At 38.7% G+C, this 124,569-nt stretch overlaps 7 protein-coding genes and 1 pseudogene across 7 annotated transcripts; 6 read left to right on the forward strand and 2 right to left on the reverse strand.

Annotated features, from left to right (window-relative positions):
* Positions 1 to 8,836: 8,836 nt before the first annotated feature.
* On the forward strand, positions 8,837 to 15,308 carry LOC143862055 (protein trichome birefringence-like 25). The gene is made up of 3 exons (XM_077373049.1): positions 8,837 to 9,227; positions 9,825 to 10,114; positions 14,218 to 15,308. Exons 1-3 carry the CDS (start codon positions 8,993 to 8,995, stop codon positions 14,989 to 14,991), a joined length of 1,299 nt encoding a protein of 432 aa, XP_077229164.1. The 5' UTR covers positions 8,837 to 8,992; the 3' UTR covers positions 14,992 to 15,308.
* A 6,661-nt stretch (positions 15,309 to 21,969) lies between these two features.
* On the reverse strand, positions 21,970 to 22,703 carry LOC143862203 (uncharacterized). The gene has a single exon (XM_077373213.1). It carries the CDS (start codon positions 22,527 to 22,529, stop codon positions 22,185 to 22,187), a length of 345 nt encoding a protein of 114 aa, XP_077229328.1. The 5' UTR covers positions 22,530 to 22,703; the 3' UTR covers positions 21,970 to 22,184.
* Positions 22,704 to 32,243: 9,540 nt separating this feature from the next.
* LOC143862136 (hydroquinone glucosyltransferase pseudogene) lies at positions 32,244 to 33,813 on the forward strand (annotated as a pseudogene).
* A 27,522-nt stretch (positions 33,814 to 61,335) lies between these two features.
* Positions 61,336 to 64,618, forward strand: LOC143861986 (transcription factor MUTE-like). Its single transcript, XM_077372972.1, has 4 exons — positions 61,336 to 61,473; positions 61,582 to 62,112; positions 62,204 to 62,719; positions 64,268 to 64,618. Exons 2-4 carry the CDS (start codon positions 61,696 to 61,698, stop codon positions 64,340 to 64,342), a joined length of 1,008 nt encoding a protein of 335 aa, XP_077229087.1. The 5' UTR covers positions 61,336 to 61,473; positions 61,582 to 61,695; the 3' UTR covers positions 64,343 to 64,618.
* A 6,179-nt stretch (positions 64,619 to 70,797) lies between these two features.
* Positions 70,798 to 74,628, forward strand: LOC143861090 (NADPH HC-toxin reductase 1-like). Its single transcript, XM_077371987.1, has 6 exons — positions 70,798 to 70,988; positions 71,580 to 71,728; positions 71,842 to 72,011; positions 72,615 to 72,817; positions 73,445 to 73,834; positions 74,320 to 74,628. Exons 2-6 carry the CDS (start codon positions 71,614 to 71,616, stop codon positions 74,456 to 74,458), a joined length of 1,017 nt encoding a protein of 338 aa, XP_077228102.1. The 5' UTR covers positions 70,798 to 70,988; positions 71,580 to 71,613; the 3' UTR covers positions 74,459 to 74,628.
* Positions 74,629 to 76,169: 1,541 nt separating this feature from the next.
* Positions 76,170 to 89,863, forward strand: LOC143862729 (1-acyl-sn-glycerol-3-phosphate acyltransferase). The gene is made up of 4 exons (XM_077373811.1): positions 76,170 to 76,610; positions 78,564 to 78,581; positions 78,677 to 78,861; positions 89,580 to 89,863. Exons 1-3 carry the CDS (start codon positions 76,259 to 76,261, stop codon positions 78,859 to 78,861), a joined length of 555 nt encoding a protein of 184 aa, XP_077229926.1. The 5' UTR covers positions 76,170 to 76,258; the 3' UTR covers positions 89,580 to 89,863.
* A 2,697-nt stretch (positions 89,864 to 92,560) lies between these two features.
* LOC143862728 (putative WRKY transcription factor 41) lies at positions 92,561 to 94,751 on the reverse strand. The gene is made up of 3 exons (XM_077373810.1): positions 93,865 to 94,751; positions 93,650 to 93,778; positions 92,561 to 93,425 (listed from the first exon to the last, which is right to left on the reverse strand). The coding sequence occupies exons 1-3, from the start codon at positions 94,170 to 94,172 to the stop codon at positions 92,855 to 92,857; spliced, it is 1,008 nt and encodes a 335-aa protein (XP_077229925.1). The 5' UTR covers positions 94,173 to 94,751; the 3' UTR covers positions 92,561 to 92,854.
* A 10,130-nt stretch (positions 94,752 to 104,881) lies between these two features.
* Positions 104,882 to 112,943, forward strand: SIGE (sigma factor E). Its single transcript, XM_077371133.1, has 6 exons — positions 104,882 to 105,038; positions 107,324 to 108,082; positions 108,619 to 108,765; positions 110,089 to 110,325; positions 110,693 to 110,956; positions 112,509 to 112,943. Exons 2-6 carry the CDS (start codon positions 107,384 to 107,386, stop codon positions 112,704 to 112,706), a joined length of 1,545 nt encoding a protein of 514 aa, XP_077227248.1. The 5' UTR covers positions 104,882 to 105,038; positions 107,324 to 107,383; the 3' UTR covers positions 112,707 to 112,943.
* Positions 112,944 to 124,569: the final 11,626 nt, after the last annotated feature.

The raw sequence follows: 124,569 nt of genomic DNA on the forward strand, positions 1-124,569 counted from the left end.
CTCGGTTCCGGGATCCCAAACCCAGAACCGAACCGAACCGAACCAAACCAAATTGGCCGGTTCGGTTCGGTTCCCCGGTTTGAACCAGAACCATGTCCACCCCTAGTAGGATCCCATGTACTGACTTATTTTATGATCCAGCCCCACGCATATGTTGACACTGAGAGTAGTCGTTGCAGCAATAATGAAGTCGATAAGGTGATATGAGACGCCCACACTGTATTAAGCAAGAAGGCTTCTCTCTCTCTCTCTAATAAGACGAAGTTGTTCGACCCCATTAGATTGGCTCCATTGGATGAGCTCTGTGACTCAAACAAGGAGATTTGAGTCTTTTTTAACTATCTGTTCAAAAGGAAATAAGCCTGGAATTAACACCCACCTGTTTTTGTCCCTCTTTTATGTAGAATTATTTTCATTGGTGTCAAAATCTTTAGCAGAATGGGCGACAAGAACCCAAAAACGAGTGGCAATACTATTTCCCAAAATAAAATCAGGAAACAGTATTGAATCATTTGGTGGAAGTTTCTCTTGCAGTTTGATTTTCTATACAATTATCTAGGTTTTTTTCCTATTACAAACCTGTCTTTTTCTACTTTATTAATGAAAAATGTTCCTGTCTAAGGAAAGAAGTAGGAAAAAACTAATGCAGGGACGGGCGGTGTCCCACTGTCCCGCTCGATGTTCCCATTATTGGGGCTCACTTGGTCCCAACTCATTAAGGAAAGGGAAATGATTTCAGCACTCCACTCTTTTTATAAGATGCGCGGTATTTAGAGGGCTTGTAAAATCTTTTTGAGAATTGTAATATTGTTCTAACAGGCTAACAGCCCTTTAAATACTACACAAGATGTGTGACGCATCTTATAAAAACATAGCAGCTTTAGAGAAACTGATAGCAATAGTATATTGGTATGGTCTGGATACAGATTACCTGTCCAGAAGACATTAGGGCGTGTTTGGATCTAATAAAAAAAAATCACATGAAAAAAGAAAATCTGGGGGTCTTGTATGTGTGTACGTTTCTTTGAAAAAAATGGAATATTTTCAATCTTGGAAATTTATAGAATCAAGTAGCCCTAAAACATGTATAATGGCTATACGTAGATCCTTTGGAACCCCTTCATTTAAGGCGATGATAAATGCACCCACCTTTTAAACATGCAGACCCTCTTTACTTAAAAGTATTGGTGGTTGAGACAGAGTTAAGCCAATTCCAAGCCATAGTTAAGCTGGTGACATCGGTTCACATAGGCGGAGAAAACTAAGGGCTAAGAAAGGGGTAGTGATTATAAATGGAGAGGACGGGGTTATAAATTTTTGGCTCAGTTTGTCAGGATTTCATGAAAGGAAAATTACAACATAAAAGACAATGCTTTCGAGCAAATGTATTTCAAATCTCCTTATTAGCTCAAGATCTTAGTTATTAGATTTCATTTGGTTCTGAATTTTGATGGTTCGAGTCTTGGAAACCCGGGACCGGCCGGGGTTGGAGGTGTGTTTCGCAATGATTGTGGTGGAGTTGTGTGGGCTTATTCTGGCCCTCTTGGAATATGTGATGCTTCGGAGGCCGAAATAAAGGCGGCTTATCAAGGTATCAAAAGAATTGATAGAGAGAACATGGACAAAACTATTGTGGAGGGTGATTCACTCAATGTGATTCGGTGGTTAAGTAGGGCGGTGTTGCCTCCATGGAGATTCTATTCTATTTTTGATGAAATAGAGGATTTAATCTCGGGTTCGAGTATTGTGTTTAATCATGTGCGGAGGTCCGCTAATGGAGAGGCGGATGGTTTGGCTAGGGGTGGAGTTAGTCGTTCGGAATTGGAATGGTTTGATTTTCTCCCTCCGTGAGTATTATTTTGTAATTTTTCTTTCTTTTTCTTGTTTCCTGTATTCTCGGGTGTGGTCCATCTCGGTCCCCCCCTGTTCTTTTTATGATATTTTTCACCATTTCAAAAAAAAGAATGAAGGGCGCCCTTGAAAAAATCAGCTTCAAGGGCACCCCTATTCGTTGATTTTTGCAGAGTCAAAACGGTTTCCACTTTTTAGGAGCCATCCACTTTTTTCGGCGCAAGCTATTTGTTGATTTTTGCAAGGGCGCCCTTCATTCTATCATTCCTCCAAATTCATTCTTTATGCTTAATCTATTCCTTGCTCAGTTTCGATTCATCTGAAGATGAAATTCGGGAAATTGAAATAATGGCTTCCCTCGAATGCCAAATCAATGGAGGATGGGGCTAGATCTTACTTCCAATGGCTCTAAGCCTCTAAGCCAAAATGAAAAACAAGATTTCATTTGTGAATGCTTTGACGTAGGGCGTGAATCTTACCTGAACTTTTGAGACTTCTCCATGTCATGTAATAGATTGAAAGGGTGCTTGATTATGGTCACGTGGGTCTAGTCAGGGCTCTTATGCTTACTTAGATAGTGGGCCCCACCTTCGATAATCCTCCATTCATATTTGCGCCAATTGACTATGCCATGTGACTATATGAATCCCCTTTTTTTGTTACTTATTGTGACTTATTCTAAAAAAATAAAAGTTCGTAGGGGCAAAATGAAGCTGTCTACAAATGCAAAATAAATTTATTTTGTTATGATGTCTTTTTCTTTTTTAGCACACATGCAAAATATAATGGATTGTATACAGAAATATCGCATCAATTAGGGTGCAACTCGGGTCAGGTTCAACCCGAAAAACAGGTCGGGTCGGGTTGAGTTTGGGTCGGGTTCGGGTTCGGGTTCGGGTTGAGGGTTTGGCATCCCGATCCGAGTGAAACCCGATATTTTTTTATATCCTTTTAAGTTTAACAACTCGGGTTGGGTCGGGTTGAAGTTAGGTTGGGTCAGGTCTGGTTGCAGAAAAGGCTTCCTCGGGTTGGGTCGGGTTGAACCATGTTAGGATGGAAATCAGGTCAGGTCAGGTTTGGGTTGGAAAAATGGGTTCCTCGGGTCGGGTTGGCCTCGACCAGACCCAATCGGACCCGAGTTGCACCCCTAGTGCCATCAATGGATTTCTTGGGTATGTCCACCAAGAAAATACCAATAAAACTTGGGTTGCTATTTCACAAACAAGATTATGTACATGTAATAGAATTTATCATTGGGATCGTGTGTAGAAGGTTAAAATAATTGGGCACAATGAGATCATCCATCCACAGACCTAACAAGATGGTGAGATTGAGAAAAGGGTGACATGCTAGTCGATGGATGAGGCCCTCTGAGATCTTCTCGTGCCCCACCGAGCCACAGCATCTTACATGGTGTGAACTTTAAAATGCTACCTAAAAATATATTAAAGATATATTAAATTGCAAAAGAAGACTCATACTTTACCTTATTTGCAAAAGTAGTCTTCCTCTTTGACAACTAACAAATAACAATCGAAGCAGCAGTCACATTTGAGCTAATTTTGCAGATCCAGTCTTGCCGTCAATTTGTAACCAAATTACAAATGGTCGTTTTTACACTCATAAAATAACCAAAATATCCTCAGTGGGCCCCACTCGGTTTGATGCACGGGTTTGACTGGAGTTGGTGGCACCTATCTTATCAAAACATGATGGGCCTCACCCTATGCATCAATTTAGTGGAGATGGTGGGCCCGCCCATGTGTGTAAAATGGTAGAACCCACCATGTGAATGGGTTTGGGTTGAGATAGTGGGCCCTACCATATCTATGGGCCATGTTATCAAAGATCAATTCCAACACATGGTGAGCAAGACGACCAAGTCTCACTGGGCTTTTTTTCGCTCTACCAAGTGGGCTACTAAGCACATTGTCCTACCTGTATGTCAATATGTCGAATATATGGTGTCCGAGAGTGAAGTCCAGTGTAGTGGTACGACAAAAGTGGGCTACTGTTGGATCAAATATCAAGGGCTCGAAGTCCTACACTGGACTTACACCTTGGGACACCATATATGGAGACGTCGACATGAAAATCAGATCCAATCCTGTTTCTATACACCTCTATTTATGTGCACTATTCTAGTTAGCTGTTAAAGGTTGTATAAATCTCGAAAGGTTATAATTTATAAACAAATTGAGCATAGAAGTCTTTAATATAGTGACGAGTGGCATTATCAAACTAAGATAATTGTATAATTGGTCCAAGTATGACCGTTTATAAGCATTGATACATCTGTGTAAGTAGTGGGCTACCTTATACGAGACAATATGCAAAATTGCACAAATTGGCCAACCTAATGGCCCGTGCAAGACGGAGCCCACTTACATGGTAGAGGTGGGCCGAGTATCACTGTCAATCTTATATAAAAATAAAGTAACAAGATCAAATGTTTAGTTACGGTGACATGTTAACTGCCAAGCCATTGACTGAGCTCTTGTGTCAAGCAAGATTCACTGAATTGCATCTGCATTGTTTTATGGAACTAATAAAGATTCACCTAAACATTTGAAAATGACAAAATGACAGCTAGGTTAGAAGAAAAATAATTGTTAAAGAAGCCTGCTTGTATGTGAAAATGACCACATACCTACATTCAATCAAGACACAGTTTTTTTTTTTTTTTTTTGAAATTTTGTGGAGTAAAGGATATCATAAGCTAGCACAAAGAAAGAAAGTGCAATGTCTTAGAACAATCCATAGGATAAATGGTAGAGAGAAATGAAATATTCTGCCCCTTTTTCTTCCCGGGCACCCCCTTGTAGTGCAAAAAAGAGTAGTTATGAATGCACTTGATGCAGGTGGCCCGGAGAAGAAAAGGGGGTGAATATATATCGTCCCATGTTAAAAGCAAATTTTTTTGGCCCTAGCTACAAGGGGTTACTAAAGAGCATTTATGTGACATCAAGGCAGCTGATCTTGTAGAGAGTTCATCATGATGCAACCAACATGGTGGTGGTCCCATAGCGAATGGATATCTCATGCATAAAATGAAGAAAATCAATTGTCCAGGCCCTGTTTGTTTTGGATTTTGTGAACCAATTATGAGTCCAAAACTGATTATTAGAATCACAATCAGTTCTGAAAATCCAAAACAATCAAAGCCTAATTTTAAATTATGACAACAGATTGTCATAATCTAAAACGAACAGGGCGTTAGCTTCTTAGGATCATCCAATCAAGGTGTTCTCAGTGGAATTTGGCCGGACTTGTAAGTTGCAGTTCAGATCAACGGATAAAATAATTATCTTTTGAAAAAGAGCCTCAAAATGACCCCTATTTTAGCATTTTCCTTGTCACAAAGGAAGGAGGATCCATTCGGTACATTTCCTCTCTGTATATATGGAAAATCAACCACTTGAAGGGCAGGGACGGAGCCAAAATACATGCAAGATAGGTCGAGTCCATCTACCACAAAGACTAGATTCCGGAATGGATGGTTGTGAGAGAGAGAGAGAGAGGTTTGAAGGTGCCACCTGTAGGTTTTTGAAGAGGCGCCCTTCAGTTTAGCATTCCTCTTCTAAAGGTCCCAAAATACAGAGTAGAAAATCATAGCATAGGGAACAAAAAAGAGCTCCTAATATCGGCTGACCATGTTTTTAGAATGGGACAAACTCACCATGTCTTAAATTGTTTAACTAGCTGTCAAAAAGCTATTACAATTCCCAAAGTGCTCAGTAGCCAACGAGAGAAGTGTGAAAAACAAAAGTGGGTCATCCCATTATCAAACCTTAGTGGTGTGGAAGTAGCCATAGAAAAGGAATCCAAAAGCAAATCACAATAAAAGTGAGTGATGGGAGATTTAAAAGGCATTTGATTACCCAATTAAGACAGAAAAAAGGAAGTTCTGTTTGCTAAAAGAGAGAGTGAGAATGAGAGAGAAATGGAGAACCAATTATTTAATTGGTTATGTTTCCAAGAAGGTTGAGATCTGTCCTAATTAAGTTAGAGCAAGGAACATGGATGGTATTTTCAATGGGGTCCCACTGCACCTGTAATATTTAACAATGGTCACAAACATCAAGCCAGCTGTGTATGACTTACCTAAACGCTCATGTCAGGGCCACACGCTAAGTTCCAAGCGAAAAGGTTAATGCTCATGTCAGTGTCACAAGGCACAAGCTACTTTCCCACCCAAAAGCGAAGGTTAGAAAGCAAATCCAGAAAGGCAGCACAACTATGTTTTGATATTTTCACAACCCATCTTGTCTTTTGCACTTAAAGAGCTGTCAAAAGGTTATTACGTTTCCCAAAAAAGCCCATTAAAGAAGAAAATACAGAGATGGGTTTGTGCAAAGATCAAAATACGGTTGTGCTGATAACATTTCCCATCCAGAAAATGCTTTGCTTTTCTTTTTTCTTTTTTTTTTTTGATAATTGAGCTGGGGTTAGGCAAGACCCCTACCAGATTTGATTAAAAAACAAAAAACGAATTACAAAAGGGGGCCTGGAACAAAACCAGGCAGGAAAGAGGGCACCCACCCAAATACAATCGAAACCCAGCAAAGAGAAAATTACAATCGAGGATGTTGGAATTCCGAGGAGTCTAGAGCCATACAGTCCAGGAGAAGTGGAGAGATGGTAGATAGGTCAAGATCGTCACCTTTAAACGAGAAATCAAGTTTAGAAAGGACATCAGCCACTACATTTCCTTCTCTCCAGATATGGGAAGCTTTCCAAGAGTGGAAATTCTGCAGCGATCTTCTTATATGTGCCAGGACAGGGATAGCCTTCCACGGGCATTGAGCATTGTTATTAATAATGTTTACCGCCAATGATGAATCCGATTCAATCCAAACTTTTTTAAACTTATGTTTTGCTGCTAGTTGAATTCCCATTAGAATAGCTTGCAGCTCAAGAAGGTTGATTGGATCCTTTTCAGTAGCCGAGAACCATTTTAGACAGTGGCCCATGTGGTTTCTAATGACGCCTCCCAAACCCCCCCCTTCCGTTCAAAAGAGAAGCATCAGTGTTAATCTTAACCCAGGGATCAGAGGGCTTTTCCCAGATGCAAAACTTGGCTGTTTTTTGCTTCGGGTAGTAGGGGAGATTTAAAAATTTTGAGCAACAGATACTGTTTTGATTTACCAAATCATTTCTTTGCAACTCTATGAGCTTGTTCCTAACAATAGCCAGGATGTGAGCCAAAGTTTGCTGTTTGTGTTGGGAAGCCTTGCCATGGGCTCTTTTGTTTCTTTCAAACCAAATAGAATAAATGGCAGCCTGGTAGAGAAGGCGAATAGCAGTACTGAGCTGACCTTTACCCTTGAAGCTGTTTCTGATCCATTCTTCTTCAGAGTGCAGATTCAAGATTCTCCTTTTAATTTTCAGGTTCTTTAGAATAATCCCCCAAATCCATTTTGAGTACCCACATTCGAAAAAGATGTGATCAATGCTTTCTGAGCTTTGCTTTTCATTCAGTTGGTACCATATGTAACTGACCTAATTATTAATTTGCCCTTTTCTTTCTCCAAAATAATTCAGACCCCCCCTAAATTCTAAAACATGGAATTTGCTAGGCAATTTCACGGAAAGCTCAGTTTAGCAGGAGAGAAGCCACGCTGGCTCACTGCTCAATTCATAAAAGAATGAAGGGAATTGCTAGCGTCCATCACAAAAGGCTTTTCGCGGCTGGTCTGTCGGTCTGGTCTGTGACAGACCAGCCGCACCACATTATAGCGGCACGACCACCTCGTGAATGATGATAAAATTTGCTGAAAAGTGAGCCTCTGTGGCTGGTCTAATATGCAACAGACCATCTGCAAAATGCCTTTTGCGATTTGCGATTGTCCCGAGCAAATACTTTATTAAAAAATTTACATCAAATCATCATTAGGCAAAATCATTAGGGCAATAAACCACATTATAGGAGTTGGTTTTCTCTCTCAAAATCATATTCATGTATCAAAAAATGTGCAAGCTAACAAGGAAAGCACACACTCCCACTTCTGATGAACAAGATGGCCAATAATCACAGATAAGAATAAACCTCACTGTTACTATCATTGTTAAAGAAATTACTAATATATGGGATTTGCTAGGGTCCAACGTAGAAGGCATTTTGCTGAACGTCTATTGCATGAGAGCAGCCACATAGGCTCACTTTCCAACAGATTGTCATCATTCATGAGGTGGCTGCTCTCTAATGCAACAGACGTTCCGAGAAATGCCTTCTAGGATAGACCCTAGCAGAAGGCATTTCACGACGCAGAAGGCATTTCGAGAAGGCTGTTGCATGTGAGAGCAGCACACATGCTAGGATTTTGTCTTATTCATTTAATTCATCTGAGGTGGCTCTCACATGCAACAGCCCATCAACCAAATGCCTTCAGCGATGGTAGCTAGCAAATCCCAAGATATGATTATTCCTCCAACATAAGAAATTTTCGAACTTCAAAGAGCTGGTCTAAGATCAAATTATTTGTTCCTCTTGCAATATAATCTAATTAAAAGTGAGTTTTATTTTTCGGTAATGACACAGCATTTTCTTTGCAAGAGGGTTTCTTAGCAAATTTTTTTAGTCATTATATTTAAAGATAAGGGTATTATAGTCATCCCAATTAAACTAATGGGGAGTTCTAGTTTGATTATTTGGGTGATGATAAATTCGCACCACATGTAGGATAATTCGCACCCCTTATTACGTGAATTGAGGCGGACTTTAACGCTTTTTGACGTCAAATACCGTTAAGAGTGGCGCGAATTATCTGAAAAGGTGCGGATTTATCATCTTATATTTCTCACCCAAATTACAGCCTCGCATTTTGGGAGCTGATATTTTCACCCCTTTGTAGTACGCATGCGCCCCAGTGTGCAACTTTAACGCCTTTTGAGGTCAAATCACATTAACAGGGGGCGAATGCGTACTGCAGAGGGGTGAAAATATCATCACCCTACATTTTTACACCTGCAGCAACACGGACAAGGAGCCAGTACATTCCACCAGATTCTTTTCTGTTCTCTCTCTCTCTCTCTCTCTCTCTCTCTCTCTTGCTTATTTGGATTTTTAATGAGCAGTAGAAAAAAGTGTCCTGTTCTCCTTCTCTTTTATTTCAGAGAAATCTCTCTCCTGCTATAGAAAATGGTGAAGGAGACGAGGTTTGATTGGAATCCATGGTCTCTTCACAAACACAACCATATCTTTGTCAAATTCTTTGTTTCAGTCCTTCTAATTGGTCTCTCGTTCCGTCTCTTTTTCTCCCATTCGATTGGTTTCTCCCCTGTTTCTGATCACCCTGTTTTAGAGAAATCTGGCCCTTCGAGCTCGCCCTTTCCTGTAGAGACCCTGGAGAGTGAAAATGAGGAATCTAAAAAAGGTTTGTGATTTTGGAGATTTTTAGTTGAGTTGGGTTTATGAAAACAGCTATAATAAAGAAACCTGTCAAAAATGAAATTGAGCTTTTGAGGAAATAGACCAAGGAGTACACTTTTTAAGCTTTACCTTCAGCTGAAAAATTTGTCTTTTTGTTTTTTCTTAGCTAAATTGAGATTTGGTTAGTTGTTTATGTTGGGTATTTTGCCAGAATGTGGTTGGGCATTATGCAAAACCAAAGATTTTGTGGTAAATCTACACTTTGATTTGTATTATCTAGTGCTTTTTGATGATTTAAGTTGTTGGTATTTCGAGAATTTGGTTGTGTTTCTACATTGCCTTGAAATTTAGTAGTGGAAATTGAGAGTATTGTGATGATCTGCACGAAAACAAGTTTTCTATCTTTGAAAATAGTACCATAAAAATATGGTTTTTTTTTTTTTTGCAGTAATTATTCTCACATACAGGGTTTTCATTTCTTGTAATATCTGCTCCTATGTGGTTTCCCCCAAATCCCTCTTTTATTTTCTTTTGGGTTTTTATGTAGCTTACTTTTTTTGCCCTTTCTAGCCTAGACTGAAATTGATATGCAACTATGCAGATGGTAATGCAGAAAAATGTGATCTTTTTACTGGAGATTGGATCCCAAACCCATCGGGACCGATTTATACTAATGAGAGCTGTCATGTGGTTGAAGATCATCAGAATTGTATGAAGAATGGGCGACCTGATTCGGGCTATCTTTATTGGAGATGGAAACCCCGGGATTGCGAGTTACCTCAGTTTGATCCGGAGAGATTTCTTGATTCTATGAGGAATAAGAAATGGGCTTTTGTTGGTGACTCAATTTCTCGGAACCATGTCCAGTCGTTTCTTTGCATTCTCTCAAAGGTACATTTCCTGCTTCTTATGGAATCTTATTGAATTTCATGTTGTTTGGATTTATATCTAGGAACTTGTGTTTGGCAAATCAATATAGACTTGGCCCATGACATCAGAAACTTTGTTTCTTGCTAGGTGTTTCTTGTTCTGCTGTAATGGTTTCAGGTATTTTATTGTTACTAATATAAGAATGATGAAGCTTACTGTTGTTAAAATTAACTAATTTTGATCCTGTATAGAAAAAAGTGATGGTTATGTTATTCTTATTCCATCTAATATATAAGATTAAGCTTACTTTTCTCAAGAAAGATGACTAATTTTGATCCTATATAGAAAACCGTGATGGTTATGTTATTCTTACTCCATGTAAGATATAAGATATCCGATATTGTGGAGAACTGCATTTTGAACATTGAATTTTCTGTGATTGGATGGAACCGATCCTTGTGATTGTGAAATTTGGCTGATAAGTTATTGACAAAAAAAAATCTGGAATGTGTTTTTCTTACGTAATGTATGGAATACTTAAATCTCATAAAAAAAAACTTTTTGGCCTTTGCACAACATACTGAAATTGACCAGTCAAGATTTGATCCGGCATTAGCTTGGAGAGATACTCAACACAGATTCTATTGTTGATATATCTGAAGCACTTTAGCAGATCCTCCATTATCTGCATTTTATCCCTTTGTGGGTTTGCAGGTAATGATTGAGGGTAAATTCTTCAATTGCACGTGATGGGAAAGTTAAAGTATGGATATTACTTGGAGGCTTACAGTCCATGAGATTCTTGACATCTTTGTGACTAGTGGGTTCAGTGATATCTTTAAGGCAGCATACTTGCTAGATAGTGAGGCAATCAGGGTTGGAGCTTCTGAAAGGATCCTGTTTTTATATTTCTTAGATAATGACTAATTACTCAATTTTTGATGAAATGAAATGTTTGCATATGCATGCAGATCCCACTGAAAGACAAATCATATGTTATTGGAGAAATCCATTCATTTTTTCCATGACTTATTCATGTTCAATATAGCTTTCAATTTTCCAGTCACACTCTCACACAGAGCTTTTTGTTGATTCAACTCTTTTTGTTGATGGTCCGGTTTCTTCAGTATACTATGTGTGACACTTCATTTCAGGTTAGTTTTTGTATCTCTAAACTCTTATCTTTCTTTCATAGTGACCTTCTATCTTTTCTCCCCCCTACTTTCCTCACCCTTCTCCCTTTCTCACATCCTTGTCACTTATCATTCTCTTCTCTCTCAACCCCCATGGTTGGCTGCATAAGCCCCCCCCTTCTACTCTTTCTCACCCTCGGTTGAGTTCAAAAGCCGTCTCCTTCTACTCCTTTCTCTCACCCCCCAATGTTGGGTTCAGTAGCCATCCCCTTCTACCCGTATCTTTCTCCTTTCTTGATCTTGATTTCTTTGTCAATCTTGATTCCTTTCTTGTTACCTCTCTTTCTCTTCCCAGAAAGTAATTTGTGAACCTTGAATTTGCATTCGTTGCACACCTTTAAGAGTTGCTCCCCGTCTTTGTAGTTTGTGTACCATATTCAGTTCGTAAACTAAACTCCCATGCGGGTCTCAGTAAGTCTTGTGCGGATTGATGCTCCGTTGTGTAGGCGCTACAGCAGAACGTGTGCTGCTTGAGAACTAATTTGTTGGACTGTGTGTGACTACCTAGTCTGATCTGTTAACTGCCTACTGATTGTTGGGATTCCGTCTACTAGTGTCATGTGATGTCAGTTTCACTTTCTGTGGATGCTTATAATGGTTGAGACAAAAACCCCCGTCATGGAGTTTCCTCTCTCCAACTGACTTCCGTCAAGCTTGCTGGACCCAATTACTTATTGTGGGCCCAATCTGCTAAAGTTGCCTTTGGTGCATGCAGTAAGTTGAAGCTTTTCACAGAAGCCCACCTACCCAAATCGGACCCTGAGTACAATGGTTGGCTCTGCGAGAATTATCAAATTATTCATTGGTCATAGTGATGGTGATTGTGGTCCAGGTTGTGATTCAGGGGAAGGCCGTAGAGGTGGTGAAGACCATGGTACCCACAAATGTGTTCGTTGTGGCCAATTTAATCACAACTTGGATTGGTTGGGACACATTTGGTAAACTTGTTTAGGTGAATCAGGTTATGTCTATTGATGATTGTGGAGATACTTCTCATACTGCTTCTAGTGGGGCTCCACTACAGGCTTCCTTCGCTCCTAACTCAGTGATACTCTCACGTTAGGATTTTAATAAAATTGCTAAATCTTTTCAACAATTGTTTGTCCATTTTCTTCTTTGGTTACCTTGGCTCATTGAGTTATTACTTGTTTCTAACCTCTTAGAAACTCACTCCTTGTGTCATTGAGATAGGTGCGCCTGTTCATATGGTGGGTGAGCCATCTGTGTTTACTTCCTTTGACAAGACACATGATCATTCTTCGGTAAATTTGGCCAATGGGTCCCTTACTAATGTGATTGATCATGGTATTGTGTTCCACCAAATCTCTTATTCTGTCATTTTTCTAAATGCTCCCTTGTTTTCTATTTCCCCCAAAGTATTTGGATGTGTATGCTTTGTTCACTCTCTAGGATCTGGTCTCGACAAAGCAGAGGAAATGACTTGGCAAAGAGTAGCAGAGAAGAATGGTTTTTTTTTCTGTGCATGGATGAATTTTTCACCATCTGTGGAAACAGTTTCTTACTTTTGGTAATAAGATGTGAGAGATACAGTGACAAAGTGGGGCTCATTATGTCATGCATCAGCATGTTGAGTTGGATGTCTTGAATTCAAACTTGACTGGGGTCCAAAATATCGTGTGTGACCCGGATAAGGCTTGGCCCGGCCCGTTTTATGTGTGTTTTGGCCCGATAAGACTAACTTATGGCCCACTTTATATAAAGGGGCTTTTAGGGCTTATTTGGCAGCAAGTCTTGTAAAGAGGGTTGCGAGCTCAGAAGAAATGGGAAAAAGGTGTGCTAGGGTTTCTAGTGGGTTTGGTGAGAGAGACACTGATCTTCTCTTGTAATCTCTTGATCTTCTAGTGGATTTTTCTCGTCGCCTCTGCTGTGGAGTAGGCTTTGCCGAACCACATAAATCTTTGTGTCTTTTGTGCGTTTGCTTGTGTTTGTTGTTTCGTTTTACCTTGCCATTGAAATCGCAGCTCGCGTATGAAGAGGGGTTTTTTCACAACACAGCATCTACAAGTACTTTGACTGCCTTCCTCAGATGTCTTTTATCGTTTTCTTGAGGTTTATGTTGGAATTCCCCTTGTGTGACATGGCATTCTCCCAAAAGGTGTACTCCCTGTGACGTTTCTTTTATCCTTAGCCAACTTTCCCACGTACGCCAGTTAAAAATTGAATAAAAAGCCTAACCAGGTGACAGGCCAAATATTTTAAGCTTAAAAAGTCCCAACTGAAGCACACGGTGTTGTGTCAAAAAAAAGGGATTCCATGTTCTCACCAAATTATGACCATCTCATGCAGCACTGAATTCCCTTTTTGTGGAATGTTTCAGATGCAAAATCAACTCTTCTGCCATCTTTTAATGTGATGTGGCCACTCTCTACTACGCTTTGATTAACCCCCTAAGTAAGCTGTTTTCTTCCTTTGTGTTCTTTTTACCTTGATCCAATCAGTAAAAGAAGCGTATCCATTTTTTGAGATGGTATAACAGATAGATAGAAAAAAAACCTTAGGTAAGCTGTTTTCTTCTTCCTTCGTGTTTTTTTTTCTCTAATTAAATTTCTTTTTACCATCTCAAAAAATAAGAAATAAATAGATGGTTCTTTTAGTGACTGGCTCAAAAGTCCCGAGTATGCATTTATTTTCTAAGAATTGCAAGATGAAAGAGAATTGCATAGTGTTGTCCGGTACTATTTCTCGGGCATACTGGGCACTTTCTGAGCTTTGATTTGTACAACTATCCTCGTTTAATTTTATATAGAGGTGGTTTGAAAAGCAGAGTTCCTCTCATTTGAATGTTGCACTTGTAGCACTTGCTTATCATTCTGCACCTGCTCTGTGTCAGATGATTGTTAAGACTATTCCAGAAATCATGTTTCCAATGGAGTGCTGTGATTGATCAAGTTGAACTATTGTGTACCGCAGGTGGAAAATGCTGTCGAGGTGTACCACGACAAGGAGTACAAATCCAAAACATGGCACTTTCCGTCCCACAACTTCACTCTCTCAGTGATCTGGTCCCCTTTCCTAGTAAAAGCTGCTATCTTTGAAGACATAAATGGTGTCTCAACATCAGAAATCGAACTACATCTTGATACTCTCGATGCAAAATGGTCCGAGCAATATCCGAGCTTTGATTACATGGTATTTTCTAGTGGGAAATGGTTCCTCAAGACTGCTATATACTGGGAGAATAATAAAGTTGTCGGATGCCACTACTGTCCCGGGAAGAACTTGACGGACCTTGGATTCGACTATTCTTATCGCAAGGCCCTTCAGTTAGTGCTTAAATTCATCACCTCATCTAATCACAAGGGATTAGTTCTGTTTAGGACCTTAACACCGGATCACTTTGAGAATGGGGAGTGGTTCAGTGGGGGAACTTGCAAAAGAACAGTGCCATTTAAAGAGGGTGAGATTAGTATGAGCGAAGTGGATAAGATACTACGGACAATTGAGTCAGAGGAGTTTAATAATGCAACGGCCGTAGGATCTGAGACTGGAGTGAATCTGAAACTTTTGGACACTACCCATCTATCCTTGTTGAGACCTGACGGGCATCCGGGTCCTTACAGGCAGTTTCATCCCTTCGCGAAAGATAAAAATGAAAAAGTTCAGAATGACTGTTTGCATTGGTGCTTACCTGGGCCGATAGACAATTGGAATGATTTGATAATGGAGATGGTGCTAAGTTACTGATATGTTGATACTGGATTGTGATGATCAGAACCCATTTCATTGCCTTTGGAGCTGGCATGGATCTAGGATCCATACTGTACACAAGTGTTTGGATGAACGACCAGAAGGATGATAAATTGCCACGCTTTGTAACTGTACTTAATTTTGTTAATGGGTCTGTATTTATCCAATGTTATCATCAATTTTTTTCTGAAGCTTGCAATTGGAAGCTGAAAATGCTTTGGCTTGCGCTTCAAGAGATCATGTTTCATTTGGATCTTGGATCTGAGATTTCTGAACTGTGTCCAGTCAAATGCCAATATTTTGTTTGCCATTGATGTCTTTTGTTTCCTTTCATCTATTCCAAAATACACTAAGGGCACGTTTGGCCCGAATTGTTTTTGAGGTTGCTACTAATCCAATACAGAAAACTAGTGTCTCCAAGTGATAGAAGTGGCCAAAAATCAGGAAACAAAAAGCTCTACTCCAAATTCGATCGACTGTTTCCTGATTTTTTGCCATTCCTCATCCCAGAGACACTAGTTTCCGGTATTTTGTTTCCAGATTTGTAGCCATTTCACCCTCATCTCCACTTAGAGGCACTGATTTATCATGAAAAAACAATTCATGTAGCCAAAACGGTGCCCTTATATGTTAGAGAGAAGCTGCAAGAAGCTGCTTAGGGATTCTTTCAGAAAATCTATAGACGTTTTGAGCCCAAACTCTCTGTAGAGGTTCTAATATCCTCTCAATGTTTAGTTTTAAATCAAGAATGCCCCGCTCATGCTTAATTAAACTACAATTCATAATGACCCTGTTCGGCACAGGCATTTCAGAATTCAGGGATATGTCAGCTATACATTTGAGATATTCTTGGCCAATGAAAAAAAAACCTATCCGGTGCTGAATTTGTCTAGTATTTCTTCTAACTTCTTACAGTACTTAACTATTATTATCAGCTTATCAGGAAAATTACAGGGGAAAAACTAGCCTGGTCGTTGAAAACTTTTCTACCCTTCAAAACCTATCACCAGAAAATCTGTTACACTTCCGTTGGATTAAAAATCCATCTAGCTAAAATACAAAATATTACAACTCAACTGATTGGAGATGTCACATGATTTTAGCACTTTATACACCCTAGACATAAACATTTGGATATTTTTGCTGATTTAAATGCAGACAAATTCAAATTTCGATCACTCAAGGAACAAGTTAAAAGCTACATTTATTTATTCAGTTCTTCATTTTTTTTATGAAAAACTGGTCCTCTTCTGTTACATCCCTTTACTTCTTCTATGTCCATCCTCTCTCCTTTGTAGTTCAGTAGTTCAGATCGGATCCAATATCATATTCACAATATTCTCATTCTATGTAAGAACTTCAATTATAAGTAAATTTGAAAAAAAAAATGGAAGAATGCATATAAAGGGCGTGCACATGCAATCTTACATGCTTTTAATCATCTAATTTATCTCCTACCCCAACAATCCTCCTCTCTCTAAAAAAATACAAACCATTTAATCCGCTATACCCGTACATCACAAATTAAAAGATGTACGGATAATGCATACATCCGACTAAAATAAATGGGCGCTGATATTTTCCACCCCGCTTGTAGGCTATTTCCCCCCCTCCCCCCTTGACGGCTGGCTAACGTAAAACGTAGGATATGTCACTTTCCCACCATTTGACCGGTCTCTCTCTCTCCACACACAACAGGAACAGTTGGTGGGCCCAGCAGAAACCGTTGGTGGAACGGTGGGCCCATCTTTAAACAACGTAGGCCCCGCTCATACCACCGTAGGATAATCCAAACCGTCCATTTGATGGGCCATAAACGTAAATAGGTTGCGTCCCAAAATATCATTTTCATAGGCTGATCCTAGCCCCTCCGATCTAAATAGAAACTACATCTTATGCAACCTCTATAGATTATAGGGTTGTGATCATCCTATGGAAATGATTTTTGGGGCACAACCTATTTACATTGTGGCCCATCAAATGAATGGTTTGGATCATTCTATGGAGTTGGTCGTAAAGTAACATTAAGGCCCGTCCACAACATAGGACGATCCAAGCCGTCCATGGTTTGGATAATCCTATGGAGTTGGTCGTACAGTAACATTAAGGCCCAATCGTAGGCCCCACCGATTTTTTTTCAAATTGAACCATACCGTCCACAACATAGGATGATCCAAGCCGTCCATGGTTTGGATCATCCTATGGTGTGGTTCGTACCAATTTAGGCCCCACCCATATTTTTGAAAATGAAGTGTACCATCCAGACCATAGGATGATCCGAGCCGTCCATTTGATGGGCCACAATGTAAATAGGTTGTGCCCCAAAAATCATTTCCGTAGGATGATCACAACCCTACAATCTATAGAGGTTGCATAAGATGTAGTTTCTATTTAGATCGGAGGGGCTAGGATTAGCCTATGGAAATGATATTTTGGGACGCAACTTATTTACGTTTATGGCCCATCAGATGGACGGTTTGAATTATCCTACGGTGGTATGAGCGGGGCCTACGTTGTTTAAAGATCGGCCCACCATTCCACCAACGGTTTCTGCTGGGCCCACCAACTGTTCCTGTTGTGTGTGGAGAGAGAGACCGGTCAACTTATTTACGATCAACTCCATTGAATGATCCAAACCATTCATTTGATGGGCCACAATGTAAATAGGTTGTGCCCCAAAAATCATTTCCGTAGGATGATCACAACCCTACAATCTATAGAGGTTGCATAAGATGTAGTTTCTATTTAGATCGGAGGGGCTAGGATCAGCCTATGGAAATGATATTTTGGGACGCAACTTATTTACGTTTATGGCCCATCAGATGGACTGTTTGGATTATCCTATGGTGTGGTATGGGCGGGGCCTACGTTGTTCAAAGATGGGCCCACCATTCCACCACTGGTTTCTGTTGGGCCCACCAACTGTTCCTGTTGTGTGTGTGTGTGTGTGTGGAGAGAGAGAGAGACCGGTCAAATGGTGGGAATACGTTAGCCAGCCGGGGGGGTGGGGGTGGGCGTTGGCTATGAAGAAATTGCCAAACTTAGAAAGCTCCAAGTAATACAAAAGAGAAGGTTTTACTTTCATGGGGACAGAAATGAGAAAGGGCACCTTGGTAACTCGCAAGCACTGGGATTCAAATTGAATTTCATGTACCATGACAACATCATCCTTAGTTTTATGAACCTCACACGTTACACTCTTGAACCATAACATCAAAACTAAATCGATAAAGCAACTAAACTAAGTAAAGAAGAAGAAAAAAAAAGAAGAAAGAAAAACGATGGTTTTGTAGAATTCAGAGAAATAAAGCCCACCATACCTGATGGATGGGAGTGAAAAAAATAATTTAGAGTAAAAGATTCCATCATTAGCATTGTATAGAATTCATACCTATTGAAAGAAACCTACTCACTATTAAAGAAAAGCTCATAAGTTATGAGTCACTTATATCCCTCCGGAGCCTATAAAATAAATAAGAAAACAAAGATCAATATAGAAAAGCACAAAAGCGTTGAGTCAATTATATCCGGAGCCTATCAAATAAATAAGTAAAAAAGAAAAATCAGTAAAAAAGAATAAATAGAAAATAAAAAATGCAACTTTATTTAAGAAGATAACCCATTTAGCAGGAAACAAGAATTCATATAACTAAGATAGAAAACCTACAAATTTAATAGCACAAGTACCTTCAAGAAGATAAACCATTTAGCTAGAAATAAAAAAACCATAGAATTGGAATAGAATACCTATAAACCATATTAGGGTTGAATTTGGATTCACGGCAACCATAAAAGCATTGGAGATCCTGCAACAAAACCAACCGGCATAGCAAGAAAGACTTAAGTGCTTTAATTGAAAGATATTCCAGTAAAATCACAAACCCATCTGCCTAGCAAAAGGTGAAGTGAAATCCAAGAATAAGGAAAAAAGTAAAAAAAAAAAAAAAAAAAAAACCACGCAACAAAAATCATACATTGTCAAAACCTTAACTGTCTATGCGGAAGAGTAGAGAGGAAATGAGATTAGGAGAAAAAATCATCGGTAAAAGAGATCGATGGGGCGTCATAAGCCAGCATGACTGAATCTCTGCATACCAGCAATATTGAGATGAATTTTTATAACTGAGCCCTTCACACTACCGCAATCCGACTCTACCATCAACAACAATTGGGTAAAATTGTACGCCCCCAACCTATGCAAGGGTTTGGATAAAGACCCGTCTCCAAATGTTGTTTAAATTCCGATTTCTTTCTGAGAGCATGTCTTTGAAATGGGATCAATCTACATGCCGCCAAGATAACAGGAGAAGAATGGAAGAACTTGACAGAAGAAAAGTGGGCCCCTTATGAAGAGGTTCATTTGACTCATCATACCTCTGTTCTATCCTCTGCCATAAAAAATTCACGATAGGTCTGTTTTAAAATTTCATTTTCTTGTTCCATACCGATGGCAAAGAAACTAAAGAATGAGTACCTGAGAGAAATGGAAGTTTACAAAGCTGAAGAAGGATGAGGTAAACCTGAATTCAACTGATCCAATTCTGATAAGATGGATTTGTAGCTGTTGAATAAAAATTGTGTTTTGTTGGAACAAGAAAACTGCAATTCTACAAAGGGATGAGGAGCAAAAGAAAGTTCAGACACAGGAAGCCCTGGAATTGCTTATGAAGAAGGAAAAAAACGGAGAACATCATTAAGGTTTGGACAATCAACTTATCTCGATCCATGTGTGCTCCATCCACTATTACATGCTTGTTAAACCCATATGGTGCTAAATTGTACCACATCATGCTGGTACTGATTTACAGAAAATGAAGGAAAATAAAAAGAAGCAGAGGGAAAATAGGAAAGTCGATGCTAACAAACCCAGGAAGCCTGAGACTTCTTTTTCCTCCGGTAAAAGAAATCGATTTTTTGAGAAAAAGATTACTATATTATAAGAGAGGAAATATAACAGTAGGTCACATACAAAACTTGCCCAAAATACAAGGAAATCCCGCGAGGCTCCTGATTTGGCCAATCGATCTGTAAGTTCATTGGCCGTCCTAGAAACATGGATAAAAGAAAGAGATCTTTCATCACTTATGCAATAAACCTATCCAGTCTCCAAGGATCTACACTCTTATCTTGAGCCCAAGAAATGACATTACAGGAATCACCTTCCACCTTTAACTTACCTTCTATCTGCTCCCTAAATATGCTCATCCAGAGGTGGATAGCCCGAACCTCAGCCTCTGTGGAGTCTGTCAAGCCAATCGTGTTAAAACTCTATTCACACATCTTGATCCCTTGAATCTTTGGGCAATCAAATCCATGAAAAACCATGTTCCAAAAGGATATTAAAACATGATATCTGAAGCCATTGTTGATCTTACTTTTGCTTGCTTTGACCAGTCACCAAGTGGCTGTCCTCACGCCTTTCCCAAGCTCTTTGAAAGCCTCTCACTCTTGGCATGAATCACTCTCAGTGGAGCTCTCAAACTGTGAACGTGTCTTAAGTGTGGAAAGACGGACCTTGGGCTATACATAATTTCTCAAAAACTGCTAAGCTTCCATCAATCTTAAGCTTCTAAATATAGCCTCTTAGCCTAGGGAACCCAAGCTTCCAAAACCGTTAAAGGCTTATTGCCATTGCCATAAACCAATAAAAGAATGTTAATATCTTTAAGTTAATTGGCTCATGGCCAAAATTTACAATTTACAAAAGAATGGACTCACACCTGGGCCACAACATTGGAAACATTCCAACAAATTGGATCTGAAAATGCATAAATGATGATGCCATTGCAATCCCTAAACACTCCTCCAATTCCCGCTTTGCGAGGGTAGCCAAGGGATCAACAGTCAACACTTAGTTTAAGAATTCGATAAATGAGGGGGAGGAGGTAAAAGAATTCGATATATGATGATAGCTGCCTCATGCAGCTGAAAAAATAACACATGGGTTCATATATGTTATTGCCTCGAACAAACAAGGAGGGAGTTGTTGCAGGAAAGATCAAGCATTAGCAACTCAACTCTGCGCTCTTATTCCAGTGAAATGGAAGGCGGGGTACTCCATTTGTCAATCACTGAATTGGGTTCGATATAGGAATTGAATGAAGCAGAAAAGCAGATCTGGAGCGACAACGAAGCGGAAGCCATGGTAGCAAACAAAAAGAAATATGAAGAATGCAACAAATCAGCCATGAATAACAACAACCCAAAGCCATAAATGTCGAGTGGCTCTGTTGAACATGGCTGGTATTTTTTTGTAGTGTTGAGTCGTGTTTTTTATAGGTGAGCTGGGGTTTGGCAGGGACCCCTACCGGTTTATTAGAAAGAGAAAGATATTACAATCTGCGTACAAAAACTAACCACTATGGAATCAGACCAAAAGAACAAAACTAACCCCTATCACTATTAGTGCTCTTGATTATTAGTGGTCTTTGAGATTCTCTGTGCTTCCACTTTGTAGTGTGAGTCTGTCTGCCAACTGATCTTTTTTGTAGTGTTTAAGTTGGCTCTACTTTCATTTATCATTAATGCTTCAATGAAGTGACACCCAAAAACTACAAGTTTTCATTTGTGATAAAAAAAAATCCACCAATGGTTGTTACTGTGTGCACGCTCTGGAGGTTACTAAACATTTCATGCCTGCAACTTGAACTTAAGTTCGAAAAATTCCCTTATTGACAAACAATCTAATGCAGATAAACATGTTGAAAAATTCTTTGGACTGTTCACCACATTGTTTGGCATGGACCATGTTCAGTTTTCGGCCAAATGCCTACTCGATTGTATGTCATCGGTTTCCAAATTGTAATTTCTTTGGGCAAAAGCACTATAAAGGAGTTTCATGCTCTCATTTGTTTCTAAAATTCACTCCATATCATAAATAGCTGCTTATATTTAGGTTAATTGAAGATTTGAGTTGCATTAATGCCCTGGTAAAAGTCACTTGTGACATTTCAAAATCGCAAAGCCAAACCAAAATGCACAAATTACCCTTCATTACTTGCTTCCACCCATAACAAAATACAAAGTTATATAAACCATAAGATATACCAACATCATCTACACAGTAAAGGAGAAATTAAGAAGAAGAAAAAAAAAACCCAAAACCCTACTAGGGGGAAATTGAAGAAGCCCTAAAAGGGGTAGGGTTGGGGGAATGTTACAAAAAAGGGGTTGGAGCCACGAACTTGTGATCAACGGTCGCGATCAGAGGAAGGAGGTTTTGGATCATCGTCCTGCTTGGAAGGGAGAGGATTAGAGCCCTTGATGAACCATCCGAGGGCGAAGAAGGAGAGCCCAGCAAAGATAGCAGTTCCCCAAGCTTGGGAATACCATCTGCTGTACTGACGAATTGCAAACCTCCATTGATCTCTAAGGGTTGCTACATCAGGAATCTCTGTTTCCGGAGGGTTTGGGAATTTGGGTTTCTTCCCCTCAATAGGGCTCCTGCTACTACCTATCTCACTAGGAACTACCCTAGAAGGAGGATGAAGAGGAGATGTGTTTTCTGGGGAGTTGGGTTTTTGCACGTTTGACATGCTCTCTCTCTCTCTCTCTCGATCTATCGATGAAGAGAACGGGAGAGGAAAGTTTATCTCAGTAGTGAAACAACCAGAACGCTACTGAGTCAATGTAACTCAGACGCGTCATGTGCTAATATGTGGCTAGCTTATCTAAAAAAGAAAATCCCTAAAAATTTCTGTTAATTAACATCTTGATGTCTTATTGAAGAATGATAGATGCAAGGGCCCTCTTCTCTTTATGCAAGGGCTAAAGAAGCCACGTCATCAAGTGCAACCGAATTCAGTTTCTCAACTGAATGTTTAAATAATGTGGATGTATTCAAGTAGGGCTGCAACTCGAGCCGGGTTTTACCCGACCCGTATCGACCCGACCCGAAAATAGCCTGGGTTGGGTTCAGGTTTCATGGGTTTCGGGTCGAGCCGGGTTGAGCATTCAAAAGCCCGCATGAATCTCGGGTCGAGCCGGGTTTGAAGGGGCCCGACCCGACCCGACCCGAGTTACATAAGTTATAGTATGTACATTTTTTTCTATTGTTAGTTAAAAGTTAAAAGTGAAAACCCACGCACCCACTGTTACTGTATGTGAGTGTAATTTCTGCTTCTATGAGTTGAGTTGATTCAAGTGTTTGATTCAGCATTGTTTGATTGTAATTACAACATTGTTTAATTACAGCATTGTTTGATTCAAGTGTGATGTGAGTGTAATTACATCATTGTTTGATTCAAGTGTAATGTGAGTGTAATTTCTGCTTCTATGAGATGAGTTGCCTTGCCAAACAAGAATTTTCCTTAAAAAATTGCGTCAACGTGAAAAAACCCGACCCGACCCGAACCGACCCGAGATTTATCATGGGTAGGGCCGGGTTTGGGAATCGTGGGTTTTCCGGAAAAAAACCCGACCCGACCCGACCCGAGATATTTCTCGGGTAGGGTTGGGTTCTCCAAAACCCGACCCGCCCGACCCGAGTTGCAGCCCCATATTCAAGGGCCCTTCTCCAGCCCTTGCATAAAGAGGGCCCTTGCATCTAGATTAGCTAGCGTCCATAACAAAAGGCATTTCGCAGATGGTCTGTCAAATGTCATGGGTGCAGATATATCATCTCCCATTAAAAAAACTGACTTGAACCACCTAGTCCAAGTTTTATTTACTTGAATTTATAGTAATATCCTAAAATTTATCATTTCACTCTAAAATAGATAGGTAACGCCTATGTTACCTAATTCATCCATGAGTTTAGTAAGGGTGCAATTAAGTTTGCGATTGGAGCTTTCCAAATTTCACAAGAACCCAGTTCGTTAAGGTTTAGCTTCTTTAGTTTATTAATATTCCCAAGTTTGGAACTCACCTTCTTTAGATATATTTTAAAAAGCCATATAAATCCTTCTGCGATTCCTATATTTAGGAAGTGGAAAGAAAATAGTCAAAACTGTAAGGGGAAAAATATGCATTTGAGAGCTGAAAATTAGAAGTTAGAATTTAAAACCGGGAATTAAAACTTCACATCTTTCATGCTCGTTCACACTTTACTAGTTTGGGAAATGTTATCAGCACTACTCTATTTTGATGAGGGGTATGACCCACACCATAGGATGATATGAACCGTCCATTAGATGGCTGTGGCCCAAAAAGTAATTCCATAGGTTGATCCTAACCCTCCAATCTATCGAGGATTAGGATCAACCCTCTAACATTCAGATAGGAGGGTTAGGATCAACCTATGGAAATGATTTTTGGGGCACACCCTATTTAGCCTGTGGCCCATCTAATGGACGGTTCGGATCATCCTATGGTGCGGGCCATACAGTAGTTTTAATAAAGTGAGAGTGCCCTCATCAAAATGCAGTAGTGCTGATAACATTTCCCTTTGTATATTATTGACTTATTGTGAACCGTATTACAAAGGGGTTGGCAAGTACCAGTTTACAATATATTATAGCATACATTGGATCCCAATAGTTTGAAATTAGAATATTAATAATTTGAAATCAATGACTCAGTCATACAATATTATTATCTTACAAGTGATATGATAAATAAGCCTATAAAATGAGGACAATAATTACATATCCATATGAACAAGTTCTTCCTAATATATGAGAGAGCCTAGACCTAAGCGACCCGATGGGCACTTCTATAGAAGCGCTTTTTCAGTCCGCTTAGGCCTAGCATCCCTAGCTAGTATAGAGGCTAGAACCCAAAGGCAGCAGTCATGCTCAAGTGATTTTGACTTTGAGCCTACTTGACATTGAATAATCACAATTACATTTAATTTTGAGTCAAACAATAAGTTTTGAACTCACAACCGCTTCAAAAAATCCAAAACAAATTGGGCCTAAGGTAGAATGTCAACAATCAACTGGCGCATCTTAGTTCTAGGCCTATAGTGAGGAATAAGGGTGTCAATTTTGGCTCGGGCTCGGAAGCTCGCTCGAAAAAAGCTCGGCTCGAAAAAAGCTCGGCTTGAATCCTTAACGAGCTGAGCCCGAGTAAGGCCAGGCTCGGCTCGGCTCGGCTCGTTAAGAATTTAATATATTTAAATATATATATTATATATTAATATATACATTAAAAGGGTTGTCCATGGAGTGAAAAGGGGGGGCAAAATATGTCACTTCATTTTTGGAACCCCATTTGTTACTAGGACCACCCCCCATAGTGTAAAAAAAGTAGTCAAATTACACTAGTAGGGCTGTCCAGGGAAGATGAGGGGTGTGAACATAATATAACCCGAGCTCGGTAAGGCTCATGAGCCTGACCGAGCCGAGCCTCACTTGTGAGCTTAACGAGCCGAGCCGAGCCGAGCTTGGCCAAGCTCGGCTCGGCTCGGCTCGTTTACACCCCTAGTGAGGAACCAACTATCAAATTGGTCGGTTCCACTTATTGAAATGAGCACTGCTAGGAAAATGGGAATCCGTTTTGGGCAAAAAAAGGGCATAAATAAATGGAGCTACATCCACTGAAAGACAAAAGAAGGGAGTTCAAATCCCATAAAAGCAATAAATACACCTTTAAAATCGTCAAATCAATGGTTATGTCCATCCCGTTTTTGTTTCCAACACGGAATTCCGTTTTCAAATATGTTTTCCTATTGAAATTGTTCTATCATCACTTGGCGAAAGAGGCCATCTATGTGTGTGTAATGGGAAAGTGATGAACATCTTCAAGCAAACATATTTGCTACACCATTTTTTTTATAATTTTCTTGCTATTACTATTGAAAAAGAAAATAATATGAGTCATCCTTATTAACTTTTGTAGCAAGTAATAAAGTAGTGAGGAAAGAGATGGCTAACCTCGCATACCCCAGTAAACATCATAATCATAAAAAAGTTAATCAGAAGCTTATCCACAAGATTTGATGAAATACAAATAAATGGGTAAATAATATTTTCTCTCCCTTTTTCCAACATTTCCACCACCTCTTGTTTGCCCTTTGGCTTAGAATTTCTGCATTTCCACTATCTTTTGATTGAATTTTCCTATACAGGGAAAGTGATCAGTCGAAATATTAATTTCTTAAATTGATATATTGCTATATATAGGTGGATATACATGTAATGCATCATTAAAGTAGTAATAAGAAGTAATCATTAAATTAACAATGGGTGGTTCAGATCATCTTATGATTTACGGGCAACCGTTTGAGAGGAATGACTAAAATTCGTGCAAGAGGCACAAGCTACTGGTCTTCATTCATATTCCATTTGTTGGAAATGGGGCCGAATAGGAGTTTGTATGCATATGTGGCCCTATAGTCCAGTATCTTTCGAAAAGTACTCATAGGCAGATCCAAACCATTTTTTTTTTTTGGGCCACAACATAAGTAGGATGTGCCCTACAAATTATTTCCAGAGGATGATCCTAACCCTCTGATGTATAGAGGGACTGTACAGGGGCGCACACCATATACCAACTTATTGTATGTCGACTTACCTAACAGAAAAAAAGGGGAGAAAAATAAAATAAAATAAAATAAAATAAAATTCAATGTGAAGATTTTGAGATCTGTGTGAAATATATTTAATGGTCGTGATGGAGAGAACGTGAAGTTTTCCAAGTCTTTCCTAACACGTCTGAAACATCACCAACCACGTGAAGAAGCCATCTTCTTTCATGTATATAGTCCTCTTCCATTTTCTTCTTGTGTTGAATTTCTTCTATCCTGTTCTCTCTCAATACAACTCTTCTCCAAAAGATGGATAAAATCCAAGAGCAAAATCCAAAGCAATCCCAAGCCCCTGTTTGGGATTGTGATAGTTCTCTCTACGACTCGTTCGAGCTCAAATCCTTCAAAAGACAGCTCGACTCGGCCATAGCTTCTAGAACCTTCTCGATGCCTCGGTTATCGGAAGTCGAAAGGCCACGGCCACGGCCACGGCCACCTCCGAAGACAGATTCGAAAACATCTTCTAAGATTTCTCGGGCTCTTCACAAACTCCTCCGGTCGATATTTCGGCCGAAACACACTGCCGATACGACTCCCCAAGTAAACAAGGAGGAAGGGTTTTATGTCGCGTATCAACCGTCAGGATTCTTGGCAACGATTCCTGAGGTTTGGGAGATGGGTGTTGACTCAGTGGGTGACTCGCTCGTAAGAAGAACAGCGTCCGAACGGTTTACCCGCACGGGTATCTCTTGCGCTTAACACATAACGTAGGTTCTCGTACTTTGTAACGGGAATTTTGTGTTTATATGGTATAATGGTGTCAGATTCCGGTATATATGATTGTGTTTGCATTTTTATTTCATGTAGAAAAAACTCATTTTAATACTATGAATGCTTGAGTAAAAATAAACCTCATTCTAACCACAGTGCGTCTCACGCTTGACTGATCTGAGTCGTCCATCTGATTGAGATTAGTTTGGAGATCTCCGTTCACCCGAGAATCAAGTCAATCGTTAATTCTATCATTTAATCCAAACGTATCAATTTGGATGAACTTGGACGGTCAAAAACTAGAGTTCACATTCAACTGCTAAAAGTACGTATTATATATTGGAGAGGAATGATAGAATGAAGGGCATTTGCAAAAACCAACTTCAAGGGCGCCCTCATGGCCTCATTATTGGTCAATTTCAGCAAAAATCAAAGCCGCTCCACTTTTTATGGCGCAATCTTTTTTTTTTTTTTTTTTTTTTTCTGCTTCATCATGACTGTACTTCTGCTGAAATTGACCAATGAGGACGCTCTTGAAGTTGGTTTTTGCAAGCGCACCTTCATTCTATCACTGCTCATTATTTGGACCCAACCCACCGGCAGTGGGTGTGGGTCACCTAAGTGCTAACCTGTAGGGATGCCGGTCATTTTAGACCCAACCCGTTTGACCTGCACCCGCATGACCCGCGGGTAACACAACCCAACCCATCCGTTTGCCAGGTTTAATATCCATTAATGAAAGAAGTTGGTATTTCCACTCACTTGTTTTGGTCTACCCAAGCCTTGGTTGTTTTCTTTTGGAGATACAGAAATTGATGGATGGTTTGGGCCATTGATCTGGATACTAGAACCTCCGAGTGGGCCATCAAAATGCAACATGATCTTAAATTCTTAACAACCTGATTGATGTGATTTTTAGCGTTTAAGGTTGATCAACGCTTAATTCTTTCTCAATTCGCAGATGATAGAGCAGCCATATATGCTCACTTTTCAACAGATTTTGTCTTATTCATTTAATTCGTCATGTTGAAGTATAAAAGATTAAATAACGCCATCTCCAAGAGCTTAAGCTTTTGGAGTAATTGGTAGTTTGAAATGGTATCAGAGCCCAAGCTCTTGAGTTCAAACCTCCCGGATAGCAAACATCCATATGCAATGACCAAACTCAAAAGTGGGTCCACATGTGCCACGTGTAGGCCAACCCAAAGAAAGAGGGGCCACACGTGAGGGGGAGTGTTAAAGTATAAAAGACTAAATAACCCCTTCTCCAATTGGGCTTAGGGTTATATGATATAGAGTTCTGGTATATTCTTGCTTAATAAGAGAAAAGGTAAGAAAAAAAGAGTTTGAAATCTGGATAATCAAGATAGTAAAACTCCCTTCTCCCTTCTCCGGTGATCGTAGGCACATTGTCAAACTGTACACAAACTTCATTTTTTCCTACTGTGTGTTTGTGTTGTATCTCATTCTGGTGGTGCATATCGAGTTTGATCCTGATTTGGGGGAGATTGATATCTATTAGTTTACAGAACAAACTTTTCCGACATCTTGTTAAATAATCCCAACATTTATCCCTTAGGTCTTTCTATAGGATAGTTCCATTCCTATGGGGCGATTTTGACCCTCTAATTTGCGAGTTAAATGAATACTTAGAAAATGAAGAAGCAATGATCGGTATTCTCGGCCGCAAATTGGAGGGTTAGAATCATCCAAAGAGATCGGATTTTGATGCAGGCCATCCATCTAAGGCCTAAAAGATCAATGGCTTAATCATAAACAAGAGGGCCCCATTTATACTTGTAGCTTTTCATATTTTACTTTCCATCAGATAAGAACCCACTTTGCTCAATTATCCAAATTATTTATATCCTAGCCTTAACATGGAAGGGCGGCCATGGGGAAAAATCATCCACACTAGAATATTCTAACTATCTAATTTGAAAATAAAAAAAAGCATTGAACTTTGTATGTGAAGAAGTCGTCTTCAAATTGTAGGGTTAAAACCGTCCATTAGGGGTGAATTTTGCTCTAAGGCAATCCATAGCTAAAGAGGCCTAGGAAATAAATGGTTTGCATCATTGAGCAAGTGACCCCACTTGTACTTTTGATGCTTATTAGGCACCAATCATATAAGGACCCTACGTGAGTTATATTCCCCTTTTTTAGATTTAGGTCTAACATGCATCCAGCGAGAGGAATGTCATATTATGCATTTATGCGCTACTTTTATATGCCAGTTAATCTAGAAGGGCGATGATAAATTCACACCCCCTGTACGATAATTCGCACTCCTTTAAAGGGAGGCATGTGGCGGAGTTTCACGCTTTTTAACGACAATTCACATTAAAGGGGTGCGAATTTATCACTCCCCCAAAAAAATGGTTCCAAATTCTTTCATTCTATGCTATGCAAATTGTCCAAGTTCTTTCATTCTAAGTTATGCAAGTTGGTTGAGCGAGAGAGCCATAAAGAGGAATCCTTTTGTTGAGAGTCATCGCTGACTCGTCTCCACGGTGCCGGAGGGGCCGGGCCGGCGCGACGCGGATGTGACCACATGTGATAGCCGATTCCTATTTTAACTAGGAGTTCTATTAGTTTTAGGGATTCTAGTTGCTTTAGAATAGGAGTTGTTTGGTGGTCTGTTTTGGATCCGGACCGTCCGGTTGAAATAGGAGTTATAGTTAAATTTGAGTTTTAGAAAGTGTTTGCTTTATTTATTTTAGTTAGAATAGGACATGGAAATCTAGTTAGAGTAGGACTCTATTTTTATTATCTATATAAAAGAGGCACAAGTGCCTAAACGTGTAGTACACACTGTTAAAGTATAAAAGATTAAATACTTCCTTTCTCCAACAGTTTGAGTTCTTGGAGAAGTTGGTAAGTTAATATGGTATCAAAGCAAATGCCTGGGTTCAAACCTCCTTGATAGCAAAATTCACATGTAATGGCTACACCTAAAAGTGAGGCCACACGTGAGGGGGAGTGTTAAAGTAACGTGCTGTGTAGAAACAGATTTATAGAAACATTACTGTGAAATATAGAGAGAAATTTTATTTGCATACAGAGAGGTGCAAAACGTGAGAACGTGCACAGTGAAGAGTAGTAGTTTATGCTTTTGTTTCTTTCAAATATCAAAAGAGAAATGTTGTGATCATTGTGTGAACAAGTAGTATCAAAGCCTTGGGTGCTTTGATCCTTGTTTTCTACACCTTTTTCCTAAATGGGCAATTGGGCATAGCATTTGAGAATAGATACGATAGAGTATGATAAGCCGACATTTCGGGCTTTTTGGATCTTGGAGGAAAAATATTTTATCCAAAATTTTTTTAGATGAACACAGTTTTTTAAATGATAGAATATCTTTAATCGTCTCGACCGACCCAGAAAATTTCCTTCAATGTTCTTGTCTTTATTAATTTCTTCTTTCGAATAGATGAGATTTTATATGGTGTAAGCCCTTATAGTCCCGTATTTTTCAAGAAGTACTGTACGGACATGAGGACATCACTAAAGGATGATCCAAACTGTGCACGTGATGGGCCACAGCGTAAATAGGTTGTGCCCCAAATACCATTTCCATAGAATGATCCCAGCCCTCCGATCTAGAGAGGTTTCCATAATATTCTGTTCCTCTATAGATCTGAGGGTTGGGATTATTCTATAGAAATGTTTTTTGGGCACAACCTATTTACGTTGTGGCCTATCACATGGACGGTTTGGATCATCCTATAGTGTAGTCGGTACAGTACTTTTTTGAAAAACATGGGACTATAAAAACTCCGAATATATACATATATGTATCCAAAAGAGAAGGCTGCTACGATGATGCGTTCTCAGCACCTTATGAATGTTTTCAAGAAGACCCAAGTTTGAAATCTATGTGAACGTGAGTCATGACTCACCACCGACTCTATGCACCGACTCTATGCACCTTATTTTTTATTCTTTGTTTAGAGTCAGATAGCTATTCAATTCAAAGGAGTTGTGTTTACATAGGATTGGTTTTAAGTGTTTATTTTATATAGAGTAGAAGAGTTTGATTTTATCTGTGATATGGTTGAAGTTATTCAACCGAACAAAAGTACTGGTTTGACGTGAATAAGAATAGTGTTGCTTTCACGTTTTATCTTGACAGTGCATTGAAGTCCCAAATTTTCATACTTTGTTGCATATCAGTTTCTCTCTTGCTGATTCTAATAGATTTTTCTTCTTCAAGAATACCAAAGAAGGTTTACAAGTGGTATCAGAGCAGGTGTTCAATCGGAATACCAGTTTGTTCTTGGATTTGCTTCGAGGGGATATCGAAGTGGGAATACTGGTTTGTTCTTTGGTTGCTTCGAGTTGATATTGAGGTTGGAAGAAGAGATGACGGAAAGTGATAGTATATTAGCGGGAATTGAAAGGCTCAACAATACCAATTACATCTATTGGAAGTCATGCTTGGAGTCATATCTTCAAGGCCAGGATCTATGGGAGATAGCGAATGGCAACGACACCGAGGTGCCACGAGAGAGAGAGAGAGAGAGTGCTTGTGTTGAGAGAACATTATATGTGGAGAAGAGAATAGAAGCAGGTGTATGATATACTTCTTTTGAATATTATATTCAATATAGAATCGCTTGTGTTGAGAGAACATTATATGTGGAGAAGAGAATAGAAGCAGGTGTATGATTTACTTCTTTTGAATATTATATTCAATATAGAATCTTTCTCTCTCTTAATACTTCAATAGTTTGTTTCTTTCTTCTAAATACCAAAGAAAAGTCCACAATCTACCCATACAAAAAAATCTGCTGGGTTTCGATAATGACTTTTCAACCCAAAAAATAACCAACAGAAGAGCAAACTTCCAAATTCTAAGATTTAGGTTTGTGAAATGGATATTTTATCTAGTAGTCTAGTACTTAGGAAATATTTGCCCAAGCGGGTGATTAATTGCATATAGCTTACGTTAAATTGACATCACATGGCTTGCATTTAGAAAACAAATAAAAAAAAAAAAATCACTCCCATCTCGATTCCTAATACCCCACAATTTGAAATGGAAGACAAAAACTTCTATATAAACACTTGACACATAACTCAACCCACTCCACCTACAAGTCTACAAATCAAACAAAGAAAACAAAGAAGAGAGGGCTGCATGGCAGAAGGCCAAAAACCCCACGTAGCGATTCTACCGAGTCCCGGCATGGGTCACCTCATCCCACTCGCCGAGTTAGCTAAGCAGCTCGTCCTCCTCCACAACTTCCATGTCACCTTCATCTCTATCTCCGATCCCTCTTCCACTGCCCAAAAGTCCATCCTCAATGCCCTCCCAAAAAATATTACGTCTATTTCTCTCCCCCCAATTTCTCTCCAAGACACCCCTCCAAACACTAAAATCGAAACCCTAATCTCTCTTATGGTAACTCGCTCCCTTCCTTCTCTCCGTCAGCTTCTCAAAACCCTAACCCGTCTCGTTGCACTCGTCGTCGATCTCTTCAGCACAGATGCCTTCGACCTCGCCGGAGAATTCAACTTCCGGCCGTATATTTTCTTCCCCTCAACGGCCATGGCTTTATCTCTAATCCTCCATTTGCCTACACTAGACACCACCTACACGTGCGAGTATAGAGATCTTCCCGAACCGGTTAAACTCCCGGGTTGTATTCCGGTTCACGGGAAAGACCTGTTCGACTCGGTCCAAGACCGGCAAAACGTTGGTTACAAATGGTTTCTACATCATTCCAAACGTCATAGTTTAGCCAAAGGTATCCTATTAAACAGCTTTGATGATTTGGAACCGGGTGCTATAAAGGCTCTGACCCAAGAAAAATCCGAAAAGCCTCCGGTTTACCCGGTTGGACCGCTTATACAGTCCGGTTCGGGAGTTGGGAACGAAGATTACGAGTGTCTGAGGTGGCTGGACGTGCAGCCACCTAGATCGGTGCTTTTTGTCTGTTTTGGTAGTGGTGGGAGCCTCTCGTTTGAGCAGCTAAATGAATTGGCATTTGGGTTAGAGATGAGTGGGCAAAGGTTTTTGTGGGTGGTGAGAAGCCCACATGAAAAGGAGGCGGATGCAAATTTTTTCAGCTCTCAAAGTAGTGAGAACCCTTTTGATTTTTTGCCAGAGGGGTTTATAGATAGAACAAAGGGGGTGGGGTTAGTAGTTCCATCTTGGGCCCCACAGATAAAAGTGCTTAGCCATGGGTCCACAGGGGGGTTTCTCACTCACTGTGGGTGGAATTCTACCCTAGAGAGCGTGGTGCATGGTGTGCCGTTGATTGCGTGGCCTCTCTATGCAGAGCAGAAGATGAACGGTTTGATGTTGGTGGAGGATATAAAGGTTGCTTTAAGGGCCAATGTTAGTGAGAGGGGTTTGATAGAGAGAGTGGAGATTGCTAGAGTGGTGAAGGGTCTGATGGAAGGACAAGAAGGGAAAGAGGTAAACAGTAGAATGAGAGAGCTCAAAGATGCGGCCTCTAGGGCTTTGGCTGAAGAGGGTTCTTCTTACAAGGCGCTGTCTGAGGTTGCTCGCCAATGGAAAACCACCTAGCTAGATGATGTACTTCCCACCTCCTGGTGTAACTATATAGTATACTTGTGTGTATATATGCCTTTTCTCTTCGTAAAATTTTATACTATTGATGTTGGCACTACCATGTTTTAATAGTTGCAGAAATCCTCTATTTCGAAAAAAAAATAGTTGCAGAAATCCTCCACTGTCTTTTCTATTTTAAATAGCTATCAAAAGGTTATTAGAGTTCCAAATATATAAGCTCTAAGATGCTAATTAAAAAGAAAAGACAAGCAACATTTGTGCAATTATTTAAACATGGTAGCCCCAACATCAGTAGCCTAATTTTATGGGAAATGATATCAGCACTGCTACGTTTTTAGGAAAATTACGGTTACACCCCCTCATCAATGATATCCCTATAGTTTCAAACTCATCAACCACAACCCCTGGCTTTCTAATGTGTATAAGATAGAACTCCTCTATTTATGAATCAATTCAAAATTGGAGGGGGTGTACCTTGTACTTTGAGTCATTCCGTCAATTTAAGTTAAAGTGACAGACCGTCACGGTGTATAGTTGATAAGTTTGAAACTATAGGGTTATTGTTGAATGTGTCAGAAAGTTGAGGGGGTGTAATTGTATTTTACCCATGTTTTTATATAGTTGCGAACTCAACTTATCCTACATTCTTAACCAGCTTGTACGACTCCCAAAAGGCTGTAGGTAAACTTTGATAGCGGGTTAAATTGTATAAAACAATTGAGGCTGTGCCTATTATAAAAGGGATTTGCTAGGGTCCATCGTAGAAGGCACTCCGGGCCTGGTTGTCGCACATCAGACCAGCCGCGAAATGCCTTATGCGATGGACGCTAGCAATTCCCATTATAAAAACATGGCTGTGCTAATATCATTTCCCAATTATATTAGGGCAGTGATAGTCCACCCCCTATGTGTCTCTCTCCTCTGGGTTAGAGAGAGAGAGAGAGAAAGAGGAGAGAGAAAGGCACATAGGGAGTCGATTTAAGATATATGGGGGTCGATTTATCACTCCCCTTATATTATTGTTGTTAATACTTTTATTGTTAGACTAACTCTTTTCAATCATATGCACCCACAATTTGTTTTGGCTACTAATCTTGGCACTACCACATTTTAATAATTGCATAAACTCAGCTCATCTTTTTCTTCGGTAATTGGCTTCTTAGAGCCTTTTAGGAGCTGCAACACCCCTTCCTTTTTTTTCTCTTTTTTTTTTGAGTAGATAAGCTGGGATGGAACCTGAGGTTGAGATACAAAGCCTCAATGATAGCCCAACCCCTAACTATTACAACCATCGACAGCGAAATTATTAAATAATGAAAGACAAGGCCGGTGAGTAACTGTAATCATCAAAACATGGTAGTGACAACATCGGGAGCCTTTGTTTTTTATATTTTTATATATGACAATTACCTTTAAAAGGATAAAACAACTAAAAATAAAATGCCTTGTTTTTTTTTACGTGGGTGGGCTTTGTTCAAAGTACAAACCAGCCACCTTGTGTTTGCCTGATATGGCTGGGCACCTAGCTAATAGAACTCTTAAAAGGGATCCCCGGTAAAACTGGAAAATGAGTTTACCATAATAAGGCTAACTTACTTTTTATTGTCACAGTTTTAGGAGTAAAAATATCTCCTATTGCATTGGAAATTTTTACCCTATATTCACACGATATTATAGCCAAATGATAGCTGAACAAACCACTAGGTTAATTAAAGTCAGTCTATAATGGACTTGAAAATTTTATTTTTAACTCGAGCGAGTCAAGCAAGTTTGGATGGGTTGAGTAGAACCAAAAGTATTGTTGTAATAGTGGAAAGGGAGTGCGAGTAGCCATACAAGAAATAGAAGCAGGAATCAAAGTGGTTTAGAAAACAAAATAAATGGAAAGCCAAAAACTCTAGGAGCTATTTAGATACATGGATTTTACAATCCTGGATTATAAAACCCATGTATCTAAATGGCCCTTGAAAGATTAGAATAACTAGTTCTAGAGATTTAAAATTTTACATGTTAATATAAAACCCATGTATCCAAATAGACTTAATGCTATATATTTGGGAAAATATTCTAATAAGTTACAAATAAAACTCTGGGATGATCTTTTATTTTTTTGGAATATACGCTCCTTCAACATAAAAAAAAAAAAAAAAAAAAAAAAAAAAAAAAAAAAAAAAAAACTAGTTTAGAAAAAATAATCACTTAAACAAATAGCATACTATTAATTAATCAAAAGTGGATGTTTGGATTGTAGGAAAAATATTACTTGTGGAAAATTCTTTTGTAGGAAATTTTTTTCTTCCCACAATTTAGGAGAAACGATTTGGTTATGCCTAATTTATAAGAATATCATTATAAATTGAGGGTCTCTCTAGACTAAAATTGATGCGGGGTGGTTTAAATTACTTTTATTCTAGAGAAATCCTTCAATCCAAACAGGGCCTAAATTTTTTAAGTGACAAGAACTTCGCTTTCGAAGCCCACATGCGACTCCCTCTAATGAATTCTAGTAATTTTAACATGACTCGGCATTTGTGTTGCCTATATATCCTTATACTATATATAAAGCGGGAATCATGGGTTATTTTCTTCCCCACTTTAGCCTAAATCCCAACTATATCCCATTCGGATTCTTCCTGTCCTTTAAGATAAAGCTTTGTGAAATTTCGTGCTTCCTTTAGGGTATTTTTGCCATTTTGGCAACAAATACCCTGTGCAAGCGTTCAAAAAGTCAAAAACAAAAAATAATTCCATTTATGTCCTTTTTAGTCGTCAGATTTCTATTCCGTGTAGTCGATTACTTCACGCTCCTTCAAATGTGATTGGGGTTTTGTTACCATTCGATGCCCAATTTTGCCCCTCAAAGATGCGTCCAAACCTGGCCATTTCTCCGCCTATCCCATCGCATTAACTTTTCATTGCACCAATCACTTCTTTGCACGAAAGTCTCTTCCCCTCTCTCTTCCTCTATCCAATCCTTATACTATATATAAGGCGGTAATCATGGGTTATTTTCTTCCCCGCTTTGGCCTAAATCCCAACTATATCCCATTTGTATTCTTCCTGTCCTTTAAGATGAAGCTTTGTGAAATTTCGTGCTTCCTTTAGGTTATTTTTGCCATTTTGGCCCCTGTGCAAGCGTTCAAATAGTCAAAAACAAAAAAAATTCAATTTATTTCCTTTTAGTCGTCAGATTTCTATTCCGTGTAGTCGATTACTTCGACCTTCTCACACTCCTTCAAATGTGATTGGGGTTTTGTTGCCATTCGATGCCCAAGTTTGCCCCCCAAAGATGCGTCCAAACCTGGGTATTTCTCCACCTATCCCATCGCATTAACTTTTCATTGCACCAATCACTTTTTTAGGAGCTGCAACACCCCTTCTTTTTTTTTTGAGTAGATAAGCTGGGATGGAACCTGAGGTTGAGATACAAAGCCTCAATGATAGCCCAACCCCTAACTATTACAACCATCGACAGCGAAATTATTAAATAATGAAAGACAAGGCCGGTGAGTAACTGTAATCATCAAAACATGGTAGTGACAACATCGGGAGCCTTTGTTTTTTATATTTTTATATATGACAATTACCTTTAAAAGGATAAAACAACTAAAAATAAAATGCCTTGTTTTTTTTTACGTGGGTGGGCTTTGTTCAAAGTACAAACCAGCCACCTTGTGTTTGCCTGATATGGCTGGGCACCTAGCTAATAGAACTCTTAAAAGGGATCCCCGGTAAAACTGGAAAATGAGTTTACCATAATAAGGCTAACTTACTTTTTATTGTCACAGTTTTAGGAGTAAAAATATCTCCTATTGCATTGGAAATTTTTACCCTATATTCACACGATATTATAGCCAAATGATAGCTGAACAAACCACTAGGTTAATTAAAGTCAGTCTATAATGGACTTGAAAATTTTATTTTTAACTCGAGCGAGTCAAGCAAGTTTGGATGGGTTGAGTAGAACCAAAAGTATTGTTGTAATAGTGGAAAGGGAGTGCGAGTAGCCATACAAGAAATAGAAGCAGGAATCAAAGTGGTTTAGAAAACAAAATAAATGGAAAGCCAAAAACTCTAGGAGCTATTTAGATACATGGATTTTACAATCCTGGATTATAAAACCCATGTATCTAAATGGCCCTTGAAAGATTAGAATAACTAGTTCTAGAGATTTAAAATTTTACATGTTAATATAAAACCCATGTATCCAAATAGACTTAATGCTATATATTTGGGAAAATATTCTAATAAGTTACAAATAAAACTCTGGGATGATCTTTTATTTTTTTGGAATATACGCTCCTTCAACATAAAAAAAAAAAAAAAAAAAAAAAAAAAAAAAAAAAAAAAACTAGTTTAGAAAAAATAATCACTTAAACAAATAGCATACTATTAATTAATCAAAAGTGGATGTTTGGATTGTAGGAAAAATATTACTTGTGGAAAATTCTTTTGTAGGAAATTTTTTTCTTCCCACAATTTAGGAGAAACGATTTGGTTATGCCTAATTTATAAGAATATCATTATAAATTGAGGGTCTCTCTAGACTAAAATTGATGCGGGGTGGTTTAAATTACTTTTATTCTAGAGAAATCCTTCAATCCAAACAGGGCCTAAATTTTTTAAGTGACAAGAACTTCGCTTTCGAAGCCCACATGCGACTCCCTCTAATGAATTCTAGTAATTTTAACATGACTCGGCATTTGTGTTGCCTATATATCCTTATACTATATATAAAGCGGGAATCATGGGTTATTTTCTTCCCCACTTTAGCCTAAATCCCAACTATATCCCATTCGGATTCTTCCTGTCCTTTAAGATAAAGCTTTGTGAAATTTCGTGCTTCCTTTAGGGTATTTTTGCCATTTTGGCAACAAATACCCTGTGCAAGCGTTCAAAAAGTCAAAAACAAAAAATAATTCCATTTATGTCCTTTTTAGTCGTCAGATTTCTATTCCGTGTAGTCGATTACTTCACGCTCCTTCAAATGTGATTGGGGTTTTGTTACCATTCGATGCCCAATTTTGCCCCTCAAAGATGCGTCCAAACCTGGCCATTTCTCCGCCTATCCCATCGCATTAACTTTTCATTGCACCAATCACTTCTTTGCACGAAAGTCTCTTCCCCTCTCTCTTCCTCTATCCAATCCTTATACTATATATAAGGCGGTAATCATGGGTTATTTTCTTCCCCGCTTTGGCCTAAATCCCAACTATATCCCATTTGTATTCTTCCTGTCCTTTAAGATGAAGCTTTGTGAAATTTCGTGCTTCCTTTAGGTTATTTTTGCCATTTTGGCCCCTGTGCAAGCGTTCAAATAGTCAAAAACAAAAAAAATTCAATTTATTTCCTTTTAGTCGTCAGATTTCTATTCCGTGTAGTCGATTACTTCGACCTTCTCACACTCCTTCAAATGTGATTGGGGTTTTGTTGCCATTCGATGCCCAAGTTTGCCCCCCAAAGATGCGTCCAAACCTGGGTATTTCTCCACCTATCCCATCGCATTAACTTTTCATTGCACCAATCACTTTTTTAGGAGCTGCAACACCCCTTCTTTTTTTTTGAGTAGATAAGCTGGGATGGAACCTGAGGTTGAGATACAAAGCCTCAATGATAGCCCAACCCCTAACTATTACAACCATCGACAGCGAAATTATTAAATAATGAAAGACAAGGCCGGTGAGTAACTGTAATCATCAAAACATGGTAGTGACAACATCGGGAGCCTTTGTTTTTTATATTTTTATATATGACAATAACCTTTAAAAGGATAAAACAACTAAAAATAAAATGCCTTGTTTTTTTTTACGTGGGTGGGCTTTGTTCAAAGTACAAACCAGCCACCTTGTGTTTGCCTGATATGGCTGGGCACCTAGCTAATAGAACTCTTAAAAGGGATCCCCGGTAAAACTGGAAAATGAGTTTACCATAATAAGGCTAACTTACTTTTTATTGTCACAGTTTTAGGAGTAAAAATATCTCCTATTGCATTGGAAATTTTTACCCTATATTCACACGATATTATAGCCAAATGATAGCTGAACAAACCACTAGGTTAATTAAAGTCAGTCTATAATGGACTTGAAAATTTTATTTTTAACTCGAGCGAGTCAAGCAAGTTTGGATGGGTTGAGTAGAACCAAAAGTATTGTTGTAATAGTGGAAAGGGAGTGCGAGTAGCCATACAAGAAATAGAAGCAGGAATCAAAGTGGTTTAGAAAACAAAATAAATGGAAAGCCAAAAACTCTAGGAGCTATTTAGATACATGGATTTTACAATCCTGGATTATAAAACCCATGTATCTAAATGGCCCTTGAAAGATTAGAATAACTAGTTCTAGAGATTTAAAATTTTACATGTTAATATAAAACCCATGTATCCAAATAGACTTAATGCTATATATTTGGGAAAATATTCTAATAAGTTACAAATAAAACTCTGGGATGATCTTGTTTCCTTTGGAATATACGCTCCTTCAACATTAAAAAAAAAAAAAAAAGTTTAGAAAAAATAATCACTTAAACAAATAGCATACTATTAATTAATCAAAAGTGGATGTTTGGATTGTAGGAAAAATATTGCTTGTGGAAATTCTTTTGTAGGAAAATTTTTTCTTCCCAAAATTTAGGAGAAACGATATGGTTATGCCTAATTTATAAGAATATCATTATAAATTTAGCGTCTCTCTAGACTAAAATTGATGCTAGGTGGTTTTAATTACTTTTATTCTAGAGAAATCCTTCAATCCAAACAGGGCCCAAATTTTTTAAGTGACAAGAACTTCGCTTTCGAAGCCCACATGTTGGCTAGACTGACATGGACTAGTGGTCCTTGGTATCGTGTTCATTAGCTCTCTCTCTCTCTCTCTCTCTCTCTCTCTAAGGAAGATTACTCGAATAAAAGAGATAAAACAAACGGACTAGTGTTTTGCATGCGACTCCCTCTAATGAATCCTAGTAATTTTAACATGACTCGGCATTTGTATTGCCTATATATCCTTATACTATATATAAAGCGGGAATCATGGATTATTTTCTTCCCCACTTTAGCCTAAATCCCAACTATATCCCATTCATATTCTTCCTGTCCTTTAAGTTAAAGCTTTGTGAAATTTCGTGCTTCCTTTAGGGTATTTTTGCCATTTTGGCAACAAATACCCTGTGCAAGCGTTCAAAAAGTCAAAAACAAAAAAAAATTCCATTTATGTCCTTTTTAGTCGTCAGATTTCTATTCCATGTAGTCGATTACTTCACGCTCCTTCAAATGTGATTGGGGTTTTGTTGCCATTCGATGCCCAATTTTGCCCCTCAAAGATGCGTCCAAACCTGGCCATTTCTCTGCCTATCCCATCGCATTAGCTTTTCATTGCACCAACACTTCTTTGCACGACAGTCTCTTCCCCTCTCTCTTCCTCTATCCAATCCTTATACCATATATAAAGCGGGAATCATGAGTTATTTTCTTCCCCACTTTAGCCTAAATCCCAACTATATCCCATTCGTATTCTTCCTGTCCTTTAAGATAAAGCTCTGTGAAATTTTGTGCTTCCTTTAGGGTATTTTTGCTATTTTGGCAACAAATTCCCTGTGCAAGCGTTCAAAAAGTCAAAAACAAAAAAATTCAATTTATGTCCTTCTTTTTAGTCATCAGATTTCTATTCCGTGTAGTCGATTACTTCGACCTTCTCACGCTCCTTCAAATGTGATTGGGGTTTTGTTGCCATTCGATGCCCAATTTTGCCCCCCAAAGATGCGTCCAAACCTGGCTATTTCTCCACTTATCCCATCGCATTAACTTTTCATTGCACCAATCACTTCTTTGCGCGAAAGTCTCTTCCCCTCTCTCTTCCTCTATCCAAAGCGAAAAACTAACAAGCTCTAGCTCTCTCTCTCTCTCTCTCTCTCTCTCTCTCTCTCTCTCTCTCTCTCTCTACAGATGTCCGAAAATAACACCACCTGCTCAATTCTTCCACCCTTCCTCCAAAATTCCCTTGGCATCCTTCAACGTTCTATCATCGGCAGCGTTTCCGCTTCCCCGACTTTCTTTATCCCTTATATCAATATCTCTCTATTTCAATTGGTTAAGGGTATTTCCGACAGTTTAAAACTACTTTGCCCTTGAAGAGATACATCCAAATCTAATTCAACACCTACCTCTTCCAATGATCTCCACGCATGATTCTATTCTTCCCCAAGGTTCTTGTATTTTCTTTTATGAGTAGCAGCTTCAAATAAATAAGGGTTTTGAACTTTTATTTTAACTTTTTTTATCCTGAATTTAATAATTTTTTTGTCATATGAGTTGCAAAACTCTACATAGTCATTATGTCTTTTGATGTAGGACAGACAATAGTTTTTTTAAATGAATTTTTTTAAAGTAACTATATATATAGCTTTTTTGATGTAGAACAAGATATCTCCAATGTTGCATCAAGCACAAAATAGCTTTATAAACCAGTCCAGATTCTATTTATTTGTATCGTAAGCTTTTGCTTACTGTCTGACAAGTAGTCTTTCTACACTAAAATGCATTGAAATATGACATTGTTGAATTTAGGTAGCTAAGAACAGAGCTAAGGCAGTTGCAAATATTTTTCTCTCTGCACAAAAGCCTATGACAGAGCAAATTTAGTTGTGGTTCTCATATGTACAGTCTACAGTGGCTATCACCAGGTTCAATCATCATGAAAGTGGTGTTCTAGACACCCATATAAGAAATTAAAACAACAGTGCTAAGAGTTTAAACAATTTTCATCTTTGCTATCAGATAGAAAAGGCATCATAATCCAATTTCAATTCTCTCAAATCATTATTCTTTCACTCTCCAATGAGCAATATAATTCCATTTTGATGTTGTGGATATTTGACATCCATTCTTTCGACGCCCATTTTAGGTTGAAAGAAACACAACTAAATAATCATATTTAACTTCTAAGTCCATATCATATTTAACTTCAAAACACATAACGGTTATGGAAGTGACTTGTGGTGTTTTTTGGATGCAACCAAAAAATTGGTCCCTATTTGCAAATTAAATTACTTCAGGTTAATTCAACTTCCAAACGTTAGAAATTATGGCCTTTTTGAATGCCAATACATGCAATTTTGCATTTAGAAGAACTTCATATATATGCTATCTTCCATATATCTATGATTTTACAGGTTTCAAATTTCGGTTTTGGAATGCATTTCGGTCCTCACCGAAACCGAAATTTCGGCCGAAATCCTATACACCAATCAATATTAATATTATATTTAATTACCAAATTTCAGCAGAAATTTTGCGCAAAAAATTAAATAATTAAAAAAATCGAGATTTTTGGGCTGAAATTTCGGCTGAAATAAAATACCTTTCGGGTAATCTAAACTTAGGTTTCGGTGGTTATCGAAATCCGAAATTTTGGATTTCGGTTGAAATTTAAAACCATGGATTTATTTTAGTTCATGCATTTCGAAATCAAATACTTGTGGTTTTTTCTTCATAGTCTCACATTAACTCCTAAAGTTGGGGCCCTTAGTTTTGGGTCTTGCGAGGAGAAGAAGATGTGGTTTACAATAGTAGTAGAAGGTAAAATACTCGCCGTTTTCTTTTATCACCATATCGGCATGACAAAAAAAAATTGGGTCTTTTTATATGCTACATTTAATGATAGTCAGAGATGCAAGCTATGCAAGTTTGTATGAAAAGCCTGAAAATTCAATTAGGTTATCTCTTATTTCCTTTTTTTTTTAAGTTTGATTTTATTGTTGTGTAACTTCTCATATGAGAAAAGCAAAAAAAATGCAAGTGCATTTTAACAGTTTAAAATTTAACTTATATTGAAACCTTGTTGGCAAATAATGCTTGTTATATGGATGCAACTTCTATATTCTTGTTGTTAAAATGTGATTTATATTGAAACCATGTTGGTAAATAATTCTTGTTATATGGATGCAACTTCTATATACCTGTTGTTTCCTATGTAAAGCTTCTTTTAATATGTAACTTCTCATGTTAGAAGGGAAAAAACCTGTGTAGGTAAGATGATCCCACCTTTCATTGTTCTAAACCATTCATTTCATAGACCTTGCTTTCTTTAAGCTTTGTTTATTTTTTTATTTTAAGAACTAATTGAGTCAAAACCAACTATTGAAATCAAAACTATTGAAGTCAAAATTATATTTAATTTTGAGTCCATTTGGAGTCACAATCGGTTCTCAAAATCTAAAACAAACGAGGCCTTAGGATCAATATAATATAAGGAGTTTTTATATGATGCCCGACTGTCAAATTTACAAGGGCAGGGTGGCAAAACCCTGCCCATTTGATTTTTGATCTAAAAGAGAAGTAAAAAAAGGTGGTTTGACGAGATAGAAATCAAAGGGCAGGGTTTTGCCACCTTGCCCTTGTAAATCCTACGGTCAGCCACCATATAAATTCTCCAATATAAGAATGTCTGCACTTTCCTAAAACCAGTCGTGTAAGTCTTGGTTGACCAGGGACCAGGCTAGCATTGTGAAGGAGCACATCAAGACTTTCATACAAGCATTTAAGATTGTAGATGGATCGCACGTGCATGTTTACTAGTATCACAAAAAGGCCTAACCGTGTGGAGATCTATACGATGTAAATAGGAGGCTAATCAGGGGGCGACCATGTTTTTATAATGAGGTGAACTCGATCAACTTGTTTTATATGTTTTAATCAGCGCTCAATGGCTATTACAATTTCAAAAAGCCCTATGAAAGTCAGTAAAAACTTTTAAAACAACCTAAAATCTTCCCATTTTCTAAACGTTGTTGCATGGATTGTCACGCCCTGACCCCATTGTGTAGATAATGAACGGTTCTAAGTCTCAACCCTCCCCAGTTTTAAAACGCACCTACACATGCGGAGAGAGGTCTACATATATAGCCCAGTCACTCTCTTTCCAATGTGAGATTCTATAACCACGCCCCTTATGAATCCTAACACTCTAAAAACCTATTGGAATATCCTAAGAGTGAATCAAGCTTGTTTATGCCTCTCATCCTCTAGAATTAGGATTTGGATCATAGGCTTCAATTTGTACATCTTCTACAAACCTTGTAAACCCTTGTGAGGGATTTTTTGTTCTTTCTTTCTTTATCAAGACGATTGTATTGGGGCGAGTGTTCGGAGAAGCGGAGCCCACTCTCCGTGGTGAGGATTGCCACCATGGTTAAATGCAATTGTAATTGTAATCGGCACCGATCTTCGCCGAAGTTAAGAAGATCAAATAGTGAAGCCATCAACGGGTTTGGTTGGTGGAGTGGAGTAGGCCTCGCGTTGGAGGACCGAACCACTTTAAATCTCGGGTGCACTCTCTCTTATCTCTTGCTTTTCTTTTATTGCACTTAGGATTTAACTTGTGTGCTTAATTTTTATTTTTGATCTCTTAATCTTCAAAATTGGGTTAGAGCCTTGGCTAATTTTTTATCTTGTTAGGAACCTAATTTTACCTCCTCATAAGTTGCCATTAGAATAGTACTCGGTCCTACCCTTGGAATCTCATCTTGGTATTAGAGCCTTGGCTCTTAAAAGATTTTATTTTCCTTAAAATCTTTGGTAAATTTTTTTAAATTTTAACAAGGGAAAGATCATAAGATCATTGGCAACTTTCTAATTGTGAAATGGCAAACATAAATGGAACCGAACTTCCGGAAGGCCATTCCACAACTAGACCTCCTTTCTTTGATGGGTCCAACTATGAACATTGGAAGACAAGGATGCGCATCTATCTTCTCTCTATAGATGTGGAGCTTTGGCACATTGTTGAAAATGGATACACTTTGCCTTCCAAGACATTTGAAGAATGGAATGTTGTAGAGAAAATGCATGCAAATTTAAATTACAAAGCTATAAACTCTTTGTTTTGCACCTTATCTACGGAGGAGTTTAATAGAGTAGCTCTTTTTTATTCCGCCAAGGTTATTTGGGATACTTTTGCCGTTACCCATGAGGGAACATCACAGGTCAAGGATTCCAAAATAAACTTGTTAAAGAGCAAATATGAAATGTTTACAATGGGTCAAAATGAAAGTATTTCCGAAATGTATACCCGATTTTCTAAAATATCAAATGAATTAGCTAATCTTGGTAAATCTTATCCTACTGATGAGCTTGTGAGTAAGTTGCATAGGTCACTTCCTCGACATTGGGATCCAAAGGTCGCCTCCATACAAGAATCAAAGGATCTCAAGACACTAACTATGGAGGAGCTTGTAGGATCTCTTATCACTCATGAGATGCTTCTCACTAGCCGATAAGAGGAGAAGAAGCCAAAAGAGAAAGAAAAAGAGAGTAGATCCTTAGCACTCAAGGTGAAAGCGAACTCATCTTCCTCAAATGAGGCGGATAGTGATGAAGAAGAAGAGAAAATTCAAAAGCTTATAGAGAAAGAAGCACAAAAAGGATAAAAAGAAGAAGAAAGTGAAGTTGAGGGTGGTATAAGATGCTATAATTGTAAGAAGACGGGACACAAAAGACCGGAGTGCCCTATTCTCAACTCATCTTCCTCAAAGTACAAGGGAAAGAAGAAGGATTGGAAGAAGAACAAGGGTCTTGTAGCCGCTTAGGATGCTTCTAGCACTTCGGAAAAAAGCTCAAGTGAAAGGGAAGCTAATAAGGATGATCTTTCCTTCATTGCACTCACCCATGAAGATGAGGTAAATTCTAACCCCTCGTGTAATTCATCAAGTAGTGATAGTGGAAACATATCTTATGATGAATTGTGCATTGCCTTGCATTCTCAAATTTCAAAAAAAAAAGTTCTTAAAAAATCTATTTCAAAATTAGAAAATGAACTTGATGTTTTGAAAAATGAGTCATCTTCTTCCATATCTAAATCCCAAGCACAAATTAAAATTTTTAAACTTGAGATTGAAACCCTTAAGGGTATTTTGGATGAGAAATCTTGGCAATTAGTACAATTTCATAATGTGGCAAGCTTTTTCAAATCTTATGAAGATGATACTAATGATTTCTAAATCAAATAACCCATCTTCATAATGAAAATAAAAGGTTAAGATTATGTCTCCATGGATTCTTAAATGGTGATAAAATTATTGACATAATCTTGAAAAAGGCTAGTCATAAACCTAATCATGTATTTTATGATAGGACTAGCCTATCTAACCCTCATGTTAGATGCCATTATTGTGGAATCAATGGTCACTACCAATTCTAATGTGCATCTAAGATTAGGGATTGTGGTGGAACCAAGAAAGCTTGGGTTCCCAAAGCCCCCATATGATTATCTTCATATGTGTTTTTAGATTAGGGGCTTGCACTTGAAATTGAATATCTTTTTATGGTTATTTAAATATCCCCTCTTGTGGTGAATAAAAACTCTAAATAGGGAGAGTTTTATGTTTGTCTTTTTCCTTAAAAAATTGGGAGCTTAAAATTGAAAATTTTATCCCTTTGGTTTTCTTTTACCCCATCTTTTTTATTGATGCCAAAGGGGGAGAAAAATCTAGTGTAAGGAAATATATGTATGCTTTTATTGGAAAATCTCTTGTGCTTGTCATCATAAAAAATGGGGAGATTTTAAGCCCAATGGTTCCCACCTTGGCATTCCCATCTTCTTTTGATGATTCCAATACACAAGTGATTTTATATCACTAATGTGTTTGAATGTCTAAGTTGTAGATCATGATTGTGTTAAGACAATATTGCTTGGATTAAGGCCAAAAAGTTCTCATTGGACCGCATTAAGAAGGCAAAAAACGTCGGAGATCCAAGACTCTAGAAGACTTGAAGCATTGCAAGTGAAGACCATTTTAAATCTTTTTTAGTTTGTATTGATCCAATCCTAGCTTAAGTTTAAGAGGCATAAATAAGTATCTACACACTCGAAATGCTTAAGTGGTTTTCCTTGTGGTGTTCCAACAATTTGGAACCCTCATAACAATCCCAACTTGGTGTAGAGTTGGAAGCCCAAAGAACAGAATTGAAAATCTGCTGGAAATAGGCTTCTCGGAACTCCGAGAGAATTCTCGGAGCCCCGAGCTCGGAACTCCGAGAGATTCCTCGAAGCTCCGAGAAATGGTCCAGTAACATTTTTCCAACTTCTGTTTGTATTCCCGGAACTCCGAGAAAATCTCTCAGAACTCCGAGACCATCAGTTCGGGAACAAATTATAGCCGTTGGGGATTTTGCCAGATTTACCATTATGCCCCTCAAACGGCCATATTTGGTTTTTCTATATATGGGTATTCTAAACTTCCAAATTATGAATCCTAACACTCTAAAAACATATTGGAATATCCTAAGAGTGAATCAAGCTTGTTTATGCCTCTCATCCTCTAGAATTAGGATTTGGATCATAGGTTTCAATTTGTATATCTTCTACAAACCTTGTAAACCCTTGTGAGGGATTTTTTGTTCTTTATTTATTTATCAAGATGATTGTATTGGGGCGAGTGTTCGGAGAAGCGGAGCCCACTCTCCGTGGTGAGGATTGCCACCAAGGTTAAAGGCAATTGGAATTATAATCGGCACCGATCTTCACCGAAGTTAAGAAGATCAAATAGTGAAGCCATCAACGGGTTTGGTTGGTGGAGTGGAGTAGGCCTCGCGTTGGAGGACCGAACCACTTTAAATCTCGGCTGCACTCTCTCTTATCTCTTGCTTTTCTTTTATTGCACTTAGGATTTAACTTGTGTGCTTAATTTTCATTTTTGATCTCTTAATCTTCAAAATTGGGTTAGAGTTTTCAAAAGATTAAAACTTGTTAGGAACCTAATTTTACCTCCTCATTGTTGCCTTTAGAATAAGTACCCGGACCTACCCTTGGAATTTCAAGTAGTTCCAAATAGGTTGTGAATATAATGAATAATGGAGATAAGCTTGCCTAAAACAATCAAACTATCAATGGAATTTTGCTTATTCAGATATCTACCTCAAAGTTTTCGAGATGAATAAGAACGATAGCAATTTGTCTTTTTTCTTCTACGTCTTTTTCTAGACTATTGAACTTCTTCTGTTCCTCTCCGTCGTCTTCTTCTTCTTAAAATCTGTTCATTTTTAGAATCACTAATCAATGCCGATTGAAACAGATTTTTATATGGTAGGGCCCACCATCTCTACCAAAACCCATGCATATAATGGGACCCACAATTTTACACCCATAAGTGAGTCCATCTCAACCCAAATCCATGGAGGATCCCTCGATCCTCTCAAACCCATGCATTGGGTGAGTCCACAATTTTGCCCCATGTTTTGATGGGTGGGGCCACCATTATTTTACCCCCATGCGTAGCATATGTAAGTGTTCATCACAACAGGAACACAAGTGACGGATCTTTGGCGGTCCAACTTTGAGAAAAACGCAATTAACAAAATGAATTTAATTGAAATAGAAAAGCAACATACCGGAAGCCATGCATGTTATTTTCTTATTATGTCCGAAAGAATTCCTCTTTGAGTTTCTCCTTGCTCCACAACCGATGGAGGAACAAAAGCGACGGATCTTTGGTGGTCCAACTTTGAGAAAAACGCAATTAACAATATGGATTGAATTGAAATATAAAAGCAACATACCAGAAGCCACGCATGTTGTTTTCTTATTATGTCCGAAAGAATTCCTCTTTGAGGTTCTCCTTGCTCCACAAACGACGGTGATGGGGACCGGCTTCCTCTTCCTTTTACCGTGGATTACAAAGGATGGGCTGCGATAATAGATGTGTGCAAGTAGGGACCCATGGAGAGTTTTATAGATGTTTAAGGGAAGGGACGCAACTCCCCATCACGCTGGCTCATCCCTCAAACAACCTTTCAATACATTTACATCTCCTCTCTTTGTTCCTTCAGGACCACCTCGGTTTTGTTTTTTACATATATATAATATATTCTGTTGCCCTTTTCAAAAAAAATATAACCATAACTAACCAACAAATATGATCTCGTTCGTCGATCTTGCTAAGGCCACAATCATGGTTAGGATTATTTCCTAACATTCTCCCACTTGGCCAGCAAGAATTTTTGTGCCATACATAATGATCATCACTTAAGGTTGGCAAGTAACAAACATAACATTCCGTTCAGCAAAAACTACTAACAATAAACCATGTAACCATGGGTCACCAACTCTACCCAATAGCCTACCCCACGATTATATCATTAGTAATACTTACCAACATGAATGTAAACGCATACATGCATAAGATGTAAACATGGTCCAAAACAGTCTACAGACATTCTACCTCTTACTAACTATCCATTTACATAATGTGCACAAAATGGAGCGGTAGTAAATGATAATATATCAGAATCAGAAACTAAATATGTGATCACATCAGTGTATCTCAATACCTAATGCAGACTCTCAAGTTGGAACCCATGGAGAGTTTTATAGATGTTTAAGGGAAAGGACGCAACTCCTCATCACGCTGGCTCATCCCTCAAACAACCTTTCAATACATTTACATCTCTTCTCTAAATGGTTATGTCTTTTCATATAACCATAACTAACCAACAAATATGATCTCAGCCGTCGATCTTGCTAAGGCCACAACCATGGTTAGGATTATTTCCTAACAGCATAAGCCAATAATGCTACTGAATAATGATCTGGTGACTGAATTGGGAGCCGAGATAGTACCTCTTCACACGTTATCAACTACTTGCCTTAACCTGTTCATTTTCTTTTCTTGTTTTCAAATGATAAAATTACCCCTCCCTATGCCACGTTGTGTGTAGGGATTTGTTCGGTTTCACTCTTGGTCAGGCAACAAGTTTCCGTAGCAACACTCATCCATATATATCAGAACTGGAGGAGCTCTGATATGCCAATTTATTAAAAAAAATGTTAGAGAATATTGGCATTGAAGGGGCCTAATATATAAGGACATTGAAAATTTTCATGGAACCAAGACTATTTAGGTAGGCTCTTGATGTACAACAAGATCAACGGCCTTGGTTGCACATACATGTCTTTATGTGGGACCAAAAATATGATCGACGGTATTAATCCTCACTCTAATTTTCTAATTTCATTGGGCAATAAGATAATTTGTGGATTGTGTGTATTCCTAAGAGTAATTGTAAGCAAATAAATTGCATCTCAATAACATGGGATTTGGTAGGGAATTTCATGGAAAGGCATTTCGCGGCTGGGCTGGCTTTTGTACGAGAGAACAGCCACATAGTCTCACTTTTCAGCAGATATTTTCTTATTCATTTAATTCATCCTAGTTGGCCATTCTCTAGTGCAAAAATCAACAGCAAAAATGCCTTGGGGCCATGTTCCCTAGCAAATCCCATAATATAGATTTTTAAAATGTGATGTGCGTGGATTTTGTATGGTGAAGTGGTTGAGTGGAAAGCAGAGTCTCAACAAAAGCTGTCCTTCTCCAATAAATCTGCATCGGAAAAGAAAAAGAAAGTGGCCCTTCGAACGCGTACAAAAAAGCAAGAGGTGGGATCGAGTGATTAGGAAATATAAAGAAAGTGGGCGAGTAGGTGCACATGAGACATAGCACTAACGGTAAGATGCAGATAGAGACCTCACGTGAGATCTTTCATGCAAATCAAATGTGGGGCCTACCGAATCTGCACCCGAAATTTAAGCCGGATTTTTTACTTTACCGACTTCTTGAATTCCTCATACCCCTTCCGTGCTGCTATTCATTATGCTCTGAGCTTTAGACTTTCACACATTAATGGAGAGAGAGAGCTAAAATACATAGAATTTTTCAGGTATTTGCTTGGGAATTTACGGAAAGGCATTTAATTTGCTGCTCACTTATGCAGTAGAGAAGAACCACCGTTTTCTAATGAAAGAGTGAGCCGTTAAATGGCTTTTCAGGAAGAGAATTTCTATGATGTCCGACCGTCAAAAATCAAGGGCTAGGTGGTTTGCCAGGTACATTACCCGGTCGGCCATCATATAAAAACTCTTTCAGCAAAATGGCCTTAGCCAAATCCCAATTTTTTCAAGTAAAAAACCCATTTTGCCAAAAAAGGGATTTTCTAGGGACCATTGCAGAAGGCATTTCGCGGGCCGGGAGAAGAGATTCCCCTTAACAATGTCCCCATTTTGATTCTTGTGCCCTTATCTTTACTACATTCAGGAGTTCTCATTGCCTACAACAAGTGAGCAGAATGGTGAGAATATCAAAAAAATTTAAAATAGTGAGCAGAATGGTGAGAATATCAAAACAAGGGCGTTACTCCTTATTGTTCCAGCAATTGACAATCCTGACCCTTTCATCGTCATGTACGGTTGTCTTCTAAACTCTTAACAAACTATCCATTTCGCACAGGCTATCTCTCCTGTTGGTGTAAGAAATGAGGAAAGTGATATATTCACCCCTCCCTTTTCCTCCCCGGGCCACCCCCTCTAGTGTATTTATTAATTATTATTACCCCTCTTCACACTACAAGGGGGTGGCCCAAGGAATTAAAAATGGTGAATATATAATTTCCCTCATTTTAGTCTATTAAAGGCTGGTCCCCACATGTCTTACTAGCCGTTGAATTTTCTACCCCTCAATCTTTCAGTGTGGGATCCTGACCCATCATATCAAGCAACGGTCGGATCAACGAAAACGTATGTTCCTCTTGTTTATTGAGTCATAGAGGTTGGAATATAATGATAATATATGATATAGTAACCGAGCATGGAACTAGCAAATAGCCACTTCACACGTTAGCAACTATTCATGTCTTTATCCTAGTTCATTCTTCTTGCTTTTTTTTCAAAAAATGCCAAAACTACCCCTCCCTATGCCATGTGGTTTCCATAGCTTCACTCTCCTTGTTAGATACTGATACTGCAACCTCTCCATCCCGGTGCATTGCACCTGAGAAAAAAACACGCATTCCATGTGTAATGTAACTCTGCCTTATACATGTACAGGTCTTCCTTTTTCCCTTCTTGGGTGATAAATTCTTGCATGTATTATTCAGTGTGAAAAGGGAAAAGATATATAAGAGGTAGGGCTGAAAGAGGGAGAGGGTGGGCGGACAAAAAAGAAGGGTTTGGGTTGTTGGAGTTTATAAATGTGAAAGTTAATGCATGGAAGGAGAAATGCCAAAGGTAGAGACCAACGATAAGGGGGGGTTGTGGTCAGAAGAGTAAATGTTAACGCACTCCCATGCAGGAATCCAATTACTCCTCATCAAGTTGGAACACAGCTTTTCCATTGTTTGTCTTATTTTTTTTTTTATTAATGGTATTAATCAACTTTGGCACGGAGATACCGTGTCCGATGTCATCTACTCCATGCAGCAGCAGAGATGAATCCAGACCCCCTGAAGCTATTGCCGGCTAGTATAATCAGTTGTCACCCTCATCATCACCATGATCACCATAATCATCATTCATCATTCACCTCTCTCTCTCTCTCTCTCTCTCTCTCTCTCTCTCATGTTACTGCAACGTGCCCGACACATAGTATTAATTAAACACCAGAACTTACTTGATGAGGGATTATGTAAGCTTTAGAGTTGGAACTCTTTGAACTTGTAATATAGTTAGATGGGTTTTGTGCATTGGAAGTGAAATTTTACAGCAAATTTGATTTAAATTTTCCACGTACTTTGATAAAAATACACAAGTTCGATCTTAGACATTTTTTTCACCAAAATTGCTGTAAAATATCATTTCCAATGCACCTTAATCTAGTGTTTAAAACCGGATATGACGCGGAACGTGGCTAAAAAAATCCCTGTCGACTCGGCGCGGACGCGGCCGAGAATGCGGTTGACATGGTCATAACTCGGGAGAGTCAAAGGAGTTTATTGACTCTGTAGGGCAAAACGTGGAATGCGAATGTGGTGCAACGCGGAACATAGCCAAGGTAAAAAGGAGTTGACTTAGGCTAGTTCCTTGTCGAGTCAAGGAGTTTTTAAACACTGCCTTAACGAGTGCCTGCAAAACGTTGGTTAGATTATGTGAGCTTTAGAGTTGGAACTCTTAACCTCTGTCACCGTAGCTTGTGAAACAACCAATTAACCTCTTTTGGAGTAATTGGTTGTTTCAGTTGTTTCATATGGCATCGGAGCAATTGCCTTATGGAGGGTCTTGGGTTCAAACCCAACAACTCATTGATATTAAAAATCCACGTATATGCGCGGCCAAACCCAAAAAAGAGGCCACACGGACGAGTGTTGAACTATGAATGATTAAATAACACCAACTCTTAACAGCTTAAGCTTTTGGAGTAATTGATTGTTTCTTGTCGAGAACAATGAAATTTTTTCCCTAAACAGAGAACAATGCGATGTCTTGGATTCCAAGGTTTTGGATAACTTATTTTTACTTGAGAAAACATTTACCTAAAAAATGGGCTACCATTTGTTGGTAATTTTTCTTTCCCAACTCAATGCACCCAATGTTCACTATTAGTGGATTTTTTATGGTTGCAACTTCGGCCGGAGTTTTACCAGACCCACACCGACCTTACCCAAAAATACCCCCGGTCCGAGTTCAAAAATCATGGATCTTAGGCTGGGTCAACTTTCAAGTTGAAAAACCCTACTTAACCTCGAATGGGTCTGGTTTAAAGAAAAACAAAGAACTTCTTAATTGTCTGTTGAATAGCATGCATAACAAATTATTTTCTAGTATATTTAGGGATGCAACTTGGGTTGGTCGGGTTGAACTTTTGGTGAAAAATGAATTGGAATCAACCCGAACCCAACCCGATTTTAAGGTAAAAGCTCAACCCAAATTCCCGAAAATTGACCTGAGTTGCACCCCTAAGTATATTGATATAATTGCTTTCACTGAGATGGTGAGGATTGTGATGTGAAAAAATTGTTCCCTTATTAAAATTTGCACTTTAAGTTAAATTTAGAGATTTTTGGTATGAAAATTTATTATTTTCTACAGTGCTTTTTAAAAAATAATAATTTCTGTCGCTATCCTAAGCTATAGTGCTATACATTAAAAACCTGATCCGGCCTGAGAAACTATCTAGGGTAAGGTTGGGTTTATGAATCTCGAGTTTTCTCATAAAAAAACTCGATCTGACTTGGACCCAATAGAATTTCTTAGGTAGGGGAAGTAGGCTAGGGTTCTGCAAAACTCAGCATGCGTTTTACTGCATTTCATTAATCTCTTCTTCCGCCATTCTATGTTCTTGCCATCGGTAGCAGTGCATTGCTGCCCTCCGATTCAAACACAAAAAGTTTGAATTAAGACGTAGGAGGATGAAGAGGAAGAAGTAGAAGTAGTAGAAGAAGAATAATAACAAAAAGCGATCAGGTTCAATAAAAAATCGAGTTAAATTGATAAAAATGGTTTACATCGGTAAAAATGGTTTAAATAGGTAAATTTTGGTATAAATCTACAAGATCGGGTGAAAATTAGCAAAACCTAATTTTTGTCAATGTCAATTTAAAATAAATCCTAATTGATTAGGTTGAGATGGAATTTTTTTTTATTTATCTTCTGTTCTTTTCCGTGGATCGTTGCCTTATTTTTGTGTGGTTTCGATCAACTTTTAAAAGAGTGTACAAGTAGGAGAAACCGGATTATAATATTTGAACTAATATTGTTGAGCTATTGTTGCTTCATCTGCCAAATGTCTACAAATCTCTTTCGGAGGCAAGAAATTTATTCTTTCTGATGCATTGGCGATTGTTGGAATATATCAGATCACATCTGGCATGATCTGACCATTGGATCATTAGGATTAGATTAGAATACCTATGTTAGATTTGGTACTTAGGTTTTAGGACTGTTCTTATCTTTATGCCCCTAAATCTTATCTTTATCTCACCTCTTTAAAGTACTTTGTATAAGCACTAATTATGGTTATTGTAAGGGAAGTGACATATTCAACCTGTTTTTACTTGGGACAGCCCCCTCTAGTGTATTTCTGGCTACCTTTTTACTCCAGAGGGTGCTGTGTCAACTAAAAAAGGGGGGCGAATATATCATTTCCCATATCATAATTAACTAAAATTAGTGAAAACCCTTTATTTTACATGGTATCAAAGCAAGGTTCGATTGACTTGCGGGTTATGTGCCCACACCAAACCTAGCTGCAACTCTATTTTTTTAGCTGCAAAATGTATGGTATAACCTAGTGATTTGTAAGGAATCTGTGGAAAGACATTTCGAGGCTGACTTTTGTATCAGTGATCAGCCACCTCACATGAATTACATGACTAAGACAAAACCTGCTGAAAAGTGAGCCTGTGTGGCTGTTCCCTCATGCAAAATTCCTTTCCGCAAAATTCCCTAGCAAATCCTTATATCCTGTTTGGAATAATGAAGAAGAACCAATCTTAGCCTCAAAAGGGCTTATTTGTTGATGTATCTTGGTACAATTGAATATCTATAATGCAATTCATAAATACTGCAATGAGCTTCCAAATTAAGGCTAATCACAATATTTACATAGTGTTAATATGTATTTAAGTGCTAGGAGACGAGGAAACCGAATTAGTGGTCTTTACGTGAATGGGAAGATAGTGGAGGAGAAACACACTATAGTGGAGGAGATTGTCTTTTTATAACACCTTCTATTCGTCGGAGGGGTGTTGAGCCTTAGACCAGATGGTGTGCCCTCCAGATGTTTGGAGGAGAGACAAAAGGAAAACCTCGAAAACCATTTGAGGAGGAGATAAGGGTAGCTCTCTTTGCTTTGGGCAGGGATAGGGCCCCGGGGTCAGATGGATTTTGCTTGGCATTCTTTAAAAGCTGTTGGGATGCAGTAGAGAGTGATATTCTCAATTTCTTCAAGGAGTTCTTTTGATGGTTTAAAGGGTGCATTAATAACTGGGTAGTTTAGGCCTATTAGCTTGGTGGGTTGCTTGTACAAGCTCTTCGCTAACTTGTTGGCGGGACGTCTAAAGAAGATGCATCCATCTATAATTTTCATAAATCAATCAGCCTTTGTAGAGCGCGTCAAATGTTGGATTGTGTGATGATTAAAAATGACGTAGTGTATTTTTATCTCAAGGAGGGCGAAAGAGAGATTGTGTGCAAGCTAGATATGGAGAAAGCTTATGATCGGGTGGAATGGGACTACCTTGAGTATTTAATGCAATGGATGGATTTTGGTGTGAGATGGAGATGTTGGATCCATAGGTGCGTGTCATCACCATGGTTTTCAGTGTTGGTTAATGGATATCCGAAAGGGTTTCTTAAAACCGTCTAGAGGCTTGAGGTAGGAGGACCCCCTTTTTCCTTTTTTATTCGTGATTGTGGAAGAGACTTTGAGTCAATTGATTGATAAAGGGACGTCGTCGGGGGCTAATTGAAGGATTCATGATAGGAATTCAACAGTTGTAGGCATCACATCTTCATTTCGCCGATGACACTATGGTTTTCAGTACCCTATAGGTAGCAAAGGTGCTAAATCTTAATTTTGTACTGCGTTGCTACGAGCTCGTCACATATCAAAGGTTAAACTTTCGTAAGTCTCGTATCCTTGGCACGCACATCCTATCTGAAGAGATAGAAGGGTGGTAAATCTATCGAGGTGTTCAGTGGACCATTCTCCTTGTTCTTATCTTGGTCTCCCATTTGGGAGGGGGCAGGCCATCGAAGAACCAATGGGAGCAAGTAGTAGAGCGAGTGGAGAAAAGATTAGATACCTAGAAAAGAAACTTAGTTTCCTCGGGGGGATACCTCTAATCAAGGCTGTCACAGTGAATATCATAGTTTAATTATCATTATCTGTGTTCAAATACCCTATGAGTGTAATTAACAGGTGTCATAGTGAATATCCTAGTTTAATTATCACTTATCTGTGTTCAAATACCCTATCAGTGTAATTAACAGGATTGAGAAAATCCAAAGGAGATTTTTATGGTGTGGAGCATATGATAAGCGAAATATGCACTTGGTGTGTTAGGAGGATGTGTGCAAACCTATTAAGGAAGGAGGTCTTGGGATTAGAAGGCAGGTAAATAAGGTAATCCTAGGAAAGTGGCTTTGGAGATTTGGGGAAGAGAGACATCAGCTTTGGGTGAAGGTGATCAAAGAGAAGTATGGGCTATTGTTAGGGTATTGGGAATCTGATCACATGTTTCAGCAGAGAGGAGTGACTGTGGAGGGACATTCATATTCAAAAGAGTAAGGTCTCCGAAGGAGTCAGGTTCATATTATATGCTGGAAAATAATTAAGTTTTGGGATCATAAGTGGTGTGCAGAGGCCCCTCTGAAAGACACTTTTCCTAACTTGTACAGTGTGGGGGCAGATAAGGAGGCTTGGATTAAGGATTTCTTTGAGAGGGGTGAGGAGGGGCTGGTTTGGGAGATTAGCTTCTTAATAAATTTCTTTGGTAGGGAATTGGATAGAGTAGTGAGGCGCTTGCACCTATTAGCTAGCGTCATGTTACATTAAGAAGTTTGGGGAAGACAAAAGGGTTTGGATCCAGTGCTTCCCAGGTAACTACAATGTCAAATCTTTCTACAACCTAATTGCATCCAATTCTGTAGATTCGCCAGTGGCTAGAGTGTGGAATATCACTGCCCCTCCGCACTTTTGCATGGTCGCTGGTTCTAGATAAAATCCTCGTTGTTGATCACCTACACAATAGAAATATGTGGACCATTGACCACTGCGCCTTATGTGTGGAGGCGGGAGAGTCAGTTAACCACATTTTCATCCGTTGCAAAACGGCTAGGTTTGTGTGGAGTCACATTCTTAGTAGATTCGGCATTTCTTGGGTTTTCCTTGAAAAGCTATTAGAATTATATGTAAGCAGGTCCCATGTGCCTTGGTGAACTGAAGGTAAAATATTATGGAATGTGATACTGTTATCTACCATTTGGGTGTTATGGAAAGAAAGAAATGCTAGGGTGTTTAGAGGCTTGGTAAAGTCGGCTCCCTCCCCCACCCCTAGTTCCTTTACATTAAAGTATTAGCTCTGACCGTCGCCCGGGCCAAGATTATGCCAAGCTTCCGTTTCGTGTCAGTATTTGATTTGTGGCAGAGTTGGAGAAAGGTTTGTTATAGTGTCAATCAAAGGTCTATCATTTCACTGTCATGGGAGTCTCCTTGCAGGAGGTTTCTCGAGCTAAACTTTGACGGGCCAAGTTTAGGGAATCCTGGTCCAGCTGGTATTGGTGGTCTCCTACAAGATGAGCATGGGGAGACGATATGGGTGTTTTCAGGCCCAATTGGGATTTCAGACTCTAATGAGCCAGAGATTAGAGTTGTTCACCAAGGTGTGAGGATCATAGATCCAAGGATTCTGGACTATGTGGTGGTGAAGGGAGACGCCCTCAACGTTGTTAGGTAGTTGAGGGGGAGTTCTCTATATCCTTGAAGGTTTGCCCAATAGATGGATGCGATATTGTATTGTGTGTAGGGATTTGCCGTCTCATTCCATCATGTAAGAAGGTCGGCTAACGGTGAGGCCAATAGGTTGGCTAGGTAGGAGCTTTCTCAGGCGGCTTTGGAAACCTTTGATTTTCTCCCACCTTATGTGTATTTATATTGTGTGCTCTTTTTGTTGTCTTCTTTTGTCTTGTATTGATCATCTCGATGGTCCGGCTCTTCCGAGTTTATTTTTTTCCTCTTTAATTTAATTCTTTGCAATTCAAAAACATGTATTTAATATCACAAAGATAAGAGGACCAATAGGCCCTTTCAAGGCTTACGTATTCACACTCATATATACTTTTGTACCTTGGATATGAATACGTCATATGCCATTGCGCCCAGCGGGTTGAAACACTGACCTCTGTCCTTAACTTCATTTCCATTGAACCGCTAACCAAACAAACTATCAATTGCAAACGGCTGAAATTATGTATATATCAGAAGCTTTAATTGGAAAAGTGAAATCATATTGCCCCAAAAAGTGTCCGATGGAAATTTCTTCGGTCTCTCTCACCCATCTTTAATAAAAAAAATCTCTGCTTCTTTTATTATTACCGGATTAAATATATCTATGAAAGCAAAAGGAATGATGCGTCTTATGTAATTATGCATATGAAGATAATCAATACAACCCCTGTCAGCCTCTTATGTTTTGAGAACGTAACAAAAAGAAACACTCTTTAATTAGTTAGGCTATTGCTTTCTCTTATTTAAAATTGCCTCAGCTGAGGCCCATCTGACCACCATTTACCCTCTCTCTCTCTCTCTCTCTCTCTCTCTCTCTCTCTCACACACACACACACACACACTCTGTTAGAATACATTAGATTATATCTGATAAGATCTGACCGTTGGATCGTGTTGGTGGTAGATTAGGTATAATTAGGTTAGACTAGGTAACTTGGATTAGGATGTTCTCCTGCAAATCTTATCATTCTCTTTGTCCATTTTATTTCCTTCTTTTCTATATAAAGACTCATTAAGGATTAATAGTAATCTACTATTTAAAAAAAAAGAGGATTAATAGTAGATAATCAAGTTTAGTGAAAATCAATTTGTTTTACCCACACATCCATCTCCAAAGAAAGGGCCCAAATGCTAGTTTCCATTATTCACATGTTACAAACATTCTTGCGGCCTTTAATTAAAAAGAATCAAAACATCCCTCTAGGTTACTGTGCATTAAATGAATAAGACAAATTCAGTTTTAGCTCATGAAAAAAGGGCTGCTAGATGTGTTTCTGTGAAATTGCCTAGACTCTCCCTTTTGTTCTATCTGTAGAAAAGTGAAGTATATCATATCCATGGCTTGAAGGTCCCCTGCTGAGAAATTGGCCGACATGGGCCGATATATCGGCAGAAGCAAACACGGTTAGAAGTGGCAAAATTTTATGAAACGCACCTCGGCCCCAACCTTATTTAGTGGAGGAAGCTGATATTTTCACTCCCTTATATTGATACTGGCAGCTATCTCTTTATTTTAGTTTATCTTATACCAACAAAGGCAGCCAGAACCAATCACATGGTTAGGGTGCAACTTGGGTCGGGCTCAAGCTGAACCCGACGGGTTCAACCCGGTTTTATCTCGGGTTGGGTTGGGTTAGAGTTGGGAAAAGCGAACAAAATTTAATTTCAAGTTGGGTTAGGGTTGAGGCCTTGGCAACCCAACCCGAACCCGACCTCCGTCCTATTATTTTTTTCGTTGATTTCTTAGGTTTATATATTTTTTTGTTTGCCCTAGGTTAACCTGAACCCAACCCTCCCCGGCCCGATTTGGAAAAAATAGGTTAGAAGGGTTCGGTTAGGGTTGAGAGATTTAAGGTGGGTTGGGTTAGGGTTGACCATTCTAAACCCGAGATTCGCGTGGGTTGGGTTGGGTTAGGGTTGAGGGAATGCTATCTTGGGTTAGGCTAGGGTTGGCCTCAACCCGATCCAACCCTACCCTTGTTGCACCCCCTACACACAACTCAATTCAACTAGACCTTTGTCCCAAAATTGTTGCACCCCTGCATATGGGGCTAAAATAAAGAGAGGGTACGACCTGCGGACAGCATCTCCCTTTCAGGTCCTTTGTTTAAAATTACACGAGCAACGCGACAGAAATTACGAAAAGGAGAGAGAGAGAGAGAGTCTGCAAATCTCTTCATTGCTCGTCACTAGTCCGTACCAATGCAATTGTACGTAAGGAAGAGGAAACAAGAACAACTTGCAAAATCAAAACATCAAAGAGCCAAAACAGGAACTCTGAAGGGTACTTTCGTCATTTAAACTAATAGAGACTGCTTCTTGGTTTCATTTAAGGAGGTCCTAGTTCATTCTTGGATTCCTTCCTTTCTATATGCTCTCCTATTGCACTACCCTTCAGACCTCAAAAAGAGAACAATATCCTTTCTATTTTTTGTTTTTTAGGTTATAGTGTTTCCATGGCTCCTTGATTTCAGCGAAATATAAGTTTCATTTAACGGTAAGGAAAAATTCATGACCCCAACGAGAAACAGTCGATGTCGATTGTTGTGTCCTTGTCATTTCAACACTGATAATTTACTTCTTTTGGCATCATTTTCTTGATCAGGATTCAGGACTTTCTCAGACTCTCTCTTCTCTTTACATTTCTACTTTCTCTACCAAACCCATAAGTGGTTTCCTGTGCAATAATAAGTGGTATCCCGGCATAGAGGCTACTAAAATGGGAGACAACTTATCAGAACTCTTTGATGACACTGAGTTCGTCAGCACAAACTTGGCCGGTGCTGATTCACCGGAAAACCTCTTCAGCATCCTGGAGGCTTTCGAAAATACGCCAGAGATTTTGTTCTCGCCTTTCGAAGAAACCGTATTTAGCCCCAAAACTGAAGAGTCGACGAGATTGGTTTCTCAGAAATCAACTTCATCTAGCACCTTACAAGAATCTGAGACTGAAATCAAAGATTCTCCGGCGTGCAAGAGGCTGAAATTCTCGTCTACGAGCAACACTTCCGACGAAGTTCCGGTCGATGGACAACAACGTGTGTCACACATAACGGTGGAGAGAAACAGGAGAAAGCAAATGAACGAGCACTTATCTGTCTTGCGCTCTCTCATGCCTTGTTTCTACGTAAAAAGGGTAAATTAATTTTTATCCTAGTTTTTTTCACCCTAGTGGAACACTAGATTCCTCTATAACATCTTACTCTTTCTTATTTGTTTTGAATTAGGGAGATCAAGCTTCAATAATAGGAGGAGTTGTGGATTTCATTAAGGAGTTACGACAAGTTCTACAATCTCTAGAAGCAAAGAAACAAAGGAAAATTTACAATGAAGTTCTTAGTCCTCGGCCGGTTTCGAGCCCTAGACCCTCCCCATTGAGCCCAATGCTACCACTACCTTTAAGTCCAAGAATACCCATAAGCCCAAGAACCCCACAACCATGTAGCCCTTACAAGTCCAGGATGCAACAACCTTACCTTTCTCCAACCCTAGCTTCACCCCATGAACCACCTTCCTCCTCCCTCTTTGACACTGTTAAGGAGCTTGCTGCTAATTCAAAATCTCCCGTTGCTGATGTGGAGGTGAAATTTTCAGGCCCTAATGTTCTATTGAAGACAATATCCCATAGGATTCCTGGCCAAGCGTTGAAGATAATCACTGCCCTCGAAGGCCTTTCTCTTGAAATACTCCATGTGAACATTAACACTGTGGATGATACCATGCTCAATTCATTCACCATCAAGGTAAACTACCTGACTCAATTTTAAGTGTCTTTTTGGGGGCCACCAAATTGGTTCTTCTTTGTGAATAAGATCATTTTAATTTAATGTTAGTTTCAAGGGGTCATTAAGGTCTCTTGGAGACCGATGGCCTTTTTGTCCCTTATTTTCGAATAAGATTCTTTATAATTTAATCTTATTTGCAAGAGGGTCATTAAGGACACCATGGGACCCATTAACTACATATTATTACCATTTAATTTTAAAATCATGTGGATATAATTTATATCAAAAATATATAAAACTTTTAGAGGCATATAATTAATTCCCATCCTTCCTCTTTCTTTTTTTTATGGGTAAGCTAGGGTTTGGCAGGACATGTTAAAGTATAAAAGATAAATATCGCCTTTCTCTATCAGCTTAAGCTTTTGGAGAAGTTGGTAAGTTAACATGGTATCAGAGCCAAAGGTCTCGAGTTCAAACCTCCCGGATAGCAAAAATTCACATGCGATGGTCGGCCCAAAGTGTGACCACATGTGCCATGTGTTTGCCAAGTGAGCCACACGTGCGGGGGAGTGTTAAAGTATGAAAGATAAATAACGCCTTTTTCCATTAGCTGAAGCTTTTGGAGAACTTGGTAAGTTAACAGGACCCCTACTAGATTTATTAATAATAAAGAAAGATTACATCCGCGTGTAGATTACATCAAGCTTCTTCTTCTCCTTGCAAAAAGACCTCTAGATAGTTCTTCACTGCACCACCTTAAAATAAGAAGCCATTTGCTTTAGGAAATTGTTATTTTCTTAAACATGTAGGACCTGAATAACCTTCAATCTCAACGCAAATTTTTTTTTTTTTTTTTTGAAACTTGGAAGGAACTTCAAAAACCCATTTATTATCCAATAATAGTTAGAATGATTAGTAGAATACAGGGCGGTATCCTAAGACCAGCCCTTATTGTAGAGTGATGATAAACTGTTTGTACAACCTAGCTATGCACGTAGTAAAAAATAGCAAGCGATGTGACCAACTAAAAGCTGCCAAAACCACGTGGTTTTTTTCTTTTTTTGGCATTTCTAGGGATTCGAGCTCTGTTGTTCGTTGTCTCTGGAACGTGTCACGATAGAGGATGTCGTGCTTTTTTGCAAAACGAGACTTCCGGTAACTATCGATCTTCACCCTGATAATAATTAATAAGTTACTAGTGGTGGTTAGCCTCTGGCTCAATTGGTCAAGGCTTTGTTAGAGGTTCAATCCCAGCAAACCTACCAAAAAGAGTTACAGGTACTTTTAAATAAACTGATCTATCGATAGATTTTACTTTGTAAATCGTAAATTACTTTGATCTTGGAGGCACCATCATAGATAATGTTGTTGGAGCTATCTTACCCGCACGATTAATAGATGGTATATGAACACCTAAAATGCGACGAGCCGAAAAGAGCAATAGTTTAGTTGTATTGCTTTGTAAATAAATTTTTGTTAACAACATATGTAAGAGCCTTACTTTTTTTACGGATTGAAGCTGCTGATTAGGTTATTAACTGATGAATACGCTTCTCTTTTTGATAGATTGGGATCGAATGCCAACTTAGCGCAGAGGAACTCGCCCATGAAATTCAACAAACATTCTGCTATGGCAGTTAAGTTAGCATCCAACCAGCCTCTCTCTCTCTCTGCCAAAGCCACAGTAAGGATACATAACGTAGTTAAAGTCCTAGACTGATTTACTAATGCAATATGAGCAATTGAATGTAGTTAGAGTAAAGTCCTAGCCTGATCTGATAATGTACTATGTGCAATTTAGCATTTCCATGTTGTTGTATGAGTTATGATTCAATCTTAAGTTTTGTAGTTGCCTTGGTTAACATTCAATAACAATTGGTGTATGCATTTTTTCCCCATGGAAAAATAAGTGCACGTTTGGCCATGATTGAGTCTAACAATACGATTTCTAAGCATGTTTTTTTATCGGCAAATAGCCAGGCGGATCATCTTGCTCCATCGGGAGCAGAAAGTGTTTTAATTTGGAGATGTTGGATTAACTCCCTCCTTGGCAATTTTGTTTTTTCTCGTCTTTTCTTCACAGAAGGCACTTCGTTGCTAGGCTTTTGCATGTGAGAGCAGCCACCTCACATGAATTACATGAATAAGTCAAAATCTGAGCCTGTGTGTCTGCTCTCACATGAAACAGCCCAGCCGCAAAAAGCCTTCTGCGATGGCCCCTAGCAAAGGCAAACAAACCTTATGTTTTGTTTTTATTTATTGGTTTGATGGGCAAGTTCCACTGCAAGGCACGCTGTAAAATATTGGGAGATACAATAGTATGATGGCCATACATAGTTTAAGTACCACAGGTAGCAAATCATTACAAAATCATTGATTTTGCACTGATTTATGAACTTCGCTTTCTTCTATATCTTCAATTTGTCACTTGTCTACCAAGATTTGTAATTTCTTAAATACAAAAAGAACACTAACAAACTAACTATGTTGGGAATTTTGACCGGGCAAAACAAACTAAAATCACTTCTTGATGACATCTTAAATGTGAGACAAAAAACACAATGAAACATTCACTAAACTTTATCATAGATGAAGAACACTAGCAAACTTACTAACATGTCACTAGCAAATATTGACTACTCTCTCTCGCTCTCTGTGGTGTCAGGCAGGAACTTTTTGAATGCTGTCTCCAATCTCCACCATAAGCTATTGTTGGGTAAAAACATAGCAGTGATGGTGGAAAAAAGGGACAAGGATACTTATATTTATCTTGAACACAAATCAGACCCATATTCAGTTTTGAATTCAAAATCGATTTTAGTATCTAATAACATCAAATAACACGCCTCCTTTTTGCCCACTATCCAACTAGTGCGCCTAGTTCATTACACAATAAAAGAGCCCTAGACTATGATAGGGTTTTTGACGTTCTTCTTGTCCCCTTTCTCAACTTTGTCAGCTGGATGGAAGATGCCAATAGATATACAGAACCTATGGATGTTGTTGAATGCAATTACTTTTTTATTTACTTGAGTTGATAAAAGAACCCTAAGAATAGGCAAGGGTTTTCAACATTCTTCTTGTCCCCTTTGTCAACTAATCGGTAGAAGCGATTACAGATATAGAACTTGAGTTGATAAAAGAGCCCTATTGCTGAATGCAATTATTTTTACCTTTCTATAGAGTTTTATTACATATGGCTATAACTGCATGATTCCATCCATTTCACTTTGTTCTGTGTTTCTTAAAGCTGGCCTCACACCTACCTAACAAGAGCCTAATCATTGCTACTATTTAACAGGGGAATTAATGTTTTTGTCCTAGTAGAATTGGGCGCAATCAATAGCTAGGATTTTTTATTTTTAGGTCTCCCACCAACAAGATATATACATAAGCTTTGATGCCTTCAAAACTCCAAATAAGTGTAGGCCATGAACCACAAACCATTGCTATTAATTGCCCACTCATCAGCAAGTACAGGAGAAATCTTCTTGCTCCTCAGTTCTATTCGAGAATGAGAAATCCAAAAGACCAACAAATCAAAGTTATCATCTAAGTGGGCTACTTAGAGAAAATTTTCTAGCATATTCATGTGAAACAAGCCCACTTTTGGTGAAGAAAGTTTGTACACATTATTTGGGGTTCAATAAAAATAAATAACATAGGAATGCTAAACCAAAGAGTGCCCTTCGAAAAAATCAGCTACAAGGGCAGCCCCATTGGAGCATCTCACCAAAGTACATTCATATCTCCTTAATTTTAATGCCTCCATGCCATTATAAATGCACTTTGGTGAGATTGTCCAATAGAGGCGCTATTGTAGCTGGCTTTTGTTAGGGTGCCATTCAATTTAGCATTCCTCAAGAACATAGTAGAGTTCGGACCATTTGGAAATACGATTCAGGCCTAGGGTCCATGGCGCATGTAGGAATAGTTTCAATATAAAAATGTAATTTCGATGGGCAGCCTTCGTAGTACAAATTAGCACACTACAAGACTCATGCACACCTAGATGCACCAGAACAAACCAATCTGTTAGAGTTGCAGCCAAGCCAACACTAACCGTGTTTGTTTTGTATTTTAAGAACTGATTTTGAGTCCAATTCTCAAAATTAATAAAAAACAAACATGACCTTAGGCTTTGTTTGTGTTGAATTTTGAATGAAAAATTGCTCGTTGGACTTAAAATTAAACGTAGTTTTCAGTCTAGTAATCAGTTTTGGACTCAAAATCAATTCTAAAAATCCAAAACGAACAGGGCCTTCTGCCTTAAAATCCAAAACAAACTAGCGAATGAACTTCTTTTACAGTTCTTTCTTACTTCTAATTAGTCTTTTATTAAAACATGATCTCGTGGTTATCGGACCCCATTTTGAAACATAATAGATCTCAACGAAAATAAAACGCATGAGGAATCCGATACAAAGAACTTCGTGGGTGGTCCTCTCTACTTGAATTAGATGGCAATTTTGACAAAAATTCTACAACAATTCGGCTAAAGAATTTGAGGACAATTTAATGAAGGCGAACCAAAAATACCACAGAGACTAGGGTAGCACAGGACATCATGTACTAAAAATCTAGATAACAAAAATGAATAGATGTCTTTTTTCTAGGCCTCTTTCGAGCCCTTTCCCCTGCCTACCAACAAGGGAAGGGACATTAACTTAAAAGCATAGGAGTTGGCCTTTATACTAACTAGACTACATGGAGCTAAGTGAAATAAATTAATGGAGGAGAAGAGAGGCTGTCACAACTGTGACTCTAGAATCTGGATGCATCCTTTATGGTGTTCTCTAGGGCGGGCCTTCTCCTTGAACTTCTTCTTTTTGAGGAAATTAGGCTTCGGATTTGAAAGGGTTGGGGGAGAGTGATGGTAGCTTGAGAATTTTTAGGTATTTCTTTTGGTTTTTTAAGCTAATATTGTGAGAGAGTTGAGTATAAAACTATGGATTTAATTTCTGAGAAAATGAAGTTCTTTCTGATGAAAAATTTGAGATACAAATTATCAACATCACAAGCAATTTCCGATTCATGAATTTCATAACCAACATTATAGAGTTTAGACTTCTATAATTTTTTGTTATCCAATATTACATTTCAGGTATATGGAAGGACCAGAGAAAGGAATTAAGAATGCTTCTACAAAGCTTATTGGTATGGGTTTTGAGTATAAACATGAAATGGAGAGTATATTGGAGGACAGTGTGGAATGTGCAAGGAAGATGGGTGTTCTGAAATGATCAGTTGCTTTGTCATGATCTTTAATTTTGTAATCCGCATGTATATATTTATAGCTTGTTTTTCCTTTTCTTATTGTGATGATTGGTTACAGACTCTAAAGAGAGAAAACTGTATATGGCAATGCAACAAAACAACCTTGATTAAGTCGTTTAACACCGATTTTGTTGTTTTTTGTTTTTTGTTTTTCTCGAAAGGAAAAACCTGCACACCTGTTATTTCATTTTCCAGGAATGTACAGTTCTTGTTTATGAGGTGTTTCCTCTTCTTCCTCTCTGCCTCAACTTGGGCAAAACTCTCCGAAGTCGTCTTGACCTGTCTTGGAAGTCGCATGGAAAAAGGAAAACGACTACTGTGAAACTACCAATAGCTTAAGCTATGGGAGAAGACGTTGTATAATCTTTTATACTTTAACTGTTTAACACTCCCCCGCATATGTGGCCCCACTTTTTAGGGTTGGCCTACACATGGCCCATGTTTTGAGTTGGCCATTAGATGTGGACTCAAGGAGCTTTGAACCCAGGCAATTTGCCTTCATACCATGTGAAACAACCTATTACTCCAGCACAGGGGCGGAGTAATCTGTGCTGGAGTAATAGGTTGTCTTCCAAATTAACGGTAATGTCTTCCAAATTAATTTTGAAGCTCTCACAAGTCATAAGATTTGAGTAACTAAGCATTCGTAGCCCATAAAGTATAGGCCCCGCCCCCATCAAAACATGAGGCAAAGTGATATATCCGCCCCTTTTTTCTACTTGGGACAGCCGTCTCTAGTGTATTTATGCTACACGAATCCACTAGAGATGGCTGTCCTAAGTAACAAAAAAAGGGGCGAATGTATCATTACGCAAACATGAGGTGAAAATACTGGGCCCCACCAAATCAAAACATCATGTGTAAATGGCGGGCCCTGCTCAATAGCTGTAAAATGGTGGGACCCAGCTTATGCAATGGCTTGGGTGGAGATAGTGGGATGCATGCACAGCATCAAAACATGAATTAAAATGGTAGGCCTCACCCATCAAAACATGTGTAAAATGGTGGGCCCCACCCATGCTATGCAAAATGTGCAAAAAAAAATTACACCATAGAAAAAATTCCAAAACAGGGGACAATAATCAGTTTTAGATTCAAAATCCGAAAAACCAACAAGGCTGTTCCACTAAAAAGTTAACTCTTACTTTTATAATGACTTGTATAACACCTTGTTGGGTATTCATTTAGGATGGTGCTAAGACCATGTGAGTCAACCGATGATGTTTTGCAAGATCAACGGTCTTGATTTCATATACATGTTCACTCATGTCCCCTTTTTAAATCCCAAAATTATCACCAAGGAGAGGGCAATTTCGTAGTTTTAGTTACAAAATATTATAACGTCCCTCTTTAAATCTCAAAACTGCTCCTTAAACAAGTGACCAATTATAAAGACTTTCTTGTGTGAGGGCAATTTTGTAGTTATAATTATAAATATGGGCAATATATGTGGAAAGAACAAAAACCCTTTCTATCAAAGAGATAATCTAATCCGCAGTGCACTCTTGAAAGCCTTTCTATCAAAGAGACAGGAATTTACACTTGGGGGCCGGACTAATTTACACTTTGCGGGGGGTGATTTACCCCTGCACACAAGGGATTTTGCAAGTCATTGAGGGGCCATGGCCAACCCCATGCTATATGTGTCTCTGTCCCTGATCCCAACCAACTGTGATTTAGACGGTAATTGTTAAAATATAAAAGAGGGATTTGCTAGCGTCCATTTCTGCATTTCGCAGATGGTCTGTTGCATCTGACAGCAGCCACAGAGTGTGCTCACTTTTCAGCAAATTTTGTCTTCATTCACTCCGTGGCTGCTGTCAGATGCAGCAGACATCTGCGAAATGCAGAAATGGACGCTAGCAAATCCCTCTTTTATATTTTAACAATTACCGTCTAAATCACAGTCGGTTGGGATCAGGGACAGAGACACAGATAGCATGGGGTTGGCCATGGCCCCTCAATGACTTGCAAAATCCCTTGTGTGCAGGGGTAAATCACCCCCCGCAAAGTGTAAATTAGTCCGGCCCCCAAGTGTAAATTCCTGTCTCTGCCCCTGGTTGGGGTGGCAATTTGGCATTAACCCGGCTCCGGTTGATGCATGCGTAAAAGACCTCGTTTGGGCTTAGCTTATAAAATTATCACCCTTGCACCAAAAAAAATAAAGTTTGACATTCTGAAAATCCCAATGTAACTCGCCATTCAATAGTAGAAAATTGTCTCTGTGCTATCCTTTCATCTCCATCCCATATGTGCCGCGTCTAAGCAGATCTTGACCGTTGATGTGGAGAATTATTCAATCAGAAAAAAAAAAAACAAGACTATCCCAACTCATGGGTGGCTCAAGATAATCTACTTGGGGAACATGATGGATATCTACAAATATGGTAGATACGATTTAGAATAGGGTCAATAAAGATGTACGATATTAGGGAATTAAAAAAAAAAAGGAAAGAGATCGAAAAGATCTTTTTTCCTAAGATTCCCGTTTGGTCCATTTACGTCATACCTCTCCAATTGATATTCTATTTATATCAGTCAATTACGATTACGGTATTACGATTCATAATTTGAATAAGAAAGAATTGTTATGTTATCTGTTTCCGACGTGTGCCTAAACAAAAAAACTATGTTTAAGATTCTCCTTTTTTTCCCTGTTATGAGCCATCCGTATGGTGGTCCATCAGATCAATGGTCCCGATCACCATTTGCATGTAGCAAGTGAAGGGTGGAGATGCCTTTTTCTCAAGAATGATATCTGCCTTACATATAACTTGCATTTTAGATAAACAAACGAAATAAAAAAATTTAGAGGAAAAGAATCCGAGACCGTCATTTTCCAAACAGGGAGTTTGTGGACAATAATACTTGGTCGAGTGTTCAAGTCCCCACGAAAGTATTTCTTCTGCAATTCGTTTCGAACCTTATCTTTCTCCGTTTGGGGTTTCTTTGCAGATTTCTTTGCAGATTTCTTTGCTGAAACTCGTTGGAAAACTCATTTTCCTTTTCGGTATGAGATCTACGCAACTATTTTCTGTTAATTTCTGCATTTATCAATTTCGATGCAAATTTTCATGCGTGTTCCGAGTTTCAGTTGAAATCTACTGTACTATTTTGGGAATTTTGTTTTGTTAATTGGGGTAATTAGTTTTTACAGATGCATGCATTATTTTCTTGAAAGATACTGGAATTCATGTTTGAGGTCCCTCTATACTTTTTTTTTTTTATTTATCGGAAAGCTGGAATTCATTAAAACAACTGTTTAAGGAAGGCGCAGAACAACCAAGGACACAATACCCTTATAACGAAACTCAAAACAAGAGAAGAGAGAATACACGTGATCTCTAGAGACACTCCCCATACTCATTTGAATTTAAGACCCTATTGAAAGATTTCTTTCATCTTCTTACTAAACTTAATTTCTTGCTCTCTGACTCCTCCTCAACTTCTGAACCTTTGGAGATTTTGATTTTCTTTGATGGAGGAGCTCAATTTTCTTCTTTGATGGAGAAGGACTATAGTACTGGACTTCACGTGCACACACCATGTAAACTCTGCTTATATCACATATGAACTAAACTGGTACATTTCAAGTTGGTAGGGAAAAAGAAAGGGAAGAAAATTGAGTCTGTTCCATGGAGAAGGGAAGCATTGTTTGTGTTACAGGAGGTGCAGGCTACCTCGGGTCTTGGCTTGTTAAGAGTCTTCTAGAGAAAGGGCATACCGTTCATGCAACTCTAAGGAATTTAGGTTCTCTCTCTCTCTCTCTCTCTCTCTCTCTCTCTCTCTCTCTCTCACACACACACACACACGTACACACACTCTCTCTCTCTCTCTCTAATATATACACTGTTAAATTGCAGATGACCCTTCCAAGACAAAGCTTCTGCAAAGCCTTCCTGGTGCAGACACCAGACTGAAGTTATTCATGGCCGACATTTATAGCGTTGACGGATTTGAACCGGCAATCAGTGGCTGTGAGTTTGTTTTTCATCTTGCTACCCCCATGATACACAACCCCTTCAGTACTAAGGTAAGTGGTGTCTCTCTTTTTATTTAAAAACATGGTGTATAATAGAGATCAACTAGCAAGACCATTAAAAATAAAGGGAAATGATATCAGCACATCCACATTTTGTTATCTGCATGGTTCTGGCTTGTCTTTCTTTTTTAAGTGGCTTTTGCGAGCATCTTAGGAGCTCTAATAACATTTTGACAGGTCTATAAATTCTAAAAGACAATATAGGCAAGGTTTTAAATTTCGACAGAAATCCGAAAATTTTGGTCCGAAATTTCAGGTTTCGGTGGATACCGAGATAGAAATCGGTAAAACCTGAAATAGTAGTTTATTTCTGCCGAAATTTTGAAATTTCATTTTCCCGAAATTTCTGTCGAAATTTTGTAGGAGATAAAATAGCCATTGTTTGATTTCGTTGGATTTCATCCAAAATTTCCAAAAAATTTCGGTTTCGGTGAGGACCCAACCGCATTCCAAAACCGAAATTTGCCCAAATATCAACACATGGCTTTGCTGATAACATTTCCCAGAATAAATATGGGAGTAATTGACTAATTCAGTTTTCATTTCTTGTTAAAATAAAGAATTTGTCTGATAAGATGATGAATTTTGAAGCAGCACAAGGATACGACAGAGGCTGCAATAGCTGGGGTGAAGAGCATTGTTGAGTACTGCATAAGATCAAGAACGGTGAAGCGACTCATCTACACTGCCTCCGTCACATCAGCCTCACCATTGAAAGATGATTGTAGTGGTTTTAAAGACTCTATGGACGAATCTTGTTGGACGCCTCTTCATCATTCTTTTCCATGCTCAACTGAGTTTGAGCTGGTAAATGCTTTTGCTTTCTGTTTGGGAATCAAAGCCATATAGGTGAAACTTGGGCTGAGTTCAGGTTGAGGCCCATAGCCCAACCTGAGCCTCGTGTCTAGAGGGTCAACCCTAACCCAAACCACCTCTAAATTTACCAAACCTAACCCTACTTGTCTAACTGATTTTCCAAATAGGGTCGGATTGGGTTCGGGTTGGCCAGTGCAATTTTTTTTTTTAAAGTACAAAAAACAATAATCCCAAAATTTTTAAATCACAGTAAAATTATGGGGAATGGGTCAGGTTCAGGCCGTGTCAAGTTGCCGAAGGCCTCAACCCAACCAACCCGAAATTTTTAAAAAAAAAGGGGATTGGCTTTTCCAAACCCTACCTGGGGAAATTTCAACCTAATCCAAGCTGAAATCGGGTTGAACCCATCAGATTCAGGTTAGCCTGACCCAAGTTGCAACCCCACTAGAAGCACATCTTTGACCTAAAGACTAAATCTGTCAAAACCCTCCACACATCCATTATGTACAACATATAAGATCCATTATGTATAATACATAAGCGAAACAGAAGAGGTCACTTTTGAGTTCCATTTTCCTTTATAAAAAACCATGATTTGAATTATGGAGGTGGTGGTGCAGGCATGTATGTTCAAAGACACAGTCCGAGAAAGAGCTGTTAAGCTACTGTAACAAAGACACTGGTGGATTAGAGGTGGTTACTCTGGCTTGTGGGCTAGTCGGCGGCCGAACTCTTCTTCCTTACCTGTCTGGTTCCCTAGAAGTAACCATATCACAGCTTACAGGCAACAAAAATGCATATACACAACTAAAATGGTTAGAGGAACTGTTGGGTTCGGTTCCTCTTTTGCACATTGATGATTTTTCCGAGGCACATCTTTTCTGCATGAACAAACCTTCAATGTCTGGTAGATTTCTCTGTGCCTCTGCCTACCCAACAGCTGCAGAAATTGCAAAGTTCTACAGAGAGAATTATCCTGAAATCGATGTAGAAAATGAGTAAGAAGCTCTTTCTTTTTCTTTTTAAAACTTCCTCTCACATTCTTATCTCCACGCAGTTACCATAGAAGTTGTTGGTAAAATAGTCTTCCACGGCACTTACTGGTGATCGGCATTGCTGATCCTGCGGACCAGATTTCCTCCTATCAAATCATGATGGGATCCTAAGACGCTGATCTACACCTTGATAAAAATGGAAAAACAAAATGAGTTTGTGCAATTATTAAAACATGGTAGTGCCAAAATCAGTGGCCAATATCTATCCTATGGAACTTATATTTTAGAATTCGAAAGGGTATTTCGTAATTAATTAAAGAAGATACTACATTTCTGTGGGGAAGCAACCTTGAATTGAGAAATGTTGCTGCCTAATATATTTTGGCAACTGATATTTGCACTACCATGTTTTAATAATTGCACAAACCTAGCTTGTCTTTTCTTATTGGTATGGATTTTGAGTATATACTAAAATGGTTACATTTCAGGTATAAGGAAGGACCAGAGAAAGGAATTAAGAATGCTTCTACAAAGCTTATTGGTATGGGTTTTGAGTATAAACATGAAATGGAGAGTATATTGGAGGACAGTGTGGAATGTGCAAGGAAGATGGGTGTTCTGAAATGATCAATTGCTTTGTCATGATCTTTAATTTGGTAATCCGCATGTATATTTTTATAGCTGGTTTTTCCTTTTCTTATTGTGGTGATTGATCACAGACTCTAATGTTTTAGTCTTTTAGAGAGAAAACTGTATGTGGCAATGAAACAAAACAACCTTGATTAAGTCGTTTAACACTGATTTTGTTTTTATCGAATTAAAGTTTCTCCAAAAACTAAAGAATAAAGAAAAACATACACACCTGTAATTTCATTTTCCAGGAATGTACAGTTCTTACCTCAACTCGGGCAAAACTCTCCCAGGTCCTCTTTGTCCTGACCTGTCTTGGAAGTTGTCTGGAAAAAGGAACCCAATAACTGGAGAAGTGCTATTTTCTTTTTTACTTCAACACTCCCTCTCACGTGTGGCCCTTCTTTTCATCTCGCCCATCTTTTAAGCTGGCCATTACATATGGATTTTTAATACCCAGGGAATTTGCTTTGATACCATGTGAAACAACCTATTACTCCGGTAGCTTAAGCTATTGGAGAAGGTGTTATTTAATCTTTTATATTTCAACAACTACCGGCTAAATCACAGTTCGTTGGGGTGGTGATTTGGCATTAACCCGGCTCCCGTTGATGCTATTTTGTGAAAGACCCCGTTTGGGCTTAGTTTATAAAATTATCTCCCTTGCACCAAAGAAATTACAGTTTTAGGGGCTGTTTGGATACGTGGATTTTAGAATCTGGAGTTTCTTCAAAATTGTAGCCTAGAGACAAGAGAAGAAGTGGACCGACCGTCGTTTTTTACTCGTTTTTTACTTCTAGCCCTTCTTCCGTCAGCAATAGAGTAGCAGATCCTCCCATATTTCCAGGTTTTAGAAATCTCAGGATGCATGAGAGGTTTCTAAAACGTGGTTTTCTTACTTAAAATCCAAGAAATGCTGCCAAGACAGCGGCAGCAGCTTGATCATGAACCCTCTTTTACAATGTTTTCAAACTAAAAACTTGGATTCTAAAATTCGCGTTTCCAAACGGTCCCTTACGTTCTGAAAATCCCAATGTAACTCACCATTCAATAGTAGAAAATTGTCTATGTGCTATCCTTTCATCTCCGTCCAATATGTGACGCATCTAAGCAGATCTTGACCATTGATATGAGGAATTATTCAATCAATGATTCTCCTTTTTTTCTATTTTTCCGGTTATGAGCCATCCATATGTAAGGATGGCAATTTCACCCGTGAAAAACGGGGATCTGCCCCACCTCGCCCCTCAGCAGGGATTGGGACGGAGACAGGGATTTTAAAAAAATTCCCGAGGCGGGGATGGGGATGGCCCCGCCCCATTTCAATATGCAAGATATTATGAATACCCTCTTATTTTAATATTGTTTTAGTGTTTTTTTGTGAACAATAAACATTTCTTTTAGGTTGGTGATATTGGCACTACTATATTTTGATAAGTGCACAAACATGGCTTGTCTTTTCTTCTTCATGGGCGTTAAAAAGCATTTTTTTGAGGCGGGGATTTTTGAGCATAGCGGGGACGGGGAATCTTCCTTCCGGCGAGGATGGGACGGGGAATGCAATATCCAGCCCCGCCCCGTTGCCAGCCCTATCCGTATGGTGGTCCATCAGATCAATGGTCCCGATCACCATTTGCATGTAGCAAGTGAAGGGTGGAGATGCCTTTTTCTCAAGAATGATATCCGCCATACATGTAACTTACGTTTAGATAAACAAATAAAAAAGGAAACGAATAATCTCTCCAAAATCCATACTAACAAAAATACCTGCATGATAAAGAGAAACATTTCTGCATAATGATCAGCTCCCTGTTACCTGTTTCTAAAACCACTCTCCTTTACATTTCTAGTGATTTTCTTGGTTTTCCTCATCAACAAAATCCATGTGGGAAAGGCAAGGGTTTTGGGTGTGGCAGAAATAGGACACTTAACAGAATCACCTATTCTTCATACAGACGTGTTGTTTGTGGGTATTTACCAATAGATCCATGGGCACCATCCATAGATTCTCAGAGCATAGCATCACAACTCTTTGCAGTGTCTCTCATTCCTTACTTGGGTTTCTTATATTTCATCACCAAATCAAAATCGGCCCCAAAACTTACACTATTTGGGTTCTATTTCTTACTCACTTTCGTGGGGGCTACAAGTAAGTTTCTCGACCTCTTTTCGTTTTTTCAATTTTAGCTGGGGGCTTTAGTTCCGCTCTTTCTGCAGAATTGTTTGTGGGTTTTTCCCATTTGTTTTCTTATAGTATAGAATTAGTTTATTGTATGATTCTCTTTTTTTCCTTTTCCTTTTATGAATTTATGTGGGTTTCTCACAGAATAATGGGAATTTCCCATACCCATCCCCTCCCCTGATTTGTGTAGAAACTCTGAGAGAATTACAGGATTTGTTTTGCACAATATCGATGTGGTAGAGATTAAATTGTAAATTGTGTATACTAGAAGAACAAGGGCAGTTTCTGAAATTCGATATTTGGGGAGCATATGTTGTTTCTGTAGAAACTAAATTGATTGTCATATATCAATTATCCCACTAAGTTGTGTCTTATATTGAGCTATTAATCTTGTTATCACTATTTTTCTTTTCTTAAGTTCAGCCATAATTTTTTTTTTCATCTCCTGTTTCATGTTTTCATGATAGGATTGCAAGTGATGGGTGGAATTCTGTAGGCTCTCTGCTTAGTTTGAATCTCTTCCTTCATTCCTTTCTGCTTAGTTTTACAGCACAATTTCTTTCGATCAGTATTTCATCGAACTGGCATGATTCCCATAGAAATTGCCTATTGCAACTTTATTTATTTCACACATTCTTTGTATAATTGATGATTTATTGCAAAGCAATGAAAACAATAAGAGGGTAAGTGGGGAGTGAACTGATGAAAAATCGTAAATACCCATCAAATCCATGTACAGAAAAACCAATTTCCTCAAATGGCTATTTCAAGAGGTGTAGTGATTAAAAATGTCTTATCATGAACTGACACCCATCTTATGAACATTTTACTTACTTCAAAGAGGATCAATCCCTTCCAAGAACTACCCACTGCATCGAATATTTCAAAGCATTGCCTCCAATGGCTAATAAAAGATGGGAAGTTAATAAAAATAATTCCAATCTTGAGTATCATGTCCTTATGTCCCAAAAAGAAAAAGTATTTGGTACTTAAAAAAATCTTGAAACATGAATAATAATTTTTTAAATCATGAAGACTAAAATTATCATCTGATGTAAAAAAAATTTCTTGCACTGTTGAAATTTTATATGCTAAAATTAAGGGTGTCAAATTTGGCTCGGGCTCGGAAGCTCGCTCAAGCTCGGCTCGAAAAAAGCTCGGCTGGAGCTCGGCTCGAATCCTTAACGAGCCGAGCCCGAGTTAGGCTAGGCTCAGCTCGGCTCGGCTCGTTAAGGCTCGTTAAGAATTTAATATATTTAAATATATATATTATATATTAATATATACACTAAAAGGGTTGTCTAGGGAGTGAAAGGGGGAGGCAAAATATGTCACTTCTTTTTTGGAATCCCATTTGTTACTTGGACCACCCCCCTAGTGTAAAAAGAGTAGTAAAAAAACACTAGATAGGGCTGTCCAGGGAAGATGAGGGGTGTAAAATTAATATAATTCGAGCTCGTTAAGGCTCGCGAGCCTAGCCGAGCCTGACCGAGCCGAGCCTGGTTCGAGCCCGAGCCGAGCCGAGCCTGGCCGAGCTCGGCTCGGCTCGGCTCGTTTACACCCCTAGCTAAAATGGTTTATCAAATTTCCCAAGAAAATATTTTTCCTCTTAAATGACCAAACCAGCAGAATATACATTATCAATGGAAAATCTACTTTTCTAGCTCCAAAATAGCCCTAATTGTAAAGACATATTTACCACTCCAAGAATGTCTTGTTACTTTTGTTACAGAGTGACTACTCTAGGTAAGAGAGGTCAATTTCTTTATTTACAGAAACTTTTCTGTTGATTGTCTTTGGCATTTAGCAATTGGCTTTGTTGATACTTCTGTTGATTGTTTCATAACTTTAAATGGTTTTTATTTTCAACTCTGCTGACTCTGTTCATGTTGATGTTACATTGTCACGTCCTTTGAGCAGTCCCTGCTGGAATTTACGGTAACTTCTTCTCCCACTAACCATATTTACACAATTAGCAACAAAAGCTTATGGATGCCTAACTATAGTTTCATGTTCCTTATATGGTTGGACAGCTAAGTTGCATTATGGTACCTCCTTGTCTAATGTTGATTGGTTACACGGCAGTGCAGAGTCACTGCTTACTCTCACCAACTTATTCATTGTCATGGGCTTGAGGGAAGCTCTGAGGAAAGTTAAGGATGCAAAAAAACCAAAATCCGTTGCAGATATCAAAGAGGAGACACAGTCTTCTGTCTAGGTATGAGCAAACTGTAATTAAACTTCCTTTTGCTTTACAGCCATAGTTTTTTGAAATACATTTTCATGGAAATATGATCTTGTCCATTCCAAGGGAGGAAGTTCTTGTTCCTTTCTTCTTTTTTTTTGAATGGTAACTGATATATATAAAAGGGGAAGGACCGAAAGGAAACCTCCCGCCCCCCCACTAGGCCAGAACTACATACAGGAAAAGCAAAAAGAAAACAGAAAACATTACAAAAAGCAATTAAGGGGGAAGAAAGTCATAAAGCTCCAGAGACTGCTTTATCACGCCCGCTTTAGCCAAACTATCAGCGATTGCGTTGGCAGATCTCCTAATATGAAGGAAATCCACCGAACATCCGACCGACATATCCTTTATTTCATCGAATAAATGAAGGAATCTCCAAGGAGGATTTACCGTACCCTTAAGCCACCGAATGACGTTTACAGAGTCTCCTTCCACGATAGTGTTTGGTACCCTCTCTCTACCTAACATTAGGATTCCTTGATAAGCGGCTCTGACTTCAGCTTCAGTAGAATCGGCGACTCCTATCGGCCCGGAAAAAGCCTGCACAACATTCCCCTCTGAATTCCTTAATACGCCCCCGATCCCGGCTGGGCCCGGGTTACCCAAGCTTGATCCGTCAAAATTCAGCTTAGAAAAACCTACTGGAGGATTGACCCATTGCTGAGCGATTCTATGGGTGGGTATTCGACTGTTGCAGACCACTGTCCATCCCGCCCACAAGTCGTAGGCCGAAACAAATTTGAACAAGGGCAAAGACCTGGCCCAAGAAATCGATAAGACAACTACTTTGATATATAGACAATAGGAAGAAGATGCACGCCCCTCGAAGATCCGATTGTTTCTTTCCGACCATAAAACCCACAGCGTAGCCAGCAATGAAATCGACCACAACACTTTACCTTTTGACCTCCATGGATTAAACGCCCACCCCTCAAATAGATCCTTAACTTGGGAAGGGAACACCCACTCGATGCCGAATCTCCCCAGAACCCGTCCCCATACCACTCGAGCGACTTTGCAATGGATAAATAAATGCTCCGCCGATTCTTCTGCTTCGAGACACATAGCACAATGATTGACTATGATCATATGCCTAGCCCTCAAAAAATCTACCGTTTGAATACGTCCTTGAATCACCTTCCACCCGAAAAAACATATACTAGGAGGAACCTTCATCTTCCACACTTTTGCCACAGACCGATTTGCCGCACTCGGATACAGGCCTTTGTGGAAAGATTTTACCGAAAAATAACCCGATGTGTCCCACACCCAGATCCTTTTATCCGTCCCAGATGGACTAATGTAGTTGTCCTCCAATATCTGAAAGAAAGAAACCAACGATACCAATTCCCTGTCGAAGAAATTTCTGCGGAACAATGGCTTCCATATCACCTTATTGGCCCGAAACTCAAAGCAATCTTTGACTACAGCTTGTTTGTCCCTGGCCACCACATATAAATCAGGGAACAAGTCTTTTAGAGGTATGACGGAACACCATACCATATTCCAAAAAGAAATTCTATCCCCCGAGTATACTCTATATCTTATGCCGCGGTCGAAACATGGACTCAAACGCATAATATCCCGCCACAGTGTTACTCCAGGTTTGTTGAATCGATTAAGAGAACTCCAATTTCCCACGCCTGTGCCATATTTACCGCCAATCACTTTCGCCCATAACTGAGACTGTTCTTCGCCAAACCTCCACAGCCATTTCCCTAGTAGAGCGTCATTAACCTGTTTGATCTTACGAATCCCCAAACCTCTGCCGAGTACCGGCTTGCAAACATCTTCCCAGGAAACCAAAGATACACTCTTTTATCTTTTGAACCTCCCCACAAAAACCTCCGCTGGATCAATTCTATTTTCTTTGCAATAGAAACAGGGCACCTAAATAATGATAATTGGTAAACAGGAAGATTCGACAGCACGGCCTTGATCAAGGTCAATCTGCCCCCAATTGATACCAAATTCCTTTTCCATGAATCTAGTCTCCGTTCGATTCTTTCCACAATTGGTGTCCACGCCCCTATTTTCGGTCTGCCACCTCCCAACGGAAGCCCAAGATAAGAAGAAGGGAAACTATCCAAACGGCATCCCATTAGATGCGCCAAAGTCTTTGCTTCCTCCTCCCCCACATTCACAGCATACATTCTCGACTTTGAAAAGTTCGATCTTTGACCGGTGATGAGTTCGTAGCACCTCAAAACAGCCTTAAGATTCAATACTTTAGACTGCTGAGGGGAACTGAATAAAAGGGTATCATCTGCGAATTGTAAATGAGACAAAAGAACGCCGTTTGGTCCGCATTGAATCCCTTCAACTAATCCCACGGATTTGCCTTTCTCCATTAAGAGACTCAAAGCTTCAGCAACGATAACGAACAGGAACGGAGATAAAGGGTCCCCTTGCCTCAAGCCTCGAGACGATCGAAAGAAACCTTTTGGGGAACCATTAATTAGGATGGAAAACCACGCCGACGATAAGCAACTTTTTATCCACCCCCGCCATCGATTCCCAAAACCCATTTTCCCAAGGAAATGGTCCAAACAATGCCATTCAACTCTATCATACGCTTTTTCCATGTCAAGTTTGCACACGACACCCGCATAACCCGACTTAAACAACCAATCCACCGTTTCATTGGCCACCAGAGAGCAATCCAGAATCTGCCTCTGACTGACAAAGGCACACTGATTCGACGAGATGATGAGAGGAAGGACCACTTTAAGCCTGTCCGCCAAAATTTTTGACAAAACTTTATAAAGGCAACCAACTAGACTAATAGGACGAAAATCCGAGACCTTCACTGCTCCTTTCGTTTTTGGCAATAAAGCTATGAATGACGCTCCAGTGCCTCTATCCAGTTCCATTCCTTCGAAGAAGGCCTTGAAAAATGTAAAGATGTCCCCTTTAACATATTCCCAGCAAGATTGGAAGAAAGCCAAACAAAAACCATCCGGCCCAGGCGCTTTATCGCGAGCCATTGAAAAAACGCCGGACTCTATCTCTTCATCAGTGAAGGGCCTCTGCTTGTTCCTTTCTTTAAGCAGTTTCATTCTTGTCACAAATTTGGAGACTTACCTACCAAAAGGAATAGTGCAGATTTTGTATTTATCAAAAGCCTGTGGATCAAATACAGTGGAATAACCACAAATGATTATCCATTTAAGTGGAGAACCAGAATCCTTGAAATTCAAACTTCATAATTTGGAGCATGGAACTTCAGTGCTAATATCCTAATTTACAAGTCCCATCCATTCCCATGCATTTAAGAGAAAGTGGAAACATTGGTTATATCAGGTTTTAATGTATAATACGACAATGATCTATGGTCAATCAGTATTTTTCCATTATCTGAATTAAGGATTGTTGAATTGTAGCCTCATAAAGTCAGGTAGTGAAATTATGTTGAGAGCTTCTCTTTGTTGAGGACTCCTTGGACATGAGCTTCTGGTCTAACAGGAAGATTGATACTACACTTTTGGTCAGCTGTTCAAAATGAAAGAAGATTATTTATGTTCAGAGTGACTTGTACTCAAATCAGTTATGGACTGTTTGTAATTTCATCTTATGAATCCAAATATTATAATGTAATCACTAAATAAGTCGTCCTTATTCTTTCATTTCCTCGGCCTTATTAGTATGCTGTGCCTTAGTAATACTAATAGGTATTTTCATCCTTTTTCCGCTGTGTGGGAAATCAATTTGCCCCCTGATTGGAAACCTCTCCACATACTGAATATAGAGGGATTTAAAGCTGTCTGTTTCCTAAACCACCATCATTATCATTCTATCCTTAGCCAGCTGCCATGTATATTGTGAATATTGGGTTGTTAATTGCGCTTAGCTTTAGCAACTAAATTTTATAAAGTCTTGTGAGTCTATGCCACTTTCTGACTCAAACAAGTTTCTTGCCACCATATGAAAATTTTCATGGTATCAGAGCCATAGTCCTGGCTCACAACCATCTTCAACCACTCCTCCCAAACCAGATCTACACCTCACAAATATACAAAACAGTTCTCTTGCTTTCTTCTCCTGTCTTCCAATCTTAGTTCCTCTATCTAGCCCACGATATATTCTCTATGTTCATATTGTCCTTCAATATCTTCTCAAACAGTTACCCTTCCAAGAACAAACATCTCCAATTTCATTTCAGTGAAACTTGATGTCAAAAATTACTTTCTGTGGAATGATCTGATGGAATCCAACTTGATCAGCATAGAACTCTTCGGTTACATCGATGGCAGCATCTCCACATCAGTGCCCTATACCAAACTTGACATTCGACCAATGGCCGACACTTGATATTCAGTTAAGAGTTGCAAGTTATTGGCTTGCCAACTTCCGAAGCCATGTGGGATTCCCTCAAGTGAATTCTCCTTAGTCCTTACAACATTCTCTAGCCATATATATATATATATATATATATATATATATATAGAGAGAGAGAGAGAGAGAGAGAGAGAGAATAAAGTATGTGCAGCTGCACAGATAAGCTATCTGTGCATGGCTCACAAACCATAGGGGGGCCACATTTTTTGGGGGATCCAAAGCATTCATTTGGAAGGCAATTCCATGGATAGGGTGTGTACCAAAAATCAGCCCTATAGGATCATCCTAACCCTGCCATTTGTGGAGGGGAAAATGGGCAGAAACACGGACACACAGTGTCTGTCCATTTTCCCCTCCAACTTTGATTGGGTTAGGATGATCCTATAGGGCTGATTTTTGGTACACGCCCTATCCATAGAAGGGCCTTCCAAATGAATGCTTTGGATCCCCCAAAAAATGTGGCCCCCCCATGGTTTGTGAGCCATGCACAGATAGCTTATATGTGCAGCGGCACATACTTTATTTTCTGATATATATATATATATATATATATATATATATATATATAGAGAGAGAGAGAGAGAGAGAGAGAGGATAGAGTTGCTGCGCTCGAGCGCAGCTGAACTTAGCTGCACTAGAGCACAAAAACAGGGTGGGGCCACATTTTGGGTGGGATCCAAAGCATTCATTTGATGGGCCCTTTCATGGGTAGGGTGTCCACCAAAAATCAGTTCCATTGGATCACCTTAGGGTGTCCATTTGTGGGGCTAAAAATAGACAAATTTGTGGACAAACAGTATTTGTCCATTTTTTGCCCCATAAATGGACCCCATTGGTGATCCAATGGAGCTGATTTTTGGTAGGCCCCCCATCCATGATGGGGCCTTCCAAATGAATGGTTAGGATCACCCCCCCAATGGTCTCACCCCCCATGTTTTTGTGCTCGAGCGCAGCAACCCTTTTCTCATATATATATATATATATATATATATATATATATATATATATATATGAGAATAGAGTTCCTAAGGTGTCACCTCATATAGCTTATATGAGGTGGCGCTTAAAAACATAAGGGGCTCACTTTGTTTGGATGATCAAAAGCATTCATATGATAGGCCCTCACATAGATAGGTTGTGCCCAAAAAATCAATTTCATAGGATCATCCTAACCCTTCCATAGGTGGAGGTTGAAATGGATGGGTATAAACCTCCATAAATCTGCCCATTTTTAACCTCCATAAATGGAAGGGTTAGGATGATCCTATGGACCTGATTTTTTGTAGGCACCATATCCATCTAAGGGCCTTTCAAATAAGTGGTTTCGATCACCCCAAAAATGTGGGCCCCTTATGTTTTGTGAGCGCCACCTCATATAAGCTATATGAGGTGACACCTTAGGAACTCTATTCTCTCTCTCTCTCTCTCTCTCTCTCTCTCTCTCTCTATATATATATATATATATATATATATATATATATATATATATAGAGAGAGAGAGAGAGAGAGAGAGGAAAGTGAAGCTACACTGCTACACTAGCAGTGTAGCTAACTTAGCTACACCGCCGGCTTAAAATACAATGGGCCCACATTGTTTTGGTGGTCCAAAGAATTCATTTGATTGGCCCTCACATAGATAGGGTGTCCACCAAAAATAAAGCTCCATAGGATCATCCCAACCCTACGATTTGTGGAGGCAAAAATGAACGTGTAAAAACCTTCACAAATTTGTCCATTTTTGCCTCCACAGTTTGAAGGGTTGGGATGATCCTATAGAGCTGATTTTTGGTGGACACCCTATCTATGTGAGGGCCAATCAAATGAATGGTTTGGATCACCAAAACAATGTGGGCCCATTGTATTTTAAGCCGGCGGTGTAGCTAAGTTAGCTACACCGGCGGTGTTGCTTCACTTTCCTCATATATATATATATATATATATATATATATATATATATATATATATATATATATATATACACACACACACACACACACACACACACACACACACACACACACACACACACACACACTAGTAAAAAATCACGTGCGATGCACGGGTCGACAAAGAACTGTACGGACCACATCATAGGTTGATCCAAACCGTCCATGTGATGGAACACAACATAAATAGGTTGTGCCCGTAAAATCATTTCCATAGGCTGATCCTAGCCCTCCAATCTATAGAGGTCTCCATAATTGTTGTTCCTCTTAAGGTGCCCAATCCGTAATTTTGCAAAGAAAAAACGCCACCATGTTGACTTTTTGGACAAAATGTATAATAAAAAATTCATCAAGAAGGGTAAAATAGGTATTGTGAAGCGGATAGGATTGAAAATATGAGGCTTTAATGGGGGCCTTTGTTAACAAAAACAAAAAAAAAGTGATGTGTAATTCTCATAGAATTTTGGAAGAAATTCAAATAAATGTTTCATTTTCTCTTCTGATATATATATATATATATATATATATATATATAGAGAGAGAGAGAGAGAGAGAGAGAGGAAATGGTTTGTGAGCAGCTGCTCATATAAGCTTATCTGAGCAGAGCTCACAAACCATGGCCGGGGGGGGCTCATTTTTTGGGGGATCCAAAGCATTCATTTGGAAGGCCCTTCCATGGATAGGGTGTGTACCAAAAATCAGCCCTATAGGATCATCCTAACCCAATCAAAGGTGGAGGAAGAAAATGGGCAGACACTATGTGTCCATGTTTCTGCCCATTTTTCCCCTCCACAAATGGCAGGGTTAGGATGATCCTATGGGGCTGATATTTGGTACACACCCTATCCATGGAAGGGCCTTCCAAATGAATGCTTTGGATCCACCCAAAAATGTGGCCCCCCTATGGTTTGTGAGCTCTGCTCAGATAACCTTATCTGAGCAGCTGCTCACAAACCATTTCCTCCACACACACACACACCAAATCTCCACTATGTTGCAAAATATCCAGCAAGGATCCTCCTACATTACTGATTTCCTCAATACAATTAAAGTTATTTTTTACTCCCTTGTCGCAATCGGTTATCCAGTCTCGGACTCATACCTCATCACCCTAGCCTCAAAACTAAATGCAAGCAGTTCGTGGTCACCATTGAAAACCGACCAGATGAGATCTCCTTCAATGAACTATGTGCTCGGCTCTTAGGCCATGAACATCTTGTACGTATGCATCCCCAAACCGCCAATCTAATCCCTAGTCTCAAAATTCTCAACACCCTGATGACCTTATACACCTTCATATCCAACGGTCACGGTCACAGAAACAGATCCAGACCAAGTCGTTTTAATGGCCCTTGCCGGTGTCGTTCAGTGGAAATAAACAATCAAATCAGCCTCACCCAAGCTTATCTCGCCAAGGGCCACAGGGGCAGACAATGAGAGAAATGCCATATCTGTCAGAAAGACAATCATACCACTGTAAACTCATAAGAGCATCTTCTTGTCTCCTTGGGCATTGATTTGGTAGATGACCAACATGGCCACATTTAAAACTAGAAGAGGGCACATTGGCCTCCCAGTTCATGTTGAATCATTCAACATGGTTTGTTGGAACTGATTTTGATGGGTTCTTGTTAGTTCTTTCAAATTTTGAATCCAAATCTGTCTGGTGGTGTATGCCTCGATTTACAGCGCCATAAACAAACTCCTAATCCCTCAACTTTGTGGCGATTCTAAACCAAATCATTCGATAGTTGAACTTGAATTAATTTTGGTGAGCTTTGATACATTAGTTATTCAACTTGTCTCTGCAGTGCTTGAAGTTTGTCATCTCTTCTTGCATCGCCCATCATGGGATTACCTTGTCCTCTACCTCTTCTTACCGCCATGGAAGTAGGATGATAGATGATGAAGCCGGCCTAAGAGCGTAGATCAAGGTTTGATACTCCTTCATGAGAGAAGTAGAAGCAAGAGGTATGCAAAGAACCGGAAGACAAAAAGAAGAGAAATGAGAGAAACAATGGGAGCCAAGCTCAACCTTCAATATTCTTTAATCATAAAAGAAAATATCAAAAAATATCCTTTACACCTTCCTACATACTTCTTTTATAGTCCTTAAAGATATCACAACTATTCAGAAATCCGTTGGGCAAAATCCGATCCGATCATGCACAAATAAGTGAAAAAGTGGAAATAAAAACAAACCACAAGATAAACACAGATTTTACATGGTTTGGCCAAGATGCCTACATCCTTGGGCGAGAACACGATTTTCCTCTATGAGAAACAAAATACAAGGATTACAATGGATTAACCCGCAACCCTTACCTTTGTCTTCTCATCCAAGACCGTACATGAGAGTAAACTAAGAAAAACTGAAGAGGAACCCAAAGAAAAAACACAAGAGAATGCTCTCTCTCCTCTTTTCACTCAAGCCCCTCCGAAATTAAGTGTACTGGGAAACAAGGCAACTTTCCCAACAACAAGTTCTCTCCCAAAATTACCAACAAATGCTACCATTTTCAAGGTTGTCAAAATATACTTCCAATGCAAACACAACTTATGAGACACCAGTTACTGAGGCAAAAGAGTTTCAATAGAAAATATTAAGAGAACTGCAACTATCTTGAACACCTTTCCAACTTCTTTACTTGACAATAAACTTGGTCAAATCTCCGTGTTTGCAACGTAGATGTCCATATGGCGATGACATGGCATCTATTAGGCCACTACATTCACGCACACCCTCAGTCATTCTTTCAATACCGGTGGTTGCTCCAAGGGCTCCCTCTCTAGCTTACACAACGGCCACTTCTTCTTCCATACCACATCTACTGCCATCTCCTCAATCATCCTCCATTACCTCCCTTCACTCACCATAGTCATCTGACTCTTTACGCCATAGTGCCTCTGGCATTGTTTACCTTCACTGATTACTCTTGCAACCACATGTCATTCAGGACCTCTCTCTTTCTCCTCTATGTTGGACTCCACAACTCCTGAAACCACCTCATACAAAGAAGCCTCTAAGCACCTGTAGTGTAGCCCTTATTGCGAATAATACATGCTCTTTTGTACCATCCTCTCTGTCCATGAATTTGTATGGATGTTGCTAGCTTATTGCATCAAATTTAAAGTGAGGGACCAATTGGTCGCTGCAAGGCCTGCGTAGTAGCTAAAGGATTAAACCAAAAACCCAGTATTGACTGCTCTGAGTCCTTTAATCCTGTGGTAAAGCCCACTACTATTCTGATCGTCCTAACAGTTTCCCTTTAACGTCATTGGAATATTCGGCAAATTGATGTCAAAAATGCCTTTCCCCATTTCATTCTTTAGGAGGAAGTGTACATGTGGCAACCTCGCGGTGTTGTTGACACCCATCAACTAGATCATGTCTGTCGCCTTCACAAAGCCATACATGTGCTCAATCAGGCCCCACATCTGTGGTTCCATTGCTTCAGTGGTTTCCTTTTAAGTGTGGACCTTCGACAAAGCTTTGCAGACACGTCCATGTTCACACATACTTCTGCCTGTGCCATCATTCTTTTTCTTTATGTGGATGACATCTTTTTCATTGGGTCTCATATGGCGTTGCTTTGTCATCTCATTACGTCCATTCGAGAACAAGGATATCGAGGATCATAGATACTTCCTTGGTATTGAAATTGTTCGAACTCCCAATCACCTTCATCTTGATTATAACAAGTATGCCTTGCATTTTCTGAAACTTAATGATATGTTGGATTGCAAACCAATCACCACTCCAATTCCTTTCGGCTCCAAAATATCCAAACGTGATGGCTCTCAGCTTGTGATCCAAATGAGTATCAAAGTAATTGTTTGTGCCTTGCAATATCTTACTGTAACCTGCCTGGCATATGCTATGTTATTAATCAAGTGTGTCAATACATGGATGCGCACACCACTATATTCACCTACAGTCTGCCAAGCATGTTCTATGCCATCTCTAAAGCTCCCTTGGCTTTGGTGTCACACTCCATTCCGCACCTCCCAGTTACTTGTTGCCTTCTCTGACGTTGATTGGGCTGGCTGCTCAACCACTGGATTTTGTGCCATCTAGGCAGCAATTTTCTTTCTTGGTCATCTAAAAAGCAACCTCCAGTGGCCCGTTCCAGTGCGGAGGCTGAATATAAAGCTTTTGACAGTGAATGCTTTCGAACTCTTACGGGTATCTTTATCTACGAACCGATCTCCATGTTCACACTAGGCTACCCTATTTTCTTTATTGTTACAATGTCAGTGGCACCAACATTGCTTCAAATCCTATCTTCCTTGTTTACACTAGCACAACAAAGTCGAATATCACTTTGGACAAGATCTTGTTGCAAATGGTTCTTTAACTCTTCACTTTACACACTCCAATCTGTTTGCCGATATTTTCACCAGGTGCATTTCAATCTCCGTGCCCGTTCACTCCTGATCCAAACTGGTGAGCCCTCCACATACCGAATATAGATAGATGTTCTTCATGCCATCTCTTTCATAAACTGCCATTCTTTATTTTTCTATCCGTAGCTAGTCGCCAGGTATATTGTAAATCATGGCTGTTAATTTCCCTTAGCAAATAATATTTATAAAAGAAGGATATGACTCTTTTTGAGTCAAGCAATTACTTGCCTCTTTTCAAAATATTTCAGCCCCTCTCCGAATTAAAGGAAAGGTGTCTGCAAGTCCCCTGTTTGTGAAAAACTGTTCTCTGAATTTGGGGTTATCTTTTTTCTTGATTCTATGGTGAACCACAATGGAAGAGGAAGCTAGTCCTAAAGTAAGTACCAAAGTGAAAAGCAATGCTTAATGATAACTGTTCTATCAATAAGTACCCGAGAGGGATTTATCCTCTTCAACAAGCAATCCTTCAGTCCCAGCTGATCAGCTCCTTTTGGGGAAAAGAAACCACGAATAATAATAGCCTTTTCAAGAGAGATTAATTCTCTCTTCTTACAGAAACCCAGTTAATGTCATGTTCTGCTCCTCAGAACTTATGCAGGCAAAACCTATTAAAATTGGGAGTTCTTTAGAAAAAAAAACCCATTGCATTCTTCTAAACGGGTCTTCAAGATAATTTGATTGGGTCCTCAATATAATATGATTAAGGATTTCTAAACGGGTCTTCAGGATAATTTAAATGGGTCTTCAAGATAATATGATAAAGAAAAAAGCAGTCCCGAGTAAACGGGCGTTCTTGTCAAACCAGGGTTGAAATCCGATATCAGTGACTTAGGCAGGTCCTGATTTCTTCTTAGTGCGTAACCTCCCCTTTTCCTTACAACTACTTTTGCTGTTTATTTCCTTTTCTTTCCTTTGATCTCCATTTGATGTTCTATGGTTCAGCCAAAGATAGTAAAACAAGATTTGATTTCAAATCTTTTGGCATGCTGTGACATCGTTTACTTCTGCTGCCTCCTTTTCTCTCTCTCTCTTTCTTTTTCTAATAATTAAACAAAAACAAAGACTCAACGACTCGAACTTTGTCCTTAATTTAGCCTTAAGATCCAGAGTTAAACCATAATTTGGCCCTTTTCTTTCTCATTCTCTCTTCCTAGGTTCACCAAGCTCTAACTTCTGCTCTTACTTGATGCTTAACTTGTCAGGTTTTGCATTGCCTAAACTTTGGGTTTTGTGTGTTAAATGATGGACTGATGGTGGTGGTGATGATGCTACTGGTGATACTGTACTAATGGAACCCTTTTGGATGTTCTATCAAGCTATCAACAAAAAATACCAATCAGAAAATCCTAATCATCCAACCAGAGGACTCTCTTCGATGACTGGAAGTGGACTATTAAAACTGGGTATTGATATCTGCACCCTATTTTTTAATATTGGCATTCATTATCCATAAGTTTCTAATGAGCTATTAAAATTCCCAAAAAGCTAACATCAAGAAACATACCGTTCACATGATTCTAACTAATCCACTCACAGGATTTCTAATAAGAGTAACTGAACCATTAAGAAAAGTTAAACCAGTGGTTTACATTCAATGAAAGGTAGGACCCATGTTTGAATAAAGATGATTGAGGATGGTGGGGCCACAGATTTTGACAATCCAATCTTGATCCAAGGATGACTGATCACGCGCAAGAAATAGTTTTGGTACATATGGGATCTTCCTGTTTGAACTTTGAAGTAAAAGAAGGGTGGGACCCAACAATTAAGGCCATGTCTGAGACACTAGTTTCATGTTTTTTGTTTCCTAGTTCATGGTAGCCAAACGCTCCCTAAGGTTGCATTCTTTGACGCGGAGAGTGAAAGAAACCTGTTCCACGCGTTTCTCGAAATCTCCATGCTACCATCCATTTCTCTTTTCTGCATAAATGGTAGTCAACATTTATCACAGCCCTTTATGTAAAATGAATGGCTGATTCTATTACAATAGAGAGCGGCGCAGCTAATCTTAGACGATTATTTATTAAGCGAACAAATGAATTAACAAGAAGAACACGAGCGAGTTTCCTTTTTAACTGGCTGCTGGGTGTTCTTTTTCCCCCTTTTTTTTTTTTTTTTTTTTTTTTTTTGGAGAATCGAATTGGCTTATGACAACTGGCTAAATAATGAAAGACGAGGTGAGTTGGTCTCATTATCAAAACATGGTTGTGCAGATATCAATCCCCATTTAGAAAATACTTGATTAAGATTTCCTATTAACTAATTTGATAACACTGTTATGAGTTTACATTTTTATGTTCAAAGATTATAATAAAATGCTTAGTCTAGTTTTGAAGTATGATCTTTTTTAGTTTTAAAGAGAGGTGTCAAACTATAAAAGATTAAATAACGCTTTCTCCAACAGCTTAAGCTTCTGCAGCTTAAGTTTTCTTTCTCCAACAGCTTAAGCTTCTGCAGCAATTTGTTGCTTGATGCTTCACAAATACTGGTAAGTAGTGTTTGATTGTAGATGTTATTACCAACATAGAGAAAGAAAGCATCATTCCCAAGAAATTCATGCATAGAGATGGGACAAGGGTGACACATCACTCGACATGTAATTACTAGCCAGAAGTTGTCAATTGGGATCTGAATACTATATTGGCAACCAAACAAAGGGTTTTTTCAATATAGATCCCGGAATCTATATTGAAAATAATCAAAAACCTAGGAATTAGAAGAGTTAACGTTCGATTATTTCGGATTGATCTGAATCAACAAAAATAGCTGTATTTGAGGATGTTGTAGCGAAATGCCTAGCAAAACCCCCAAGCCATCCCCGGGCTTTTGTGCGAACAAAGAAATTATTTTAAGATATGCCTGTCATGAGAAAAACTTCGCATATGATCCCCCTCACGTGCCTATTGCGTACGTGCAAGAAAATTGGGCATGACTAAAGGTCAATAATGCAGATTGAAATACAGTTTTATGGAAGTTAATTGAGAATTAAGCATAACATTATCAATGATTAGCTATTCTTCCTCATAAGTGGAAGGAAAATTAAGGCAGAAAACAAAGCTATCAATACAAATACAAATTAACACGACAGCAAAGAGAAGAAAATTAATCTTACATACTCTCACTAGTACATGTTCTACCTGCATCAATTAAGGTGGGTTTCTGGACCGTACTGTCGGTGTACAGACATGCAACTCTCTCTCCAAATATAATGAAAAGCGGCAACCGGCTAATCCGGTAACTGAGTAATTTTTTACTCCCTTGGCTATGTAATTTCAAAGCTGATCGAAGAAACCAGGGGTGTCGAATGGGAAATTGGGGTCGAATTGATCAAGGGTAAAATCCAAATCCAGTTTCGGAGAATTAGACGCCGAAGTATTAGCGGAAATTATTTCCGTAAGATCGGATTCCGAAGTCATCAAATTAGGGTATCCTCCTCCGAAACTACTCACCGGAAAATAGTTTGATTCAGACGTGGCCGGAGATATAAAAGGGGGTGAAAAACTACCGATGAAATTATTTTCGAGGGTAGTTGATGGAGAAAATATGTGGTTTTCAGGCTTTGAATAATCAAATGAAGCAGAAGGGAAGGAAAAAGAAGAAGAATTCACTTCTGGGTAGTCCATGTTTTCATTTTTTACTTTGAGGCCATTTCGAAAGTTTAGGAGTATCGGTTGTTCTTGTTTTTCCGGCAATGGTAATGTTAGAATCCGATTGTTGGCTCGAAAACAGGTGTGGTGACCCCTATATGTCACATCAAAGATTGTTGGGTCTTCGTCGGACCTTTGCACCTGTTTCGTGGCTAGACATCCTTGAACGTTACGATGAGTGCATCTGTAATAACCTCTGCAACCATAACAACCATTGATTAGATAAGGGAAGAAGATGCCCACTTTCGTACTTTTTATGTATAAATCTAGACATGATCCGAACTGTCCACTAATTTGACAAATGGACGGTTCGGATTGATCTAAGGTTGGACCCACCCATTCAAAAAATAACTTGATTTGATTGGTGGTAATTTTATAATTTAATTTTCTCTTTGATTAGACATGGGAGAGATTTCATACCTAGGATATTTAGCTCCTAGGATGTCTTTCTGACCATACTTTCTCCAACTATATCCATCTTCAAGTGGCCCTTCGAGCCCAGTCCCCGTGGAAATGCGCATCTGTTCCGACCATTTGGGCAGCATCTTTCTGCAACACAAACATCAAATTAGGCTATGTTGGAATTACACTATATAGTTGTAAAATCTGCAAATAAGTTACTGGATCTCATGTACCTCTTCTTGGAGATATCTCCACGTTCCTGATCCTTGAAAACTCTATCTGAATTCTCACTTCTCGGGCTTCGGCTGAGGGAACGAGGCGAATCAGTGCCCATGATTGGACCATTTGGTTGTGGGTCTCCCTCTAGGTCGTTGCCTTTGAGCAAGGTTAGAGCCTTGGTGAAGGAAGATAAGATCTTTTGTACATACAATTCGCGCAATTCGGGTGCAGTAGACAAGTTCTGGAGCTGCTTTGCAAAATCCCTTCCTTGTGTTAGCTCATTGATCAGTTGTTTCTGATCCCAACCAGTAGTGTTGTCCATTTTTTTTAACTGGTAAGGAGAGTTAAGAGGACCAGGTGTGGAAAAATGGGTTGGAGATTGAAATGGAAACTATTCTAGTCCATGCCCCAAAATCACACAAGTGAATCTGTTAGAAATGATTTTTTGGAAGAGAAATTGAATGAAGCAGAACAATTAGCAGTTAAGCATATTGAAAGTAAAAAGTAGGTTGCTCCATGAGCTTCTCTAAGATGAATAGGAATAAAAAGGAGACTAGATGAAAATGTTTCAGGACAAACGACTGAAACTTCTTCAGTAACCAGAACCATAGGAGAAACTCAGGCACGAAATTAGCCAAAATTGGATATGGGTATCTGATGCAAGAAATCCGGAACTGCAAAATGGTTTTTCTTAAATCAGTCTAACAAAATCTTCACTCGGTAGACTAATGGACTAAGTTAGATGAAAGAACTTGAAAATCAGAATCTAGAACCAGTCTTCTTTACTTTTTTTTTCAAATTTTTGCAACAAAAAACGAATTGGAGGAGAGGAAGAGGGAGAGAATGAGGAATTGAGGATGATAGTATAGGAGGGGAAAGATGGGTTTAACATGAAGGAGAAGCAGGGGGTATTTGCTTATAAGGGAAGGGAAAACAGAGGTTTGACTGAGAAAAACGAGTTTTTTCTGGGTAAGACCGGTCTTCGGTCAGGGGGAAGTGTAGAAGAAGAGTGAGGTCCAATTTGCTGACCGATTCTTCTTGCTTCTACTACTGCCCTTTCAATTCTCTATGGAAAATGATATCAACACATCCAAGTTTTTATATTCGCACTAACCCGGCTTGTCTTTTCTTTTTAAATTGGTTTGTGGGTGCTTTTTGGGAATCGTAATGACCTTTGAGAGCTCTTTAAAAGGGTTTTCCTAGTGTCCATTGCAAAAGGCATTTCGCAAATGGTCCGGTGCATGTCAGAGCGGCCACATAAGCTCACTTTTCAGCAGATTTTGTCTTCATTCATGAGGTGGCTGCACTGACATGCAACAAACAATCTGTGAAATACCTTTTGCAATAGATGCTAGCAAATCTCCTTTAAAAATAAGGGATATAGAGCTGTTGAATGAGAGAGCAACCACATAAGATGAATTAAATGAATAAGACAAAAGGTGAGCATACGTGGCTGCTCTGTCATGCAACAACCGGTCTGTGAAATGCCTTCTGGAGTGGTCCCTAGCAAATCCCTTAAAAATAATAAAAGACAAGTATAGTTAGTGCGAATATCAAAATATGATTGTGCTGATATCATTTCCCTTCTGTATCTATCCACATCTGTTTTTGTCCTTGGTTCGGCATTTTGTTGTGTTGAAATGAAAGTTTTGAGAAGTCAAAGAAGAAAGTAGGAAGAGCATACCAAGAATTTTCAAACCTCCTTCCGCGTTAGTGCTCCCAATCCGAGTAAGATAGCTGAGCGTCGATGACGTACGCGCGTCTATGTCCCGAAAGCGGATTTCTTACGCGGGTAGGGCACACACCACGCATGTGAGACACAACTCTAGCAATTTTCACACTTGCACAGTAGTTGCACTATGCTCACGCTCATTGGCACTTCCTATTACTAAATCCTTTGGAACTGACACCAGCGGTTCTTAGACGCGTTTCTTTCGGAAAAAACACCTAAAAATTTTCTTTCGCTTTTCGGGTATTTTAACAAAAGGGGAAGGAAATAAAGGACTACTTTTTGGTTTTTTGGGGTGGACCATACAAGTTGGAAGGAAGCAAACAACTTTAATAATTGGTCGGAGAAATTTCCTGGAAAATATAGCTTTCCCTGAAGTTCCGTTCCTGCTTTGGGTTGCTTATTTAACCACAAGTAAAAACTATGTTAAACGGGCTCGGGTCAAGCTTTATAGAGGGACCTTCAATTTATTCAATTTATGCTCATATCCCTCTAACCGTATCATTTCCGATACTAAATCATATAAAGGAAAAGAAATGCCTCGGAGAAATTTTTCTAACAAAACTGTTTTTGATAAGAAAATGCTAAGGACCTGTTCGCTTTAAATTTTGACAACCAATTTTGGGTCAAAAACCTATTATTGTGCTCAAAATCACATTTAAATGTGGCTCAAAGGATTTTTCATGGCTGACAATGTTCATAACCCAATCATCATTGCAATATTGTTAGGCACCTAATCTCTCACACACTGACCCCATTGTATAAATATTTTCCGGTTTTGGGTTTTCCCACCCTCTCTAGTTTTGTTTTCCAACAGCACTAACCGTGCCCAACCCACTCCGCGGAGCCTAACCCTTAGAAAGGCTGAAATGCTGAAATGTGTCTACATAGGGAGAGGGAGGGTTCACATATAGCCCGTGGACTTTCTATCCCAATATGTAAATATTGTCCCAAAAGATTTTGGTTTTACCACCCTCCCAGTTTTATTTTCCAGCAGCACTAATCGTGCCCAGCCCACTCCGTGAGGCTGCCCCTTGGAGATAGTGAAAACGCGTCTACATAAGGAGAGGGAGGGTTCACATATATAGCCTAGGAACTTTCTCTTCGTTTCCAATGTGAAATCTTACATAATCAATGCATCAAAGTCCGAGAGTCGATGGAACGTGTTAGGCCAAGCCCTTTAAACTTGTCCCATATAAGGCTGAGTCACACCTAGTCCCATACTTAGGCACCCCCCCCCCAGGACTGTAACATTCCACCATGCTTCCGCATTCTTGTCCACAATGGCCCACTTTGTTTCAGCTTTCACTCTGCTCTTTTTTCCAAGTAGCCCTTTCAAACGGCCACCCTTTCTGCAACGGTCCACTCTACGTTTTTTACTTGGTATCATTCACAGGAAGTCCTATATATTCACAAGTTGTCTCTACCATGACTTGAACACATGACGTGATTGCTACTATGATATCAAATGTTAGATACATAAAAGACCCAGAGCTGATAAAATGTGTTAGGCTAAGCCCTTTAAATCTATCACATACAAGGTTGAGTCCCACACAGTCCCATACCTAGGCAGGTCATGACTTAGGACCGTAAAATATAGGACCCTACCCTATCTTATTGTTCTCCTTAGCTAAAACAATGTTGGTCATGAAAGATTTTTCAATAGAGAAGTTTTCATGGGACCTTGTTTGGATTGTAAGAAAAACATTATTTGTGGGAATTTTTTTCTTAGAAAAAATTTTCTTTCCATAATTTAGAGGAAAAGATATAATTGTGATTGATTTAGAGGGATGCCATCTTTGAAGGTTGGTTCAAAGATGGAATAGGGTTGGTTCAAGTTGTATTTTGTTCGTGTCTACAAAAAAGTAACTTCTAGAAATATTTTCCTTTTCCGAACAAATTTTTCTTTTAAATCCTTCAATCCAAAGAGAGCTAAAAAATAATCCAATCTATCGACCAATGAATGATTTTTATGATGGCCGCAAAATTAGAATGTGGGGATAGTAATCTCATGCCCATTTGGTCTCTCCCAAGGGGGCTCACATATTTTAATTACTGCGTTTCGGAAGACCAACGGCAAGTGAGAAGAGACTCCCGATGTGACCCTGCTTAACCGTGTGGGGCAGTCTCGTCTTCGAAGGGCTATATCTCCGTGATGTATAATGGTGAGATGAGGAATTTAAACAACTGGCCCCACTATTAGCTTATCTAAATTCCAAACCCTTCGTTTGTTGGGCCCTACACGCTTTTCCTTTCTAGTTCCAAAATGCTTCCACTCGCTTTTGAAACATTCAAAATTTCAGTCGGAATGTGACTCGTGATCAATGAAAATTATAAAAGACGGGTGCATAAAATAGTCGCGATCCTCAATGATTAAGAGAAGAATGCAAGAAGCTAATGAAAAGAAAAAAGAAGGTGACATATTTGCTCCCTTTTTTCCCTGGGCCAGCCCCTCCCGGCCCCCTCTAATGTATTTATGACTACCCTTTTATACCGCAAGCGGCGAGTGGCCCAAGTAGAAAAAGGGTCCCAAAGAAAACACATGCATGGTAGCAAGACCCAATGAGACAACTCTTACAGACCCACAAACCAAACTTACCGATTCTCTGAGATCTTCATCGATTACCTGTTGGAACGATCAGCTTTAAGTTGGGTAGGTCCCACACAATTTTACATGTTAGTTCCTAGACCTGGCAAAAGCAACCCGTGCCCGCTGGTCGACCCGACCCACCCGCAAATTTGCGGGCACGGGTCTAAGTTTTAGTGACCCGTCAAAACTAACCCGCGGGTGACCCAACCTGCAAAAACACAGGTCGGGTCGGGTCAACCCGCTGGCACCCGCTTTTTTAAGGGTGGTGATTTTGTTATGCTAATCTAGTTAGATGGCTTTTTTTTCTAATGCCAAGGATGGTGATTTTGTCGTGCTAATCTATTTTTTAAGGGTTTGATGCCTGAATAGGTTATGGCTAGCACCATAGGTTGATCCCAACCCTCCGATTTGAATGTTAGAGGGTTGATCACTTGATCCTAACCGTCTATAGATCAGAGGGTTAGGATCAACCTATTGAAATGATTTTTGGGGCAACACCTATTTAGCCTGTGGGCCATCTAATGGACTGTTTGGATCGTCCCACGGTGCCGGCCATACCGCCCTCATCAAAATCCAGTGATAACATTTCCCAAAATAAGCTACTGTTTGAATTTGCGGGTGACCTGCGGATTGACCCGGCCCACCAGCGGGCCGTGCGGGTCACCTAAATTTTGACCCGCAAAAATGCAGGTCATTTCCTCACCCGACCCGTGTGACCCGCACCCGCATCACCCGCAGGTTGACCTGGCCCGACCTACCCGTTTGCCAGGTCTATTAGTTCCTAGGGCATGGAACCATAAATGAAATAAAACATTCAAGTTTTGTGATCATCAATTATGGAAATCATAATCTAATTTTAAGTTGGCAAAAAACAACTCATGCCAGGCAATCAAGAAGCTATTCGTCATCGTGTGTGTTAAAACAAGGTAAATAACTTTCATTAAATGGATTTCATCATGCATCTGATACACATACATAAAAATATATACAATGCGAAATATTAAATATAAGGGAAAATCTAACTCACCCACGACGATTGATATATTCGTTCATCAAAGATAAAAATTTAGCAAATGCAGAAGAGGATGTAAACTTGCATAATTAACAGAATATTTAATATTTTCATCGAGATATAACTGATTTTTATGAACGGTCGAATGATGTCGAGATAATCCAAGCATTGCAACGAGTGGACCTTTGTGGGGCTGCTCTCCGTGGGGATAATAAGTCGGGGTTTACTTTATCCTTGTATAGCCTTTCTATCCCTCCCTCTGTGTTGAGAACAACCTTAATGGGATACAAGCAGAGTATCCAATCTCTGGGGTTTATTCACGATAAAATTATCCAAACAGAGTAGCTAATAACAAGCACAACTCGCACAAGGATCTCAATGCCCGTTACAGCCACTGTCTATGAAAATAGTTTATTTTATCAACGAAAAATAGGAAGAAGGGTTAAGCTGTTACGATTTAAGAAGGTTAGCCAATCCAAGGGTCATCTTATCCAATTAGGGTAGCCAATCCAAAGGACAGCTTATCCAAGGATTATTTCAATCCCGTTGGGAAACATCCCTAATTATGGACATGGCAAACCCAGAAAAACCAATCCATGGAATTCTCCCAATGATATGACCGTCGACACACGCAAATGAAGGGTTGAAAGAAAATTGATTAATGATCCACCTCAAGTCCTCTAGTTAGATCAGTGAGGATTGTGGAATTGGTGTGATTCTTAGGACATGTGTTCTATATTATACTAGCCATTGGATGAACGGTCAGATCATATCGGATTATTTAAAATAAAATTAAATTATAAAAGTATGAATACAGAGACGTGCTCCATTATAAAATTTAAAAGAATTAGTTGACAAAATTAAAAGAATAATGACGTATGTCAAAAAAGATAGATGACGTCGAGACCCACTAATGGGTGTAAACTAATAGTAACCCTCATCTTAATTAGATTAGATTAAACATAATTAATCGCTGGTCTCTGAGATAACGTGTGAACATAGGGCCGCACTGAAATTCGTGAACAACGGGAAAAGCATCTAGACATTATAAAAAGGAGGATGGTATTTAGGCATTCCTATCCGTATCAGTTTGACCTATTTGATATAAACATAATTAACTAAGCTTATATAGGACAAACTGATGTGGGTGCATTTCCTCATTTTGAGAGTGGGAAACAGTCCTTGTAAAAAATCGCAACCTGTGTCTCCCATGAGATTTTGGAAAGACTTCCAAGGCAAAAAGAGCCCCATTAAAAATTAAAACAAAAGTTAAAAAAAATGAGAGAATTACCTTTGTTTAAGAGTTAATTTTTTAAATTAATGACAACCCCATCACTAAGGCCGACATTTGCGGCCATATGAGACAAACACCAACATGGGTCTCTCCATCCAAACATTATGGCATCAGAGGGACTCTCTAAGTCCAGACATTATGATCAAGATATTGCAAAAGACTACCGAATGGATGGATCAGATTAATCAAAGGTAGGACCCACTATATCGCAATGGGTGTACCTTATTGTATTACAATGATGTAGCCCAATGCCAAAGCATTTCTCTAACTAAGAGTTATCTAGTCCGAAATGACGACAATAACTAGTGGGTTCTTGTCAGCATGTTTGAACAAAGAGCCCTTATTTTTTTTTTAAATAATAATTCACATTTATGTTTGAAGTTTTGCGAACGAGCAACAAACCAGCAGAAGGCATTTGAGTAACAGGGCCTCTTCGATACCTTCAAAAAATTCTCTGTTATATGCAAATGGTTTCAAAGTTAATTATAATTATTTGCAAATGACGGTAGTAATTGCTTTAGAAATAATATAATTAAGGGCTTCCCAAAGGTTTTTAAAGGTCGCATCTGCCGATAAGACACATTCAAAATAAAAACTGATTTCGGTGGCATCCCAGGAGGCCCTTAATCAAGGAATTCATTCAATTCAAGGCATAAAATTTCCGCATCTTGTGAGGCACGTTGTCAACTGCCTCTTTGATTCTCACGATCGAAGTGATATACTCTCCCCCTTTTCTTCCCTAGGCCACCCCTCTCCTGTATTAATGACTACGATTGCAACTTGGGTCGTTGACCCCACGCGAAAATAACCCAGGTCGGGTTTAGAAATCATGGGTCTTGGGTTGAGTTGTGTTTTAGGTTGAAGACCCAACCCAATTCTTATGGGTGTACTGTGACTTTTTTACAGATATATGTTGAATAACATGACAAATTATTTTCTAATGTATTGATATAATTGTTTTCATTGGGCTATCCATGTTTCTGATGTGAAAAAAATAGTTTCTTTCTTAAATTTATACACTTGAAGTTATAAATCTAGAGATTTTTAGTGTCATACTCTGTCGTTTTCTACAATTTTCGAACTTAGACAATATTCTACGCTAAATAATAAAATCCCGACCCAACCCTAACCAACCGAGAAACTATCTTGGGTAGGGTCAGCTTTATTTTCCAAAGAAAACTAAACTTGACCTGGCCTGAAATAATTTCTCGGCTAAATTAGGGTTCTGGAAAACCCGACCCTCCCGACCGGAGTTGCAACCCTAGTAAATTAGTAATGACTCCTCTTTTCATACTAGAGGGACGTGGCCCTCTTTTTGGTGTGTGTGTGTGTGTGTGTGTGTGTGTGTGTGAGAGAGAGAGAGAGAGCATTATTTTCCACGGGAAACTTCGTAGAGATTGTCTGGTGGGCCATCTCTATCCCAATTGATTGGCTTTTGTCTGATCAAGGTTAGCTGATCTAAGTTGCTGAGCATACCTTGATCAATGACTTAGGATGGTTCCATCAAAATCGGACATGTAAAAACATCAATCTCGATGAAACGCCACGTTTGTGATGAGCTAAATTGGTTCACCAAAAACACATTACAAGAAAGGGCTACTAAAAATCCCAGAGGGGCATTTGCTAGCATCCATCGCAAAACGCATTTCGCGGAAGGTCTGTTGCATCTGACAGCAGCCACAGAGGCTCACTTTTAAGTAGATTTTGTCTTCATTCACGAGGTGGTTGATGTATCTTACAGTAGACCATCCGCGAAATGCCTTCTGCGAAGGAAGCTAGCAAATCCAAAGGTTGATTTTTACCTGCAGCAATTATGACAGCAGCTACTAACGATGTTGTAGTGGTGGTCATGACCGCCAATAAAAATGATAATATAGTTTTTTAGAAAGAAACTATAGGGCTCGTTTTGACCACTGGTAAAATAAAAAATTATAGTTTTTGTAAATGTTTCGGCAACCGGTAACAATATTATAACTTTTTCTAAAATGAATTGAATTTATGGAAGACCCAAAAATGAAAATTATAGTTGTGTAAACTTGCTACATCGCACCACTCCAAATCCATTCCTATCTATAATCGCCTAAAATTTTATTTTCATTATACGCCTTGTGTTGATCCAAGGCTTTGAAAACAAAACTTCGTAGAAACCATGATTTTATATTTCATTCGAACATTTTGTTTCGCCCGAAATATTTCGATTTCAGCCGCTACCGAAATGACATCCACTTAGATTCAGAAAATCACAAGATTTCACCCTAAATTTTGGGTTTTCGTTAATGTTTTGGTGGTGCAAAACATGCAATTTTTCAGATTAAAAAAAAAGAGCAAAATTTCTATCAAATATTAATATTTTTAAAGAACTGCTGAGCAAAATTAACTCCACTCGCATAAAAGAGAAGAAAAACGAGATTCAATTAAGTTATTTCTAAAAGGGCTTTGCTAGCGTCCATCGCAGAAGGCTTTTCGCGGATGGTATGTTGCATCTGACAGCAGACACACAGACCCACTCTTCAGTATGTTTTGTCTTCAGTAACAAGGTGGCTGCTGTCAGATGCAACAGACCATCTGCAAAAAGCCTTCTGCAATGGACGCTAGCAAATCCCTTTCTAAAATATAACAAAAGAGAAAAAGAAAAAATATCAGTGAAGAAAATTACCTAGATTTTGACCGTAATTTCGTACCAAAATGATTCTCTGATTTTACAAGATTTATGTCAAAATTTCGTACTAAAACCGAATTATTTCTGTTTTGTTGATGACTGAAATTGAAACTAAAATGGAAATTTAAAACCTTATAATTATATAGTGAAGTGTTGGTCTAAATTTCCCCAAGTTGTAAGTAAAGAGACTGCATTTCATAAAAACATAAAGTTATCCAAATACTTAGAAAAACAAATCCATTTAAAAAAATAAAATAAAAGATGATACAATGTATCACAATTTGTACTCAAATTTCTAACACCAACTCAATAGCTTAGGCTTTTGGAGCCATTGGTTGTTTGGCAGTGGGACCAAGGGGAATAGGCCAATATTTATCTATCCAAACAAGGAAACTAAAAGGTCTTTCTATCATTTTAGGGAAATGTTATCAGCACTACTGTATTTTGATGAGGGCACTCCTCACTTTATTACAAGTATGGTATGTCCCACACCATAGGATGATCCAAACCTTCCATTAGATGGTCCACAGCCTAAATAGGTTGTGCCCCAAAAATCATTTCCATAGGTTGATCCTAACCCTCCGATCTAAATGTTAGAGGGTTGATCCTAATCCTCTATAGAACGGAGGGTTAGGATCAACCTATGGAAATAAGTTTTGGGGCACAAGCTATTTAGGCTGTAGCACATCTAATGGACGGTTTGGATCATTTTATGGTGCTGGCCATACCATACTTTTAATAAAGTGAGGAGTGCCCTCATCAAAATACAGCAGTGCTGATAACATTTCCCATCATTTTATCCTACTTTCTTATGAGTAGTTTAATCTCTCTCTAGCTAGTTTATTTTTTCCCTTTTTCCTTCCTTTTATTTATTTTGTATTTTCTTTATTCCTTATTTGTAAATTTAAAATTAATTTATTAATAACATTAAGTTTAGAGCTGAGTTGAACCATGGTTCGATCGGTCTGGACTCTGGATGGGACCTTTCCAAGGTCAAATCACTTGTTCAACTCTCAAAACATTGCTACATAAACATTACGGGACTGTTTGGATACATGGATTTTACAACCTAAAACTTTCCAAACGGCCCTAACAAGTCTATCCTAATGATCCCTTTTGGTCCCGATGTGGGGCCCGTAGATGTGTTTGAGTCCATTGATCCAACCCATAATACAAGTTCGGCACATTGCCATTGGCCTCATCTTGACATCATGATCCTAGCCCTTGATCTATTAAAACTCCTTTTTAATTTCACAACGAAAAGTTGAAAAGCATTGATACTTTTAGTGATATGCTAGGGACCCTCGCAGAAGGCATTTCGCGGGCAGATCAACGGTCCTGATTAGATGATGCACTTAAACTAGGATGGAACCAATGCAGAGTCCATTTTAAGTGGCTGTCAAGTAATCAACGTGGTCCATTAGACCCTCTTTGTTTTTTATTTTGAGAACATGGATTATTCTAGAAGAGATCTAAAAAACCAAAACAACAGGACCTTAATGGGCCCCACAAAGTATAAGAACCACCCACGTGTCTCCCCAGTATCCACCACTTCTCATATCTCCTCACTCAAGATTTCACCCGAACATTTTCCTTCTCCACTCTTGCCACGTCAACCCGGTTTCCGTGACTTCATATTTAGGCGCGGAAAACGAACACGTGCACTTATTCTATCCGTCCGATTTTTTGAAAGGAAAAGAATCCGAGACCGTCAATTTCCAAAACAGAGAGCTTGTGGACAATACTCGGTCGAGTGCTTCAATTCAACCCCACCAAATTCAGCATTTTATTATTTCTTCTCCACTTCATTTCGAACCTTTTCTTTCTCCATTCGGTTTTGCTTTTCGATTTCTTAACTGAAATTCGTCGGAAAAAAAGGATCCAATTTTTCTTTTCTCGCAGAGGTATGAGATCTAGGCACCTGTTTCTGTTAATTTCTGCATTTATCGGCTTCAATTAGATGCAATTTTTCATGAAAGTTCCGACTTTTAGTTGAAACCTACTGTACTATTTTGGGATTTTTTTTTTGTAAATTCTGGTTTAGAATTTTCGATAATTTCTACAGATGCATGGATTACTGTTTGATTTGGAAGTGGAAACTGGGATTTTCTACAATTTCAGTTGAGTTTATTAATATGATGCAATATCCATACTACCATATATGTTGGACCCACCTTGAATTATTTGGAGACTCTATAGAGTGTGGCCTCCCTTGTTTCAAGTGTAAAAAATTTCTAAGTATATGAGCAACAGTCCTGGCTAAAATTGTGTTTAATGGTTCCTTGATCATGGTGATTTCTGGGACAGTGTAAACCAAGGTGATGATCACCATGTGGACAGGCTAGATAGAAGGCTGGATCCATACATGTGAGAAATAGATGGAATTGCATCATATTGTAACGAATAAATATTGCATTGGAGTTGTATTGGAATGTTCTTGAAAAGTAAATAACTAAATGTACATACTTGAATGATCCTTTGTGAAACTAATAGTAAGTATTGCTGAATCTTATTGGAAGTGCACACCAATTGCTCTGAATTTTTCTGAGGTGATGAGGTCACAAAAATGCTCATGAGATTCATCCATAGAAAAACCCAAATTTGGTTTTTCCCATTATCCTTTTGCTTGGGCGAAATTTTGGAAAAATTAAACTACATATTTTCACATGACAGTTCTTGTAACCTATGAATTTTCCAAATGCAAGCTTTTTTTTTACTGTTTGACTCTCCACTCAAATCAAGAGGAAAAAGGTAAGTAAAGAAAAAAGGCATATATATTCTTTTCCTTCTACTTCTATATTACGTACATCAAAACGGACTCTCTAAGAAATTCAATACCCATAGTCCAATATGGAGGAAGGAAACAACAGAACAACTCAACTCAAATCAACTCAATTCAACTCAACTAAGCCTTTGTCCCAAACTAGCTGGAGGAAGAAAACAACAATAACTTGGAATTCTTATTTCATTGTTGAAGATTTTTCCCCTTCCAAAATTGTTCATTATTAAAGATTGTATAATAGGGGTTGCTTCGCTTTGAAAGCATAGCACGCAGTGATGCCTGCCCTTATTTCCACTACTTGAAATGATTGTTACGAACACAAAAATGAAAAATCCCAACTGCAGATATGTAAGGGCCAAAACTGCTAAGGGCATTCCGTCCAGAGTAAGTGTTTGGTTAATCAAGTATTTCTAACTTGGTTGTGGTAGAATGTTGCATGTGCTGGGGAGAAAATAATTATGAGGAAAATAAACCGACACAACTTAGTTTTTCATTAAGTTTCAAATGTGAAAGAAAATGAAAGCAGATCATGAAGAAACTTTGGAAGTGCCATTTTATAGGTTGATAATAGTTATAGAATAATTTGTCTATAAATTATGAGCTAAAACTCATGCTGTTGCTGCACATGCTCATCTTTGATTGTCCGATCCCAAGCCACCTCTTGGATGACCCTCACCCATTGTTAAACAACCACTTACTCCAAAAGCTTAAGCTGTTGGAGAAGGCGTAATTTATTCTTTTATACTTTAACACTCCCCCTCACATGTGGCCCCTCTTTCTTTGGGTTGGCCTACATGTAGCACATGTCGCCCCATTTTTTGGGTTGACCATTGCATGTGAATTTTTTTACTATCAAGGAGGTTTGAACCCAGAACCTTTGCTCTGATACCATGTTAAACAACCAATTACTCCAAAAGCTTAAGCAGTTGGAGAAGGCGTTATTTATTCTTCTATACTTTACACCCCATAAATTGTACTGGTGAAGTGCTCATTGCTTCCATTCATATGACCTATGCCCTATTGGTTAGATGGCTAATATTATTAAATAAAGTGATTTTGGGGCATTTGATCAGATTAGACATGCACCTCTCTCTCTCTCTCTCTCTCTCTCTCTCTCTCTCTCTCTCTCTCTCTCGATTTTGGGGCATTTGATCAGATTAGACATGCTCTGTGTGTGTGTGTGTGTGTGTGTGTCTTTTGGTTAAGTATTGCTTCCATGCGATAGAATGTGTCGCTTCCATTCATATGACCAATGCCCTATTGGTTAGATGTAGATGGTTAAATATTATTCAATTATGTGATTTTTTGGACATTTGAACAGATTGGACGTGCACACAAACATCTCTCTGTGTGTCTCATTTGGATTTCTTCCTAACAAGTTTGCTAAAATTACAATAATCTTCACAGGTTTTGGAACACTGAGATAGCTTTCATTCCCCACCATATCCGGTGCTTAGACAACTTGGTATGGGTGTTATGCCCATTTCTAGTTCAGCTTGTCAGACGCCATTAGGAGTGGGTGCACGGTTCTCGACCCATCGATCTCCACTACGAAGACCCACCTTTTTGGCTTTCAAAACAAATAAAAGCAAGAATTCAGCTTTTGTTGAGCCACAAGAGCTCATTCCTCTTCCTATAGACACGCCTAAAGAGCATGAAAAGCGTGTAAGGAGAGCCACTAAGTCTCCCAAAAGAGTAAAAGCAGTTTCCATTGATGGAGCTTCTCCTTGCACCATAGACTTAGACTACAATGAAGCCGCAGCGAAGCTTGAAAGCATTTATAAGCTCAGCCCAGCTGATGTTTCTAATGTGGAAGATTCTGACTATGTCATTCAGAAACCTCGTTTGACGAGGAAGAGAATAGGTCAATTCAATGAGAAAGGTGAGAAGGAGACAGCTGATATAGTTAGGAACCAAAGGAGGAAGACAAAGCGTTTGAGCCTTGACAAGAGGATAACTTTGAGAAATAAAAAGGAAGAAGAGGCCATCAGTTCAAGTCACAGTACGACAGATGGTGACGTGGGTGGTAGAGATATTGAGAGGCTTGTTAGGGATTACTCAGTATCAACAGATTTGGTTAGCTGGGATTGGAAAAAGATGAAGATACCCGCAGTCCTTCCTTCTTCTGAACATGGTAGGCTGTTTAAGCTGATGCAACCCATGAAGGTGAGATTTTATTTCTTTCCTGATGAGTATATGTTAATCACTGAACTTAGGACGGTATTCTTTTTTTTTTTTAAATAAAATTATTTGATAAAAGACTACTTCAATTTTCAATAATATAAGCTCGCAATGTGTTTTTAATTATGTTATGCAAGATTTACTTGATTATATACTGTATTTCCTGGGTTTCATGGCCTATGCTTTTTATGGTTGCTTCATATTTGGCGTTTATATGCAAATTCAATTGTTTTTATCTTGAGATATTTCCATAACCTCATCTTACAAAATAGCCATAAATCATTCTACAAGTTCTTTCGTAACATGTTACATATGCATATTATTTTTAGCATCTGCATTTAAGGTGAGACTCTGAAGTCTGTACACATTCTATAATCTATACATATGGTACCTTTCATCCTTCTCCCTTGCTAAAAAGAAATTATCGCTTTTCCGTCACTTTCGAACATCAAAGGGAAGACCAGTGTTTTTTCTTTTAATTTTCCACATTGTTCTTTGTTTGATGTTTACTTAAATTTTAGGCACTTCTTGAGATGAAGGAAAACTTGCATAAAGGTTTGGGTAAGGAACCCACTGATGATGAATTAGCTGCTGCAACAAATATGAGTGTAAGACAAGTGAGAAGGCGTATAGAAGTCGGCCGAGCTGCACGAAACAAGCTAATCAAGGTGCTTCTCTCTCTCTCTCTCTCTCTCTCTCTCTCTCTCTCTCTCTCTCTCTCTCTCTCTCTCTCTGTTCTGAAGGTCACATTGGAAGCAAGATTCCTCCTTTGATTGTTTATAGATATTTTGATATCTTAGAAAAACAGCACAAGTATTATCTATTGGAGTTCTAGACAATATAAACCATGTAAAACGGTCCTATATGCACATAGAAAATAAGAACAATTCAAAGGAATGACTTGATAATAAATTCCTACGAGCAATGACTGCAATTCCTGGTGTAGGGTTTCAAGAACAAGTAATAAAAGACCTAGTACAACTTATTACAAATGGCCTATAAACTTTAAAGGTCATGGTCCCCAGGCGATGACATCTCTCTCTCTCTCTCTTTCTCTCTCTCTCTCTCTCTCTCTCTCTCTCTCTCTCTCTCTCTCTCTCTCTCTCTCTCTCTCTCTCTCTCTCTCTCTCTCTCTCTCTCTCTCTCTACACATTTGACTTAGTTCTATAAATGTATTTTGGTTTCTTCTTTTGTGTGCACTTTCTACAATCTTTGCAACTGTGAATTGCTTGCTTCAACACCAGAAAACTAAGTTTTTGACAGTTTCCAACCCTTGCAAATCACCTCCAGGGATCTTTCCAAGCTTTTCTCAATTTGCAACCTTCCCAAGCTTTTCTAAGCTTCCAAGTTTTTTTTATCATTACTCTGAAATTAAATCTCTCTCATAACTTGAGTCGGACTAGTCATATCTTTAATTAACTTTCCAAACTCCTCGTTGGAGTGATGTGCAACTTTTATGACTCCACTCCAGGCTACTCAAAGACCACTACAAATTTTGACACTTAAATATTCATTGGTCTGAACTTAATTGTTAGAGTTGCAAACTTGAAGATGGTGACAATGGCATCTTTGCATACACAGACTACTGAGTACTGACACGTCTCTGTTTAAAAATATTTTTTAAAAAGGACGTCTCTGTTTAAAAATATTGCACTTAGATTGTAGTATTAGCCCTCTTGATGTATTTTTTAGCATTACTATAATATTCATTTGAAAGGTACCAGAGAAAAACTTAGCATTATGTTCATATTTTTGTTTAGGACACTTCAGCTACACGTGCAGAACACAGTTCTTAAAAACATTTTCAGTGCTAGATATTTCCTTGAAGAATAAATTTACATCAAGTATCAGTCTCTTTAGTTCAAGTCACTGTAGAAATTTAAAGTTTCTGAGGTTGTTTCTTATGGATCTTTCTCCTCCTAGAATCTTCTTAATTTGGAGTGTTTTGAAGCAACGTGACTGAAAAATTAATCCTGTGAAAATTGTTACAGCATAATCTTCGGCTTGTTTTATTTGTAATCAACAAATATTATCAAGAGATAGCGAGTGGTCCAAAATTCCAAGACCTATGCCAAGCAGGGGCAAACGGACTCATCACAGCCATTGACAGGTTTGAACCAAAGCGTGGTTTCCGACTATCCACATATGGTTTGTTCTGGATTCGGCATGCTATAATGCGCTCCATGACACTTTCAAGCTTCACACGCGTTCCCTTTGGTGTTGAATCGGTATACTTTTGTCTCTGCAACCTCATTTCTTCTTATATTTGTTTTTTAGTACACATGGTGCATTATATGAACCCATGCTTAGAAATAGAAAGAATGAAATAGTTTGTTTGCCTCAACTGAAGTTCTACCTTTTCTAAGTGCTTGCCTAGAATTAGCTATAATTTGGTGCCTTGTTTAAAACAAAAGTGCTTTCTCATTAGAGTTCTTCATTGTAACTTTCCAGGAAAGCCCCATTCTATTTCATTTTGGAAAAATTTAATATTCGTATTCATATGAAGAAGCATGGGCAATTTCTTGGCTGTTAATGTTGCTCATGCCAGCAGATTTGAATATGTTTACATAATAACTTTTCTATGTAATTGTGCAGGTTAGACTGGAGATTCAAAGGGCCAAATTAGAGTTGTTATTTGAACTTGGGAGGTTACCAACAGAGGAAGAGATAATTGCCAAAGTAGGAATATCTCCTGAGAGATATCATGACATCATGAGGGCATCAAAACCAGTTTTGTCACTCAATGCAAGACATATGATCACACAAGAAGAGTTCATCAAAGGGATTACCGATATTGATGGTGTTGGAGGCGACAAACGGAGGCAACCGGCGCTTCTCCGGCTCGCTCTTGATGATGTGGTAATTATCTTGTTCAACTGAGTTCTACCACTCTTTCCATTTTCATGGAAGTACTTCACCTTTTCTACTGTCAAACATTGGTGAAATTATAATTTGCTGGTCTAGTCAGATTAGTGGAGTTCTGTATAATCTATATTTTGAAAAAAAAAGAAAAAAAGAAAAGAAAAAGGGCAGAGGATCTGCTTGGGACCCTGGAAATTGTGGTCTGCCTCCTCTGTCTGTTGGAAACAATAGAAAACTTGTAAAATGGATGAGCCCCATGACTTCCACCAACACAAGAAGGTAAACGGTAAACCACTATGTCCAAGGTCCTTGGCAGACCACTGAAACTATTTTCTTTGAATTTTAGTCTATTTGCTTTTTTTAACTGGTTCGCTTTAATGGTAGAGTTATTCCATTTTATTTTTGTAAACCAAATATTCTTTGGTGTATCCAATTTAAATGCCCTCAGTTTTTATTGTTAATTTGAAGAATGAATTGAGTTGTTACAGTAGAAGCCATGTGGGTACTTCTCATTTCTTCGCGGGGAATGATATTATTTAGATGCACTTATGTGGAACATTTATCAGATACATTGTACTTGGGAAACACCCACAGGCAGTCAGTGTGAACCAGAATATCCTTCCTGTGAGTCCTGTCATGGAGATTCTATAGCCTAAGAGAACTGTTTGCTCAGATGATTTGAATATGGACCGGTCACATATTTTAAACTGTTCATTTTCTGGCCACTCATTGGACGTTTTAGGCTATCTGATGAGTAAAGTTTGTTTGTTTGTTTGTTTTTTGTTTTTTGTTTTTTGTTTTTGAAATGGCATATCAACAGTGGGATCAGATGGTCACCCTGTCCGTTTTCAGCATGTCCGTCAATAGGTGAATAGCGAGGCGGATTGTTTAGCGAGGGATGGGATGATTAGAAGTTCCTTGGAGATCTTTGATAGTTTGATTATCGCCCCCCTTGACTTACCTGTCTTTTTTTCCTCTACTTTCTCTCTTCTCTTGTACTATTGACCTCCTTGGTCGTGGTTTTTTCCTCTTTTAATACATATTTTACCACTTCAAAAAAAAAAAACAGTGGGTTGGATGGTCCACATCATGCTGACATCACATGGGTGGGGTCTCCCCTGTCTCACAGCTGCATTTTGCGGAGATGCCTAGTTTCCAAAACACTCATTGTAATTTGCAATGAGACACTTTGTTTTCACAAGATGGTAGTGTAACATAACTATATTTGGTCCTTTGGGCATGTCAATGTACATTTTATAACATATTTTTTCTTTTTTCCGCCGGGTTAACTGTACTCATCAATACTGAAAAAGATGTGTGCATAGCATTTTATTAATTTTACTGGTAACATTTTCTCCAGGTTATCCCCAAAGTCCCCAAACAAATAATTTAAAAAAAATACCTGCTGATTATTTGTGTTTCTAACCGGGCATACTGTTATAATCCAGAATTCCCAATATGTCCATGAATCATAGAAGAGTAATGTGATTGATTGACTAAAACCCACTAAGAATTACTTCTCTTGTGGTTTTTTTTCTTTTTTCTGCAGCTTGATTCTCTTAAGCCCAAGGAGAGCTTGGTGATCAGACAGAGATATGGACTAGATGGGAAAGGTGACAGAACATTGGGAGAGATTGCGGGAAACTTAAATATCTCAAGAGAGATGGTCCGAAAGTATGAAGTGAAAGCATTTATGAAGCTCAAGCATCCGGCCCGAGTTGATTATCTCCGCAGATACATTGTCTGATCTCTGCACTATGATCTGTATATCACCAAAGCTTTTCAATGTAATCCTTATCCTCATCATCCACACTATACCATTGCTGCATATGAAAGATTTGTATCATAGTCCTTAAAAATATATGAACAAACTAATCTCATACAATGAAATTCATTCTAAACCTCATTTGTATGTAACCTGTAATTATTTATTTTGATAAGATAATGAAGTTTTATGCAGGTATAAGGTAAATCCTTAAGCTTCTGAATTACTTGTTCAGAGCCCAGATTTTAGGTGAGGCCCAACAATGTGGATTGTTTTGTTGTGGTTCACTCAATTAGCTTCTAAAAGGTTCTAGAATGTTCTTATTTCTTCTTGACAATCTATATTTTAAGTTTCAGTCTTTCGTAGAAATACTCAGTTTTTAGCTTTCCTTACAGAAGTTTCTATGGATGTTCATTGAGTTTGTACTTGATTTCTCATCTAGAACTTGCTATTTTTTAGAGTTCTCTGAGTAATAGAATTGAATGATTAACTTCGAGACTCAAGCTCTTCCCAAGCAGTCACAGCAGAACTAAACCGACAACATAATGACGATGCCAATTTAGCAAAATGTCATGTATGTGCCCAACACTTCCGTTCAAATGAAACATTCTTAAGGTATTTAGGGTTAAGGGTTTAGGGTTTTCACTTCAGTACTAGCTTTTTCCTCCCAGGTAAGCATATAGATTGGTAGGTTCTTTATGGTTCTCTAATCTTATCAGAGAAAATGGAAATTGTCAGTAAAACTGGAAAATGATCTGAGTTCTTAGAACATCAATCATTTGTAGAATCCTCCCTCAAAATTAACAAGTGAAGAATATTGATGCAGTATGAAAACACATGCAATAATACACAATAGATAAAATGAATCATACTTAAAACAAATATCAAATATACTAACAAATGAAGAAAAACTATCAGTAATGAGAGCCGTTTTTCAAAACTTAGGGGAATAATTCAGAATCGTTCTCACTCTTTAATGAGAAGTTCTCCCTTGGGACATCAAAGCCACAATTCCGCCCTGAAGGATTAGCAGAATTCAAATAGCAGCATATTTAAAATTTTAATTTAACAAATCCAAAAATATATACAGTCAATTCTAGTGGATTATGAGCATAATTAAGAACTCTGAAATCTTCCCAAGTGTCACATAATACTGTTAGGGCCCGTTTGGATACCCCTTGGATTTGGATTTAGAGGTGAATTTGGATTTTTAAATCCAAATTCGGCGTTTGGCAAGCCTTTATGACGTCTGGATTTGGATTCGAGTGAAATCCACAAGATTTACAAATTCCTCACGTTAGTGTAATTTTTTGGATTTATAAATCCTTTCTGCGAGAGGTTATTTATAAATCTAAATGTGACCCGTAGGGGGTTAAAATGACCAAAATATACCAAATAAGTGTTAAATGACTAAAGTGCCCACATGACATTAAAAAATGATCAAAATAAGTCGTATTAGGTAAAATGACTTAGAAAACCCTCGGGTCAGGCAAAATGACCGAAATACCCCTATACCAAGTAAAAATGACTAGAATACCCTCGAGTAGTGCAAAATGGCTAAAATACCCTTATGGCATAAAATTGATCAAAATAACCTCATACAGGGTAAAATGACTAGAATACCTCAATATCATGAAAATTACTAAAATGCCCTTAGATCAAGTAAAAATGACCCATGACTCATAAAAAATGACTAAAATGACTAAAAATACCATCATGAGATAAAAATGATAAAAATACGTCATATTAGGTAAAATGACTAGAAATACCCCTATACCAGGTAAAAATGACAAAATACCCCCGAGTCGTGCAAAATGACTAAAATACCCTTATGACATAAAAATGATCAAAATAACCTCATATAGGGTAAAATGACTACAATACCCCAATATCATGGAAAATTATCGAAATACCCCTATATCAAGTAAAAATGACCTATGGCTCATGAGAAAAGACTAAAAATACCCTCATGAGATAAAAATGATAAAAACATGTCATATTAGGTAAAATGACTAGAATACCCCCGGATCATGCAAAATGACCGGAATACACCTATATTGGGTGAAAAATGACCAATTACCCTGAGTCGTGGAAAATGACTAAACACCCTTACGACATAAAAAATGATCAAATTACCCCCATATAGGGTAAAACGACTAGAATACCCCTGGATCATGGAAAATGGCTGAAATGCCCCTATATGAAGTATTTTAGAGCTTTTTGGTTTTGTTAGATTTCAAATTGAAATCCAAAGAGCATCCAAACAAAAAAAAATTAGATTTGAAATCCAAATCTATATGTGGTCATCCAAACGGCGTTATTTATAAATTTATGAATTTTAAAATTCTTGATTTCAAATCCATGGATTTTGGAAATCCAAATTCACCTCAAAATTCAAATCCAAGGGGTATCCAAACGGGCCCTTAATAACTTCCAGATGAAACTTCCTTCAGATTTGACATGAATCAGCCACTTAGATGATTGATTGCAAAATGTATTGGACTTGACTCCAAAAGTTCTTGTACAGCGGAAGCAGAGGCAGAGAGCTAGGACTGTCTATACTAGATGTTCAGAATCTATAAAAGAAAAAAAAAAAAAAAAGAGCTTGGGCGATGATATTTTCACCCTGCAGTACGCATTCGGCCTCCTTTTAACGTGATTTGACGTCAAAAAGCATTAAAGTTGCCCACTGTTCACATTATCAGGGGGGCGAATGACTACTGCGGGAGGTGAAAATATCATCTCCCAAAAATCTTTCCATTCATTCTTAAAAGGTTTGGGTGTGGCCCAAACCGGTACCATTATGAAAAAAGAAACCCTACACTCACTTCTTACTGATTACATTACTGATAGGTTCGTGTCATTGATTTGCTTTATCAATCCAATTGTACCACATTCTGCCAAAATTTCAAAGAAATTTACTAAGCCTGTTTGGATTGCAAGAAAAAATGTTTCTTGCAATTTAGAGAAATTTTTTCTTAGGAATTTTTTTTTGTTTCTACAATTTAGAGAAAAATAGTAAATTTTAAGGATATCATTATAAATTAAAGGTCCCTGTAAATAAAACTTAAAAAGGTTCAATTCACTTTTTTCAAATGTAATCAAACAATCGAAAAGAATGAAATTTCAGATTTTTTTATTCTTTTTCAAACTTTTCTAGAAAATTCCTACAATCCTAACAGCTCCGTAAAATTAATTTTGACAAACACAGCTGAATCCTTGCAATTATACATGCTAAATATGCTTTAATTAGGGTTGCAACTCGGGTCAGGTTAGGTCGGGCTGAGGCCAAACCTAGCCCCACCCGAGGCAGCATTCTCATAACCCTAACCTAACCCTAGGCTCCTGAAGTCAACGAGGGTCAAACCTAAGCCTAACACAACCCGAACCTACTCAGGTCAACCCTAATCCAAACAGGCCTCTAAATCTCTCAATCCTAACCCAACCCCTGTAATCCATTTTTTTCCAAATCAGGTTAGGGTGAGTCAGGTTGGGTTCACATTGGCCTAGGAGAAAATAAGAAAACATGCAAAAACTAAAAGGAGTCGATTTATCACTGGGACGATATTGGGTTTGGGTCAGGTCAGGTTGTCCAAGGCCTCAAACCAGCCTAAAGTTAATTTGGATTGGCTTTTTTCAACCCAACTTGATGAAATGCCAACCCAACCAGAGCCGAAATTGGGTTGAGCCCTTGTTCGGATTGAGCCGGACCAAAGTTGCATCCGTAGCTTTAATATTGCACCAGCTGTTCCAGCCAGGAGGGTCATCCTGTTAAGTAGCCAGCAAGTAGGAATCAAAGAAGAAGGCTGTTTTATATAGGGAAAGTTTCTTAGAGAAATTACGTGGGAATGGCACCGTTACGACATTTCACGTCCGTCTGGCGTCATACAGTTTAAAAGACCAAAATAGCCTTTTCTTCTTTACTTGTTCCTTCTTCTTTTTTCATCTCCACCCCCACTGACGATGCCAGAGAAAATACGAGCCAGAAAAAATGGAAAATGAAGAGGAAGAAGGTGGAAAATAGAAGAATCGACGATGGAAAATAAAAAAAACAAGAGGAAAAAGGAAAAAAGAATAATTGACACAAAAAAATGGAAGACGCCAGGAAAAGAGAGAGAGAGAGAGAGAGAGAGGAATAAGAAGATGAAGAAGGAAAAGTTGAAGTCATTTCAGTGAGATTTGCAGTCGACTCGGTGAGATGTGTGGTTGCGCAACTTTTCCTTCTTATTCCTCCTTTTTTTTTTCATTTTTTCTGGCATCTTCCATTTTATGAGGCACCAATTCTTCTTTTTCTTTTTTATGGGTAAGCTGGGTTTTTAACAGGACCCCTACCGATTTATTTGATAAAGAGAAAGATCGTACAATAAAAGCACAAAACTAACCCTAACTCTGAACAAGCGACAGAGGGAGAACCAAGGCTCAACACATATGAGCGACAAACACTAAGCCTAAGAGATCAAATGTTCAATACTTGTGAATTACATAATCAACTAATTTGGAAGGGGTATGTTGTGCTCTTTGTGAGCGTTTTGGCCAAATTTTGTTGTGAACTTCCTGCCGTGATTTATTTGATTCCTCAAGTTATTCAGCATTGCCTATACTTTTTTCATTATTGATCTCCTCTTATTTCCTCAAATTCTTCTTATTTCCTTCTTCTTTCTCTTCTTTTCTATTCTTCGGGCGTCTCCCAATCTTTCTGGTGTTGATTCTTTTTTTCCTCCTTCCTCTTCCTCACCTTTTGAGTTACGGGTTGTCGACGACAGTGGTGAAGATGAAGAAATAGAAAATAGTTAAAAGAAGAAAAAAGGACATTTTGGTCTTTTTCACCGCACAAGATGAAAAAAAAGCTAGGAAAAATTCTAAAAAAAATGGAATTTTTAACTGAAAATCTAAAAAAAGGGTTGAGTTGGCTAAATTCTCAAAAAGTGGTGAAACGCATCCCAAGGCATGTTTTAAGACAAGAATGCCCTTGAGTTGCTTTTCCGTCCACCTTTTTGAGAAACTTATCCCAATGCATTTCACAAACCTTATTCACCTTTTTTAACTTCTTCTTCCACACGCCAAGTGTTGAAAGTGCATTGCCTTTGGTAAAACTCCATTGTACAGCCCCCTTCTAGGATGAAATCAGCCCATATTTTTCAAAATGGACCATACAGCCCATACCATAAGATGATCCAAACCGCCCAATTGATGGGCCACAACGTAAATAGGTTGTGCCCCAAAAATCATTTACATAGGATGATTCTAACCATCCGATCTAAAGAGGGACTTAGATTATGGAAACTTCTATAGATTGGACGGTTGGGATCATCTATGGAAATAATTTTTAGGGCAGAACCTACTTATGTTGTGGCCCATCAATTGGGCAGTTTGGATCATCCTGTGGTGTGGGCTGTACAGTCCATTTTAAAAAATACGAGGTGAATTTATCACTGCCCTTCTAGAAATTGTGTTCAATTACATAAATGCGCTTGGCTTTTGACTTGGTAGTAGGGAAGACCTATTGTTTCTTCATGATAAAGAGTTTTTATATGGTGTAAACCCATATACTCCAGCATTTTTCAAAAAGTATTGTACGGGTCACACCATAGGATGATCCAAACCGTCCATTAGATGGCCACAATGCAAATAGGTTGTGCCTAAAAAATCATTTCCATAGGGTGATCCTAGCCCTCCAACCCATAGAGGAAATTCGGATTGTGGAAACCTCTGTAGATTGAAGGGCGAGGGTCAGCCTATGGAAAACATACTCAAAACTTTAAACAACATTTCATGTTCTGTATTTTTGTTTGGATAAAAATTGTCCATCCTCTCGAGTTTCTTTCCACTTTCTCTTGATCTCTAACTCTAAGCACTATGTACAATATAAGTAGGACTTACGACACTTTGATGGATGGTCCCACTCGACTCAAAATAGCTTGTGACCCGAACTCAGAAACTAAGATCTGAAAAGCACTCCAGAAAGGATAATGGATCTAATGAAATAATATTAGAATGTATGAACCACTATTTATACCATGGAACCACTATTTATACCCCAGAACCATTATTTACCACTTAAATAATGGTTCTGAGGTATAAATAGTGGTTCTCACTGTAATTAGTGGTTGTGAGTGTTTAAACCACTATGTATACACTCATTCTCACTTTTTATAGTGGTTTTGACTGTAATTGTGGTTCCCAGGAATCTTGAAACCACAATTAGTGCTTGGAAGAATTTAATTGTTGTTCCTTTCATCTAAATGTGGTTCTGAGTGTTCAAACTACTGTTTATAAATTAATGACAACTTTGAGACCCAATGAAATACTATTAGAATGTATGAACCAATATTTATACCCAGGAACCACTATTTATACCTCGGAACCACTATTTACCACTATGTAGTGGTTCCGAGGTATAAATTATACCTAGGAACCACTACATACCACTATGTAGTAGTTCCTAGGTGTAATTAGTGGTTCTAAGTGTTTAAAACCACATAAATACACTCATTCTCACCTTTTATAGTGGTTTTGAGTACATAAATTTTTCAATCTCACAATTTAAACTCTCGGAACAAGTATTAGGCCATCTAAACTATCAACAACCATAAGATTTGAGTGTTTAGACAAATATTTAACCCATTGTTCATAAATTCATTGCAACTTTGACACCCAATGAAATACCAGTAGAATTTGTGAACCTTTATTTATACCTCAGAACCACTATTTATACCTCGGAACCACTATATAATGATAAATAGTGGTTCCTAGGTATAATTAGTGGTTCTGAGTGTTTAATCCCCTATTTATACATTGATTCTCATTTTTTATACTGGTTTTGGCTGCATAACCTTTTATTCTCACTATTTATACTCTCTGAACCACTATATAGTGGTTCAGAGGTCTACATGGTGGTTAGGACGGTATAAATAGATTACCTAAGTGTTTAAATAGTGGTTCCGATCTTCTACATAGGGTCCTCATTGTATTTTCACATTCAGAACCACTATTCAAACTATTGGAACCACTACTTAGTGGTTGAGATGACTAAATACTGGTTTACACATATCAACAGTGGTTCTGAGAACAAAATATTGCTTCTACACATTTAAATAGTGGTTTTAATTGTATAGACATGAGTCTCATCCGGTTTTACTCTAAATAGAAACATAGAGGGCAATAGAGAGATAGAGAGATGATGACAATACACCATATCATTGTAAAGAGGATGATGACAATAACAAATGTCTAACAAAACCATAACAAATCCCGAACAAATAAACAAGATGATGGCAATACATCATAGCATTGTAAGGAATATGTTAAACCTAAGAATATGTATGACAATGGACCTACCAGAGAGCCTTAGGTTTCATAGCCAAAGAAAATAAAGAGATCCAATAAAATCTAGATGTTCTCAAGGAGAGTTTCATAGGTCTGCAATGAAATTTCAATGAAGTTTTACAACAGGCAATAGAGTTTTAATAATTGGCTTGGGGAAGAAGAAGGTAAAAAGGTACAAAGGGTAGGTGAAATGCATTGGGATCCGTTTCTTACCTTCTTGGAGGTAAAAGCAACTCAAGAGCATTTTTGTCTTAAAACATGCCTTGGGATGCGTTTCACCCCTTCTTGTGAATTTAGCCAACTCAACCCTTTCTTGAGATTTTCAGTTAAAAATCACATTTGTTTCCCAAAAAGCTATTCATCAGTCATTTCGGAAAAATAAGGCAATTTCTTCATCCCTTTTCCTTTTTCATCAGCTATGACAGATCTTATCACAATGAACAGAGTCAATGTGTTTGAGTGTTTGTTGGATTTAGTTAAACATCTCTTGTGCAACTACACGTCCTTTTCTCCTACGCAACCGAGGCAATACGCACAACTCTGATTGCACAGTGGAACATTGTGCTGTGCCCAGCGAGAATCTCTGTATTCCAAAAGAGATCAGGGGGGTAACTGAACATTTTCCTGATAATGCCATAATGGAGCTCCCTTTTCACTACAAACAACCCACATAAATTCTGACAATGTGTGGATATTTCAAAGTATTGCCATGTAAAGAATACCTGATTTATTGTGATATCTTGGTAAAATTTATAATCAAATCTATCCAAGGATAAAATTGACATAATGGCAAATAACTAAATAGTGCTTATATAAAGCACTTAGGTAGTAAACATCGAATCGAATCTTGATAAGTATGGAAAGATACTATTCTAATCCAATCTAGTTGCCTAATCTATCTAGGTTACCCCATCTATCCAGCTTGCCCAATCTACCTCCAAGATGATCCAACGGTGAGATCTTAAATTCTTAACCCAATCCAATCATCTGATCTCATATATTCTTGGTTTTTTCACATGGTATCAGAGCAAGTTGGGTTCAAAACTCCTTGATATTAAAAATCTGATGGCCAACACAAAAGAGGGGCCACATGTGCCACGTGAAGGCCAACTCTAAAAAGAATAGCCACACATGAGGGGGAGTGTTGAAGTATAAAAGATTAAATAATGCCATCTCAAACCACTTAAGCTTATGCTTATGGAGTAATTGGTTGTTTCACGAAAATAAACTCAAGCTTAGATTGAACCTCCCATCTCAAGGTTGATGAACAAAGCCTTAACCAGTTGAGCTAAAGGCTCAACCCCAAACTGGACCATGGAACCTTTTATCATCACAGTGAACAGCCCCACTAGATTAAGAGACTACTAGTATATTCATATCTATTTTATTCCTATTTATTTTTATTTTATTTTTTTTCATTTTGCCAGAGGGGAACAATATGCACACCCTCTTGTATTAATAATGACACTCCTTTCTTGGTATACACTTCTATAGACTATAGTAAGAGAGTTTCATTATCAAAACAGTGGAGTGCCTGCGCAAAAAGGCTATCAACAATAATATTCAACCAGGAAACTGTAAAATTAAGAGAGTTCCATGAATTAAAAGTGGAGTGCATTGATCACTTCACATAGCTGTATTAAGATAGTGGAAAGATACTTGTGTTGTAAAGTCATTATCCGAATCCTGGAGCTATTCTCACTCCATTTTTCCAACTAAACATTCGATCTCTATTCCAAGTGAAACAAACATCTCACAACTTGCACCCTATTTTTCTCTATTCTTTGGACTACACTCGTTTTGATATTGGCATCATCTCTTGTTTTACACTCTCCCTTTGGCTGTTTACAAATCCGAATAAGCTATCAAGTACGGCAAAAAGAGATGGCTGGCAGTATCAAAACAAGGGCTTGTGAATCACATCCCTATTGAATTATTGGTGGAATATTCCTCCTACCTGGTGGCATTTTTGGGGGGAGTCTTTTTCATGTTTGTTGCATTGAGGTTAGGGTTCACATCTAGGGCTGCAACTCGAGCCGGGTTTTACCCGACCCGCATCAAAACCTGACCCGCATCGACCCGACCCGAAAATAGCCTGGGTTGGGTTCAGGTTTCTCGGGTTTCGGGTCGAGCCGGGTTTAAAGGGGCCCGACCCGACCCGAGTTACATAAGTTATAGTATGTATTTATTTTTTTCATTGGTTAGTTAAAAGTTAAAAGTTAAAAGTGAAAACCCATGCACGCACTGTTATAGTATGTGAGCGTAATTTCTGGTTCTATGAGTTGAGTTGATTCAAGTGTTTGATTCAGCATTGTTTGATTCAAGTGTAATGTGAGTGTAATTACATCATTGTTTGATTCAAGTGTAATGTGAGTGTAATTTCTGCTTCTATGAGTTGAGTTGCCTTGCCAAACAAGAGTTTTCCTTAAAAAATTGTGTCAACGTGAAAAAACCCAACCCCGATCCGAGATTTATCATGGGTAGGGCTGAGTTTGGGAATCGTGGGTTTTCCAGAAAAAAACCCAGCCCGACCCGACCCAAGATATTTCTCAGGTAGGGTTGGGTTCTCCAAAACCCGACCCGCCCGACCCGAGTTGCAGCCCTAGTCACATCTCCATCAAAAATAAATACAAGTTCCCCTCTCTTTTTTGGTTTTCTTTGTACTGTTCTCTCTTGTATGCATAGAGGACTGCCCGCCAAACGGGACTATGTTTTGTTAAAAGAGGAGAAGTTATGCTTTTGTGACACATGAGCAAGAAGACCATAAAATGAACATGAATCGCCGCCAAACACTAAAAACACCGTGGGAATGACCAAATAATAGGTCATTTTCACTTTTGTCTACATTTTCCAAACGAAGTTTCAAAGAGTTTTCTATAACTTTAAATTCATACGGTTTTGCCTGATAACCTTGCTTCGTTTGGTTGCACAAAAGCTCGGCAGCTGTCGAAATTTGGTTTGGATTTGGCATCCCATTCCACGTTTGGTTGCCAAAATGCATTGGACTTCATTTGATTCCCCTAGATTTCTCTCATGTAATAATTGCTTGTCTCTTTCTTGTCCCCTTCTTCCAAAAGCAAAGAATTATGGTTGAATTTTCTTGGGAATGATGCTCTCTCTATATTGGTAATGACACCCCCTACTTTTTCTCCTACTCTCCGAGTATATGCTGCGCAACCAAATACAACTACACAATTTTCCGAGGTAATTCTAGGAAAATCAAAATGCTTGTCTCCTCCATTTGACTTCCAATTCCACTACTTTCCTAGCCAACCCAAGCAACCAAATAGAAGCATTTTCAAAAAGTTGGCTTGTTTTGCATGAAAAGCATTAAATTGATACGGTTTGTACTTGAATTTTGATTCATAATAAAACGTAGACTGAAAGACAAAAACTTCAAAGCTTTCATAATTATGAATGCTACTAATCAAAACTAGAACGCATTTTTGCTAAAAAAAAAGCCGGTTCGAATTTTTTGACACGTGTAAAAAGGACAAAGAGGGCTAGCACGAAACGGCAAGCGAACTATGGGTTCTACAGAAATGACTAAAATACACTTGTTACGGGAGTAAATTTTCAAAGCAAACATAGGGGTATTATGGCCATATCCTATGGTAGTTTTCAAAGCAAACATAGGTGTTGTAGTCCTTCTTGAAAGAAAGTCTCCAGGAGTTGGTTCTGCCACGTCTATGTAACTGGCTCAATTTGACCAAACGGAGATTACAAGTCCTTTCAATCAAATGCCATTGAGAACTAATGATCCCAAGCCCTTGATCTATTTCAGGTTTCTGCAAAGAAAAGATTCAATGTTGATTTTTGTATTTCTTTATCTTATTCACTATGGAACCAAACTCGCATGCATTGGCTCATGATGTTGTACAAGATGAGCAGCCTTAATCATACATGCATGTACGTGTGACACCCTGAAATTGATCTTCTGTATTGATTCCAATGGTATTGTCTGTATCATATTTTTTCGAGTGTTTGTCATCTTTGGGGGCTGTTTGAATGTATAGAAAATTTTGCAAGAAATGTTTTGTCCACAAAATAATTAATTTTCCAGCATTTTGTAAAGTTATTTTCAAAGAAATTTTCTTATAAAATCTAAAAAAATTCCCCATTTTTAAAGTAAATTGCAAACATACTAGACCCAGGATTTTTTTTTCCATGAAATATTTTCAAAGGAGGGCGTCTAGAGACAAAGGGAGGAGGACCGCATTATTTTGTCTTTTTAACACATAGTCATAGACCCACAGTGAAGACTCCTCAGCCTCTAAATTGGTTGGGTACCTCAGTCACCCAATCCAACTAGCCTACCAGACTTGACCGTCGACTTTACAAGAATGCCAAGTTTGTAAAACAGTCTACAAGACAGATTACACACATCTCTAAACCAATGCTGATTGTCAGGATTCAAGGGTTTTAAGATCCTCTGATGAGGGTGGGACAGGGGTGTTGAGCAGAACTTGTAATGGCCCACAAGATTAACTAATCCTATCACTATGTACGTGGTGAAGGT

Source organism: Tasmannia lanceolata, unplaced genomic scaffold (genome assembly GCF_043159265.1).
Source record: "Tasmannia lanceolata isolate RefF3 unplaced genomic scaffold, GAP_Taslan_0.1 ptg000037l, whole genome shotgun sequence".
Taxonomy (NCBI): domain Eukaryota; kingdom Viridiplantae; phylum Streptophyta; class Magnoliopsida; order Canellales; family Winteraceae; genus Tasmannia; species Tasmannia lanceolata.

Excerpts from the sequence above, each read along its gene's own strand:
- SIGE (XM_077371133.1), top strand. The coding sequence starts at position 107,384 with ATGGGTGTTATGCCCATTTCTAGTTCAGCTTGTCAGACGCCATTAGGA. Across the intron at positions 108,083-108,618 it reads AGCTGATGCAACCCATGAAG|GCACTTCTTGAGATGAAGGA; the intron begins GTGAGATTTTAT and ends CTTAAATTTTAG. Across the intron at positions 110,957-112,508 it reads GGCTCGCTCTTGATGATGTG|CTTGATTCTCTTAAGCCCAA; the intron begins GTAATTATCTTG and ends TTTTTTCTGCAG.
- LOC143861986 (XM_077372972.1), top strand. The coding sequence starts at position 61,696 with ATGGGAGACAACTTATCAGAACTCTTTGATGACACTGAGTTCGTCAGC. Across the intron at positions 62,113-62,203 it reads CTTGTTTCTACGTAAAAAGG|GGAGATCAAGCTTCAATAAT; the intron begins GTAAATTAATTT and ends GTTTTGAATTAG. Across the intron at positions 62,720-64,267 it reads TCAATTCATTCACCATCAAG|ATTGGGATCGAATGCCAACT; the intron begins GTAAACTACCTG and ends TCTTTTTGATAG.
- LOC143862728 (XM_077373810.1), bottom strand. The coding sequence starts at position 94,172 with ATGGACAACACTACTGGTTGGGATCAGAAACAACTGATCAATGAGCTA. Across the intron at positions 93,779-93,864 it reads GGAGATATCTCCAAGAAGAG|AAAGATGCTGCCCAAATGGT; the intron begins GTACATGAGATC and ends TTTGTGTTGCAG. Across the intron at positions 93,426-93,649 it reads CTAGGAGCTAAATATCCTAG|AGGTTATTACAGATGCACTC; the intron begins GTATGAAATCTC and ends TTATGGTTGCAG.
- LOC143861090 (XM_077371987.1), top strand. The coding sequence starts at position 71,614 with ATGGAGAAGGGAAGCATTGTTTGTGTTACAGGAGGTGCAGGCTACCTC. Across the intron at positions 71,729-71,841 it reads TGCAACTCTAAGGAATTTAG|ATGACCCTTCCAAGACAAAG; the intron begins GTTCTCTCTCTC and ends GTTAAATTGCAG. Across the intron at positions 72,012-72,614 it reads ACAACCCCTTCAGTACTAAG|CACAAGGATACGACAGAGGC; the intron begins GTAAGTGGTGTC and ends ATTTTGAAGCAG.
- LOC143862729 (XM_077373811.1), top strand. The coding sequence starts at position 76,259 with ATGATCAGCTCCCTGTTACCTGTTTCTAAAACCACTCTCCTTTACATT.
- LOC143862055 (XM_077373049.1), top strand. The coding sequence starts at position 8,993 with ATGGTGAAGGAGACGAGGTTTGATTGGAATCCATGGTCTCTTCACAAA. Across the intron at positions 9,228-9,824 it reads AAATGAGGAATCTAAAAAAG|ATGGTAATGCAGAAAAATGT; the intron begins GTTTGTGATTTT and ends GCAACTATGCAG. Across the intron at positions 10,115-14,217 it reads TTCTTTGCATTCTCTCAAAG|GTGGAAAATGCTGTCGAGGT; the intron begins GTACATTTCCTG and ends TGTGTACCGCAG.
- LOC143862203 (XM_077373213.1), bottom strand. The coding sequence starts at position 22,529 with ATGTCAAACGTGCAAAAACCCAACTCCCCAGAAAACACATCTCCTCTT.